This window comes from Aptenodytes patagonicus, chromosome 2, assembly GCF_965638725.1.
Source record: "Aptenodytes patagonicus chromosome 2, bAptPat1.pri.cur, whole genome shotgun sequence".
In the NCBI taxonomy this organism is placed as follows: domain Eukaryota; kingdom Metazoa; phylum Chordata; class Aves; order Sphenisciformes; family Spheniscidae; genus Aptenodytes; species Aptenodytes patagonicus.
The window spans coordinates 75051064-75195242 of NC_134950.1; the positions used below are offsets into that span (position 1 = coordinate 75051064).

Below are 144179 nucleotides of genomic sequence, written 5' to 3' on the forward strand. Positions count from 1 at the left end.
CCAAAATTTAGCCATGTTTATTGCCACATGAGGAGACATGTTTTTGTAGCTTCCTAAAAGATGTCAAAATGGAAGGATCGGAACGAGAACATTTTTAATCATCCGTGTTATTTTAAGAACTCAAAATACAAATCCAGAGTCCTCTTCTGGGTATTTCAGTGGCATACACGTTTTTTAATGCAGATATTTAAAACATTATATCCCAGTATATCCAGTCAAATGCAGTATTAAAAAGGAAGATTTCAGTTGAGTATACTTTAATATTTTATTAGATGGGACATACTGGCACGCAAAGTTTTAAACAAGTGGCAAAGTTAAGCCAAAACAAAGAAATCATGTTGCAGCTCCTACTCAAGCTGAGGCTCACCCTGAAGTCAGCTGCTGAAGAAGTGAAAAATTTGTCCCAGTGAGAAACAAAAAAATTCAGTGCTAATCATAGGCATGTTCTCTGCTCAAAACACGTGAGGCTACTTAATTCTATTTGTACTGAAAGCTCACACCTACAACTGCTGAAGTACAGAAACAAAACTGCTGAGTTTCAATAGGGCAGATCATGAGATACTTGCAAACTGTTTAGTGTTTAATTCAGTGATTCTAGTCAAATTTGCAGAAAGAAACAAAAAGACCAATGCCAGCGGCACTGCAAGCACAGAAACTTTTACTACCTGATTCAGATCTTTCAATCTGCATTCAAGAACAGGCAGAAATCTGACATCTCCTCTGGATCTAGGAGAAAGCTTCAAAGGCTAATGACAAGGATCACATTCCTGAGTCTGCTTCTCACAGATGTTCAGCGAAGTCCCGCGCCCGTACCCGTCTCTCACTCTCTCTTTACACCTCTTTCTTGTTGGTTTCTTCTACTTGGCTCAGACCCGGTTGAAAAGATGTGCCCCTCTGGCTGCAACACAAGACACGAGGGTTCAGAAAAGCTCCCATGTCCTGTGTTGTAGCCGGAGGTCTCACAATAGTTTAGAGCAAACCCTCTGAAGTGCAGGCTCCTTTCGCAGGCAGAGCTCTTTTCCTGCACTTTTGAGTTCAACCTATGTGTCAATCTGCGAAAGAGAAGCGGAGAAGAATGGAAATCAGGTGCTTGTGGACAGCACGCAGATAACACTGTGTGCTATTGCTACTGTCAACATTGCAAATGGAAAAACGACCCAAGTAGCTGCCAACCTGGGGCAGAAAGGTCAAATTCAGACCCAGAGTTAAAAGCTGTCATTCGGTTGACCTCAGCAAAGACACGCCAGCTCACAGCAGTTTGAACCAGCCCTACTGCCTTTCCAGCATGATCTCCAAAACGTGAAGACTGAAAGCATTTCTTTGGCAATTTTGCCAGCACCTATTCTTTCAATGGCAGATAAAGCTAAGCAAATAATTAGCAACTAATCCTGTATAAACAAATTCTGCCTTTTGTTTCTTGTTTGCAAATTGCCCTTACACGGATCACAACATTTCCCAGTCTGTTATGCAGAATTATTTATTAATGCCTTCATAATTGATAATTCCAGGTCTGCAGATCACTCGTAAAGAGTTGTGAACATTTGCAAATCACACTGCATTTCTTAATTATATAAGCCATGTAAAACTTATTCCTGATGAGGTTAGTTGTCTAATTAACTAACTGACACTGTGGATACACAGCTCAAGAAACCACTTTTGGTAAGCATTCAAACTTTTGAATTTAAAATGAGCACTGTTGAGAATAGTTTCTGCTAATAAAGCTCCGTGCCAAATATCCACAGAAAACAACCCCTAGAAATGGTTCAAAGAGTTAAATTGAAATTCACTTATGAATCCAAGCGGATATTCACAGGACAGCATGGTTTTTTACTGCTTGCTCAAGTCATAAATTAATGCTAACAAAAATATTCAGAGCTGTTGTTGAATTTCTTATGAACACAGTATTTACTTGTCTGTGTTCTTTTCCTTGTGCACTTACAATTCATTCCCAACTGAAATGCTTTGAGAGGCAGAGCTTGAAAAGACTTTTTTTTTATAAATGTCAATCCAGTACAGTACATTGCTGTGCATTACAATAAAGATCAGCGATTTGGAGCCAGGTATACAAGACAAGATTATTGCTATCTCTGTTCAAAATATCTTTGGCAGATTTATTGCTTTTTTGTCCCTGACTCTCTACACATCACTTTTATGCTGTCGCTACTTCGTTTGGTACTTTTGCTTCTCCAAACAAACTCGAAGAAGCGGAAGAAGAAATGAAGTGTACTTAGCTGCTATTTTTATGAAGGTGACCCACTGAATGCCTGTTCAGGCACGCTGATGATAAGTACTCACATTAATAGAATTTAGTAAATTACATAAGCTGTTTGCTCTAAAATGTCAAACTTCAGTTCAAAAGATTCTTAATTTTTTTTTTTAAACTTTCCTATCTACATCAAATAAAACTCACAGCTATCAGCTTTGTTCATTTCCAGATTTATCTCACATGGAATAAAGTACAGTTCAACCAATCACAGCTCAGATTAGGCAAAGGACAAAGCTATGAATTAAAAGATCTTTCCATATGAGCATATCAAAAGGAATGTGTCAGTATTTTTGACAATAACATGGCTCTTAAGCTTGTCTAATGACGAGTGCAACAACAGTTTTCAGCTGTTAGTCTGCAACTTGAAGAACCTCCTCATCTTTTTGTGTATGTATTCTGAGATTTTTGCTGTGAATTATATAGTTTATCTAGAAATTAGTTATTTCCAGCCACCTGCCTTTCTTATCTCAGCTGCATAGTAAAAAAACCCACCATTTTTACATTCAGTGTGAAAAAAAAAATCATGCCAAGCTCCATCTGTCTTACCAATTCCCTGAACTGTGCCTATATAGGCACTAAAAGGAAATCAAAACACAGAGTACTGGAAACTTGGGACCCAGAATTAATCTGCTTTTTACAGAAAAATTATGTTCAGATAAAGCTAAAAGATTCACTCCATCCCTATTACAGCAAGGAAATTCAAGGTTAGAGCTGAAATAGCATCCTTAAAGATTTGCTGATGCCCTGTGGAAAAAGCATGAAAATCATTTGGGTTAGAGAAGATTCTGCTTAATTAGTCTATACTTCCTTCTTTTGTGTCTCCTCGCTTTTGTTCACTGAAGGCATTTCCAAGAGAAGTTCCTCTGACTTCACAAGCCTCTCTGGAACAGTCTCGTCGTCTGCTCCGTGAGACGTCTCCAATAGAAAGCAGGATGCATTAGCACTGCAGCCTGCTCCATACAACACATCCTTTCACCTGTTTTATACTACCAACAGGGGTAAGTCGATGTATGGATAAATGGGAAACCTGCTCATTCCTCGGGATTCATTTCCCTAGTCGGACAGTACAATCATCTTTCACTCCATGGCTATAACTTTGAGTCATGATGAATACTGATGGGATGGAGGGCGAGGGAGAGATTTGCAAATCCCCTCTAGCGTGGATCGCTCTCCCCCGACGCGAGTGGGAAGCTGGCACGGCAAGCTGCAGTGGACGATCATTGAAATTTGGCCTCTCAGCTGAGCTGGTCAGCGTAATCTTCACAGTGAGCCGTTCGAGAACGACCATTGGCGATATCATTAGCCAGACAGTCATTACTTCTATGGTTTGCGTAAGGAGCAAGAACGGATATAATGTGCTCATATGACTACAGAAGTGTCCAAGGGGTCCTCCCCCGGGGTGAGGAGCTGCCCTTCCCGACCCGGCCATCAAATCAAGCCTCTAAACTGGAGGTCTGAGAGGAATTCTGACTTCCACCACCAAACCCAACCTAAAATTCGGTGGTGTGGCTGGACCCAAAATGGGAAGGGGGTTATTTTCCAGTTCCAGAAACACATCACAGGGATACTGAAACCACAGAATGTGAATTTGAACTCAAGCCAGGGCAATTTGTCCTCATCTTCAAGCCATTAAATGTAAACTAGCACTTTCCTTTGGATCTGGATACTGCTTTCTCTGCCCATTGCTATTATTAGTTAAGGGAGACATTTCTTGCCACTGTTGGAATCAATTTTCTTTCCCAGCCCCCATTCTTTGTTACAATTTTTGAGTTTGTGACAAATACCCTTTTGTTCTTCTAATTAAATTTCACATCTGTTCCACACCAGTTCACCTCATTCTTTGGAGAGGACTGTCTTGCTAGGGCACACTAAAAATTTCAGACATTTTATAGAAAAATAAGTGTGAGTATGTGTTACAATTTACCTAACCACTGTGAATTAATTTGGTGTTTAAGGTGACACTGCACTAATTACATATTAGCACATTAACGTAGCTGCAGGCTGTAATCATTGCCCTTTGAATGAACAGTGCACACTACCAGCGAAGTCCTCAAGAACTGTTTTGGAAGGCAAGAAAGCAATAATCAATTCTCTTGTTGCTGCTACTTCAATATAAAGTGAACAATTGCCTAACTTTATTTTTAAGAACATCAATCTCTGTTTATTATTAGTAAAATATTTTTTACAAACTCTGCCCTTGCATGAACATAAACCCTTGTTGTACTCAATAGGTACACATCACCTCAAGAAGAATTTGGCTCTCAGTGACCTTAAGCTCTCCGTGAGCCCAGTCTTCTTCTAATCTGTATTCACTGTGGAATTTCTCTCATTCCAGACTCTAAAGCCTTATAACCATGCAACTTGGGACAAGGCCTCTGCAGGACATGTGGCAGTTCTGCTTTGACATGGTCATGCACAAGCATTTATCAATGGTGACTGTTAAACTTTAACTAGCATAATTTGAGAGAGCGAAAGGAAGGAATTTACTTTTAAATATGGAAAGCTTTATATGATATTTTCTGAATTAAAGACTGCGATTTAAAATAATCCTGTAAATTGAAAATCTCTATCTGATGTGGCTGAAGGGGGACTTCTAGACCTAACTGTCTTAAATATAGATTTTAAATCAATATGAGCAGTTTTGGAGCATTACCATTCAAGGATTTTGTGCCACCGCTGTTAAAGCATTATTAATGCATGTTCTTATCTTTCTCATTTCATAAAGTGTAAGGGGGTTTTTGGTGCAAGTCTATTAATGTAGGAACTATAATCCATCTTTTTCTATTTCGCCTTGGTATTGTCTCCCCAGATCAAAGTTAGATTATAACACAAAGTGAATTTCATAAATTATTTTGAATGATTTTACAGAAAAAAAAGGAGAAAAAAATGCAGGTTACAGTCAGAAGCACATCACATATCACACAATTTACCAAGAAGCAGTCAAGACTGCTTGAGATAATCTGCTAAAACTCAGCAATAAAAAGTTCGTTTAATTTCTAAAGATGGCAGACGTCATAAAAATGAGGCTGATACAAAAATAAAGCCTCCAGAGTCTGGCAGTTCTGTTCGGATGTCAGTAAAAGATAATGTAACCTGTCAAATTTGCAAGCATGTTTAATCCAACCATCGCATTCTACGTTTACCACTCAAGCACTACCTTCCAGGAAACATCCGCATCTGCCTGATTATCCAAAACTAATTCTGATGAAGAGAGCAGGTTGCAAATCAAAAGCGTCTTTCTCTTCCTAGTTTTCTCTCTCCCCTCCCCCTCACTTTTTAATCCTTCATTTTTTACAGTTCAGCTAACTTTTTCTTGAAAGGTTAAGGAGCTAGCAATTATTTCAATGGCTCTTGCAGCTTTAAGGTAAGTGTCTCATCTGGCCTTTATTTTAAGGAGCTTCCCTTCATGCTTCATACTCGATGCCTCTTGTTGAACACTGAGGTTACTCTAGAGTTGCGATACAACGGTAACTTGGGAGATACCGAGTCTTGTTCCTACTAGAGCATACAAACTGTGGTATGGAGATGGCCCGCAGTTGCCATGGATGGGTTGTCATGCTTCACACTCCATTGAGCTGGTGTTGCACCACCAGACAAAATACCAAAGGCTACTGCTGGTTTTAAGCTGATTTAGATGTATTCCCTTCTGGGAAAGGTTTTTTCTTTCCTGTATCCATTATGATTTTTCCAAACATTTTAATTTGTCTTCTATTAAATCAGCCTTCACATTTTTTACCATTGGTTCATACATCGTGACTTTGCAAAGTTTTGGAGGTTGCTTGACGATTTCCATTGTACATGTTCGGTTCTGGAAAGAGGCACAAAAAAAGCCCACAGTCTCAACAAATCCAGCGTTTATTTTGAGGCTTCTGCTGACAGTCCTCATCACTGAACTGAGAAAGTTTGCATCATATTCCCATGGCATCTCTTCGTGTTGTTATGCTTGATGGATTCAATCACCTTGGCCACTGTGTTTCTGGAGAATCTGTCCAAATTCTGCATCAACCTCCAAAGAAAGTCTGAAAGTCAAAAGCTCTGTTGCTTGCTTTCCAGCTGTACAGCAAACATGCATAAAATGCATGAATCAATCAAGATCACAGCTATTTCAGGAGCCCAGAAGGATGGAGCATTGGGTCAAGGTCAAAATGTTTGTGCTAGTGATCCTCCAGCATCAGTATTTAGCAAACCCATCCCTGTGCAAGCATCTCCTCCTTAGGCAGAGCTGGTTTATGCCGTGAGGGGCCTGCAGTTCATTATCCAGCAGCTTGGGTAGCACAGAGAAAGCCCATCTCCACAGTCAAAACCAAAACTGAGCCAGGCATTAATTCCTAAACAAAAGGTGTCTCTTTCCTAAATCAAGGAAAAGAGAGGGGAAGCTGGCCCAGCACTTCCACTCACTGCAGAAGAAATCCCACAGAAATGCCACTTTCACCCCAGGATTGGCATCAGTTTGGGAGAAAGGCTGTCAATGCAAGCTCTGTCTCGTCAGGCAGTGCTGTCCTCCCGTGGGCTTGCTCTGCGCGGCCGTGCTCTCCTTGCTGGGAAGCCACCGGCACATGCCTGCTGCCGCATGCGCGTACCCTCCGATGGGGATGCTGCAGCTTGCACGGTTCAGGCTCCTTTGTCTCCCTGTTCCTGCAGGGTGAGGACGCACGAGGAGACTGTCATTGTCATTATGACAGGCCATAATTTTTTTTTCCACTTCTCATTCAGCTGTGACTCGAGCTGTCCTTCTCCCACAGAAATGCACTTGTGTAACAGCATCCGCATCCTGCTTGTGTGCACTGAACGCTGTCTTTCCACCGCTTTCTGGGTACCAATTTACAAAGCAGAGTTAGGCAGTCAGTTATTAAAACTGACCTAATTAATTAAATGAAATAGCACCAAGGGAAGGCATGTAGCTATACCCGTGGACTGATATAAAAGTCTCATCTAGTGGTACTCTTCACTGATACAGTGACCCTCAGACAAACATCTCCATGGGCTGGAGACATGCCACTGAATATTGCTTCCTTGAGAACTGAGCAGCATTTTATGTCTGGGGGTGCTGCTGCTCACTAGCTTATCTACGGTTATACGAAAAGTGTGGGACAGAATCAGCAATGAAAATAAGATTTTAAAGCTGGGACTGAACGGGCATCTGCTGATGTATGTAAAAATCCTCTGCAGGTTTTGAGCTGGTGTCCAGAGGGCACCAGAAAATAGGGTTGGACACAGCGTGCCTGGTGTGCCACGCTGATGTACACAAACGAGCCTCCCAGGTGCCGCCAGCCACGCGCAGCACTTGCCACGTAGCTCCTCCCAGCCAGCCTCCAGATCCGAAGTGCAAATAAAGCCTGTAAACTTCACCTCCCCAGAAACTGATTTCCATATTCACTGTTAAGCCCCTGTCGGTGTTGTCTGTGGTATGTAACTGAAACATGGTCAATAATGTTGATGGATTTAGAGATGTTCTAAATTGGCCGGTCTGTAGGTGGTTTTGTCCACTACTTCCTTCCAGTACTAAGCAATGACTATTCCTTCCAGAATTAAATACTCCATATGAAAAAATTGTTCCCACAGCACAACTGGCAGAAATTTGAAATGATATAATAATAATGTACAGTTCATTTGCTGTCTAATGTATGTGTGGGATTGAATAGCTCTTTGCGATACATTCCCTTCTTGCTAAATTACTCTAACTTCAAACTGAATTAAAGTAGTTAGTTGCCACTACACCAGTGAACTTTGATAGCTGGATCCATTCCAAAACTTGGGACTGCAGTCGCTTTACTTGCAGAAATTCACAAATAAGGGAAAAAGACAAGATGGGGAGGGAAAAAAAAAAAAGCTTATTCCATTCTCTAAGCTCTGCTTCGTTCACCAGTCTGGAAAGTGTGATCAGGACTGTGAATCTCGTATCGGCTGGAAATGTCCTGCCAAGGAGGGGGTCTGCTGTGTACGTGTTCCCAGCCTCTTCTTCCACTGCAGTAGTACAGCTACATCTCAGACTGTGGCTGTGTGTTTACCCATGTACCAATCAATACATTTAAGAACAACACCCCCACCGGTAATTTTTGCTTACGCAGTGACTTGCCAGCAATGCCATGGCAAACCCATGTGGATACCTGCTACCAAATTCAGTGCAACAGCTTCTAACACCATTAGCTCACTTCCCTCTGTTTTCCATTAGCACCAGCTACGCTGAACTGTGTGGGAACATACCAAATTATGGAACATACAAAATTATACTAAATTATTACCCTATACAAGTATTGCACCTAGAATCCTACCCACAGGGCACATGTTAACTCTAGCTTAGTTGCTGCTTAGGCATGTTAGGCTGTAACTGTGACTGTACTAAGTCATGCACTTTGGCATAGCCATTTACTAAAGTGTCTACACTACAGTTGACTACAGTTTTTGCTTTTGAACGGGTCCCTCTGTACCACGCTGGCGAAGGGGCAAAGTCAGTAAGAAACTGTTTGCACTGGACATGTCTGGTACCTGTCTACTCAGCACAGACCTCCCGTTTTATTACATCTGCTTGGTAGTGAAGGATGTAGGCAGACACAGCCTGATGAAACCGGCTACCAGAGAATCATCCTGCTGTATTCTCCATGTCTTTGATTACTCTTTAATTCAGTGAAATTTTCACGCAAAGTCCTTCTGACTCCGAATGAGCACAAGTATGTCCATTCCAGTTCTTAAGAACATAAAAGACTATGCTACCATCCTGTCCATAGACACCCTTCTGTAACCCTGCCCTCTCAGAGAACAAAAGCATTCACTTAAGGAAGGAATAACATACAAGGCATTTTTTGAAGTTCAGACTATTGAAGTACAGTATTTGAGCACTTCATATACTTCAATGACTATTCTTGCAGCTAGCTGCAAAAGAAGAACAGACACGCAAAACCAGTAAGTAACTAGTGCGAGGTCACACAGACCGTGGCTACAGTGTCTGGCAAGGGCAGTGTCAAAGCTTAAATATTCTCAAAACTAAACATGTCCGCCGTACAGGGGTGAGCCTGAAAGCACATTCGCTGGTACAACTGGGAAATGCCCTCCAGATCATGTGCCCTAGCAAGACCAGCACATTAGTGCACGGCTTTCACAGACTGCTCACACACATCGTCCGCTGCCTGCCTCCAAGGCAGCCGCATGGAAGGAGGCGAGGAGGAAGCAAAGGACATCCCCCTTGCACCTACTCTGGAGACAACCCTTTCAAAGTGCTGTAGATAGATCAAAGACACTGAACTGGTTCTCTTCAGTATCATTTAATGCTTTCTCCATTTTCCAGGGTCAAAGGTGCTTTGGGTGGAAAACCTCAAATTTTGGGCAACTTCGGGGGCATCATGGTCAATATTGGGAATGAAATGAACAGATAACAGAACAGGTATCTGTGGGAGTGAAAATGGGAAAAGGAAAACAGAAAACGAAGGAATCGAGTCTCTATACATTCCTTACGGGAATCATTCAGCAGTATAGTCTTTGGTTGCTACAGGCGTCACTAGCTCTTCTGCAATGTTGTTAATAAAAAACAGCAGCAACGAAAAATACTTTGGTTGGACTTTGTATTTAAGTTAATTAAAATGGCTTAGATTAATCAGCATCATGCACTTACACAGAGTGCATATACCATCTGTGGAAAGTGTCTCTGAGTAAATCTAGATTAGGGCTTGTGGTCCGATTTTAATTCAAGTGAATTGGCTGTAAATTAATTTAAAGACAATAAACGGTGACCAGAGCATGCTAAGAATGCTTGGTTCAGTGTGGGCTGAGCTCCAGAACAGAGGCTGTCCAGTGATAGCAAATACATTGACTTGGATGCCAAGGGACAACAGAGAAGTTTTTGGTGGAACGTGACACGAACTTGGAGCTCTGTACATTTTCTACAGTCAGTCAGATGAAAGGACAGAGCTGGAGAAGGTTTACAGCTATGCATATATGAGAGAGAGTGAGAGTAACTGGTAGTTTTCAGAGGGACGTTTGCAGTAGTCTGGACTGTCTGTGTGTGAGAAGTAGCATGAGGCGACCAGCAGAGCTTGTGGGTGCGTATGATAGAGCAGGGGAATGTGATGCTGAGAGCTGACCCTTGTGATGGAGCTGGTGGTGAGCTACACCGCTTCAGTTTTTGCCAGCACTCCAGTGCAGCAGGGCTAAAATTCACCAGGCATCAACCTCCTGTCAGCTTCAACAGAAGAATACGTGCTTAAATAATCTTTGAGGATTTGTGTATAAACTGGTATTACTGCCATCATCTCTCAATCCACCCAGGGAAGTCTTCCTCTCCAGCTTGGGAAATATTGCTTATAGAGGTGGGAGAAAGTGGCGGTCTGGGAAATTTGTAAAATAATGTATTTGTACAAGCAACAAAAAAAAATTGCAATAAAAGGAATACTAGTATTCAGTAAATGAGGACTTGTATTTCTCCTTAAGAGGCCATAGACAGGTAAAATTAGCCCCTGTAGCTGTTCTAGTATTCGGACAGACAGATTACCTTTGTAGTCCCACATAAAAGAATGCAGGTAAAGGAGAAATTAACTATTGAATAAAAACTTTCTCTGGGATTCAAATGTTCAAAAATTCTTCCTCCTGTAAATACTGTTTTTCTAGCTCAAACCTAAGTAAAAAAGAAAAGCAATCTCCATCACTCAAAATTATGCTCATTTACAAAACATAGACAGAAACATGCTCTACAACAAATCTCTGTGTCTTGTTATAAGCAGGGAGGCATCAAAATCCATAATAACAGCATTCATAAGAGAAAGATCAATATGGCACCTGGTATTTCAAAGGCAGAAAATTATTCTATTAAATTTCTACTGATAGAAAATGCACTGGACAAAATACCTAAAACCCATAGTGGGTTTTAGCCTCTCACACTGTGCCACTGAATAGATCACAGGGAAACCACCACAAAATGCTTTGTAAAAGATGCGCTAGGGCCTGCTTCACCCTCTTCTGATTGAAACAACAGCTCTCCAACACAAGATTGAGCCTCAAGATGTCACTGACCTTCTCCAACTCACATCTTATCAGGGCATCTCTGTTGTCATTGGGATGTGAGGGTAAAGCTTAAGGTTTGGGGTTTTTTGCCCTGGGTGCCACTGTTTTAATATTGTGTGCGTGTGTGTAACTAACTTAGTTGTGCTACAGGAAAAACAATAAAAAAGGGTAACAGAGAGTTAAATACTCTGATTTTTATTCCCATTTTAGGTACGTAAAAGCAAAACCTAAGAATGGCCACAGTAGGTTAGACGAAAGGTTTGTCCACTCCAGGAAAGCACCCTGTTTTTATAGAATTGACATTAAGAGATCTCTGAACACAGTTTTTGCTCCTGGTACTGTTGACAATCTCTTGTTCTGGTGTCTTGATAAAAAAAAACAACCCCAAAGTATGGCTGTAAGTGGATGGTTATGGAACCATAAGAAAGGACAACCATATATGAAACTTCTTGCTAATAGTCTCTCTGCCTTTAATAATTTTAGCTCAAGACCTTATTACTCCAAATGTGGGCTTTATGTATTTTGCAATGCTCAGTGGATTTATTTTCATGAGCTTCAGTCATCCCTTGTAAATTTTTAGTACCTATCATACCCTTTGGTAAGGAGTTTCACAAGTCATCTACCTGTTGTGGGAAGAACAGAATGAGACAGCACCAGCCAGTGGGAAGTTATGGTGTCAGCCCACCAGCTCTCCATGTTGTCATGTACTCTGTTGATAACTCATAAATGGAACTACAGAAGAAAATAGCTTTGAAGTGTGATGATGAAGTAGATGTTGATGGATATTTGCAGAGCGTAGTCCCCCAGCATGAGGGACATCAGAGGAGAAAGCATGGAAGTGTCCGTTTGCAAACCTTAGAGACCATGGAAGATGGCCTGTAGGCTGGACCAACCTACTGGGTTACCCAGCGAGATGGTACCCACGGCTGAATCAGACCTTCCTGGGAATGGGTGGTTCTGTGAATGTAGCACTGAAGATGGGCTCAGGAAGAGCAATACGGAGTCAGGCTGTATTTCAAATACAAGACAAGACAGATACCGCTAGGCCAGGAAGAAGTCTGGAAAGTTGTATCTTTGTTCCTTATCCTTTATATAAGTGATCAACCATCCAGTTCCTTCATTTCTGCAAGATCTGGAATGGCTGTGCATTCAGACAGGAGGCTAGACCAAAGCAGCAGCTCCCTTTTTCCCCTTGAAACCTGTGTGAAGGCCCATTTTGCTGCAATAAACTCTGACCCTTTTTACAGTCAAATACAAATCCAGCTATTTGTGGCACCTGTAAATGGCCTTGTCTTAGACTAATGCTCAGTGCTGAAGCCAGTGACATTAAATGAAGTTAGAGACTGGATTTTTACACGCACCTGAGATAAAAACATAGCAACTGGTATGCAGCCTTAGAAATTTGTACATTGGTAGTAATTAATACCAGTCATTAATCTGGGGCCATAAGGGCTTATGGTGTCTGAAGGCCTCCAGTGGATGCTAATATAGCCAGGCTTTTATACAAGGAACAGAGCAGTTATGGATAAAAGCAGTAAGATAGATGTGACAACCAGCAATTTTAACTTATCACCTTGGAGCTTTATTTTTGAAAGCTTTTACTTCCCACTGATTGCAGGCTTCCAATTTTGTGTTGTCATGTAATAAATTACAAAAATTATCTTCCTTTTTTTTTTTTTTTTGGCATGATGCTTCATAGACAAAGTGTCTAAAAAGCTGCTTTTTTTAACAGAATGAGTTAAGTACTGCTGCCATGGTGATTATAAGAAGAAATCAGCACCAAACAGCAGCCTAGAAATCTGGATACAGATTCAAAATTCTCAGTAGCCAGGGTATTTGATTTGAGTCCCTTTTAAGGGGAGGCTTTTACTGTGTGTATGGAGGGGGTGGGGGTGGAAGGCTGGAGCAGAGGTCATTTTGAAAAGCGGATCTTTAACCCTTTTCCTGAAAGTGAGAGGACTGCCTAACTTACTAATTTGTCTGAAGGAGATTTGAAGGACATCACTCCTAGAAGGGAGGTGAACCTCCTCCTCCTCCTCCTCTCAGCAGGGGTGTGAAGGAGAAGGCATCGTCATCCCTGAGGTGGATGTAAGGGTGGCACCACCGTGCTGATCATTTAAAAGCTGTTTGACGAGGACCTTCCCTATTTAGTACTAAGGTAGTCTTGACTCTTGCATATACCAAGTACTAACAGAGTTTATTAACATTCACTGCCATATTTACTTCCCACTGAATTTATATTCTAAATAAGTATTCTAGACCAAGAGTTCTAGTTTGCTGACAGTGCACATGCTTGATCATAACCATCATAAAAAGTCAGCAATGGATGCAAAGACAAAACTTACAAGAGCTATTGTGAAGCTAGTAAAAATGTTTTCAATATTTAATTAATTATCTCTATGTATCACCCACAACAAGAGGACAAAGATTTTGTGGGATAATTAGAGAACTAAAAGCACAAATCCATAAAAAAATACCTTACTCAAAATCTGCAACTTATCTAGAGCAGACATAAAACCAGCAATGGCCTGTTAAGCACCTGACTAAAAGGTAAAGTCTTTGCATCAGAAAAAGGTAGTAAGATTAAACATGGAAAGTTTCTGCCATTAATGTCCCCCATGGCTGGCTTGAGAAGGGAGCCCAGGGACTGACAGCTAAACTGACCTCTTCCAGGGACATGGAGATGTAGGTGGTCACGTCAAACTGCTCTGTTCCCTACCACGCATTGCATTCAAGATTAGTCACATTTTACAGTCAGTGACATTAAACTCTTTCATAGTGATCCATGTGCTATAAGTTATAATATATTATTTATAATATTTTAATCACCTAAAGTTCAGGGACCTCAAAGCACATCTTAATTAATGCCTATTTTAATTAGCTCTGCCTCAGAGAGAGGGAGAAGACAAAATTGTGCAGCCTTATTAGTACTACACTCCAGCACCGTAATTAAACCCAGAACACGCAATGTAATACACATCAGGACTTAAAACAATGGAAGGTTGGTCATCACCATGGCAGCCTCCCACTCTTATAACTTCCTTTTTCCTTAACATCATTCTTCTTTCCTCCCTGCGTCTTCCTGTGAATGGCAGTTTCCACAAGGGAAAAGGGGAAAGATCTCTGCTCCTCATGGGCCAAACGCAGCTCTGTTCTTGCAGTAACAGCATCATCTTCCGTGGACTTACTCTATACTCCATTGTACCTGGAAGAATATATTATTATGAGGAAAAAGATTTTTGTGCAGGCATCTTTACATGAAATTTTTTTTCCTCCTTTTGGCTACCAGCCACCATGGATCTGTCTGCAGGCACAGAAACCTCTTCTTTGCTGCCTTCAAGCATTCTGTCTCCTTCCCTGTCCAAGAATCCCTGAAGATACTTAATTTTAAATTTCACAGCTGCTGGATTCTGAAAGGAAAAAAATGGATTCTTCATATTTTCTGACTCTTCACAATAAATTAACTGTGGGCTGAAGGGCAAGTCAGTGTGCAAAGGTCATACAGCCAGTCAATGGAAAAGCATCAATACAACACTCAATAGTGCCAGTCTCTAGCATCCTACCCTTGTCTGCTGAATGACCAAGTTAGGAAATTCCAATCACTGCCATTCAAGCATCTTCTTACATACATTTTAGCCATTAAAGATGAACAAAACTCCAATAAACTGAGATGCTGATCCTAAGTCCCTGGAAGTCAGTAACAGTTTTCCTGTTGACTTCAAGGTTTTTAGAATAAGACCTTAAGAGCTTAGTAATGATATTAGAAAAAAATTACCTAACTCTGTACTGGTACTATCATATAGCATTAGCTTTCAACCTTTTTTGCTTGCAGCTCCTTAAAATTTACGCAGTAGACTTTATTTTCTTAGCAAAGTTCTACAGACGCCTTAGGAGTGGTGCTCACACTCTCAGATAGGTATGGGTCATACATTCAAAACATCTGCTAAGGGGAAGGAAAGGAAATTCATATAAAAACTCCCAAAACCTTACCAGTAACTAAATACAGGAAAGTTCTGTCGTCTCTTTCTTATTTCATGCTAATTACCAAATTCTTTCAACTCTAAATTGCAATAAATTTCCCTCAATTTCACTTCCCCTGCCCCATTCCATAAAATTTTTCCAAATAAATAATGAAATTCAATAGTTAAGCTTGCAGAAATTGCTATTACTTTATTAATGCCTGAGTCAACAAAAGCATGTTTCATGCACCTGCATAAAAGAGAAGGAACTGAATAGCTTTTAAGAAATGTGCTACATTTTTAAATGTCCTGGTGACACGCAGAAGCATATCTACAATGCTGAAAGGAGTGGAGATGGAAGAATGGGGAGAGAGAGAGCTCCACTGATAACACTATATGAGCTCAGAGCACTCAGTAATACCAAGAAATTTTGTACACTCATGCTTCTTTGTAATGAATTTACTGATGTTAGAACAAACAGTGGTGCCTTGCTCCAGAAACAATTCTTGGCCAATAAATTTTGCATCAAATCCTAAATCATCGTTTTAGTAATTTCTAAAAAGCAGACCAATGTAAAATGTTAATGTTTCAGTATCTTTTACTCATAAATGTAATATTTCACTTTATTGTTTACTTATTTGCATTTGCTCTTATTTTGCCTTTGCTATTATTTTGCTTTACTGTATTATAATTTATTTTGCAATTTTAACTCATTTTGTGATACATTTAAAGTGTTTTATTAATTCTGATAGTTTTGTTAACAAGACACGACAGCATATTTAGCGGATTATAGCAGGTTTCCTTCCACTACTCAACATCAAGTGACTGTAGAGACATTAATGTATGCCTAAATTAGACCAAGGCAGCAAGTGAGTTTAGACTGGTTTAACCTTCCCCAAAGTTTTAGAGGAGCTCATTAATGTTGCTCTGCAAAGCACCTATAGTCTTATAATGGAGCCATTATGTGATATTTTTATGATACTTGCTTCCCAAGCCCCCAACGCCCTGCAAGTAATTGACTTTTTATGCCCTGTTAGCCTCACTGGCAATTTTCAGGTTGTATCATCACAATTCTTAATTTTGACTCCTCCCATAAAGTAAAGTTTCCTGAAGTCCTCCTTATATTTTGTATGTTTATTAGAAGGACCAGGAAGAAAAGGGGAAAACAAAAGGCCAGGATGACATTACCCTTATTCATATCTATGAATAATGCTTTGCTCCATAAATAATTCACTGAACTCATAGCGTAAGGTACAGGAGTTAGCTTGTCACAGTTTAGCCTCATATGGATATAACCAGTATATTTGTGAACCCTTGAGGATTGGGAGAAGACCTGCTTGTCTTTTGAAGCTGAAAATTAAAAAAAATCAACCAGAATTTTAGGAAAACTGTTTACAAGGAAAAAATACACAGGTACATTAGTGCTTCAGTAGCTGAGCCCGAGCACTCAGCTTGAGACAAAAGCTTCTCTCAGGACCCCTTGAATTTGGACAGATGCAAAACCGAACTGAGTCCTGGGGACATGTTTAAATAGAGCACAACAGAGTGTTTAGTTTACTGGAGGCGAATGCTACAGCCAAACTTCATTGAAAACCTACTTCATTTTTTCACTCAGCTTCTGCTTTCTCATGAATGCATATCCATGTATGAATTCTGAAAGCTAGCAAAGATCTTAAAGAGAAAACAGAAAACAAACAGGTTCGGTCACCTCTGCAGAGCTTTTGCAGAAACTAGTGGATGCCAGACTAGAATCTCTGAAGTCAAAGAAGGGCAAGCGAATGGACACAAAGACTGCCACTGCAGATTGACTTTCCATAGAAAGCTGACAGTCATTCTGGAAATACAGAAAAAAATAATGACATTATATTTCCCCTCTGTTCCCAGCTTCTCTCTTCCTTTTAACCCTCGAGGAACTAACTTTTTTAACCATGAGCCCAAATGCATTGGGGTAACTCAATTTCAATAAATTAAGCACCAGCTGTTCTTTTTAGAGCTCCATTTTTAAAAATTTATTAATTAAGTATCAAATATTTAATCATTAAATATACTCCCTGCATGTGTGCATGTTAAAATGCAAAATGCTGGGCCCACTTCTCTGGCTCTCTGCATTCAGGTGGCAGAGGCAGAAGTAGAAACCAGATGGAACACTGCAGATGGGTATTCTGCTGCTGCAAAGAAGTCCCTGGAGCTGTAAAAAGTAATGCAGTCCAGCTTCTGAAAATTACACTTCAGGCAAGATGACTAACTAGAATAATCACAAAATCACCAACAGAAAGGAAAAATTAACTTCCTGCAATAAAATGAGAAAGAGATACAAAGATAGAGACAAACTAGGAGGTTGACTTTGCAACACCTTGTGGTAATGAGCGGTGATCAAGATTACAATGAAGAGATTCATGCCTGAAAGCTGGCCTGCTTCTTCCAAGTATAGCAGATGATCTAATAAAAGATAATCTCTCCTCTAAAACCTTGCCTCTCTTAAGATTTTTAATCCATTCTGAATAGAAAAACTACTGCCATTTCATTTTTCATTTGGAGATTTTAAAGAGCTTTACAAAGAGGTTTACAGATATCACTGGGATTCTTGATGTATAAAGTATGATGGATTATATCCTCAGAAAGACAAATATTCCTTGGCGCTTTGACACTTTACAATCCATATCCTGACTTAGATACTGATGTGCTACTAGATAGTGCATGGGGACAGTTAGGTGCCTCAGCATGGAACAAGTGGAAGGCCAATCTGCTGAGGCTGGCTAAGTGGCACTGCTGGAGATGGAGGTGCCCCTCTCTTCTCCCCCTCCTCCCCAACATAGCTGCTATCCTGAGCTGCAGCTGGCGCTTTCTTCTCCTGCAATTCATAGTTATGAATCCTCTCCTGAAGATGGACACTTAAGCCATCCCTTTCTCACAAAATACAGCCAAGATCCTCTCCAACCTCCTTGGAGCTCTCACTCAGGATCTCAAATCCCAGCTTCAAATCCTTCAAATGTCTGAAGGTGTGGCCCCTTCTCCTCTATCCTTTGGTACAGTTCATTCATTCTCCCCCGCCCCCCATCCAATGAACATTTAATCACTTCCTAGACGGAAGAGCTTCAACTGAGGGAAGGACAATCTCAGCTCCATGTCCCATCACCTTTTCTCAAAGCTTACTCTATAGCCTGGTGTTCAAGCTGCTTCCCCTGTGAGGCAGAAAATGCAAATTTGTATCTACTCAGGCAGAGGTGGGATTTGAAGTGGGATCTCCCAACTACTGGATGAATGCCACTAGACCAGACCGAGGGTGTCAACACCATGCTCAAAGAATATCTATAACATTGGATCCTGCAGGTGAGCCATCCATTTCTAAGTTTGAAATCCTGACAGGTCTGAGGTGCAAGACAGATGCTGAACTGCTCAGCAGTGTCAAGGCTGGAGACATTCTGGGCGTGTAGAGGAGCAAGAGTTAAGGCATATCAGGAACATCTTAACACTAGATGCTTAGACTACACCTGATATTCAGAGACAAGTGGTTCTGCACATATGTGATTGCAAAGACCTATGTATTTTCTTATCTTGGAAATACATACCTTTGCATTTTCAGCATGTCCAAGCACTACCAGCTTCCAAATCTAGAACACAGAGCAGCAGGCTGTAAACACAAGAGAAATCTAGGGTACCTTAATTCAGGCTTTGCAAATTAATAGCTAAACTGCTTAATAAGATCCTGGATACTACAGATATGCGGAGAACCTGGTGATGGCATAAAGGTGTGCTAGGAGACAGAAAATGAGAACAAAACTCTGCATACCTGGGATCAAACTTTCCAAGCTGTCTCAGTTAAAGTTCTGGTTTTTTCATATGGCAGTTTCATATGTGTACATTGTGCAGCTGAGCACAGTTGGGCATGAACTTATCTGAATCCGTTCCCATTCAACTACAGGCACAAACCCTGCGGAGACCATGAATTCTACCATGAATTTTGCACAAATCTCTCTATATAAAGTAATTTTACAGTCATACAAAAGGAGGCTCTTAATATCCTATGCTAGGCAGCTATTGAAATTTCATGGGTGTATGAGATGGACACATTTTATGACCCCTTAACTAATTATTGTGCCATTACTACCCTTGGTGCTTTCTACATTTGCTGACCCCAGACTATACTTACATACCTCTCTTCACATGATTTCAGACTGAATATGACTTTCCTCTCATACCCATTTTCATTTAACTCTGATCTGTCCCTTTTTTGAAATTCTGAGCTGGTTTTCATAAAAATCTTATCTACAATCAAAGTTCTGATTCTCTTTAATGCTCTGGGATATGGCCTTATCTCATGCTATTATTAAAAAAGGAAAGCTCTTTATACAGGTATATTTTTGATCTCTGCTCTTCTCTATTTGGAACAAAACCTGCAGCAGCATGGCCAAGAATAGAAGCAGCATCACTCAGCTCCCAATTCTATACTTTAACCACTAGATGATGCTTCCTGTGAGTATATAAAATTCCATTTAAATGCAAAGCTTTCACTATGTTTGCTTCCGCTTATGATGTGTTAATATTATTTTTTACATCCTGTCTCTCCTTGACCTCCCTTGTCCTCCTGGCCTTAGCAGATTTTCAAGGTCTGTTACAACAGTGAGGAAGGTTTATGTGGCTACTTGTCACTCAGCCTGCTTTTTTGCAGCCACATGTATAAATTGGGATGAATTCCACTTAAACTGAGGGCACTATATTTGTATAAAGTAGTGTAAAGACAGAGTCAATCCCAGCCAATCACCATTACAGTAAAATAAAAACAACACTGTTGTTCTGTAGATAAAGTTACCAGGTAAGTGGATAAAGAGTTGTTGTTAGTATATCGTGCTCTGCCAAGAAATTAAGACTACCAAGAAATTAAGAAATAAGTAGAAGCGACTAAAAGGGTCAATAAAAGAGGTTATATTGCACATCAATCTATTACAAAAGCTTTTAATAGTAAAACTACAACTTATTTGTGACTATGACTTATTTCTGACTGTAGGTCATGAAGTTGTTTTCTGAGTGCAGAAGGAAGGTAAAAGAAACATGCTATTTTCTACAAAAGCCTGGGTTCAATTTAAAAAATCTTGTCAACCAGAAATGGAGAGGCGTGTCTCAGTAAGAGCAACCATAAGAATAGTCATTAACTTCTGAAAAATCAAGGCACCACAGACAATGTATTTGACCAGCAGTATGATCATATGTTCATGTCATTTTGATCAGGAATAACATCAGCCAGCTAAACTCCATATTTGCACAGCACTTTAGTACCCAGCTTTTCACTGAGTTGGTAAACAGCCACAGTGAATTAAGTACTCACTGCATGGAGAGACGGTCAAAATTGAAATTTCTGTTCTGCAGGAAATCCTGACCCTTCAGAATTTGATTATGCTCTAAATCAGAAAGAACGTCACTACTTCAGAATTTCCCAGTAAATGAATGTCTTGAAGAAAAGAGATTCAGGAATCTAAAACAAAAGCATTTTGGTAATGACAAAACAATTTATTTCTATATGACTGAATGGTTTTAGTTTGATGTAGTAAGAAGCTTTACATCAGTTGTATCTAAATGCTATCTAAACCATTTAGATTACATTTCATGTCATCATCGTAATACGGTTAACATTAATATATAAGGTAAAAGTCAGGAAAAAATAAAGAACTGGCAATACTAAACCAGTAGATTTTTACAAAACTGCAATAATTATTTCTGACAGTTCTCCATGGATATCTGCACTGTATCTGTTATAAAATCTTAAAATATTGACTACCCTTCATTTACTGGTAAAAAACAAAACAACCCTCCCTTCCCCTGCCCTAAAATTATTCCATTGAAAAACGTGGTTAGTTCTGGCCTCACTGAAGTGAGTGGGAGTTTTGGCATTGATATCAATGAAGTCAGAACTTTATTCACTGATTTCAGAAGGACTACTTGTGTACTTGAATACATGCAAACATAAGTCCTGTATTGATCTGGAACCTTAACAACAGAACTTCAAGGAAAATGACCTCATCTCAATCTCAGCTGAGAGCATAGAGCAAGACTCTTAAACATAGTGCATAGACTCTCAAACAAGCAAAAGCATTGTCTAGCCAGATTCTGAGACCATTTTCCATTAATTTACATCATCTGGAACAACAGCAAAAATAGATTATTTCAAAATCAGTATGACCAGTCCACCAATTTTAAAGTATCTTCAACCACAGGAAAATAGTGACACACTATTTTTACCATACACTTAGAAAAAATCATTACTGTTATTGCACTATTAAAATCTGCATACTTATAAATAACATATTGATTTCTGACATTAAGGAGATACTGTTCTCAACAGTTAATATAATAAAACTAAACCATATAGTAACATAAACAAAAGGAGAATTCACCAAATGTGGGCAAATGTGCCTCAGGCACCATCTATTGTGTGCACATCTGCCCACAGGGCAGATTGCTATCATCTAGCATTATCAAGAGGCTCCATGTATTTCTCAAGAAACAAGTACAAACACTCCCAACAAATCACAGTGCTAAATATATGTTTCTCTGTCAGTAAGACATTGCCTTCCATCTTGGTTATGCCTGAGAGAGAACATTTCTTTTTTGTGTGAATTCAGAAAAAAAAAAGACTAGATTCTCTTCTTCCCTCCTGCCTAATCCCTTGAGCATGTCCTCTATTACAGATTTGAAAAGCCTCGTGGGGCCCTTTTGTCATGGAACAGGCGGGGCTTCATTGCCCACATATGGGCTTCTTTGCCCATCTATGCTGCCCCCCACTTTTCTGATGGTACCTTGAAGACTAGAATGCTTTTGGATGTCCACTGGCCTCGATATAAACATGAAGCTAAAGGTCCTTACATCATCTTAGGCCAACATAGTCTGAAGTGACATCCCCACAGCTGCAAATGATAAAAGACTAACAACCATCCCCATCTACCTCCAAAACCAACAGCCAGTGCAAAGTAAAAGGCATCTTAATTTTAAACAATAGAGAAGTATATTTAAGAGAAAGCAGGAAACAGTATTTCAAGCACGAATCATGCAACGCAAATGACTGCAAAATGCCACTGAAATTTTCAGAATGATCACTTAAAAGCTTCTTTGTTTTCTTTAAATTAATGTTTATTTTTGGTACATTAACTCAGTATTTTTGGTATCAGTAGGTGGAATGTACGCTCTAATCTAAACTTCATATGAGTATTACCCGGAGCTTTGCATCTACTTTCATCCAAACAGATAACTGTATTTAGTACTGCAGTATAACCTTGCTTAGTCTCCAAAATAAATTTGCAAAGGGAGTGGAATACTCTGAGGATAATTAATGCGACAGGGAGGTTTTTTTATCTTGATGTCATTATTTGAAACTGACTAAATTAAATTTGTTATGTTAAGTAACCTGGGGCACCAAATGGAATTGGAACCCTACTTCCTAGGTACAGAAATATAGTGGAAAACAAAGCCCTGTCACAAAGCAGACTATCCAAGCAGCCAGGGCATAAGAAAGAAGCTCTGTCAACCCTATTATGACTGGCCCAAGAGTGACTCACCTATGTTACCAGAGCAAATACATAACAGAGATGGAAACTGAGCCAGGATCTCCCAAGTGCCAAGGTCTTAAGTACAAGTCCCAACCATCACTATGAAAGAACCTGCATTGACCCCACTGGATCTGTATTTGAACTATGGCAGCCAGATAAAAGACAAAAGAGAGATGGGGAGCAAGTAAACATCCACTGAAATGCTAGTTTAAGGACCAACTGTCCGTGTTGACAGATGTGTTGTACCGTTTTGACAATGCAATTCTACTCAGGTTCTCTAATCACCATTTAAGTATTGCTGGATATTGCTGGATATCGTTAGTGAATTTGCCACATTTTTTAAATGTACAGAGAAAGATTAAATACCTTGCTCTATTAATGTTATACAAATTTTATCCTATGTTTATTAATTATCTCTGTGGACAGCAAAAGCAAATAAGGTATTTAACAGTGATGAGAATTAATGGCCTGATAGAATGTGCAAAAGTTTCACTGGAAACTTGTGGATAATGGCCAGAAGTCAACAGTACCACAAGCATAAAACTAGAGTAACTGCAAGGATGATTCCAGGCCAATTAAGGTTCAGTAAACATTCAGCATCTGTGGGTTGCTTATGGTTTTTATTAAGCCAGAATGAAAGGGTTAAGGATATAATTCTGTACCCCTTTTTCTTTTTTCCTTTTTTTTTTTTTAAAAAAGAAGAGTCTCCCTAGAGGTCTCCCAAGGTCTGAATCTATCACCGCATTTAATCACTTTTGGTGTCTTTCCTTCTTTGCAGGAATTTTGCCTGAGCACTCCTGGGACTGGTGTTGCATTACAGATTCATCAATGATTTGCTGCTTACTCTACATTATCCCACAAGTGCTGAGGCAAACAGTTCTTTGCCAGGATCAAATGACGTTCTATATTCGCCTGCAGTTTATGTTGACACTTCTGATGAAAGCTCCACAGTGAAGCTGGAATGAGTGAAACCTGCAGGCTTTGGTGACTGCAAAATAAGCGGGTACTCAGGGCACAAAGTTTTTTCCACATCCTGTATGTGCCCACAGGGGCATCATCAACTTAGGCGACATCTTTACCAGAAACAAAGTCAAACAGAACACCTAACACACCCTGTTTGTGGGTGATGTTGCTGATGGGTGACAGGGTGACTGTTTGCTACCCTATGTTGCTAAACCAGTGTGTCTGAGAAAGAACTTTGCTCTAAAGTCAATTAACTTTAATGGAAAGACTCCAAATTACTTCAATGATCTTTGGACCAAGCTCAGTAAGAACTAATTAGGTCTCCATTCCAAAGGTTAGTTGTCAGAATTATTAATGGATTTTTATTTGTTTGTTTTTAATATTGGATGAGAGACTCTTTTTTTAATTATTCAGAGGGACTGACATCACTTTGAAAATCGTAAGTTGCAAATACAGATGCCAGTATTGAAAAATTTAATTTCAGATAATAAGACAAGTAGAGAAATTTTACACACTGTGCAGATGTGGTCCACTTCACAGGGACAAAGGAAATACAAACTACAGTTAGTGACACCCATAATTTAGTTCTGTAGTATTTACTATACTTCACAGCCGTACCAAACTTTACATGGGTTCAACATGAGTACAACCACGTTTACTGACTATAGCTTCCAGTTCTGCCAACAAAAATCTAAGAACGGAGCTGGACTTTTCAGAACTCACCTTACTCCCTCTTCTTAAAACAGCTGACACAGAGGAAGATTGTATGTCTGAAGAACTTACCACAGCAGGGAAGATACTTGAAGAAAGATGATGATACAGGTTCCTCATGTGGGAGTGATACCACAGCAAATGGCTGAGCAGTCTTGGCAATTTCTGAGACTTACTTATTCTGGCAGCAGATCATCATCTGCAAATCAAATTAAGAAATGCTCAAAATCTGAAAGTCACAAATTAGACTGGGGTGAATTATATGATGTCACTTATCTGATGATTTTCCTATTTTTCCTGCCTTATAAATTGTCCCAGTAGGCCATGAATTTTTTTTCTTTGGACTTTCTCCATTACTAAAAATAAATTGCTAAATCATTTCTACATATTGGTCAGTAGCTTATTGCTTTTTTAAAGGAAGTTTTCCTGGAAACTGCAGGAAATGCTTAAAGTTCAAAGTATAATAAATATAATATACTCAGATTGTATTTATAGCATACAAGACAGGAAACAGAGATGTAATTCTGCCCTATGAATTGGTCAGACAACAAAATGATTTAACTTGGAGCATAGTCTTCAAAAAAAGATCTAAAATCTGCCTTTGGATACTAAAGTCCAATTCTCTCTGGTGCTAACAAAATGTCAAGTCATATCCTGGCAGAACGTGGGCCTGCACCTTTGCTGCTGAGTTCTGAAAACCTAGTTATAGGAGAAGAGGAGAGTCTGTCTTTGTGGTATAACGGAGGGTATGAGAGGAAAGACATAGCTCACACCCTCACATCATGCATACAAAGGCAGAGAGCAAAAAGCTCTTCCTGTGGGCAGGGACTGTTCCCTCCTTTCTCCCTGTTAGGGACTAATCCCCCTGAAATACAAGGGGGAAAAGGAGGATGGTTGCTCCCCTCTCCTCCATCTCCCACTCCCCTTGTACTCACCAAAGGGACAAGCTCAAGCGAATTCTGGCACAGAGGTTTTCAACAGGCTGCCCCCACCTGCCCCTTTGCCAGAGGCCACGTCAGCTGAAACATGCATCTGCTCCGTACCCCCTCCAAGTCACAGGTCACTCACTATCTTAAAGCGGATGAAACCCCAGGGTATAAATGGGATGCACTGAGGGTCACCTGATGGAAGTCATGGCGGGCGTAGCTATACGCACACTCGTCATTTGCTCTGTGTGTGGAAATGAACCACTGGCAAACCCATTTGGTCTGAAGCATTGGTCTGCAGAGCTGGCTTGTAGTTAACAATCTCTTGCAGGGCTATAGGTTAACTGCAGAGCTATGGTGTACCCTGTCCAAGTCCAAGCTTTAGAAGCAGTGACACTGTTGACTTAAGCTAAAGCCAATGAAGACGTGGGTGAACAGCCTTTCTGAAAATCAGTTTCTCAACAGTCTTGTAGTTGCACTGAGTAACAGTTACTCAGGTTTCTAATTAATAGACAGACCATATAAAATATTTTGGGTTAATAAAAAGAAAAATTGGAAGAGCTCAGATGCACTAAATACCTGTGCCAACCCCAGCCTAAAGGCTCAATTATGAAGTGTAAGTATCTTTGCAACTCGTGTTAAAAATAACAACAACAGAACTGGCACTAATTTATGCCCAGTCAATCAGAATGACCCATGATGTGGAAGTTTTTAACAAGCTGCTGTCCAACAGTTTTGACATGTTTTAAAACAAGCCATCCTGATCAACCCTGTAGAGGCTAATGCTTCTAAGCTTAATGACTCTCCAAAGAGGAGGAGGCATAAAGCTTTAGCGACTCAGTAGACATGACTGCACAGACCTCTGCAGCCAGCTTGGAAATGACAAACCATTTGTTAATAGAGAAGCTTCATTTTTATATAATTTTTTGCCGATGAAGTGAAAACAGAGCATTGATTAAGCAATCCAAGCTGAGACTATTCTCTCCAAATTGGAGAGCTTTCAGACCAGCAGCTGGTTTCAAGGCTTTGAAATACAACTTCTGTTTGTCGTTCGATGCTTAAAGATACCTATCCTAGAGCCACAGACAGTAATTGATGTCAAGCTGACACTGTAGTTCACAGATGGATTTCAGTTGTGTGGGCCATGCCACATGCACACCACTTTTGTAAAAAACGCTTTTTGTCTCAAATGCTACAAACTGAGAGAAAGGATTAATAGAGCCATCAACAAAAAAGTTCTCCATACAAATAGAGTATGGCTGAAGAATACCAATAGCCCAACATGCTCTTAACTCACCATCACCCCTCTCTTCCTCCTATCAGGTGAAGTCATTTGTATATAAATTCAGACTGAGCCTTACATGCGCATCGCCAGGTTTCTGCACAGCTCAAATTCTAAGCTCATTTCCTGTGAACTAATTTTACTGAAGTCACCATATGTATTCAACAGTAAATGAGAACTAGGTGTCTAGAGGTAATTAAAAATATTTGTGTTTTTTTCCTTTGCAGAGAAGAATTCAATTTTCCAGGGGAGCTTTAAATACAAGCTTTTGGCCCTCACAGATATTAAAGTTTGAATGACTCATATTCTCATTCCCTTGTGTAGCTACATTATTAGACTGTATTTCCCTCAATTCATCAGAGAATAGGCTATGTCCATAGCCATAAAGCAGAGATAGTGGCACGTCACGGAAGATTAGGTCCAGACAGGAAAACAGGCCCCTAAGTAGAACAGAAGCAAGAAGAATCTGAATTGTAATACTCAGAAGGTATTATGGAGCCTTTTTGGAATTAAAAATAATATGATTTTGTGGTTGAATATTTGGGGTTTGAGGTGGGTTTTTTATTAAAATAAACCTGCAAAAAGAACATGCCTTTCACTACAAATCTCCTAATGCACCAATAGAAAACTGCTGCAATGAAAAATTTTCACCCTTAATCAGGTCAGTTTGTTTGGACAGACTGCTGAGTAAATGCCTATGCCACATTATTTGTATTGTAGCTCTTTCTCCACAGCTAAGTAAAATCAACATAGACATACAAGCCAAGTCAAAAATATGCATTATTTTTAACAAATAACCATTAAAAGAAATTATATGTTTTTTCAACTAGTGATCTGTACCTTTTACATGTCTGAAAATTAAACCAGTTATTTTTGTCTCTTTGGACTTTAAATCAACACCCATCACTCTAACAGGCTGTTAACAGAGGGAGTGTCCTGGATGTAGTAGAATTGTTTTCCTGAAAAGTTCATGCAGGAGTACAAATCCTAAGGCTAAGATCCTGTTTTCTGAAAATCTTGCTCAGAAAGCTAGCGCATATACTGGAAGAGGCAGCTTTCCATTACCATAGTCTATCATCCCATTTAACCTATTCCCTCCACATTCTTGATGGAAAAGTTTATAATTGTTTGAATACCTCTTTCTTCCCTGAAAAAAAACAATCAGAACAAGAGAACAAAACAAAGATTTGTGTTGGCTATTTTAGAACAGAGACTGGGGAAAAAACATTACCAGTGGTAAAATTATTTGGATTTTTTTTTTTGTTGAGATGAATTATTGAGCATAAGATTTGTTGGGCGAGTAACTGCAACACTGGTACCAGCAGAGACCCTCTTGCAGTGCTCTTTACAACACTGTGTTGGTACCTGACAATTCCGTAGGTATTCATAGCCTAAGTACCATCTTGATCAGAATTTCTTTGAAATTCCTTAATATAACATTATGTGAGCACTTCTATGAATTGTGCTGTTCTTTTGGTAAATACAGTATGCAGTTTCGCTGCCAGAGAGGGAAGTAATAGCTTTGTACGTACATGGGATGACACTCTTGAAAACAAAATTCTGTTTCCTTTTCTTTCCTATGACCCAGGATCCTGCCTTGCTGTGAAGTTGACACAGCGGTAAGTACTGAATCACATACAGATTCCTCACTAATCTCTCCTGGATCTTTCTGACACACACAGGAGTGACGTTCCAGCTAAGTTTTATTGGTCAAACTTAGATTCACTGAGATGTTGCTGAAGTAAATGGATGTATTTATATACAGAAGAGATTTGGAGGGTTTTTTTCATTCCCACAACAAAAAAATGACACTATTCAAAGTAGCTGTGTCCATTAGATTTAAAAAAAAATATTCTTTTTTCATTAACTCATTATTTTAAATGTATTTCATAATTTATTTGTAGTGGAAAAAGGATTTATAAGTAGAATCCACAGGAGAGTCATAATTCAGGTCACATTTGTGCAGCTCACCAGCTAATCTGAAAATCTAAATGTACTGAGACTTCCTAATATCTTCTCAGAATTGTGTGTAATATTACTTATGAGTAGGCTCAATCTAAAAGGAAGCTTTTTATATACAAAAAAATATTTTCTGCATTGTCATCTACCTCTTTGTTCAGTCATTTCATGCCTATTGCTCAAAATTTGTAAATTAACAGTCAAATCAGGTTTTGACCCATCCTCTGCCTTCTCCCTGTAACAGATCAATAGCCAATATATACTCCCCTACTGGATTGGCTAAAAAATGCAATGGCACCCATAGAGAACATACCATTCTTTCTCCTTCTAGCAACTACTTTGTCATATAGTGACAGATTATTAAAGTATGTGAAACACCAGGAAAATAAATGAAATTTTGTCTCTTTTCATTCCCAATATCCTTACTGAAATTTCCTACTCCTATTAATGATTGTAGTGGATGAAAATAAGAAAAATCTTCTTGCAACTGAGAGAGAGATTGAGAAGTCAAGGAGACTGGGTTCAGCTACTGGTCATGCCCTAGATGAGTCACACTGGCTTATTTCCCACATTTCACAGTGACTGTAAAAAAATGTTTGCTTCCTTTGGCCCTGAATGTATTTTACGTATTTCAGTTGCAAGCTCTTCGGGGCAGAGTCTGCTGCTGAATATGCTTTTCCAATGTTAATGCAACACAGCCATGGTATGTCTTGAGACCTGACAAAAATCCAAGTAGTAAGTAGCTACCAAGGAACTTTCTCCATGCAACAATTTACTTCTGTGAAAGACCATTTTCCTGAGCACTCAGTACAGTACTTGTACATTTGCAAATTACCAGGGTGCCAAAAGAAAATCTAATAATACTTAAAAAGACAGAAATAAAACCTGAGTCAAGTGGCAAAAGGCTATTAGAGAAATACTAGGCACCTGGACAAAACCCTGCATCCTTCGATTTCCAAGTAGTTTCATCTTCCAAAATATTCTGAACTTCTTTTGATACTGCACGTTTATCTCTTAAACAGCTTTTACAGTTCAGCTAAAAAAGCCACCACTGTGAGAAAATGCTGCACCTGGTGAAAGTACTTTAAGAAATGTAGAACCTGATCTGCAACCCTTTTCTCACACAAATAATCTTCATAGCTTTGATTATGACATGAATAGGATTATTTATGTAAGAGAGAAGTAAGGTAGGCATAGGAACTTGAGAATTGCACTAGCATAGTAAAGCATTGTAAAATGACAATAAAAATGGCATTTAAGCTTTCTCAAGGTATGTCTATTCTGTAATGCAGAAAAGGGACGGTAAATTGAACAAGCAGCTTTTACAAAGCTGCAGCCAGCAACTAATAGGACCTTGTAAGAAGAGATCCCAGGTCTAACCTGAATGAATAACCATGTCAAAAAGAAGATACTGGAAATAAGCAGAGTCCACAACAGAATGTCAAAGCTACTGTCCTGTAGACATCTGAGAGGTCAGGAAGTACAAAGATAAAGTTTGAACTGCCAAGAACCCAACTGAGTTGTATCTTGCAAAGAATTTGAAAACAAACAGTAAAAGGCTCTTTGGTAATATAAATAAAAAAAGACAAGGAAAAATGCTGTGCCACTGTGGAGGAAGGATGGAGTAGAGATTAAAGACAATACAAGCAAAGGCCCTGAATAAGTATTTTGCCACAGTTTTCAATAAGAAGTTTTAAGTTGAATTTAGAGACAATGATGGGGTGAATAATGAGAATGTGGGTATGCAAATAGAAACTACCACAACTAACACAAAAGCTCGACTCAAAAAGTTGAATGCATCAAGCTTGAAGTCTGGTTAATCGCTATCTCTGACTTCTAAAAATTTCTGACACGTGTAATGCTGGTCCAGTGACAAATATTTTTAATAGCACCAGCAAGTTGGGAGTGAAACTGAAAAGTAGTAAATACAGTTTCTTTCCTTAAAAAAAAAGTGAAGAAAAATAAGAGGAGAAGGCAGCTGGAAAATTACAAGCTATTTCATTTGACCTCATTAGTATAAAAGGCCTTAAAATACATTTTGAGGGAGACAATATATAAAGACACAGAGATAAATGAAAAATGGGATAAAATGCAACAGCAATTTACCAAAGGGACACCATACAAACTATCCATATAGTTTTCTTAGATGAGGTAAGTAATTTTCTGAACAGATGAAGTATAATAGATCTCATCTTTCAGCACTTTAGGAATGATTCTGACATGTTATACATTATTAAGGACTCTGAGGACTAAGAAGACTTTTTTGGTGGTTAAAAAACAGCTAAAGGACAAGGAGTAACAGGTAAGTGCCATTAAGAAGGGATGCATCAAGTCAATTGACATTAGCAGTGTGGGTCTTCAGGATCCACCCTGGTGCTTCTGCTGTCCTGTCTTAGCTCTTGATCATTGTGACCCAGGTAGAAGAGTACCTGGGCACCCTTGTACTGTCAATACAGAAAAGCAGTGAAACTATACAAATAGAGCAGCTTGAAGATGGGAGCCATAGAAATGGGTTAAACAGCAAGGTCGTGCAGAAAATTCAAATGTAACCTGGGAGATGACCAGGTAGAGACAAATGAGGACTGTAGTTGCCAACGAGAGGATGACTAAATGGGTAACATGATGAAAAAGGCAAGTGAGACTGTAGGACATGAGGACGGAGATTTTCAGTAGAACCTGGGAGACATCTGTGGTCATGTCCAAAGTACCTCACCTGAAATCCTATACACATGCAAGAAAGATGAACTCAAATGGGGAAAAGTGCAGACAATAACTTCTAAAATGAGTGAAGGAACGGAGATCTTCCATCCAAAGATACTAACAGAGCTAAGTTGTTTAGCCTAGAAATAAAAGAGGTAAGTAAGGATATAACTGCTGCCTAGAAATGCCTTGAGGAAGACACCTCCAGGTGGGAGAAGTGTTATTTAAGTTAAAGAGCAACAATAGCATGAGGGGGGGAAAAACAAAAAGGCAGTATACATGCCACACATTCATTCAGGCTGTAAAGAAGGGACCTAGCAATAAGCCTATGAGTTTCTCAGATAGTCTCCCAGATAGAAGAGTTAGGGCAAAATTACAGCCTTCAAGTTGGAGCTTGAGATACAGTTGGAAGTATCACATGCTGTAACGCCCTTTACAATTGCCCAGGCCCATTGCTTGTGTCCACTGGTCACAGAATGTCCTTTAGTTCTTCCATGAATAGTGTGGTGGTGATATTTTTACTGCTTTGATGTTACTGGTGTCATTTTGGGGGACATATCCAACACCATTTACCATTCCATTTTTCACATAGTCCTCATTACAAAGTCCATGTAAAACTAATTACACAAATAAAGGCTTTTGCAATAATGCAGGCTACTTGTAAGTGAAAATACATAAATAGAAGATTGTAGGGCCCAAGATTATTTGAATAGCTAGGGCTCACACAAATATAATCAACAGGAGCTTTAATTACGAATAATTAAGTCTTTTGTGAAATACTATGAAATTGTTGTAAAATTGTTATTAGCTGCTCGGGTTGAGTTTGTCAGATGGGTTTTCAGCGCTCTGAAGCTGAGAAATTTAACAGAAATAGTATGTTGCTGTATTTTCAGAACTTGTGGAGAGATGCATCTCTCCTGAAGAGAGTGAAGATTTGGCATTTTGTATGAGCAGAGAGGATCTGGCCCAAACATTCCTGTTTGCAGATGATGACTTTACTGTATTACTCACTTTGTCTTGGCACAGTCAATCAACAGAGGAAGTGCAGCGGAAATAACAAAGCCTTTTCTCTATTTGCTGATAGCATTTTTAGCACATTTAAGGAGAAATCTGAAGAACCACAGTCATTTCCGCACCTCAGAAAATGTGTTGAGCAGAGAGAAAGGAGAGAGAGGACATCAGTACTTGCAAAATACAAAACAAAAGCCAGGAAAATGTGTCCAAAAAGGGAATGTGAAAAAATAACTTCTAAAATACATTTTAAGGAAGTATTTGAAAGAACCTTTCCAGGACATAGTGCCTATTTATACCCATTACGTTTACACCTATTTGAACACAAATCAGTGGATTTATACTAGGGATGAATCTAATCCGCGTTGTGTATTCAAAATAATAAGTTCAAGGGATTAGCCAGGACAACAGCATTTTTATCAAATAGAATTCCTTTGTATCCATCCTCACATTATCAGAAACACAGCTATCTCCTAATTAGCACATCTCCAACTTTAACCTTTTGTCTTGACTGCAGTCTCTTAGATCAGTGGTGATGTTCAGCCTCCTCAAAAACTTCTTTCATAAATTGACTATTTCCATGGTAACAGCTGCCACTTTCATTCTACAAGCATCAAGAAAATGTGATTTCCTTTTTATCAGTGGGCCAGGCTGGGTGCGCAACTTTGGCCTTTGTCAATGCTCTTTTCAGACAAAACTGTTTATTCCAGAAGAAGAAACAGGTGCAAGCACAATTCAGGAGGCGGTTGTTGGCTGATCCATGAAGCAGGATTGGCAACGGTCCGAAAGGCAGCTGTCAGATGACCCACCTGCAATGCCAGTATGTTCTGCAGCTGCAAGAGGGAAGGACAAGCACATTCAACACCAGCCACCAAACTTAAATCACTATTTGCTGTGGGGTTTTTTTTGTTTGTTTTGGGGAGGGGGGTTCTTTTTGCTTGTTTCCTTGGTGGCTCCACAAACAGTAGCAAGACATCAGCTTAATATCCCCACAAGAATAGTTGAGAAACACTTAATGTAAATCAAGGGTTCTCATTCAAAGAGCATTGAACTTAAGCCAAAAAGAACATCAGTTCATTGCTGAGAAGCTGACACAGCTTTAATGATCAGTGTCTTCATCTTCAAAACTCATACCCGTCTCTAACCAAAGTCCTAATCTCAGCTGAAGTCAACTCCCAAAGCAGCATCAACTTCAGTGGGACCAGCAAACATTCACAACAAACGTACTTTGTCTCCTGCCAGTCACAGGAAATTTTTCTGGAAGTTTATCAAATTGGAGGCTTTTTCCAGAAAACCCATCTGTTCCATATGAACTCACTCTGACACCTTTACCTTCTTTGAAACTGAAGGTTTCCAAGTCAATCTGTTAAGATGAGAATGGCTCAAGTGAGATTCACATCTACTTCTCCAGCAATTCACTGAAATAATGAAGTTTCCCCTTAGTTACAAATGTAAGATTGTGTCAGAAAATAGAGCTGCAATTTTCCAAAGTTAGTATTGCATGTTTGGTTTCTTAAATTGGTCTTTAAAATATATTTTTAATTTTTTAATGAAATTTTTAGCACTCATGTAAAGGACTGGCAGACGGCAAACAGACTGAAAAATTAAATACAACTCTAGCGGCCTTTTTTAATTTCCTCCTTAATTCCTCATTAACCCTTTCAGCACTAGGCCAGGTGATTGCTTTCCTTTCCTTACATACTTTTAATTCCAGGTGTACCAATACCTGTTGTTAGACACTTGGAAAACTTGGAACTCAGTTTGGATTTGAGCCTACTGTTTTAAACCAAAATTACCAAGTGTTTGAGGATAGAAAAATCATGGATCTTTTCTGAAAGTGAACAGTCAATGGTTGCAGTTGTGCAACCTACGTAAACTCTTTCTATGCCTATTCCAACAGACATCGATTGTTTAGAAATGGACTCATTTCTGACCCTCATATCTGAGCATTTATCATGCTTCTACATCTGCAGGTTTTGTTACCGTCATAAGGTACCAAACCCGATACCAACGTAAAGCCCACAGCTTCTCTCACTGTAGCCAAAAGGAAAACGCCACTAGTTAGAAACAAATAGCAGGCTGTAAACATACTGCAAGCACTAAGCTAGTATATTTACATGAGTATCACAGAACCTGGATGCCGTTCAGATTCAAAACCTAATTCTGTCGCTGGATCATAATCCATAAAGGGCCAAATTAAAACTCTCAGTTCTGGGCTCACATTGGGAAAGTCTGGGTTTGAGTTTGAGCTCGGAGTCCTAAGCTCATGTTTATTTTCACTTCAGCTCACAAAAAATTGGTGAATAATCCAGAACTGCTCATCCAGGGAAGATTCCAAAGGCTTGCCAAGTTCCAGACAATAGTCCATGGAAAAAAACAAGTGCACAGATCTGCTGGCAGGAGATGCCTCTATCCACGCTCAACTCACACGTGTTTCTAGGGTGGTTCTCAAAAATGGAACACCCTTGGGAAGGGAAGGATGAGGGAGTTAATTGAACCATACCTGTGAATGCCATGAATACCTCTCAGATTTAATGCAAAGGAACACCAAAGAAATTACTGCATATTAATGAAAAAGAGGAAGGGGTTGGCAGGAAGGGTTGCCTGCATGACTGGCAACATCACAGCAACAAAAGCATTTTACAGGACAAGTCATAGATTCTGCACCGTAGATGTTTGCCATCTCAATAGTAGTAGCCTATATTCTGATGCCACAGCTCAGTTTTGCAATCGTACTACAGGCACCAGGATTGTTAAGGTATTACTTTGATACCCCACAATACTAGCCTGCACCCTGTTTGGTGCCTTCCTGTGCAGTCTGGCCTGACTTCCACCTGGGAGAGAGGTGTGACTCTACCTGCACTGGCTCCTGGAGTCAGGAGAGGCACAGGAGGCAAGCAGCTCTCATTTTCCGCTTTCCTCAAGGGCTGTTCTTTCTCCCCAGTAAAACATCAGAGCAGAGCAGAGTTGCTGTACCTGTACGTTCTACAAGGATCTGTGGATCCTAGAGAGTTCAAGGAACGGATGGTGCCAAGGTGGAAAGTCCCATACTGCAGAAGGATAGAGGGAAGGGGATCCCACTTCCAATGCCTTCCAAATTAAATCCTTAAAGGGCAAGTCCTGGCTTCTCTCCTACCACCCCTGCAACAACATTAACTCAGATCTTACAAGAAGTAGGCTAGCGAGGAGACCACTGTCCTGACCCACAAGTCCCACAAATCTCACTCACCCTTTGCTCAGAAATGTTAACAGGATTGCCGTATTTAGTGTCTTTACTATTTTTTTTTTTTAATCAGTAATATGGGAGATTCAAATGGTGTTGCTTTGTCTTCACACTGCTTGTAAGTGTCTCCAACTTCTGGCAAGCAGTGCATCACAGGCCCTTCCTACCTTATGCCAGGGAGACATAAACAGCATCCCTGCATCACTGTCTGAGTTTTGAGCTTTTCTGCATGCTTTTACCATATATTAATGGAACTTGGCCCACACCAATTGGTGAATGAATCGCTGTCAGAGCAGATGGTAAGACAGGCCTGAAAAAAATATTTGGTACTTTTTTATCATCTAAGAGGGAAAGGATGTCTTTTCCATTTCCTGAGGGCTGCAACAAAAGTTAAAGCAAGCTTTCATGATCAGTGGAGTCTGAGGAACAATTATCCAGCTCCACCGGATGCATACCTTACATCTAGCTCTATCTGATTCCCTCCTCTGTGGTTTAGTTTGCCTCTTGGGCACGTCATGTGCTGGGGGTTCGTAGACTGCCAGTATGCTAGTTCAATCTGCTCCAGGCACCAGTGTTCAGAGAGCAGCCTTGTGAAGCAATTCAAGATACCAAAACCAGGAGCAAACTCGTAAGGTATTCATGATAAAGAGGTAACAGTTGTTTCTATATTCTGTGCAGCTACCTTGGAGGGATGCTAGCACAGTAATGCCCTCTGTGGGAAACTATTGCTCAGTGCTAACTTTCGAGTGGTGGCCACCATAAATATTCAAATAGAGATATAAATAGCACTGCACTATAAAAAGTAACAACAGCAACAGAGGTCTGTGTGAGGATTACACCTCAAAACGTGACACTGCAGAAGAGATGCTGCATAGGAGCTATTCAGAAGGCTTCATATTTGGAGAAGAAGGAAGAATAGCTTGCCAATTGGCATTCCAGCAGTTAGCTGCTGGCCAGGATTTTCAAAGTTGCACTTTATACCCCTAGTTTCACAAAGGTCACACTAGCAAACTGGTGGGGCTTACTAGACCAAAGACGCATTTGGCTTTTATTCCAAGGCCCCTTCCCTGATTTTAATATTGATGACAATGGAACAAGTATCTCAATAGCTGCACAGAAAGGCCAATGCACAAATGTGCTATACTCAACATATGGAAGAAGTTTGAAGCCTTTCAAACCACTTATGTTTTCATGAGAAAGCTGTGGATACCAACAGCAGAATGAAAAACCTAACATGGGAGGAAGAAGCCTATATCCTACCATGCTAATTTGTATTGTTAGAGAGGAAAGTAAACGGCAATGTTAGCTATGTTGAGGATTTTCAGAAGTATTTATTTTGGGCTTCCTTTCAAAAATAATGTTTTAATGAATATGCAACATGCTGGGTCGGTGGCACTGGTAGTGTGTCCATCACCATGGTACCTGAGCACTCAAGCAAATGATTAACCAGCAGAGCAAATGAAACAGAAGCAGAGAGCCAACAGGCACTGTGACAAGCTCTTCACAGACCTGCCAGTACATCTCTATCTGGACCTTTGCTCCTTCAGGTTTTCCACTGTCCTATCTTTCACCCACGCTCTCATGATAACCAGATCTTTTTTTCCAAACCGTGCTAAGGGATGCAGAGATCTCAGACCGGCTCAGAAGGAAGGGTGAGATTAATAAAAAACCCCAAAACACACATATTTTCCTCAGGAAAACTTTGCTTAAGGACATAGTAAGGAAAAAAATAATTTTCATTTGCACAAACTAAGCCCGATTATGAATTGACAAAATTTGTTATGCCTGCCATGCCATCAGCCTGGCCACTTTAAGAGATGACTTTTCTACAGAGGGAAAACAAGCCTTTTCCTCACTGAGGGCCAAAATGACCTTTCAGGACCGTACATGAACACTACTGTTAGCATTATCTAATAATAATGAAAAGAATACATAAAAACATATGGCTATGGGCCTTCTGGAAAAAGCCTGGAGATTGCATCAGCCCCTCCCCACACTTCAAATAAGTAGCATGTTAACAACTCTGATGATGTTTGTTTAACATATGTGCATATAACTACTTTGAGCTTTTTCTGGCTTGGGATGCCTAAGCAGAGACCTCTGGGGTTTTAGGAAAAAAATTTCTATTGAATCATCTACCCCTTGCTGTTTTGTTTTCTGTACAAAATCTCTGAGGAGCACAGGAAAGCAGAGGGCCTTGCGTGCAGGCCAACTTTAGAAAGGCTAGCTCCTTTCAGTATTGAGGAATTATGCAGCTATAATACAAACCTCACTGAAGAAGTTTCCTGTTTTCCATCACTAGTCGGGACAATAATACTGCAGTCTAATTAAATGACTGTCACGTGGAGTTTTTCCTCTTCACTGTAGCTGCTTCAGACTTATGAAGTAGTTACATCCTCTCCATTCCAGTTTTTCCTTTAAAAGAGTAGTAAGTTTTGGGGGCAATACCATATTACTAGCAATGAAGACTCAAGTGCTCTCTTCCCAACGTAGATAAAATATGCTGTGCTACCCACGTGCCTCAGCAGCAGTTTTGGAGCAGATAAGAAGCACTGCACCACCCACCCATATTCGACTGTGAAACTCTGGCTTAAAGTTCACTCTAAGCATCAGTCTGATTCTGTTACCTCTCTTGTGTCTAAATTATATCCATCACTGTCATCTCTAAATATTCAGATCTTCTGCACACTTTATCAGGCTTTATAATCAAAGCTAGTGGAAGATATGTTTGTTTAGCTGTTGTAAATGGCTTTGAAGATCTCAGTCTCAGCAAGGGTGAGGAATTAAGGATGTCAGCTGGGCAAACAGTTTAATTTTGAATGAATTTAGCCGAAATTGATTACTGAAAAACTGATATGAATCTTTCAAGTTCATATTATTTCACATACTTTAGCAGTAAATATTCCGCCCCTTCTTGCCATCTGACTCACCAAGCATAAAACTGGAAGAATTAGCAATGATGGCAGCTTCTCAGACGTGAGACCAACATTGGATACTATAAACAGATGTGAGAAGCTACTTTTCGATTGCAGCAGGGAGTACAGCCCTCAAACCGTTTAGCCCTCAGCTGACTACATTTCTGCATAATAGCAATTCTGTTAGCAGCCTAAACATGATAGCCGAAGCGTTTATGACAAAACCCAGAAACACAAAACCCACAAACCAACAACTGCAAAGAACTATTCCATGACACAGTTATTTATTGGAAGTACCTGTTTTTTAGGCTCTCTGGTCCATTTTCAAATGAATTAAAATAATAACTTAGAGGGGAAAGAAAATTATCTTAAAATAGTCATGCTTTTTTTCTTCTCCCAGGTAATTGGAGTCCGGAAGAATCCAAAATAACAGCATGAGTGTTGAAAATTACAGGGTAAGACTGGAAACCTCTAGAGGTCATCTAGGCCAACCTCATGCTCAAACCAGTGCCACCTTAGAACAGGTCGCTCAGAATTAAAAGGAAAATAATTTAAAGCAAAAAGAAATAAAAAATGAAGACTTCCCCTATCCCCTTTTTGCACCAGAAGAAAAAAAAAAGGCAAGAAATGTTTTCCTGAAACATACAGCTCTTCTGTGTTTTTCATAAGTAAATATGACCAATATGGAAAATACCTACAGCTGCCTCCTTTGGTTGACCTAGATCCCTTTCTGTCTTGATGCAGGTAACGTTTAGCACAGCGTGTGGGAAACTCCAACTCAGTCTCCAGCATTGCTCTGCCACACTCCAGGCCAGAAAAGGCTAGGAATGCTGCACGTTCAGCTCCAGGGACAAAGTGCTCCGTATCATTCATTAGCAGTCCCCTCCAAGTTAATTAAGGAACAGAGCCAACAGCTGCTGAAGAGGGTTCCACCCCACCTTTCGGCTGGGAAAGCAAGGCCTCTAGGGCAGGGGCTGGACTAGACAGCAAAGAACAGGGTGGGGGAACCTTACGATCCGAGTGAAACCCAGATGACTCATCAGAAAGTAAAATGTTCCTATTTTGGCAAGAGGCTGAAATAGCAGCCCGGGGTTGTGCTGCCTGGCTTGTGCTGCAGCACAGCAATAAATGACCCTGAGCGCTTGGGACGAACTCCTGTGCACACTGATATTCCTAACAGAAGGGGCTATTTCACATCTCATGAAGCAAAGAGGTTTACATGACAATTAACACATTAATTAGCAGCATCTTTTTCACAGGTGGAACTTCGGCTTGAGATTTCAACATTTTTAGACAACTGTTTTGTGAGTAAAGATGAAGGAATAGTTTCTTAGGACTCAGGGTGACAAGGACTCATATCCAGAACTGGCATAGGAGTGTATTTGCCTACTGAAGGACACTGCAACCAGACGATGGCCTTTCCCATAACTTCTATGCAAGGAGGGCCTTCTTGTACATCTGCAGCCTGCCATTCAAAGCCTAGCTCTTGGCGTGGGCGAGATGCCAGGCTGGCCACTTCCTAAGCTGACCATAAAAAGGCCCAACGTACCACGAAGTCACACAGAGGCAAAGCAAAGCCTGGACTTGAACAAGCAGTAGCTCCCATTTCTCAGCCCCAGCCACTGACCTGTGTTTCTCCCCACTACAAAAATCCCTTTGATTATATCTGTAGAGATATGACCCGTGAGAAAACTCTTCAGCAAACACCAACAAGCAATCACGCTAATTTCACTGAAAATAGGTATCAGCTATAAGAGAATGTTTATTACCCTAAAGCTTCACATTTTAGATAAAGAACTAATCACTTCTACTAGAGACCGCTTTAAAGAAGAGTTGGTACGCAAGTATGGATTTCCTTAAACTTGCAGGTATGTTTCTCGCTGAGGTTTTTGTTCAATACCATCTTTAATTTCTATTATCTTTTGAGAGAATGGATTTGCAGGTATGCGAGAAAATCTAGAGCACTGGAAATGGAATAAAAGGAAGAAAAAATTGGAGACTGGAACTGGAACTTGTAGCTTTCAAGATCAGGGGGATTCTGATATTCATTAAGTCCCTTCCCTGTCAGATGGATGTTGCCAACCCATGGAAAACAATGACATGCTTTATGTATGTTATCTTTCACTTCTCTCAGGTACATACTGCAAGGAAGCTGTGTTCTAAGCAATGTATAAACAAACAATCATCATATTAGTCTTTTACATATTTTGGCACTCAAAGCATAGATAAATCACTGTGCCGTAGCCTTACCTATCATACTACTTACAAAATAAATCCAGGCTTGGGAGGAACATTAGATAACTTTTCCTTTAGTTAGCTTTTCAAAGCTGATGGTATTTTTTAGAATATGATTTATTAATTTTATTTATCAGCCTGTCTTGTTTCAGATGGGTACTGTCTGACTGACCTCTAGATACCCTTGCACTTGCTCTGTGATATCCCCAGAATGTCAATGCTTCAATTCTTCATCTTTCATTTCCCAAACGTTTCTTATTGGTCACTTCTGGTACCAGTGGCAGCTGAAGTGGAAGTTTATCCTCTGATAATCTGTACTGCTTTAATGGTTCCCAGCATCCTGAGAATATTTTCCAAGTGTTATGGTGACACCAGCCGAGATCTTGGCAATAGAAAAGTGTTTCATACGCTTATTTCCTAACTTGGTCTCTTGTTTTCCCAACCCTCTGTCAGCCCCTTGATTTCTGTGGCTTAACTCTTTTTGTTATTGCTATATTCTTTGTTATCACTTCTCAGTATCTTTCTGATAATAAAGCCTTTGAAGAATCTGAGGGCATTCCCACCATGCAGCCAAAATAGCTTAACAAATTTCTCCAAACCTCCAAGCGACATTTGTCCAAAAGCTTAGCAAAAATCCTCTCTAAAAGGAACAATAGTCACATCTTCTTTACATATTTCTCTGTAAACTAGAGTCTAGGAACTATAGCACATAAACCTTGTAAAATGATGAGCATGTTTCGAACAGTTCTAATACAAAAGATTACACATAAAACAAGTCACCAGTTTTAGCATGTCTCCAAAATAACGTATGCTTAGAAACGCTTATCCTTGTAGCATCACTATCTTTTTTTTTCCCCAAGATAAAATTAGTCTTGCACCAGCATGCCTGAAAAAGCAAAATTCTCATATAATTTCAATCACTCACTCAGTTTGCTCATGACTTTTATATAGCTGACTGAACACCTATTATCTCACCTGAAAGAGAAGCTGTGAGTTTGCTCACCTCAGTCACCTGCAGGATCTTTGAAATGCCTCCTCTTCTGTTCCTTCCAAAGAGTGCCTTCCCGCATCTCCCAGTCCATTCCCGAGCCCACTGAACATGCAGTCATCAATAAGTTCTGGCTAAGTTATCCTGCGTAGCTCTGAAGAAAAAAGGAGAGACTCGCAGATGCCGCAGAAGGTCGTCTTTGCTCTCTTTGAAAATTTCGTTTGCTTGGTGGTCTGTCACAGTCAGGTCTCCAGTAGTAAACTGAACAGCCTATCCTCCTGGCTCTTCTTTTCTTCTTTTTCTTTTCTGTAAACACATAATCAGTGCTTCAAATCCTTTAGGTATCACAAACTGTATTTCTCTATTGCCCTCTACTGACTGCTAGCTACCACCGCCTTCCTGGAAAATCGGCAAGCGACAGATACACAGTATGCTTTCCTCTGCCGCCCTCCCTCAAATCTATAATGATACTCGATGGCCAAAAGTCAGCGCAAATCATTCTATTTTTTCCTTTGTTACAAAACACCAGGCAAGATTTACAGCTTGTTGGTCAGCCGTGGTAGCTACAAAACACTAAACAACAGAAGCAGGAAGCAGTTAGTAACGTGGGTCTGCTAATGTGGTTTTTTTGGTGAACAAAAGCCAGGAAAAAGTAGAGACAAATGCATTCTGCCTTGAAATGTGGGTGAATTCACCCCACTGATGCCATAAATACTGTACCAGGGAGCTGATGGTTATCTGGTTTTAAGGGTCGGGTCCTACCAGCACTGGATGCACAGAAATACTGACTTTTGATGGGAGTTTTGCAGAAAGGGGCCTGTAGAGAGCCATGAATTGGAGGCCATGGTTTCTTGGTCATTTTCCCTTCGTCTCTAGTTTTATTTGTTTAGCACATTCAGCACCACACCTAACATGAGAAATGTAGTTTCTGCCTCATGAGACAGGTACTGGGACAAGACACACAATATACTGCATATGAATGGCACTGGGAGGTGCTGCTTGCACTGCTTTTCAGACAAAGATGATCTATAATGCAAAGAAAAACCAGCGACCCAACATAAAAATGGGAATGGCCCAGCATAGTTTCAGGAGCAGAAGAAAAAAAATGTATAAGCATTTCAGACAGACTGGAAGAGACTGAGGGGGCGGGGGGAAGCAGGGATAAGAAGAGCCTAAGAGCAGGGTGGGGAGAAGGGGGAGAAATAATTTGCATTGTATTAGTCACTGCTTCATTAGTACAGTACAGTGCTTGTTAACCAAGTCACTCAGGCACTTGTCCTCACAAAAAAAAGTTATCCCAAGGTGCTGGTGCAAGTGCTCTGGCCCACCTGCACCACTCCAGGGGCAGGGAGGAGTCAGGTCCCAGCTCCAAGACAACAGGAGACTCCCCAGCACGTTTCCCTTTTGCTAGGCAGAGGCTGGGAGAGAACACGGCACTATCTCGCCTCGCCATTCCTCCTCTGCAACCGAGTCCCCTAGGGGGGCAAACAGACTCGCACGGTTAAAAATCGTAAAAACAGGCTCACCCCCCCAAAAAAGTGGTGAAATTATTTTTGCTTACCTGTGTTCAGAAAATATTTTTTTTTTTCCCACCACTATTAATAAATGGGGGTATTTCATTTGCCAAAAAATCTGTTGACTGGTGAACACTGGTTGCGTTTTAAATAGCTGTTATGTGACATCCCTGCTCTTTGACTCAAGAAAGGTAGAGTTCACACAAAAACTATCATCAACAAACCCAGCAACTTGGCAACAAAATAGGTAATATTGAAAGGTCCATTGAAAAATGTATTTTTAATTCAAAACTAAAGTCAGCAGAGGTCCTAATTGTAGCTATTATGAACATTTCATTAACAAGCCCAGATTTATTGACTGTACTGTAAAGCTCTCCTACTAAAGGAAGCCCAGAAATTCAATTTTTCCCATGCTTTTCTACTTCTAAAGCCCTCGGCTACTCCATGTTAGAAAACAAGAAATAATTGTATTTATTCGAATTCCTTGATAGAATATTGAAGCCTGCTCAGATGAATACCTCTTCTAAATGAACAGTTACCAATAGATCAAAGAAGAATGTCTAGCAAATGAATGGGGCCAAGGGAATTAATAAAACACACATCAAACATTAAAAAGCAGAGTTTTTTTTTTCTTTTTAATAGGAGCACATCTGCAGAGTGATAAAGTATGTAGTTGCCAAAATTCATAAAAAGGCATCCAAATAGAGCGGGAGGTAGCTGATGTTCAGCACTTTTGAACACCAAGTGGGTTTCTGGAGCTGCTGGTTGAAATTTTTCACCTGACAACTCTTGACAGAAAAATCTATTTTTTTCCCCTAAGGTGAAAGTTTTCCTTCCTACAGAAAAAAGAAAAACTTTTAACACCGCGGAAGACACAGGCGGCTCCTGAAGACGAATATATCGCTTTCCACCGCTTCCTAACGGACGGCAACGCGAGAGGGGTGCCCACCCCCACAGCGCCCCCCGTCCCCTCAGCCCACGCTCGCCAAACCGCCGGGGCCGGCAGCGGGGCCCCGCCGCCCGCGCGCCGTCCCTCACAGCGGTCCCGCCAACGGCCGCGCGCAGCCGTTGCTGCCGCCCCAACGGCCGCCGGCGGCGCGAGCCCTAGCGGATCCCCGGCCCGCGGCCTCCCGGGGAAGGCGGCAGCAGCGCACACGCCGGTCACGAAGCCTTCGTCAACGCAGCCCCCCCGCTGCCGCAGCCCACCCTGGCGGCGACGGGCCGGCGCAGAGCGGCCAGGGGTGAAACAAGGGCTGCTCCACCGGCTGCCTCCCCGCTCGCCCCGCGGTGCCCCTTCCCTCTCACCCGGCCGCACGGCTCGGGGGAAGTCGCCGCGCCGCGCTGAGCGGGGCACCGCGGGCCCGTCCGAACCCGGAACCATGATGCTGCGGCCGCGGGTATCCGCCGGGCCTCGGCGAAATGCTGCACATCCCCCCCTTCCCCTCCCCGCCCCCGCCCGCCGGACCTGGCTGGCGGCGGCTTCCGGCAGGGCGGGAGTTCAGCGCCATGGGGCGGCAGCGGCGGTTCCTGGAGGTGGCAGCGAAGGGGCTGGTGGGCTCCTGCCCGGGCCAGGCACGGTTCTTGCTGTAAGCGCCCCGCGGCGGGACGCGGCCGCCCGCAGGGCGGGGGGGGGGGGCGGGAAGCGAAGCGGCGAGGGACGGCGCGCGCGGGCTGGAAGGGGTGGGGGTGGGGAGAGAGCTAGCTGGTGACGCACGTAGGTAGCCCCGCCCCTTGCCCTCGCGCCTGCTGTGGCGCGCCGCCGTGTGGCCGGGGCCGGTGCGGGGTGACGTGACGTGACGTGACGTGACGTGACGTTGTACCCTTCTCTCGCGCAGGTGGACGCTCCGCAACTCCCGAGGCAAGTGAGAGAGCCCGGGCGCAGACGGTGGTGTCGGGGCCACTGCCCTGCTGCAGGAGGCTGCAGAGGAGGAGAGGGGCTCCCGCTGTCCTCGCCGTGCCGCTGGGGGCCCTGTGAGCCCGGTGCAGCCCAACGGGGGCTCCTGCGGAGAGAGAGCAGCGCACTGGGGTTGCCCGGGCAGCTGAAGGGCAGAAGCGTGGCCCTAAGAATGGGGGCAGACTTCCCCTGTTTCTCCATTTTCCCCTGTGCTGCCCCCACAAAACTCTGTCGGGGCGTGTTTCGGGGCTGCTGGCAGAAATGGCATATTGCTAGACAGCAGGGTCCAGGGGTTTAGAGAGAGATGCTCGAGTCCAGCTCTGGCAGCGGGAAGGAATAAGGCAGATGCAGGAGCATGCCTCTTATTGTTAGGTCTGAAATTTATCTCAAAGCATTTCTTCATCCCACGCTGAGATGCTATCATCTTCTTCCACTTAAAATGGGCAAAGAGCTTTACAAGGCTTTGGTGTCACTCATCTGGCAAAAGAGTGTGCCTGCATGGAGCTCCCTGCAGAATTGTGAGCCTCCATCGTTAAAGATTTTTAGGAAGGAATTGCATTTTTCCAGCAAAATTTACTATTGCATATTGTATAAACTTATGCTGTGCATAAACTTAGCATTAATTGTGCTCAGCTGAGCACATACTGGTGCACATACTGGTGCGCAGCTTCCTCTTGTGTTCTGGTTGTATCTGAAACGTACAATAAAAACATCTGCCTAGATAATGTTAAAATGGAAACATACAATTTTAATGTTTGCCTATAAAACATAATTATTTCAAATTTTACTCTTTTACCTTTATTAATCTGTAGATAATGAATGTGGATTAGAAGGGATATGTCCTTACTGCTTCCAGTTCCTGGTTCCTGATAGCCACCGGGTGCGTCTCAAACCAAGGATGAAAGTGACTCCACAGATAGAGAAAATTCTTAAACGAGAGGCGAAGAACCATAAACTTAGTATGAAACAGACAAAGCTTTTGAAAAAGTACAGGGAGTCAAGAAGTGCTGTGGTAAGGATATTTACTTGGAACTGCCAAATACCTGATACTTCCCTGAAACCTTTCAGTGGCATAAAAAAGAAGATATGGAAGTCTTTCTTTTAGAAGTGGAGCTCACACCTACGCATTTCTTTTTTCATGAGCATGTAACTCTTCCTTTCTTTGGGATAACTTCTGTTCATAATCAAAATTTTAAAAATCTACCCTCCACAATAGAGAGATCATGAGCACAATGACAAGAACAGTAAGCTCCCCCCCCCCCCAAAAAAAAAATCCAACCCCACATGTCAGAGAAGCTACACAAACAGCTCTGCCCTCCCTGTGATCTTTTTAGCAGCAGTCTAGGTAGACTCTGCAGATGTCCAAGATCTTGCTGAAAATTAAGTAATTTCTTCCTGCCAGGAAGCTCTGTCATTTCCACTGTCAGCTACTGTATCATTTGCATAGTTCTGCAAAAATGGCGGGAGTGGCATATTTTTGCCTGTTCCTTTTTGCCTATGAATGTGGTAGAACTAGGACCAGGCAACTCTGCTAGATGCAGAACCTTAATAGCCATGTAGATCCTAAAATCCATTAGAATCCTTAGAAATCCATTGCTGAGAATACCCCAAAACATACCTAAGAAGAAAAACATGCCATTGACTGAAGTCAGGCTGGTTTTGCCAGTGTGCATAGCTTGACATCTACTGCCTTTGTTTCAGCTGTGAAGAAGGGCTTGAGTGACTGATAGATGATCAGTTTTTTCAGTTTTATGTCTAAAATATATTTACAACTTGCAAGCTTTACTTCATTCGTCTCAGTAGACCGTCATGGCTACACTGGATTATTGTTACCTTCTGTACAAATTGAATTTTTTACATTTGTATGAATACTACTGTTTATAGGAAGTTTTTCAAAACTAAACCATGTAGGTAATTTGAAGAAGTTAATGTTGCTTTTGAGGCTTCAGTTCTTTTTCCTAAAATTACTCGGGAATATAAGATTTAATCACTATTTTTTATAGTAATTACTATTATTTGAAGAATAATAGTATACATTTAATCTAGTGTTGCGAAGGCATGCACTGCTACTATTAAAACGTTATGTAAATAGATGTTTAAATAAATGAGACAGCACCCTATTGTGCCCAGCAGTTGCTGGCACGCTTGGCATTTTCTCAGACGAGAGTCTGCTGGTTTGGGGAGTAAAATCTGCGAAACCAAAAATTATTAAAGAGTCAATAACACAAAATTAAACTGAGGAAATATGACAGAGGTTCTCAGCTGTCGGGGCAAAAAAAGGCACTCCAGAAAGGCACCCTTGCTATTATATTACTCTCCCAATTGTCGATCATAGTTGAGCAGCAGAAAGGCATCTGAGAAGCTGGAATCTTTGCTTTATTTTTCTGGGATCACAAATCCTTAGTGTATATGAAGAACTGTCTCTTTAGACAACTGATGAACAGCGTCCTGTGGAATTATGCTGGGTTCTTAGATTTATTCTGTAGCTGGCGAGGTTCGTGGGACGCGCTGTGCATTCATATGAGTAGTTTAAAATTCAGTTTTAAATAGGTCCAGTTTAAACTCTGGGTAATATTCTAATCTTGGGGTGTAATTACAGTTTGCTGCACTTGTGTTCTGCTCAGTTCTGCTTGCATTTGTGCTGTGGATTACGATTTAAGTATTTCTGGTCTTAAGTATTTAAAATACTGTCAGCAACTGACAGCTTTCAAAGTTAGCAATGTAGGTCCTTATAATGTAATACCTGAGACTCCCGAAAATGAAAATTCGAGTGTGGTTGGAAATAAAACCGAGCAACGACATGACAGGTTGTGCCTCTGATACCTTTCTTAGCAAGTAGAACTTGATTTGAGAATGCTTCTGCCGTGAAAAGACATACAACATTATGAACTATTTCAGGGCTTTTAAAATTTTTGGAGTTAACTGTATATGCAATTCAGGGAATGGAAACTAGCTGTGCTGTGCTATGATTAATCCACTAATTCCTGCACTGTAAGGTGTTCACCTCCATTTATATTCCGTGGAGTGCTAAATCATCACGTGATGCTGTTTTTTTTTCCCCGTCTGAATCTCATTGAGAAGAACTAAAAATACATCAATACCTGAGCCATATAAGTTAATGATTTTTCTCTCTTTTAGTTTGTTAGGCTGACAAAATAATGTCTAGAGACAGTCAAAACGCTTAACTGAAAACGTTTCGTTTTGGCATTTCTAAATGTAATTCTTTCTAAGCAACCTGAATTTAGGTAAATTTACACACTTTGAAATGAAGGATGATTTGGTATAGATGTTTTCAAAACTGTTTAGACATTTTTGTGACATTCTTTTGAGTATGTTTTTTAACCAGAAATGTCACATAACTGTTTTTTCAGTCAGTGTAATTGTGTGCCTCAAAAAGTTGTCTGGCTGTATTACTCTCACGTCTTTTAATCAGAGTGGTTGCCATGGCAGTCAGGGATATTAGGAATATCTGACAGTCTCTGTGACTGTCTAACATGATCTGTTCTGATGCACCTCTGCAACATACTGTGCTGCTGGAAGTTCCCTGCAGCCTAGAAGTAAACAGACAAAGAGGAAGTGCCCTTTGTTTAGAACCTCCTCTGTATTGTAGTAAGTATTTTTGCACTAATAGAACGCCTCTTCTTCCTTCACTAAGACTTGCTGTTATGAGTTATGGATGACTATTTTTGAGAGTTTGGTAATTTAAATATTTTATCTCAAGACTCCCTGAAAGAGTGTAATATAACTTAATTGGGGGTAGAATATGCTAATGAATTCAGATCACACTGTACGTCATGTTTTTTAGCAAAATATGAATACCCCTTATGTACACTCAAGATACCATCTGTCCAGTTCAGGTGCTGTTTCATCTTTCTGTTTTTACAGGGCGGTTTTCCATATTTCACTGTACAGCGTTACATTCGGAGTTACAGGTCTCATGAAATTAGTTGCTAGGGGACTGGAGTCACTTCTAGGTAAACCCAGAGGATGTGTTTGGCTTAAGAAGCCTGAATGAAAATACTAGCTGTAAAGTATATGTTGCTTTTTAATATCTCATGTTTCACTTAAGCAAATATTTAATTTGTGTCATGATACTTGGAGAATAGTTTGGATAATTCTTACAATGGCTTTATAAGATAAAGGTGGCAAGACTGAAAGAATGGTTGATATTTCCTTTCTTCTCTCCATAGCTGGTTACTTGCAACTCATGCAACAAAACAACAAGACATTATGGTAAAAGCAGGGATTTTCTGGCTACCAAGACACACAATTCTGGCACTCCAAGTATTAAATCTAGCCTGAAGACACCAGATGTAAAAATTCAGTCTGCAAACAAAGTGACACCTGTAAGCTGCAATAGGCTGGGATCTAAAGGGAACACTCCCTCATCTCTTCCCAGGTACGAAGAGGCACTTTGCTGAGTAGTGTATTACGTCTTGTTGGGAAAGGGCGTCACATACTGATTTCAGATCAGTCACTTAATAAACTTTAAATTGATAACTAAGTATTTTTCTTTAGTGGTCTGATTGAGTAGATCAATTTTAACTTTCCAACCTTTAAAATCAAAGATTCTAATGAAAAGCGACTGTGTGCAAAGAATGCACAGTTACGTTTTTGTCATTAATGTGAAATGTCTGGCTTAATACTTGCATAACGAAGTTCTACTTCTGACTGCTCACTTTCACATGAAAATACACTATTTGCCTTCAAAATTTTTCACTCAAAATTGTATGTGTGCACTTCCGTAGTTACTTTATGTTAATTCTAATTCCTCACCTTTAAGACATTTGCGTCTTTTGTTTTTCAGAACCTGTGTATCCGGACAGGCGACAACCAGCTCTGCTTCCAAGACTCCCCGAAACTCCAAATTTCACTTTTCTAAGCTAAAACGGATGCTTAACCTAGAAGAAAAAGAGAAGAGCCAGAAGGCAGATTTGAAAACCTTCTTGACTTTACTTTAGTTATACATTATTTCAAAGTAATAAAGATTACAGCAATAAGTATTGTTCCAGTTTTAGTAAATCAACAAAGTGGTTCCTTTAAAACGCAAGCTGACAGCGTGTACCCTGAGAAAGCACAGACCAAGCTCTGTTTCTAAGGGGGCTGATTGTCCGCAAGAGGGAGATGAGAAAATAGCCAGTCTAATGTGCTTGGGAATCTTGAACATGTTTTGCAGTTTCTTAATGGCCCAAGAATTAAAAGCCAGGATCTATCCTTTGAGGAAGCTGACAATACTGGATCCATCAGTGGGTCCAGCAGGACCCAGTAAGTTGGCAGACCTGAAAGCGGCTTGGGGGTGGGGAGGCTGCAGTTTGCTCCACTTCACTCTCCCACTATTTTTAAGATAATGCATCACAACAGAATTTAAAAGATCTCATCCCTGCTTTGCATGTTTGAGTAAAACGAAGACACTTTCCCCGGCACTTTCTGCAGGTGCGATATTTTCAAGGGTCTAATGTAGTGTCCCGTAGCATCGCTGTCTCTTGATACCTGCGGTAATCTAAGCACAGCCTTTAACACAGCCTTTACAAAGGTTCCAAAGTAACTTACTCTTTAAGACAGCGCTCATATACAAAGAGAGATAAAACAGTGTATCACCAGATTAAGTTTCTTCCTTTTCTTAGGAACGTTCTCTGTGATTTGGGCTGCAGACCATACTGGTCCCAGGATAACGCAGACCCTTGTAAAACTGCACTCTAATGTGGGATGCTCTCAATACTGACTGACAGCTCTATGCTAGACTGCTCCCAGCACCCTAATTTGTTACTGCTACGAGAGTGGCACGGTCATAAAGAATATGGGATGCTTCCTTTCCAGTTGCTCTGGTGCTACCAAAATGGGTCATTTCTGTCTCGTTCAGAAATGACTAAGGAGAGAACCTCTTTCTTAAATGTCTTTTGGTTTTATGAGGCTTCAGAGTTGCTTCCTTCCTGGACTTCAATCTGAAAAACTAGTTTTGCCCTGGACAGTAGTGAACTCGTTGCGCCAAAGTGTTTTGATGCAAATAGACAATTGTCAAGGTTAAAGCCATCTCCACTGTCAGATTTTACATTTTCAATTCGGCACAGAGACAGTAGAAAGTCACCGTTCAGGACCGAATTTATAGCCTGCCCTGCGTATAGTCTGCAGTGACAGTTCTGCAAACCGTGCTTCAGATTTCCCCTCTGAAAAGAGAATCAATCAGTTAAAAGGTCTGTATTTTCCTTTTTTGTACTCTAATGAATAGTTTCCTTTAAGTGTATTCAGACTCGATGAACACCGCTTAAGGAATAGGGCCAGCAAGTAAGTTGGCAGACCTGAAAACAATCCAGGGCAGGGGAGAATAGTTTGTTGCAAATTCTACTTACAGTCTCAAAGATTGGCATGTAACCTTTTTATATCTCCTGTACACTTGCACGGTAACTTTGAAAGGCTCACTGCCGTTTGTTTCTTACGTACGTGTAGGACCAAATTAACTGTCATTCGTTGATGAAAATACGAGTTTCATCGTTCCAAATACGAGTTTGGAGTTACGCCTTTTCCAATGTAGAACTTGGCGTTAATTCACCTGTTGTTGCTGTATTTATGATCCAGTCCTCTGGAAAAATACTTCCATCTTGTTGATGGAGAATGTGCATTATACAAAAGTATTTGAAAAACAAGTTTGCAATAAATTTTTGTATGAAAAGTACACACATTAGGTACTCTACTGCTGTGCTTCCTATGAGGCTTACGTGAAACCAGCACGGGCATCTGCTATGTTTTAAGGTGCACCAACATGAATGTGTTAGATCAAGAGTATGCTTTTGAAACAGATCTCCCAGTTGTCCCTGTTTACCGTGCTTTTTACGCAACGCCGAGTGGTCTCGGAGTATATGAGTCACACTCCATTTGGATAAAACTACAGGTGATGGATAAAAGACATGATCCGGGGCACACCCAATGTGCTGCGAACGCTAACGGGCAATCTATCCACAGGATCACAGGAGAGCTAGTCTGAAGTACGCATCTCCAAGAAGTGCATTGTGGATGCCAGGCACTGAGCTTCAGGTATTCTGCACTCCAGGTGTATCGCTATTGCCATGTGCTATTTGCTAACGTAGACAGAGTCTTGTCATGCTCCAGACAACATCTTTTTCTCTGTAATTACCACAATTGTCAGATGTGTCCAGATGTGTTGTTATAAGGGGTCACTATTGCAAGCTATCAGACTTCACCGTGGGAAAAAAAAATCATTTGGTATGTGCCGTTCCTTGTTTTACAAGCGTGCCTCAAAATGCTGGGCAGAAACAGTGTTGTATTTTCTATCTGAAGTGCTTTTATGTTATTCCTAAGCCTCCAATACAGGCTTTTTCTGTTACTGGACCTTCACAGAATCAATATATTGAAAAACATATCTATCTATCTATAGACACACACACACATATGTATACACATAGGTATATACATACATATACACACATCGAACATATAGATACATACACACATACATGCGCACACACACACACATGCATCTGATGCACTCTTCCCTTCAGAATATATTACGTTCCTGTGCTCGATGAAACACTGAAGGCTAATTGTTGCCTGCAATGGAGTATTGCTGAGCCTCCCCGTCAGACCTCTGCCGTGCAGCCGTTGCTGGTTCGTGTTTGAAGAGCTGGAAGAACAACTCTTTATAGAGAGGAAACGGCCTCACTGATTTCAGTGAGGCCAGAATTTCACCCAGACTTCATAAAGCAAGACCAAGAAGGTTCCCTGTTAAGCATACACCCCTGCGTACAGGTATTTCATTACAGAGCGAGAGTTATTTCCCGGCACATACAAGTTCTACTTACGCAATGGTATGTATATCATTGACAGCAATAGCATCAGACCATATATCGAAAACGTTACAAAGTGTGTCGTAATATAACCAGCTCAACTAAAGCGTGTTTTATTCTGAAATGTCAGTTTGAGCCATTTTCCCATTTTCGAGTATTGGGAACCTCAAGCTGGCACATTACAGCTGGTTCCCTCACACTCGGCCCCGCCTCTGAAGAAACGCAAACTTTGGCCAAACTAGATGGTATGTGAACAATATTTCTTTTTAAGAAATCTACAGTTCTAGAGAGATGACCTCAGGCTTTTTAATGCACTGCTTCCTCACTGCAAACTCGCACAAAATACAAATACAGAGAGTAATAAACTTCAGAATTAGTATCGACCATTTCCCCAGCATCACCGTGAGATTTTGCTTGACTCCTAAGTATAGGGAGCAGTTTAGATTAAAGCTGTTTCACACCATGTGATTGAGTAGGCAAGCAATAAACAATGATTTTGAAGATGTTTTTACAACAATGTTTTATTCTATTAAATACGAAAGAGCATACATATAGGTGTTATTCTGAGGACATAAATTACACAAAGATTACACGTTCTGTCAGAAAAGCACAATAATGAAACATCTTTACATTTCAAACTTTTCTTGTTAGCTTTTAACAAATGAGTCTATTTCTGTTGCAAACAAGTAACGAGTGCTATTGAATTTTTGCAAATTCCCACAAAAACATCATGCTTAGTAGGATACTTTAAATATTGTAAAGATGAAATCAGAATTAGATTTCTAAATAACAAGATGGAAGAGATTTACTACTTAATCAAGATAAATGACACACTGAAATAGGAGCCGAGACAAAATTGGTCATTCATTAAAAAAAAAAAAATTCCACTTCAGACACTACATTTGAGTCTGCTTTCTTTACTTGCAGGAATAGTCACTGTGATTATATGCATGAGTAATGAGCAGAACTGGCCCTAAATATTTATAAATGTAACCGTCAAATTTTAGACGTGCTGGTTTTCTAGTTCACTAATTTTTCCACTGAAAAAAACCCCACACCCATGAATCTATCTGCTTACGTTTCAAAAGGTTGAAATCCAGCTCTTCCGTAGAGGGCCAGTCAAGCCTACGTATGATTTCCCTGTCTTCCACGGTCATCTGCACAGGGGGCTACTGCATCCTACGTATGTGTTTTGGGTCATCGCTGAAGTACCAGACTGAGTTACACCGACTTGTGAGAGCAGTATTAGTCTGTGGAAGTCCTAACACGTTGTCTTTTTAGACGTCAGGTAAACAGGAATGTAATTTTATCGTAATGAAAGCTCTCAGCCTGACGTTCAGAAGACTACTCGGATAAAATACATAAGCAGCATGTAGTTTGGGTTGTGTTGCTAGGGGTTAACTGAGGTGTTTTAATATATTAATACAAACATTAATAGAGTGAAACAGACAAGCTAATGTTACTGCAGGCTGTAGTTTAATTTTCAAAAGGAGTAATGAAACACAATTTCTAAAAATGGTAATTTTTGCAACTAAGGAGTTAGATTTATTTTTAAAACCACAGAAGTGGGGTAATATTCCTGATATCTTTCGAAACATTCTGCAAGAACACAGCTTGAGCCTGCAAACACTAGAATATACAAGCAGTCCCAGTGACCTCCAAGGTAAGCATTCTCACACGGCAAAGAGCTGCAGGAATCTCTCTGCTTTTTTCAGAGAATGCTCAATAAAAGTGCAATATAGTGAAGCAAATAATCTAATTATTATGCTTTTATTATTAGATGAAAAATGTTCAGATATTTTATAATTGTGCCTTTTGTAGGGTGGGCATTCTGGTTTGAGTAGAGTCAGACCACGTTAGAAGAGACGGGCAGGGTACCGTACGCATTTTCTTTCCCAGGGTGGTAACACCCCAAAGCAGTTCCATGGTATAATCCCATCTACAGCTAAAACATTGTGCTGCCCAGTTTCACACTGTTAAAGAACTGTTTTGACAAAAGTTGACATTTGTTTTGCTTTTCATTTCCACCCAGGCATGTTCTCCCTTTCAGCTCCTAGGCACCCTTCCTTTCCCCACCCAGCCTCTTTTCTTCCTGAGATGTCAGAAGTACGTACGTTAAGCTTTGGAACCTGAGAATTCGGAGGTATTTTTTGATTCTACAGGGCTGCATTTGTATCGTACCATGTTATCTCCTGCTATACTATTACAGTTACAATATAAATTTTCTAACTAGTTGATACCTGATGCCTTTCCCACATAAATAAAAAACAACGTACCATTCAGCCACTAATATATGACACTTGTGATGAGAGTGACCTTTACCTTCCGCAAGTCCTCTTTTCCAAACAAATGTTGAGGGATCATTTCCAAAAACCCAGCTATGAAATATTCCTTGAAGTAAACAATTTCACAGTAAAATAAAGAAAAATATGTCCAGAAAATAGGCCTCTCTCAAAATTAAAACTTATATACATCAATAAGAAGTTGAGAGTTTTCCTCATTCTTTTATCAGTTCTACATTACCTGTAGATAAGCATTATCACTAAAAGTTATGAATAGGAAAAAGAAGTCTAGTGAAGTGTCGTGTCTTTTTTAATACCCTTGAGAGATCAAGGAAATTCAGCATTCAACTTTATTATTATAATTATTTTTAATTAAGGTAGCAAAAGACTGCTTAAGCTTAATTCCCTATGGTTTTGAGTATCCAAGACTTAGATCCTTCAATGCACTCTAAACAAGCCATGCCGCTGCACTTCTAATCACCTCTGGGTACAAATTAAGTTTTCCGTGGATGGGATTCAACCATGAACTCACTATTTATCTTTCTTGTTTTATGATTTGTTTTATAATTCTTAATAGATTAAGCTGTTTTAATATTTATCACAAATTTGGTGCAAATTCTCTGGCAAGACTGAGCTTTAACTGCGACTGTAATGCACATACGTGTATATAAGAATTTATGTACTAGAACAGAAATATTTAAAACATTAAAATTGCACCTGAATATTCATTTTCTTATCAAGAATCTATGCTGAAAAGATGCCAATAAGTGTTATTTAATTTTGCATATTAGACTTAAACTAAAGAAACACTCCTCTGGATTCATTATAGTTAGCTCTTTTTTCCTATGGAGTAGAAAATTGCCACTCAAAACTTAGAAATCTTTGGACAGCTAGTGAGCTCTGATAAACTATTTTCAGCAGTCCTACCTGTCAGTCAGAATTTTTTATGCAATTAGTATTCTACATTGCATGCTATGGAACGCTATGTCAACAGCTTGTATTTTTATCCTTTGGTTTTTTTTCCCTACTTAACTGAGGTCTAATTTGTGGCAACATCCATGAGAAAACATAATTGGACTGAGGTGCTTATGTCCAAGTGTATCTATTTTAAAGAGAAAGATTATTCTCCATTCACATCCAAAAAGTATTCTAGCGATTAGCCCTGTAGAAGTCAGTAACAAGTGGCAGAACACTATCTTCAACAATTTCACTCCAGGATCATTTTGAATTGTTGTGGGCTTTGAAAAGGAAGAATAGATTTCTCTAAAAAAATTTCCTTTCATGTGAGAGGGAGTATTAAACTTGTAAACTGTGAACTTTACTGATGCAAAACGATGCCTGACAAGTGCAAACCTATGAACAAAATGCAATCATTAAATACTCCGATGATATATCCAACTCAAACACTTGCAGCCCAGGTTTTTAAGGTCATCTAAATGCCAAAGGTACAGGCAGGCGTTTTTTAAATCACTCCTCAACAATTACGTGCCTAATTCCGATTGACTGAGAAGCCTAAACTTTCTGGCAATCTGCTAGATGCCTGTCTGTATCTTCAAGTTTTTAAGTGAACTTAAAAGCCGGTGCATAGTACGGTAACAAGGACCTTTCACAAATTCAGCTACCTGTAGACAAATACCACATTTGTGCCATGCAAAGGACTTTTTTAAAAACAGACACTCGGCAGTAATTTTCCACTGTTTGACTTACACACAGGCCTGAACTGTCTCCTCCTATTCTGTGAGAAAAGACGATCAAGATCTAGAAATGTTTGCTGGAGCAGGTGGAGGTGGGGGGCTGGAAGCCCGTGCTGGCCTCCGGGGTTTCTCAGTGGAAGAGGGTGTACAGCGTGGCTGTATCATCCTGTTGCTGCATGGATGGATGGTACGTAGCATTGTCAAATTTTAATAATGGGCATTTAACAATGGGAACAGTTTAGAGAATTACCTTTCAATTTAATTAAAGCTGCAAAATGGCTTCACATTTCTGGGATTAACCTTTTTAGATGGACATGGATGTTCCAGAAAGGGATTAGAGTATAAATGAATGGTCCCTCAATTTAGAAACTAAGCAGCTGTAAAAAGCAAGCTACAATTTTAAAACATAATTAAACTGGTCAATTGTATAATTTCTTACGCTGACTTTTAAATGATACTAAAATATTGCAATATTTTCAGTCATTTAAAGATCTGCTCAGTGTAACATGATTTAGGTTTTCCAATACAAAATTGGTTACTAACATTTACTTCAAAAAAACCCACCTGACTTGCTTTGGGAGTGGGTAATTTAAATGTAACAGACAGTAAGATCACTTTTAACTTTGCATTAAATTGCATCAACCTTCTTGCAAACATAAGCTTGTGATTTCCACATTTCACTCCCTCGCTAGCAACTGAAATGTCTCGAGTTAGAAGTATGTGTTGATTATATGTTGATCTACATTAAATATAGGGTACATAAGAAAAATCTTAGCATGTTTTACAGGGCACCCAACTAAAATCTTTACAAAAGATAAGATAATTATCCATTCTTCAATGTAGTAGACACAGATGCCACTTTTATAAATGTACCCTTATGTTCACTCGCCAATAAAATAGTAAACAAATCAACTTTTTAAACCATTTTTTATAAATTATTAGAGTATTTTTACTGACACTCTCCAACAATATACAAAAATAATACTACAAGAGTACCAATCAGTCTGACCTACCCCTCATTTCACAGAAAAGTAGAGGTTATGGAAGGATGTTCTTGTAATCAATCATCGCTGTAGATGTCTCCTGCAAACGGTAGGTGTACGTGGCTGCCTGTGACGTTGGGAAGTCGAGAGAGATCAGGCAGGTTCTGGATGCGTGACCTGAGTTCTTTCCGTACTTGGGACACTCTGGCTAGCTTGCGTTTGTACTCCTGTAATGCAGAAGAATTCAACATGAGGCTTTTTTGCTAATACCGCCCTACTACTTGCTGCACTTGACGTTTTCCAAATAAAGTATTCCTTCTGCAAGTTAGATGACTAAATACCCTTCAACGGGTGAGAACCCAGAGAACTGGTATTTTGGAGGCAGAGGCATCAGCTCTAGCATTTTCTCAGCATCTGACTTCGGAAGCATAGCCATGGGGTTATATTGCTTTGAATTTTAAGTACATAAATGCTAAACAAGGAAGACAATCCCTGTTAACACAACTACACATGCTTCTCCATGCGACTAGTAGATGGGATTATTCTTAGAAACTGTATTAAGGATAATTGATACACATACTTTGCTATCACTCACAGAGTATGGGAGGATAAACTTACTGATGTCAAAGAAGTTACTTCCAGCTCATAATGATAAAAGAATAAAAAACAACCAAATACCACCTAACCAGGCCTGTTGATCAGCCCCACCAACTGACCAATCAAAAGTATTTTGTATTAACTTTTATAATAAAAACCATATTGCATCAGTACATTTACGGATCTATCCCTGAGTTTTCAGAAACTTTTTGAGCTGGGGACACAGGATTTCACACTGTGTTGGAATACAGGTCAAATGACTCATAATTCATATATTTAATGATTATGAGGCACTTTTCACATGAAACAACATCATACAAGATAAAGTATTTAACATTGTAAACCAGTGCACTAGAATATAGTTAGTGCTCACCTATTAAGAATACGAGACATAATGGAGAAGAATACCAGCTTGTATAAAATGAAAACAGTTATTCCAAAACGTAGGAAGATTAGGGTACAATTTATAGGAATATTTACATTTCAAAAACTTGGGAACACATTTCTTTGGAGAGCAGAAGAGACTAAGCATTAGCAGGCAAAGCGGCGCTTCATGAAAATATACTGTCATTCACAACACATCAAATGCAGATGCTTTCTAGTGCGGCTGCAGGTTTTGCTGCAGCCTGGGAATGGCTGGAAATAACAAGAAATAGTTAACCTACAACTTGGATAATCAGCCCATGGATAATCAAGATCTCATGATTATAACCACTTCTAAATAATAGTGGGGAAAAAAATCTACATCATCCTGTAAAAGTGCCAAATATAAACACGTGAAAGTTCCAGCAAGTATAAAAACACTGTGCAAATGTCTATAAAAGATAACAATCAAGCTATTTACAAGGTCTAAATGTAATTTTAAGCATTTTTCTATAATGTTAATAGCATGGAGTAAAAAGGAAGGCCAATGAAAAGACCTTTGGGTAGTAGAACCCAATACAGTAGTACAAATGTTAAATACCTGGGGCATGATCAAGATTATTGGACAAGGTCCAACACACATAAAAACAAAGTTTGCGACTATTAGCAGCAGTGTGGCCTTCTTACCAAGGGCAGTAAGAGAACCACAAGAAATCTTAAATTCTTAATGAGAAGGTGATGCATAGCTAAAAAAAAAATAATTAAATCTTTACATAGAAAGAGAGAAAAAAGTGTCCCTGAATTAGTATCAACTCCTTGATATCATTTATATTTAAAAATTAAGTATTACATAGAGTTCAGAGCCTTATGAAATACTAACACAGTGAAAATACTACAGATGCCTCGTCAGCAGAACTGTAAACACTTGGTGACAGTACACAGGGCAAAGCAGCGTTCCTTTTATGATACAGATGACCAAAAAAGTCTTACAACTGCAAGTCCCTTGGTCCTAGGAAAACCGTCACTTGCTCACACTTGCCCAAAACATCCTCTCTGGCACAAGTGACTTCAGGACATGGCTGTGGAAATGAAGGGCTGTATCCTGGTACTGTATCCTTACAGTAATGCCCAAAGGCCACAAATACTTTACTGCTTCATACCTAATATTACAGCAGCATCCAGAGGCTTCAGTGAGCCAAGTCTGTGCAAGAGTCATAGTCCTTTGCCAGCACGTGAAAAGCCAGTAACAGAATACTTCTTCCTCTTTTCACTATCTATTTTAGTCCAGATTGCAGAGATATACTCCTGAGTATTATTTTAGGGAATAGATCTTAACATCAGAGGAAAAGATAGGTTTCATTGTTTAGTAAAACAAACAATTTGGCAATATACAGAACGCTGGTTAACCAGAATCACTATTTTCAGAAGCAGGATGGCTGGGGATTGAGCGTTGGGCAATGAGGGCTTTGAGCAAGCTTGAAGCCAGGAGACCTGGCCCCTGTTGTGAAAGACGTACTGCTGTAGAGAAGAGGATGAGTAGAACTGTAAGAAGAATCAAAACACTCAAAAGGTCCAAAATTATTAAAAGAAATTAACTATAAAATCATCCCAGCAGTCAATTCTTGTAAATGGTGTTTGAATCAGCTGAATCGTTACTGAGTTCGTTCTCTGTCAATGAAGAATGTGAAGCAGCAAATCAGTATCCCTTCATAAGCTCGAAGTGTGATGCTAGGCAAATACGCACAGATCACACTTAGCAGCTATATTCTCTCAAGATTTTACTCCAAAACCTGAAATATGCCTTAAATTAGATTGCCAGTTGCTTGACTCCATTAACATTCCCTTTAGCTGATAATAAATCATTTGCATAGTAACATCACATTTCTGACATCCAGCATTTTCCATATAAATTTTGCCTGGGACTTGTTGCCTAGCGAATATCGGCTTGATCAGTATTACTGACAGCAGGTTCCGTTTTCTCACTAAGGAAAATGTTCTCATAAATTCGGTCTCCCATATAACACGGTCTTCTTCCTCTCGCCAACACCTTTAGCATAATGCACGCTCTCAGGGAGTCAAAACTTGTTCCTTGTGCCTTCTCAGAAATAGAGACCTCTGAGAAAGTTTGCTCAAAGTTTTTACTATAAAACTAGAGTAAATAAAAAATTACATAAGGTTTTATAGTTCATTATATTATTGATGCAGTATAAGCTACAGAATGTAATTTTAATACAATTTTGGTAATCCAAAGCATATGTGAGATCTGCAACTACAGGCTAGATGTCCATGACAATCCTCCCCCAGTAGCAGAAATATTATTCACCTTATCCAGAGCACCTTATTTTCCATGACACTCCCAAAACACCATTCTAGAGATCACTGGAAATGTCCAGTTTTCATGACTGGTGAGCAAGTTCAAAAGAGGGCTGATTTTCAAGTACAGTGACTTAGCAGTTTTGAGGTACTTTCAAAGGGGCTGCTTTTCACAGTTTGATTCTACTTAAAATCACTAGTCACTTCTGAAAGGGTTTGTTTATATATTTTTAAGGCTGCTAATATAGTCCTGGCATTACCTAAGTAGTCCTGGACTGTGGAATACAAGCATCAAGTACTCATTATCAACAATACTTGTTATATGTACAGCTTTTATTATTTTATCATAATAGCATGCACACGTACCTACAACCTTTTCCCTCAGTGTATACATTGAGAGTATGACTCAATTAAAGCAGAGGAGCAGGAATGGGGATATCTAGGTGTTATTTCTGATAGCTGCTCCATTAGAAATGCTGTATACTATACAACTGAGTAACATTTACCCACATTGTTGACACTTCTAACTGCAGAATTCCTCCTCATGGAGAATTTCAATTTCATTATGTTGATTTTAAGGTATACTTCAAAATACCGCTGTGTAAATGAGGCAAGATTCAAGCTATTTACTTCAAACAGTCAAGGACAGGCAGAAGTATGATGTTTTCTTTTGCTACACTGAGCATAATAATAACTGAGCATAGGTAGCATTGCTTGCTACCTATGGAGAATCTTACTCTTGGGATACATGGGCAACCTGATGTACGGAATTAAAGTCTCTTCAATTTCTTCAGCGGTCTAAGATAACACTACGTTCAAGCAATAATTTTTTGTACTTCCAGTCATAAAAGTAGGTTTATGAGATAATCAGAAGAACTTATTTTGCTCATTAGAATCCCACTGATTACTACAGTTTCCATTACTCGACAGTGTAGAATATGGATATTTTGTGAAAGCAATGCTAACAACATATGAATTCCACACCTAGATTAATAGTAATTCTATATCAAATAAGTACCAGGCAAAAAAGCCAAATAAATTTTGATTAGACACTACAATCATCATGAATAATAAAAATGTGGGTAGGCCAAACAGGCTGTGCACTGCAGAGAGTATTTTCCCTTCCAGCTGAAATAGGCTGAAATAGATCTTTAAATATAGAGTTTCTGCAATTACCGTAGAGAGGTGCTACAGCTAAAACAACTTTGAACTTCATGGATATGCTTTCCCTTTACAACATTAATATGACTTTGAACCCTTATCTGATCGATAAGGCTATGGCACGCATCAAAATACTGCGTGGCAGAAAACATATAGCAAAGTGAAAGAAACAAAGTCTGATTCCAAAGCAAGAATAAAAGGTTTGCAGAAAACACAAATATTTAACCTGCACCCTTGTTAGCTACAGAAAGAAAGGTAAGGTGGAAATCAATACTCTCAATACAGAAAAACAAAACCCAAAAGGCTTAAAAGGCTTTTAAGGTGTTGAGGGCATGTGTGTACATCAGCATCCATGGCCTCTATGTACATCGTATTTAAAACTGAGATCTCTGACTTTCTAGGTCCGTTCCAACCTCCCAGTTTCAGGTGCAGACATCGGAGCTGTGTCACAGAGCAAAGGCTTCTCATGCACTGTCTCCAACAGCGGAGAAACCACTAGAAACCTTCAAAGGCTCAGACGAAGGCAAGTGGCATGCAATACCCTGATACCTAGATTTTGAAGTTCAGAAACACAGTATTTTGTTATAGACTCCACCTTGTTAAAATCTAATGCCTCACCCAGTCTGGGTATTTTTCTGCGAGCAAGACTGACAACTAGACTTGGAGTCAGATAAGCCTCACTATCACTCTGGAAAACAGATGAGCAGGGTTAAACTTTGTGCTGCCTTTAAAAATTTGGCATGGCTCACGTTCTTCACCAGTATGATTAAAGGCTCAACCTATTTACCCGTGTTAAGGATGAACAAAACCCTGAAATAACTTTCATTTAAGACACTGAACAGAGTCTGAACACATCTATATGGTTCACGCACACACACACACACAAGGTTGAAAAATCAAGGACAGTTATGACAAGCTTAGGAAAGGACTGACTTGGCTAACCTTCCATTACACATTTTGCCTGTTTACTAGAAAACAGATTTTTGGAAGAAAGCTTCAACTTTCCGGTATGTTAGCATCTATCAGTTTTCCATTAGGTCTTACCACATTTAGAGCAAAACAAATAGCACTGAAGCAGTGAGCACCTACCTAGTGACTGGATTGTTTATTCCTTATTGTTCTATGCATTGCCCCACGCATTACTTACTGTACGCATTACTCTGTATGCAGATTTACTAATATTCTCATAGGTTTTCTAATGGCATACTACACCACTACAAAACACAATTTATTCTTCGGAAAAATTCTTTGAGCTGACAGATCAAAATGAAATGCATCCTCTAATTTTGAGTATCCCATTTTTCTTAGTACTTAAAATTACCAAGAACTTAACGCTTCAAAGCAAATTTTCTAAATTAAGTTAAAATATTAGAGACTCCTCAGCTTGTCTGCAAATGAAGCAACAGGAAGCAATGAACTCAGAAGTCTGAAACCCACAAATTAAATTAGTGACCATCTGGGGAAAGCTTGATTAAGTGACTCTGTCTACCATCAACTGTTGTGCTGTGGTACAGACAGGAATACACTGCAGATCTTCAAATCATAAATTCCTGAGCGCAGCAGTAGTACCCCATCTGAAGGGTGATTATCAGAAATGTGAAGTCCTTCACAGTGGTCACAAACTATTCTTCCCATTCCTTGAAAATGCAGTTTTTTCTCCAGCTCCTTCCAGCCTAAACCTGGGTCTCAAATCTCATTAACCCCAGTCTTGACTCCTGTCTCCATCTCCATTCCTTGAACACTGTTCCTAGAACCAACCTCTTTGTCCAGCAAGGCTGTTCAATGCCTCTCAGACTCCTGTCATGCCTGTATTCGCATGCAATACAAACACTCACAACTGGTTTTTGCCTAACTGTTCCCATTTCCTTCCTTTCTGGCTCCACATCTGAATTCCTCCCTCTCCAATCCTGGTCTGCACTTTGTCTATAGTTTTGGCTGCGTCTGGTTCCAGTTCCACCTATTTCTCCCCAGTCCTATACTCAGCCTGTCCCTATTCTCTGCCTACATAATATTTCCATCAGACCTCTCTATCACCTCATACCAGTTTTTGCTACCATTCTCTTAGTCCAAAGGAATTCCAGTTTCTCCCATTTCAGCCCTACCCTACATGACGTGCTTTTCTGGCCAATCACTCCCTTTCTTCTCAGCCAGCTGATCTCCTACTCCATTCTTTACTGTAATGTCTAGTCCTGGATCCCTTCTTAATCTCTGCAGCCTCTGGAGCCAAGTTCCATGGGAACTTGGCCAAGTTTTGCATTCAAACCCATCGGCTTCCACCTCCCCATTACTTAGAGTCAAGGGAGCCATGGACAACCAACCCACAGAAGTTGTTCTCTGCTCTCATGTCAGGTGCTTGGCCCATGGCCAGCCTAGAGCACAACTGCATACAGTTGCAATTGCAGCAGAAGTCTTCTTTAGCCCAAGCTGGAAAACTCTCTGGCAGACAAGTTCTTCATGGAAGTTAGTAATGTTTTAAGAAATCTCTGATGAGCATATTAAAAGTAAGATTTTTTTTTTCCAAAGGCTTGTAATTTCATTAAATTCAGGTTGATTGTCATTAGTATATCAAAATGCATGCCCCTGACAGAAAGAAGGATTTCCCCATTCTATAATACTTTGAGAAAGAACATGAATTACATCATCTCAAAGAAAAGGTCATTTTTTAAGATTGTTTTATTACAGACTTGTCCTTAGCTTTATTCTTGAAGACTGTGTTGCCAAAAAGTTGGTCAATGTTTGGGAAAGTTAAAGAAAACAGGGAGTTATAAACTTAATTACCAGGAGTATTACTAGGCTTACTTAGTTTATATTTACCTCCATTCAATCATAAAAGGTCCACAGTGATGAATAATAATTTATAAAGTAAATTACTATTTAAAGACATTGATTTAATTAGAGAATCTCTATGGGACAATGATTTAATTTAAAGCATTTCAGGATGGCAGACATGAGCAGCAGCTCGAATGAAAGATGCCCGCTTGAGGTTAAATTTAGTCTCCTTGTGTTTTATTATCTGATACAGCATTTTTATCTGGTTGAAAATTTAGCCATTATAATAACCTCAAAGCTACATACTTCCAAGAGATGCTTAAGTTACACTGAATTCTTAAGTTTAAAATCTTGGCTGACAGAGTGAAGTATTAGAGAATTTCTGATGACAAGCAATCAGGCACTTCAGAACAATTCTGAGCAATTGTGCTCAAACAAATATTCAAGTTGATACTCTATACAGACACACTTAGAGGGATAAAGCAGAACAGTTTTGAAAATAAAATAAAAAATTTAAATGGCTGCAGGCTTAGAGATAGCTTCTTAAAGTTTCATCTATTCACAAATGATCTGAAGGAAATCCAAATTAAAGGGTATCAGGGTCCAATTTTAAAGGAAACCGTGAATGAAAAATGTTGATGGTCTATTAGAAAAAAGATGCCTTTAGCTATGCATTTAAGAACAGTTGTGTAAAGTCTTCAGGCTCAAATGTTCACTGTACCTAACAGCTGAATTGTAAAAATTGTGTACATCAGACACACATTCCTCATTTCATGCAACCCTTGCCTGCAAGTCATTACAACAGTCTCAGTTCCAACTTCAGATTCTACATATGCAACTCATCTTTCTAAAGCTAATGCTGTGGATGTCAAACCACAAAAACGTGGACTTTGAGGTTCATTATTTAACAGAGACAAATGGACATCTGAAAGCATGAAAATTCTGTAAAGCCAAGACTACATGTAACTGTTTTGAAGATGAAAAGTGAATCTGAGAATGAAAAGTAACACTGCAGGTCACTAGGTAGGGGATTTATCTATAGCTAGCCAGGAGACAACTGTTTCAGGTCCTTTTCTTTTGTCAAAGACAGATCTACATAAAGTAGAAGCATGAGACCTAGTTTTATTGTAGCAAGGCTAAGTATTAGTAGCAGTCTAATCCAAGCAGGAGAGAGCTTGAAGCAGGCTAATGTATACAGCTTTTGCAACTGCAGTGTAGAGCCACTCAGTGTTAACCTGTGAGCAAGAAAGAAAATGTATGAGCAGTGTTTGAATCAAAAGTGTTTTATTGACCTGAGATTGGGTATTAGCTATATTTTAAATGAAATAAATAAAAGTAATACAGATAGAGGACCTCAACTTTGCTACAGGTGAGCCCAGGCTGTTGACCTTGTTCATTTAAGTAATCTATCAGTGCAGGTCTATCTGTGCAAAACTGGTCTTGGACATTTTGAACAAGCTCCTCAAACGAATTTGTTGTTTAATTATTTATTTCTGTCTTTTATTTTCCCAGTTCATAAATGACTCCTATCCAACCTGAAGAAACAGCTGTGAAGGACAACCACCTTACAATTCCAGAACAGTCTACCTGAAGAGCATGTGGCTGTTTCTTAAAGATTTTTAAAGAATGGTTCTCAAAATAAGCCAAGAAATGCCAGGGGGTCATCCAATGTGTGTACACTCTAATAAATTTCATCAGCTAGACAGTTTCATATTACACTTGTCAACTCATTCTCACAATTTCATCAAGTAGGTTGAAACATCCATTTTAGAGACATGGATTCTGAAGAAGAGGATTTAGTTACAGCTCAAAGATAAGCATTCACAAGCCTGATTTGCTTTAATGGTAGCTGAAAGTGCTCAGCGTCACTTGAGAATTGAAACTACACTTTACGTGACTAATGAGAATAATTACCTGTGTAAGACAAACTGTTGATACGCCGCATGGTAATTTTGTTTTTCTCTCCTTTCGTGAGCGCGAAATAGATAGTTCGAATGCAGTGTTCAGGGATGGGGATGGGACCGTGAGAAAGGTAAAGTTGGAAAGGGAGAACTACACAGCAGAAGTAGATATTCTGACTTACTTCTTGAAACTGCCCGTCATATGTCCTGTGGGAATATCTCCCATGAAAACTCTACCATGCATGAAGCAAGCAAACAACCACACCCTTTCTACAGCCAACAAGAAAGGAGCAGAATCTTAATTTCCTAACAATGCACATAGATACAAGTTCTATCATTTAAAAAACAGTGCTTACCCTCAAGGTTTAGTATTAAAATATTATGATGAAGTTTTGCAGAAGGGAAGTGATACCAATAGAGAGCACAGAGCAATTACAAGAAAAATTCACAATGTAAAAGTCTCTTACCAAACAACCAATTTCAGGCAGCAAATTTGGCACACCCACCCATTTTTGCCATTATTTACCCACTTCTGAATTGCTCGAACAGTTAGTTTTATTTTATAATAAGAAGGGTGTAAAAAGAGGTTGTCAGGGCAGAAATTATGAGCAACCAGAGAAGAAAAAGTCTAGAGAGAAAGCAGAACATAGAACAAGTAAACAACATTAAAAAGAACAAGGAAAGACATTTACAGTGGTTTTCCTGAAGTTTTCTTTCCCATTATGAACTATTTTCCTCCCAAAAGCCTACGGCTTACAGTAACCCCACTAATGCAAGTTTGACAATACTTTTTCTTCCAATGTTTGAGTACCTAGCATGCTTTTATGCTACGATCTACGTGATCCAGTAGATCACTAATTCTGTGATCTACTGATAAAAGAAAACACGTATCAGATGTTAGCAATCATTTCTATCTAAAATGTCTTAGCTTTTTAAAGCATCTTTCATCCATTCAAGCCACCTGTATTTAATTTAAAAGGTCTTCAAAATTATTATCCTGGTTTACACAGAAGCTCTAAGAGTACCTGTGGGGTTTTCTGTTTTGTAGATCTGTATTTCTACCCAGTTGTGGATGAAGTGACCTTGGAAGATGAGGTCATCAGGAGAACATAGTAAGTTAAATGTTGTTAAAGAAATTGATTACTGAGATATTTACAAATGAAATAATCGGTAACTCAGTAGACATGTTACAGAGGAAAAATGCAAATAACGTAAAATTTTTTTCATTCTTTCAATTTTCATCCAATTTTGAATAAATGTGTAATTTTGGAATGGAGGGGAACACAGGGAAGAATCATTGTTTGCAAAGTACAGCATTTCAGATATTCCTGATAAAGATTCTAACGACTGAGATTTCTGACTATTCAGTAGGCAGTAATAAAATATCTAAACACAATTACCCTTCTTCATCAGTTCCTTTACTGTATTTCCTAAACTAGTTATTTGGGTTTCCACAGTATTGAAAAAAATGGAATTATACAAAGTAAATCACTTAAATTTCCTGGTTTGCCACGTGCTTCTTGCATGTCAGTGTGCAAGTCACTTAGGTCCATTTTCACCAGGTACATTCCCCTGGGGTTGTTCTGTATGACAGACACTCCAAATTTCTCTTATTCATACAAAATCCACTCTCACAAACTTGATACTGTTTTAAATTTGTATCAGGTTCTACTTCCATTTGTACAGGCTAAAATAAGAATCTAAAATATTTTAAAACGTTGGGTTTTCCTTACAATACCTCAGGAAAGCGCAGAAGTACGTGGGTTTTATCACATTTGATGTCCAAATTGCAACATAATTACATCTGTCTCATTTCGCTGGTGAGCTGCTTCAAATTCCCTGAGAAAACAAGACCTGAAGTAGCAATGGAGACTGTACTCTTGCTGCAGAAAAGGGCTTACCATTGAATTGAATACACATTGAATATATACGGCTTGTAGGGCAATTTAAGAACTTTTAAAATACTTGTCCATCTCTTCCCTACTCGTTCAGTAAACTGTTAAGACTGGTCTGTCCATAAGCTCATGTTTCCAGATCTCTCGTAAACATGAAGTTTGAAAGAAAAAATGAAAATAAACTACGCCTAGCATCTGACGACTGGGATTTCCATCAAGGAAAACAAAACCAGCAGGTCTGAACCTGCAGCTGAAGTTCAGGCAAGAGCTGGATCGACTGGCTGGCACAGCAAAACCAGCCTGCCAGGACATGTCTTAAAAGTTCTGGTCTGCTGGACACGATCAGTTGCGGGGAAGTAAGTGTTTATGAAGAACGACATAAATGCCCTCTGGGTATATGTTTCCAGCCTGCTATGAAGTAAAGGGCTTGAGTATTAGGCCTGGGTATGCCACTTTGCTTTCGCTCTGCAGTGCAACCGTCATGCAAAAGGGCAACCTTTCCCCCATGTAGGAGGGGAAACATATGATAACGAACAGCACTAAATCCAAGGTACAGTTATGATAAATGATTTATGATTTAACTATGACTTATAATAATAAAATATAAAGACTTGCACCCAAACTTAAGATACCGTCTTAAAGAGTGACTGTAAAAGTCACCATGCATTCAATTTTTTTTTTTTTTTCAAAGGGCTTGCCTCATAGAATCATAGAATCATTAAGGTTGGAAAAGACCTCTAAGATCATCGAGTCCAACCATCGACCCAACACCACCAGGCCCACTAAACCATGTCCCTAAGCGCCACATCTACACGTCTTTTAAATACCTCCAGGGATGGGGACTCAACCACTTCCCTGGGCAGCCTGTTCCAATGTTTAACCACTCTTTCAGTCAAGAAATTTTTCCTCACATCCAATCTGAACCTCCCCTGGCACAACTTGAGGCCATTTCCTCTCATCCTATCGCTTGTTACTTGGGAGAAGAGACCGACACCCACCTCGCTACAACCTCCTTTCAGGTAGTTGTAGAGAGTGATGAGGTCTCCCCTCAGCCTCCTTTTCTCCAGGCTAAACAACCCCAGTTCCCTCAGCCACTCCTCATAAGGCTTGTTCTCCAGACCCCTCACCAGCTTCGTTGCCCTTCTCTGGACACGCTCCAGCACCTCGATGTCCTTCTTGTAGTGAGGGGCCCAAAACTGAACACAGTAGTCGAGGTGCGGCCTCACCAGTGCCGAGTACAGGGGCACGATCACTTCCCTACTCCTGCTGGCCACACTCTTTCTGATACAGGCCAGGATGCCATTGGCCTCGTAAAGCAAAAGGTAATTTCTCTACTGGCACCCTGCAAACCCACTTGCAAGTGAACAAAAACAAGCCAGCCAGGCACCACAAGCTGAAGGGGCTTAGCAGCCCAAATGAGTCCCCCATTGACTCCCAGCCAGCTCCAGCATGTCCTTGACATTGCAACAACATAGCAAGAGAAGCCTCCACTGAGAGAGGGCAAGTAACTGCTGATAGCGCAGAGAGCACAACTGCCCCCCTTTCACAGCTAAAAAGAACAAACTACAAAACCATGCTTTTGCCACCGTTCAGGGAAAGTGACTTGCTCGCAGCTACGTTATCAGGAAGAGTCAAGACAACAGGGCCAAGTAAAACCAGCAAAAAAACCCTCCCCACAGTCATTCATATGTAGGTTGAAATCTGCAACCGTGTAGGGCATATTTCATTACGTTTCCAGATCAACTGAGGTTTGGAGGAGAAAGTTCACTGGGCAACATGGCAAAAGCTGTGTGACGTAGCATAAAAGCATGCTAGGTACTCAAACGTTGGAAGAAAAAGCACTGTTAAACATACACATGCCATGAAAAAGTGGGCAACATACTTTAACAAATAAGTCTGTATGTAGCAGCATAAGAGAAAACTGTTCTGCCATTAAACATTTTGCGGGCTGTGTAGCACACATCTCCTGCGAAAATTGTTTTAATGCAAGTTTGGACCTCGCAGAGTTGTCAGAATTGTACAGTATCCCTCCCTCCCACTGCAGCATGGAGAGCCTGCCTGCTGCCCCTCACAACAGTTTGTCTCCGCATTTATGTTTTTCACTGATAGCTTTGGTTTTATTGGAGCTCAATGAAATTCAGTATTTTCCAGCAACTTTCTCCTACTGAAACTTGGGCACTGGCTGACATGCAGAAAATGAATTTGCTCTAAATCTTAAATCACATAATACAATTATGATTTCTTAAATTAACAAATACATATTTAAATGCTAAGCCTTTATCAAGTACATTAAAAGATGCAAAGCTGGAGTTTGTGCTCAGCATCTTATAACTGAAGATAGCTAAAACCTAGATTATACAACTCGGTCTTTATTACTTTATTGTTTTTTAAGAGTAGCTTCTGTAAACTCTCTTGCTCTTTTAGTTATTACCTAACTGGATGTTAGCTATTCAGACACCAGAAGACAATGAATACTTACAGGTAACTCCAAAACTTAAGTTTAAGTGATCAAAATTATTCTACAGCCCACATACAGAATTACCCTCAGAAGCCTAAGAATTATTGCTTACTCTTTAACAGAAGCATAAAGTTAAAACCTACAGCTGCTATTGAGTGTGTACAATTTTTCTGATCATGTTGCATGAAAAGAACATTAATTTCCCACTGACTACAGAGGCTGTTATCCAGCATGGCTTCAAGGATTTGGGTCTAGGATATTTGCCAAGTTGTACACGCATTATGTAGAGCACAGAGGACACGAATGGAATAAGAGATGGTCCCAGTCAGCACAGGGACAGGAAGCTTCTCTATCTTGAACTGTAAGATTTGAAAAAAAAAAATTATGCTAATAATCATTTTATGTTTTGCATATACATCAAAACAACAATTTTCAACCACCTGGCTTGAAAGCAGTTGCATGATCCTTTGGAGTCCAATCTTAGTAACACTCATTAGCCCAATAATAAAGCAGCACCCCTCTAGGACTCAAGGATTAGCACTAAGTGTAACAGCTCTACTGGAGTGTGGGTTGGGAATAAAGGAAGATCTCGGTGTTCCACAAAACTGGCCTGGATTCTTCTTTCCGCATAAGGTAGAAGACGTTAATCAGCCAGGAGGTTAAAAAAAAAAAAGTTTCAAGGTGCTTCTTTCTAGAAATGCTGAGAACATGGGTACAAAATGGGCTGCAGAAGAAACAGCCCATTACATTTTCAATGGCATTAGGATGGTTTTCGCTTAGAGGCTTTACAGCAAGAGAATACATTGACAATCCATACAAATTGAAGGTGAGAAGCTAGCCAGGAAACCAAAGCAGTAGTGGTTTAAAGATTACTTTCTGGAGGATAGCCTAGTCACGTTAAATTTCTTGCTGCTGTGTGTTCTAAGACAGCACTATTGCACAAAAAGAAATCCAGAAAATCAGGAATTATCAGTTCTTGAGAGGAACATGTTGTCTGAAGAAGTTCATGCAGGTTCCCCAGAACCAAAGCAGCGTGTAGTGACTGTAGTTTCTGCTTTGGGTTTGTACCTGCAACACTGTTTGTGCTTTATTCCACGATCTTTCAGCCTTAGGACAAAAAGGCTTTGAGATGACATCGCTGAGCAAGAACACCTGATTTCTCCCACAGATAAGAGTATTATAAGTAGGGACTTTCCACTCCTGCATCTTCAGGTAATGCCATAGCTAAGCACAGTAATTGTGTTGTGGCCAAGAGAGCAAATTAATAGGTATACGCATAGACAGAATTTAGCTATCTTTATAGAGGTTGCATCTATGCCAAATGATGCGTTTGTCTACTGGAAATGGCACTCAATTCACTACGTGACCTGTGACAGCAAGCACAAGAAACGCCCGGCTTTCAAGATGGCATACTAAATTGTTTCACTAAACAGTCAGTGTACGCAATACTAATTACAGTGGTACAGCTTCTAGATCTAAATCGTTTAAAACTAAAGGTTGTTTAATGTACCACTGGTTTAAAAAACAACAGCAGCAACAAAAAACACCACCACAAAAAAGTTATCCTAGGGCAGAAGGCAGAAAATGGGGAAAGAGGAAAACATGATTTACTGGAACCCATGCAGTATCTGTTGCTTACAATAGTTATTATAGAATCATAAATGAGTGAAAGACTGAAAAGATATGGCTGGAAGCTACCCATCAAATATCACTTTAACTAAACCCCTGATTTTTTCTGGATGCCAAATGATTATCAGTATCTGGGAGGCCAAATACTCCAAAATAAAGTTGGTACAATGATGGCACAGCTCGCTCAATTTATCTATCAAATATACTGACCTTATAAATGAGCCACCACCTTTTGACCACAGTTGACTATGACTGATGGATGTCAGTTATCTCCATTAGAAAACAGGTAACTTAAAATGGGAGATTTTATGATGTTTCTAGAATACATCTAGAATTTAACCAGGTTTCACCTTCATACTCTGAACTCTTAGGCAACGAATAGCATCAGATTCAGCTTCGCTGTTGAGTCTTGATGTGTAGAATAGCAGAAATGAGGTGGAGGGAGGGAAAGGAAGAGGAGATTCTATACGAATGCAACATTCTCAGTGACCATGGTTTCAGGAGAAAGCAGGAAAAAGTGATGGCGCAGAAGAGAATAAAGCGATGGGTCAGATTACAAATAGTGAATTGGGATGTGACGCAGGAAACGACTGATTTCGTATCTACTGCCCTTGCGGAATCGTTTCTTCTACTCTGGTAGTTACTAGCAACCTAGAAATAAATTACAATAAAAATTCGTGTGCTTGAAACACTGCCAAGTGTAACACTTGGGGGAGTTATACCGTCTGCTCAGTCTTCTGCCTTCTACTATCTTCATGATCAAAGGGCTCACATTTATTGAGATCGGGACAGCTCTGAGGCTTGTTTTTAAGAAGTTACAAGGAGCTCAGCGCTCCACATAAAATCCAAGAACTTGTTTACATGTACAACTCCGGAACAAACAAATGATGTTGCCCCTCTACCTCCTTCGCGGTCTGATGAATGAAGTATTTGGGCCAGAGTAAAATGAACCTTATCCGAATGCTATTGACTGAAGAGAAACAAAGGATGAAAAGAAATACATAATTAGGATGGAAAGGGGTAATGAGAACCTAACATTTGAGGAACTAGAGCAAAGTAAGTGTCTACTTGACCTCTAGGACCATAGTCAGATGTAAATCTTGCTTCTCCAGCCTTCTTCACATTGTCTTGTTGCTATTTTTGACACGTCCTTAATGTGCTATTTTCAGAAGTGACTTCAAAACAAAAATCTTTTGAATGGTGGAACTCAAAGCTCAAATGCTTATTTATCTCCAACTTTCAATTCCGTGTCTTTCAAATCTTGACTCTCCCTCTTGCAACGTAGTAACTAACACAGCAGCCACTACACATTTCCTACCCCCAAACTCTGCATGCAGCAGAGCTTTAAAACCGTTGCATGTGCTGACAGCAAAATTGAATCTCCACATCTGGTTTACAGGGCCTCAAAGATGGAGCAGCATACAGAAGTCTGGTTTGGATGCATGGGGAGGAGGAAAGAAACAAAACAGAGGGAAACGTTTAACTTGCACGAAGATCAAAGGCTTAATTTTACAGTGATTTCTATCTATCAGTTAACACTGGCCTAAATCAAAGACTTGCAGAACAGCTTCAAATACTTCAGGATTTGTGCTAAATCACAAAATATTAATATTCCAGCCCTCTGGTGCACATTTACTGTAACTTCACAATTATTTTAAAAAGCACGTGGCATTCTTCCTACTTCTCAGCTTCCTCCCTCACCCCCACTTACAAATGATGTGTACACTGTGGCAAACAAACCCAGCTATGGAGAGAGAACTGTTCTCTTTTGCAGAGAAACCAGTCTGATTCAAGGAGATAAGGCTGGGGCCAGATAATGCTGTTAACAATAACTTATCTCCTCAGAGTCCTTATTTTGTCCACTAACAAAAATGTAAAACATGTGTCTCTTACGTTCACTAAATTTTGTGCCTAAAAAGTCACAGTACGTTCCTCTCCTGCCTTTGCCCCTCAAAAATACCATTCTCATTGGCTTAATTTTTTTTTTTTTTTTTTTTTTTTAAATTTGGTAGTGTAAAAGTGTGGAAAAACAAGTAACTAAAATTCCTTTTTGACACTTAGACAACAAAGTGTTCCAAATATTCTCATTTAAATATGTACCATCCCATTTCAAATACTGAAGCTCTTCTTCAATTTGAAAAACTTATGACAGCAGATTTTTCTTCGTTTTCTTGATGGAGCAGTGTACTTCATTTGATAACTGTGCAAAAGGGTTTTTTTTAATCAATCTGAATTCATAATATATTTCTAAATTACCAAACCACTGAGAATTTAGAACCTGGTGTGAGGTCAATTTCACAGATGAAGAAAATTAAACAGAAAGGTGCTTTTGTGAAAAACAAGAATTTAATCCAATAGTGCATCAGGCAAGAAAATAAAGCAGCTAGTGATGTTGGAGAGGCCAGCTCAAAACACTGGCTCTTCAGACTAATACTTTCAGAGAAATACTGTTTCAATCCTATTATCACATGCAAATATTTTACACCCTCAATTGCACCATTTATTCAAGATGAGGCAGCACAGTGGTAAAAGGATGTTCAGTGAACGGTGATGCTATTCGATTTCTGTGAAGAAATGGCTAAACGTCCTAACTCCATCCATTTAGCCCCATTTTCCCTCCCACAGTAACTCCCACCCAGTGCGCCCCCTCCAACTCTCCCCTCCCCTTCCCAATATTCCTCAATGTCTTCTACATTGCCCAACTATTGTGGCAAAGAGCAGCGGAGGTGATGGCTGAGTCCGGCTGACTGGACAGCAGACTGAGGGGAGAAGAGCTATTGAAGCATTCCTTTGGGCCTCTCTTCTATCCACTTATTCACAAAACCAATTTTATCAAACTTTTAAGGAACTGAATTACTAATATTGTTTCCCTGTCAAATGAAAGAATTGATAGACTGGGAGCATGACTGCAACAGTTGAGTCTCCCAGGAAATCAGACCAGCACAATACCTATAACCCTTCTGTAACAGCAATTTATTCTCTCCTCTTCCGCCAATCACTGCCAGCAGTAGCTGAGAAGTGTTAGAAAAATGTTTTGCCCTCCCTAATCAAGTCAACTTAATGCACTTATCTCAGAGATACATCTTCATACTATATTAGTAGAATGAAATTCCAAGACAACACAGAGTTCATTTACAGGATTTATACATCATCCCGAGTTGTTTCCCTGCATTCTGTTTCTCCTTGTTTCCATCATTTTTAGTCCACGGCAGTCCCAATCTTGGCAGTGGAAAAACTTTACCAACAACTCTCAAAGTAGACTAATCCAGTATTCTTTTGCATTTGGCAGAACTGAAAAAACATCGCAACTGTTTCAGCCTGAATGCAGAAGTAAGTGTACTCTGGCCATTCCTTTGGTCTAGAATTAAATTTTAAGGCAAGTGTAAGGACCACTTTACACCCTTATTGGGTGATGGTGAGCACTCCTGTGACAAAGAACTCCTTCCATTTCTCCCCAGCTAAGACACTAATTCTCAGCAAGCACAACAGATGTGGAATGCATAGCTCTCCTAAATTGCTCTCTTACTCTTCCATTACACCCCCCAGAATAACTAACGCATACAGCTTCAAGAGACAGTCAACAATGAGGGCTGGTGTTTTCACATTGTCCTCAACCATGTTTTAATTCATAGCTTCCAACTTGTTCTCCCCTCGTGCAGACACCTGTACCATATCCCGCTCAATCAGGGAAATCTAGGTATGAAGAAAATAATCCAGCTTTTAAGACAACACATTTTGAAATAAGGTGCTAGGAAAAAAAAAAGAAATAACAGAGAGTGTGTGTGTGTGTGTGTGTGTTGTGTGTATAAACATGTACATTATCATAAATCTCGGCTTCCAATTCCAACCAACACAAGAATGAACACTTCTACCAGGTAGCTGTAGCATCGTGTGAAAGCCCTGCAGTTCTCTTCCTCCCATTCCCCCCTCAGCATTTTGATTCCGAGTACACACATTGTGTGTGTGTTTCAGTGTGGAGGTAAGCCTTCAGATTGGCTTCTCCAGGGAAAAAGGCTATCATTATTCCTGCAGATTAATTTTCAGAATCAGGCCAGTATTAACTAAACTACAGTTGCTACTAGCTGAAAGGAAACATTATTCAAAACTCTGTATTTCACCTGCATGCTTTAGCAGAAAGATAAAGACAGTTTTTAAGAACTGGATTTTTCAGCAACAGCCCAGCCAAGAGAAGCATTATTTTCCCTAACAGTTTTCATCTTTTCTCAGCTGGGGCTCTTGGCCTACTGCTCCCTGAAGCGGCCTCTATTCTTTGAGCTCTTTTTAAGAACTAGGAGTAGCTGATTTTATAAAATGTCTGGATTTTTTGAAGTAAAATTCCACGGGTTTACTATACTGACTTAAGACATTGGTGTGTGATGTTTTTGATCTATAAAATTCAGTTTCACTTTGAGGCCTACTGAACAGTATTTCTGCCCTCTACATTTAGCCTTAGCTGAAAAGATATGGAAGTTACTAACTTCCATGATCTGCTACTTAAGCAATTAGCAGAGGTTACTTAAAAAAGCACACTGGAGAGCTACTGCTCAAAAAAAAGACTTCACTACCGTGATGTGTTAAAACTCTGTTGGCTAATGTTTGTCTACTTACTCGTACCTTTATTGAGAACTGCAGATGGAGAATTTATAATTAACAGAAAAGTTGAAGGCGTCCTTCAGATCATCAGCAGCTATTTGAAAAGAGCATACAGACCATAAAAGATGTCTGAAATGGTGACAATAAACCTTGTGACTGGTTTAGTAGTACCACTCCGTAAGATCATCATGAATTCAAACTAAAGAAACAAAATAGTTTTCGTGCTTGATTAAAGCAGCTCAACTATGAACTCATTCATTTTGATTCATATGAACTCAAATAATTTTGATTTGACAACGGAATTATTAAAGCTAAAAGTGATCCTTATCTCAGTCATGAAAGATTCATCTGAATTCTTCAGTGTTGTTCTTATTTTCAGTGATATTTTACCCATAACTGATGGACTTAGATGAATTTCAATTCAAGCTCTGGGTTTCAAAAAAAAAAAAAAAAAACACACCCAACAAACACACAAACAAAAAACCCCAAAAAACATGGAAAATGCACTGTCCTTACATACCACAAAACGTTGACGTATTCTAAAACAACAATATTTCACTCCTAATACAAATTTTTTTTTAAATGCAAACAGGTTTTTGTCATAAAGATATCACCTGTACTTACTAATTAGTTTGTGCAAGTTAACATTTCTTCCAGTAAGAACTTTACTTTCCCCTATGCTGACATTAAAATACAACTAATAACAAAAGGTAATTTATTATTTCATCAACGGGCTCTGAAAATATTTGCCACCTCAGACTATTACAGAAGCTGATGAATTATTTTCCTATGTGTATGTGAGGGGACAGGTAGATGTGAGCACTCTGCCCAAGATCTACAGTAACTACACTGGATGCAAATTTTCTTTAAATGCTGCTTCATAAACAGCTAGTCGTTGTCCACTTGTAGACTGTTTCCTTGCTGTGCACATCCAAATTCTTCAAAAAGGTATCGCCCTCTCCACAAACGCATGAGTGCTACTACGTTCTGCATCAGATTTTACGCAAATCACTTTTTCTAACACTATGCTGGTTTTAAGTGGAAACATCAAAAGTTTGTAACTGAGATAAAATGAAATCTGCTTTGTGTTGTTTCAGCAAGGCTGAGAGAAAAAGCAAGCCAATACTCTAGCTAATTTCTCTTCCTTCTTCTGTCAGATTCCAGGAAGCACTTCTCGCCAGCCCTTCCAACCAACCAGCCAAATCATTATCAAAGCGCAGCAAAAAATGTAACTACCGGTATAGGTCATAGCAAAGAGTAACTTGTGTGGTGCTTCCTTTTGACTTCATACAGAAGCTTGTTAGACCAAAAAATTTATAATAAAGTCTCTAGATCTTAATGATGGCAGAAAAATTTTCCAAGTGCAACTTTTGAGTATCAGCCTAACACCACAGGCTTTAATTAGGACATAATTTAAAGAGAACACTAAGGAGCACAGCGTTTGAGTCGAACACAGTTATCTTTGAATACACATGGGCTTATCTTCCTGTTAAACGAAACCACCAGGAGACATTAGCTAAAGCAATGGATTTCTGTTCTGTTTGTTTATACAAGTCATCTCCAGCTGTGGAGCAGAGCTTTCTGATAGCTTCCCTTCCCTTTTCCTTTCCATCCACAACATTCAGTTTCTGTTTTGAAACTAGATTACAAACGTTTCCTTTGTAATTCTCACACTGAATGAGAAAGCCCAATGTTTAGTCCGTGTAGTTACTACCCCTCATTCCAGTGTAGTCTTATGTTTCTATTTAGAGTTTACAGTTGCTTCAACAAGTATCAATTCCAAAAGCAAGTTTCTCCTTGCATGAGGGATACAAGCAGGGTTTACAGTTCTGCTGACTTTGTATTCACAATACAAATTAAAAAAATATGTTCTTAAAATGTAACAGGTCTAGCAACACAAACATCAGAATTTTAAAAAGTCTAAACAGTAACAATATTACTGTGGGAAATTAAGGCTTGTAGAAAAGGTGTAGTCTTAACTTGAAAGACTACATTGCTACTTCTGACATAAATGGGTGCTACAGTTTCAGTATTTCTTACATCCAGTTCTTGCATCCATTTCTTACATCCAGTTCTGTGTTTTTTTCTTCCAGCAAACATCTGATCAAAGCAGAGGGAACGTCTGCTGCAGAAAGCACCAGACGAAGTCGCTTGCCAATCTACAGCTTTCCTTCAAAAACTTAAAAAGTTTTAGGTAGAGCACTGATTATTCCGTTTTCAATTTCCCATCCTCTCAGATGTTTGTTTGCACAAAAACTGAATCCATTACATACCTGCAAAACTTGTTCTTCTGAGGATGACACAAATAGATCCATTCATTTTGGTTAACAGTATCAAGTTTTTGGCTTGCAACAGCCAGGAACATTCTGTCTAAAAGTCTCTCGAACAACAGCAAGTCCTACCTAGATAAGACCAGTATCTTCTCTCGGTATTTTTATAACAAGGAATTCAAAAGGTACCTCGAGGGTATTAGATAAAAGCACCCGGTATCTTGTACGTTCTTTTTTTTTTTTTTCCCCCTCCTTTCAAATAAAAAGTAATGGATAAGCTGCAGAGTGAAGGTTAAAAAAACCCCACCCTTCACAAATAATAGGGGTAAAATTGGTAAAAAGTTTTATAAATACAAAAGACGTAACATTTTTATTACCCTGTTTCAAGAACAGGGCATCTTCAATGTGACAAGCAATGCTTTAAAACATGCTGAACTGAAGCAAAAGGTTATCCTTATTTTACAAGGATGAGCAAAGTACAACCTATAACCTGCCCAATCTGTTAGAAAAGCCAGGATTTATACTCAAATATCTGGTAATTCAATTCGGAAAGTGGAAGTCTTCAAGTGTTTCTGTTGCTCTGAATGACAACATAGAGCTCTGAAGTCTAATACTCTTTCAGGTACAAATTGAGAAACTACGTACCATGGTATGAGGCTGCAGGCGTTAAGTCACAATATAGAAAAAGGCTATTTATTGCTCAAGTACAGAGAGGTTTTAAGCTTGTTATAAGAAATGGGGCAAATAAGCATTATTCTCATAAAATGGGTACAGCACAGAGGAACAAAATGCACTGACCACTTGACTTTGCTTTGCTGTGTTTGACATAAGGGCTGCTGTTCTCCACTCTAGTCCAGCAAATTACTTCTACAAAACTTAACATTTACAACTGTATCTCCTGCCACTGAAAAAAATGCTCATGGAAACAAAAGAACCACCACATTTAAAAGGTACCTTAGCAACCTGTAAGCATGCTTAGCAAGCCTACTTCTATTGCAGATAAGAGATGCAACCTGTGTCTCATTTTAAACATCCCCTCACATTCTTTAACTTCTAACCTAATAAACCTTAAGGAGAGATGAATATTGCAGTGATTGCTTAATTCTCCCCAGTCATCTTCAGGTAGATAATCCAAACTACTGAGCTTACTGAAGTTTGGTTGGGGGGGGGGGAGTTGGGGTTTTTTTTGTTTGGTTGGGTTTTTTTAAAGACACAAAACCCCCACTGACTATATTCACTAAAGGACTTGCACTGTGCAACTCAACTTTAAGATGAGCAGAGCATTTACACTACACAAAGCACCTCAAATGGTCATTCAAAGCCAATCTCCGAGTAAGGGCTTTGAACCCATCTACACAAATCTCTAAGTATAGGGGCCTGTTTCTGAATCATATTCCATTTTGTACAGGGTAGGATGGGGAGAACTAGAATGAAGAGAATCCATCCATTAGAGATCCTTAGACTACGTTTCCCTCCTGATGGTTAAGAGCTACATACATTTCCTCTGAAAAACAGTGACAGTTACTTGAAATTGGCCCACAAAAGAAAATAATTCCGGTGAAGGCTCTCCTTTTTTATTACAAAGAGATCCACAGTCATGCTCCCCTCAGCCCAAGAGTATCTGGATTGATTCAAACACCCCTTTCAGTAGAAGTCATATACTCCCTGAACTGGAAGCACTGTCAACACAGCTTCAATTTCTGAAGCTGTAATCCTGAACAGAAATGAATGCAATGGTTCATAACATCAAGAGACCAGAAAACACGGTCTGTTTGGTATCACTACTTACAGGCAGTCTTCTGCTGCCAAGCATGTATCAGATCTTAAATACTCAAAACAGTACTGATGAGTATGGATGAACCTTATTGCCCACTTCCCGCTATTTCCCAGCTACCAGTTCTGCAGTCATTGCGCTGTTAGCAGCAGGTACAGCACAGCTTAGTTCTAACTCAAGATTAACTTGAGTTACTGTGGCGCTGCCACATTTAGGGAGTTGTACATCACCTACAATGCTGCAAACTCCACCCCGTAACAAAAAGCAGCATAGGATTCATGCTACAAATCAATCTTCCTCAACTTCAACCAAAGCTCAGCAAAATACTTTAGCTGCTCAGCTGCAAAATTATGAAGAAATGAATCCCAATTATTTTAAGTGGACTTGAAAAGTATGAAGCATGACTGAATGTATTACCCTAAGTTCATCTGGCACTGAAAGAAAGAAGCTAGCATAGAAAGATACTAGGTAAGTATAAGGGGTCTAAAGAAAAAAAAACAACAAACCAACAAAACAGCAAGGAAAGCACTATACCCTGTGATAACAAAGGCCATGGTAGAGGGAAACAGCAGACAATAGTATCAATCCAGTCTTGCACTGAGAAACAAAACCTAAACACAAGAGGCCTGTATACCACTGCCATCCCTAAATTCTTTGCTTAACATTTTTGTCTGCATTTGAAACCATTAAGCTGGAACTGAACTGGGGGGTGGGGGGGTGGAAAAGCCTTTGACTCCAGAGCTACAGACTAGGAGGACTAACTGCTTGCTGTTTACCCGTAAAATCCCATGACAAAATTAAACCCTTTAGGAAGACAAGTCAAGCTATATTGAGCTACAAAGCTCAATCATGAAATAAAAGTGCACTGAACATATAATACTCTCTTAACATGCTAAGAAACCACAAACAACTATAACCAGATGTGTGAGTGTAAGGATATGAATATTGTTTATACAGCTGTAGAAAATGAGGACTGCAAGACGGCAACATCATCAATGCAAGCTGCTAAAACAGAGCAGGCCTCCCAGAGTAGCATTTCCTTCATCAGAATTTGGATTTGGTGACGAGATGTTCCCCAATTTAAAGTGGTAAGTTGATAAGAACACTATGTAAGAAACTGGGTCATCCAGCCATGCTAAGTGTAGCGATGCTACGTTTTTCCATAACATCAAAACGAAGGTGAGAGGGGGCTGTCTTGTTTTCCTAGAAAAAGGTCATATGATCCCCTGCCCACACTTGTTAATAAGTCGTGTAAGATTTTGAACTATCAAAGCCTTTATTTGAAATTTATTAAGTCTACTTAATTTAGAGTCTATTTACTCTGTAATCAATGAGGTTGTGGAGAAGGCAAAAGCAAAGCAATATAAAAAAAAGTAAATCAAGTACTTCTCTTGTTCATGTCATGCCTGTATTTAAGGCCACGTTAGTTCTAGAACGTCTACAGGACAGTCTTTATCACAAGGAGATGAGCACACCTGGATATTAATTTATGTATACCTAACTCTCTGTTCCTGTATAACATAAAAAGCTCTTTTTATCAGCCTTCAGTGAGATCAATAGATCAACCAACATTTCTGTTCAAAAACTAGGGAACGGGCAGGGAGGCAAGAGGGGGACACAACGAGAATGCAGAGAGGGAAGAGTCAGCCAAAGTACTAGAAAACAGGAAGTTATATCAGTCCTCAAAGTTCTGAGAAAAAAGGGTTCCTACAAAAATCTTTCTGCAAAAAAATTCCATTTTCTCTAACAGACAGAATCACATCTACCTATAAATCCTATACAAGGTTCCATATACAGCTACCGTACGCTGAACCTTAAATATGTGTCAATTTTGAAGTAGTATAAAAGTGAAGGGAAAATGCTCTTTAGGACAATCCTAAATTGAAGGGGGGCTCTAAAGGGGCATAAGAGCAATTATAAAATGCATCTGTTACCTACATAAAATGTAAGATAGATGTACATTAATAAAGTGAAAGTTCTTTATTGTGCTTGTGAAGGACAAGTTCTACATCCATCACTTCTCACTTCTGGTTTTCATGGGAACCCAAGAACTAGAGTGTAAGTCAAAAAGCAAAAGTCTGAAAAAGTCTTGTTTTCACAGCTCTTTCCTTTTGGTAATGGCAGCTTCAATGCAAGAGACACCCGAACTTCTGCATTTGGAATTTCAAATGATTTAACTGAAAGGACTTGTGAGTTTTAGGACCAACCATGTGAAAGTTTTAATCTTCAAGAAAGAGGAATGACAGTGGATAAATACTTATCCATCTCAGGCATAAACTCAGTAACGTTTGTGAGAATATAGATGAAAATAGCAGAGGTTTGGTATGAGTAGTTACAGAATTCCTCCTCTTCAGTTTTCAAAAACAACAGACAATACAAGATTTTGATTCTTAAATTTATTTTTAGCAGGATGTGTGTACTAATGGATGGTGACATCATTAGAAGATAGGTCCATGTCCACCACCTGCAACAGAAGCTAGACAGATGTTAAAGAAAACAATTTAAGGGTTAAAGATGACACTACTTACCCAGAGCAGACTTATGAAAGTCACCTACTAAGCAGTACAATTAGCTTTTGATGCAGACACGACAGCTCATATTATTTATCTGTTGTCAAAATTTCATGTCAAGATTTAATGCATACATTACCTTGATTTTGATGGGAATCATGCACTTCTGCTTAGAAATAACTACAAGAGAAACTCTTATTTTTAAAAAAATACTCATGGAAAGATTTGTTATTCAAAGTTACTTACCTGTAAATTTTCTTCAGAAGATACAAGATCTGCAAATTTAGGTCTAAAGCTCCCATCTAAAGTTTAAAGTTAGCAAGAATTCACTGGAAATTCAAATTCTAATACTGTTAAACCAGGTCAACAGCAGGTAACGTTTCTAGATTCCACTAAGAATACAACCACTTGTTTCTTAACATACCTGGGTGTTAGACAGGTATAAGCAATAAGGTAGGATCTCAGCAATATACTCACAGATGGGTGATACTAATTCAGAAAGAAATGAAGACTTGATATGTTACAATCCAGAGACCATGTTATAATCAAAAAAATGTCAATAGCCAGAAGTCTAACAAAGGAAACAAGCTTGTCTAGAACAAATTAATTTCACCAGAAATTAAAACTTGAGCAGTAAAACCTAGGAACAGACAGTTCAGGAAATACATTCTCAAAGAATCACGTGATAGGCCCTTTCCCAGGGCTATTTCAAATGAGAAGCCAAGAAGCAAGGCTTAATCTGAGGTATGGTATTTCCCACGACTGTAAAAACAGAGTCCTTGCTTCAGAAAACAAATGCATCTGGCTACAGGTATTTGGTATTTACATCAGAAGATAGCCATTTCTTAAAAATAAATTAAAAAAACAACCCAGAGAAACTAAGTCAGCTGGCCCTATAGACAGTATCATGAAGACATCCTGATCTTATGTTTCAAAACTTCAGAATGTTTATCAGCCTGCACCTCCCAAACCAAAAGGCACTACTGGTAGTGAGCATAAAGTCACTCATCTTAACACAAGTTTAGAAGCTTGATTTTAAGGTTCTTGTTCTTTACAATCTCTTGGCTTATAGCTCTTTATTAGTACCTTGGGTTGACACCATCTTGGCTCACGGTTCTGTATTAGTAACCTGCATTTGTACCACACTGATCAGCCTAAAAACATTCTTACAGTATACCCCAACATCCTAGGACTTCATCTGCTTAAAACAAACTGCTACAGATACTGAAGACTGGCTCCTGCTTTCTGAAGACAGACCTCTGAAACCAGTCTGAAGCTGGAAGCATGCTGTATAAGAATGAGATTCTTTAACAGTTTAAGCCAAGAAACACAGTTTTAAGGACTATGACAGCCTAGGAATAAGCAATTGCTTTCTCTTACAGCTATGAACTCTTTGATCTAGTAATAATGGGAAATTAAACTGTTTTGTATTTGTTGAAAACAACCAACAAGAGTGGAATCTGTTCACAGCTGCAGTCCATTTGTAATTTCTGACTAATTGAGTTCTTTTGTTTTTACAGAAGTATAAATCTGTCTGAAGGACTAAGTCACTGCCTTTTGAGCAACTCACTATCCCGGTGGTCTACTATACCTAAACAGGGTCTAATTGCTGGTAACGATCTACAAAAAGAAGTGAGTGTCTCAAGACAATCAATCCTACACTGGTACTGTGGGAACTTGTCCTTCAAACACATCACACACACACACAGAGGGAAGGTAAGGCAGGTGATTGAAAGCTTAAGGCTTCCTGTTTTTTTAATCTTCCAGGTTCCATTGTGCAGTTGGATCAGTTGCTACTGCAATCAGCACTACCGTGCATATCACCTATCTTACATGAAGTTGGCTGATATTCTCCCCACCGGATAAACACAGTGAAGTTAATAAGAACCACCTTCATCAATTGCTTTTCTGTGAGGCATAGGAAGGAAGTCAGGAAAGAGGAGTAGTCTAGGAATGACACAACTGATCTGAGTGATCACTTCAGATACATTGTGAACAACGTTTTCCTGAACAAAGACACTACAAAATCTGAACTCAAGTTATGAAGTTATAAAAGGGTAGAGAAACCAGAGAGTGAAGAAAACATTCTTGACAGGCCTGTATGATATGAAACCTGAAAAGCAATTAATTTGTGCACCTTCTAAGGACTACATGCATATGCTGCAGTTACAGAGCACTGCAACTGTTCAGCTATCTTCCCCTTGCAAAAGGGTGCAGCTTCAGTTCTATTGCTGTCATACCCAAGTTAGCGCTGGAACCTATGTCTCAAAGCCGAGACAAGGGATTTAGGAAGCAATGGACATGAAGTTATGGACCTATTTAGGATATGTGGGAAGTTCAACAGGAGGCCTGACAGTATTATGTGGTAGGAAAGGAAAACATAGATGACTGGTAATAGTGAAGAACAGAGTAACTTAGGGGATCATTTGCTCATAATGAGCTGTTCACTCTGCATCCTTCTTTTATTAATGATTTGTCCTGTCCTAATGGTGCCAGCGCTACAAATGCTGCTAACCAGCTGTGTTAGAGGCTGTAGAACCTAAAACTACATTTTACCAGGTATAATGGATGCTTGAGTCAGATTAAAAAGTTGTGCTGAAACCAGTAATTAAATTCTTATCCTTTAAGTGACTTCACAAACATACCAACTACCAGAAAGATCATTCTAGTCACAAAAAGGATATTATTAAACAATGTAATACATAACTAAGACTTACAACAATGAATGAAAAGAACAAGAAAAAATTTACTCTATGAAGAATTAAATTTGTACCATTCAGGATAAGACTTTCTATCTGCACTACTAAAACTAAGTCTGTACATATAATGAAGACTGAATAGGCTAAAAAACAGAAAGACAAACGCTGAAGTGATTACAGTTGTAACACTACCTAATGTTGAGCTGGTTTAATAGATTTAGAACACCAGAACCAAAAAAAATCTTGTTAAAAATGTGCTGGAAGCAAAGACCTAAAAGTGATGATTAAATATTTACCTTTGGAGAGAAAGTTTGTTTAGGCAAACTAAAAACATTTGCAAGAACAAGCTATAGGGAAGAATGGACTAAAACAAAACATTACGCACTTCCAGCTTATGTTCTTTCTCTGCAAGGAATTCTTTTTGACATCGGAGAAAGTCCGACAACATTCGAGTTAGCTGTTTTCTATCATCTATTTCAGCTGCCAACCTGCCATTGTAATCCGCCAGCAACATACATGCATCATCTACCATTTTGGAAAGTTGCTCTCCAGATTCCTTATCTAAAAAGCAAGCAGAAAAAAAAAAAAAACAAGTAAAGCATGATTTCATTATATACTGTTAAGTTCTCAGAACAGCATTTCAGTTACTCGATCCCCAACCCTCACCTGTTATTCTGTCTAACAGGGACACATCTTGGACCTCTATAGGCAAAGAAGCTATTCTCTGATGAACTGCTGCATCCCCAGAGGCAGCGTTTTCTAGTTCTTGTAATGCTCTAATGAGATCTGTGGTCTGAAAAAAGCATGCAAGATTGAGAACTAGTTTAAATAAACAGATCCTAGTACAAAACAGTATTTCACAATAAGCTTATGGAATCAGTTTGATGGTAATTTTAAAAGCATTTATGATATCAGCATTATAGCAACATTCTATCCCCTCTTAGACTGAAAACAAACCACAACTAAGCCATTAATTCTCGGAACAATACTGCAGTGTTCCTAGTTTTAAAGGTCACCTTCCTAAAATAGATTTTTCATTTAAATTTTTGGCATAGGACTACTTACAAGTCTTTTATTTTTGACAGTAGTGATTATTTTACAGTACCTTTCATTTTACTATACATTTTTGAAATTATTTTTCTTGTAGTTTTGCTTCACTATCGCATCAGACTAGATCAGTGCACTTCTTTTGGAAGTAGGGCTGATGTTCATAGAAGCCCAGATGTCTGTTACAGAGAAACATACTAAATTGTGATTATTTGAGGACAGTCATGCCTTGCCATAACAAAAAGCCTTTTGAGATGGGGTAGTACCATAACACAAAACCCGCAAGAATTATAAAAGCCATAACAGTGCAAGGTAGACAAGAACTTTTCCCAACCATCATGATTGTAACATTGAGAAATACTTTATTGACAAACCGGTAACAATCTTATTCTAATACATGCGTTACTGGTTACCACCCTGGAAACCAAATGAGAACCTAAAACACTGTAGAAACTAATGCTGAAATCCTGATGTGGACAAAGCTGGATATATAGTTCATACATTCTGGTTTAGTGTCAAACTGACTAAGGTTACAGCATGCTCAACCTCTTAGCTCCACTTGAAACCTAAAATACTGTGAAGTTTCAGCTGTAGTCACCCTTGCTCAGAAGTAGTACCTCATTAAAAGGAAAAACAGACCAATCAAAAACAAGAGTAACTGAAAAATTCTGTAACAAGCCATATGCAAACACAGAATTTTATAAACATGCTTTTACCTGTGGAGGATCAGTGGGAGAACTTCGAGGTGAACAGTTATTTTCATCAACTTTTATCTGTTCATATGTGCGCTTCCTCACCTTTCTGTCTCCATCTAAATGAAAACAGAGGAGTCAGAGAAATAATATTTCAAACAAGAGACTGAATCTTCATACACACAGAAAATACTTACACAAAGCTTGCCTAAGTTGTTCTAATACATCATTTTCATAAACAGACCTTTCTTCCCAGATAGAGAGCACTCGGCCAAGGTGTTTCTTACAACTCTCATCAGACTCACTGTTACAAGGAAAAAAAAGCAAAAGTCAGCACTAGGTAAAAGTACAGCACTGCTGTATGATTACCTTTCACAGAAGGACCTTGGCATATTTTATCAATATCAAAGTATCAGAAGTCCAATAATCTCAGAAAATAACAAAATCACGTTTTAAAGAAAAGAAAGCAAAGACCAGTTCGAAATGTCTTAGCAAGCACATAAAAAAAGCCAACACCCAATTCCCTCTTTCTGTTTGCTTGCTCAATCTATAAATCTATAGGTCTGTAACCCTATTATGCAAACACTGCAAATAGGTTTGTGTTGCTTCAACAGCTGTGTACCATGTGAAAATAATTCTGTATCAAGACTCTAGCATCCTCATGCAACGAGATGAATGGCTGTTGGGAAAAAACAAATCACGCAACACTAGTAATGAAACATACAAACTTGTAGCATATAAACACAGACTGAAAGCAAGTCTTAATTTAAGGCACAGCTAACAGCTTTCTAAGGCAAAAGGGACTGAATGCAGACGAATTTACTATGTAACTTCATCCAACAGCATTAAGACCATCCAAGATCAAAATAACATTGAATAAATTAAATTAACAAGACTTCAAGTACAGAAATAGCACACAAGGACTAGCTGGGTCAGAAGAGATGAATTAAGGACTTCTCTAAATCCCCCTCAAATACAGTATGATGAAGGACACTGCACATAACAGTTTACTGTACCTTGAAACATGCTTAAAAGCCTCCACTATTACTGGAGCAAAGTCTTTTGTAAATTCTGGTCCTTTCCTTTTGCTGTTCTGTATGACATCATTGGCCAAGTACAGGAATGTCAGCTTCCTATTTGGTTTTGCTAATAAAAAGAGTGATAAACAAGAATAATTAGAAATTTTAGTTCCTCCAACTAATACTTATTTATCCACATTTAAACTAAACACCAAAAAACCCAAATCAAATGTGTTTTTCCTATTCTCATTACTGTTTACAACATTTCACTGTAATTTTATATTTAAAAATGTGAAAAGACTTTGGTCACCCATTGGCTTTTCTCTCTCTTCTGCTGTAACTCTTTGCTCACACCCTTCCTCCTCCATAATATGACACAAGTTCCCTCTAGCCCCATCTCCAAAAATAAAGAGAAAAAAACATGATATTCCAAAGTGTTCTTCAGCCCCCAACTATTTTCAGGTATTTTCCTGAGCCTGATGCGATTTGTCTGTCTGGTAGCCTCCATGGATTTCTTCCACGTACTTCAGCTTCCCTTTGAGCCTGCATAAATTTCTTACACCCATGACATCCTCTGACAAGGAGCTTCACAGATCCACAATCATTCATGTGAAGAACCTTCTCCTTTCAGTTTGAATTTCACTCAGTCTTATATTCATTCTTGTATTTGAGCAAACTGAACAGTCAATCCCTAGTCAACCTCTCCATATCACCGTGATACTCCCCTCCCTCATCTCCTAATCATTAAAACACCCACGTGCCTGCAGCTGTAGTATCAGAAAACATTTCCAAAAATCATTTTCAGGCTGCTGTGGTGTATCTCTTCTCCAAGCATCTTGAGCATTTTACCCCATTCCCATTAATGTGGGATAGATTACAAGCTTCCAATTTACAAGTTGCTTTTGAAAAATCTATTCTGTGTTTTCTAAGTGTTCCTACTCAGGTATTTTCATTTACCATCACACTTCATCTAATCTTCATTAGTCTACAGGTTTCTCAGAGCTGCAACTCTTATTGTAACACTTCTAACCTTGTGTTAACACCAGAAAAAAACTTTCAATATCCATTACCACCACACAGTCTCAGTATGTATGCTCCGACTTTAAAAAGAAGTTTCTCTTGAAAACAAGATTTAAGTTTTTTTCTGTCATCTCGAGGAAAGCAGCACTGTGGTAAAGCCAATCTAGGATTTCTTAAAACTCGTGCTTAGTTCCCAGTATGATTTGATTTTGTTAATTTCCATTCCAACCTCTCAAACATGCAGAACCACCACCCTCACATACAAACAGAAAATTCAATGTTGATATGCTTCCATTCTAAAGAAATGTTTTTGAGAATAGATTTTGCACTATAGAAAGATTCCTCTGAAGGATTTCTCCTTGGAGTATTGATTTTTTTCCCATCCTCTTGGACAGACATATCCAGCAAGTTAAGAGTGTTCTGGATTAAGTGGGAAAAAAACCCTGCATTATATGTAAAAATGCACCTATCTCTTAGAATCAAGGCAAACTAAAAAGTGGTAAAAAAGAATTAGTTTGGAAGTGCTGGACACAAGGTGGATCTATTAAAAGTTTGCTGAAAACAGTGAAGTCACTACATGCAAACACTCAGGAAATTCATCTATTTGGGTCAAAATCTGGCTAAACTGTAGATTTTATAAACTTATGCTACTTAATTTCTTTATTAAAAGCTGACTGACAACATAGCAACACATCTCCTACCTATGTTTCAGGTAAACCATAGTTCGGACACATAAAAAGCTTTGAATTATTCAAAGAGAAAAATCTTAGAAAACACATCTTGTCTCATGGGTGCACCAAACTTAACTAGCATTTACCAAAGCTGACCCTGCCCCTCCCTCGCCATTTCTTAAACGAGCCCAGAATTAGGACTCAAAAATCAAATGAAGCAGACTGTTCCCCATACTAGATCCTCTGAACTGCATGCAGGCTACGTTCTTGTCCATCCATTTCACAGAAAAGAAAAAAGGTCATGGTTTAATCCTCAGTGATGTAACCCATTTGTGACAGACCTCAACTTCCTTGTTTCCCACAAGTAACCAAATCAACAGAGCTGGTAAAGGCAGGAGATGTATGCAGCGCCATGAAGTCAGGTGATGTTGATTCTCATGAAGCCTAGACTTTATCTGTTCACTACAGTAAACAGATCAATATTCTGTCTTTGGAAAAAGCATGCTAAAACCCAGAAAGTCACTTTTAAGCTTATTTCCTCTAGTATTACCTTTTCAGCTTCCTACTACAATTCAACAGAAACAAAGCTGCATTTAATGAACAAAAATCCTCAAAACGCTATAAAGCTATCGGTGGCTTTGGTTAGAAATTCAACGAATATTCTACCCTTATGTTCACAAAGAATATTGTGAAGTAAAGTTTAATTCCTACTGTTCTAAGAATGCTCTGCGCAAAATTCCAAAGCTAAAAATTATACCTACTTTCAAGAAGTGTTCCCTTTCACTTCACAAATCTTCAGGAGTTACATACTGCCCTACTACTGCTCCGCCTTACACACGAGACTAAAGTGCAACGTAACCAACCTTTAGCAACTGAGGTTGACAACTCTGAGCCGAAAAAACCCAAAGTGTTCTATTGCTACTATGACTGTAAATTACTGAAGTCTGAAATACAAAATTAAATTCCAGACCAGATGGATCTGTTCTGAAAAAAATTATCTGTTTCAAGCATCTCTTTTCAGTAGCAGTGACACTAACTTTTCAGTCCTGGGCTTTGATATACCTCAGAACACCAAAATGGATCAAAGAACAGTTAGACTATTTAAAAAGTGTCCTCAACGCATGGCAAGGCTATTAGCAAAAGCACTCTTACCGTCAGAAGAAAATGAAAGAAAAAAGTATGATCTTAGGTTAAAGAAGGATCTGAAAGGCACATACTGCCAGAACGTATAGTGTTAGAAGTAGCTAGCCCACCGTATCTCTGGTACACTAACAGTACAGTCTGCAAACACAAAACTGCTAAGAAAGCATCCATGTTGGACTGAGTCATCTTTTCAGAAGCTCTGTGCGGTGTTCACATAACTCTTCTGCTCGTTTCAGTTAGATTTACCATTTACCCACCAAAGCAGTCAAAGCAGCTCCCTGAAGTACTGCATTCTGAAACATTTTAACAGGTCAACAGTGCTGGCTGGTATAAAGGCCATATTAAGTAGATTACTCTTAAAGCATCCACAATGAGACTAACTGGGATTGGCACCTTGTAACTGAAACTAAGTCTGTTCCAAAAAAGTAACTGACGTATTCAAATGCCAGTGAATACTCTGCAGGTATTCATGGTATTTCACCTGCAACTAGCATAATCAGACATCTACGGTGGAGAGACTTCGCATTCTCATTATCAAGCCTTAGTTTTTGGCCATCTATACTTCTTAGGAATGCATACTTGTTAGCCTGGCCTGGGTATTCCTGGTTCTCTACCAGTCCAATATAGATGCCCTGACATTGTATGCTTGAGTCCATAATACTTAGAGAACTCTAACACTGAAGAGCCACCACTTTAGGGCAAGCAACTCTAGTATTTTACCTTGGAAGGCAGTGAGCATGTTATTTTCCACTTAGTTTAACTCTGGCAATCAAAGCCAGCATAATCACCATATTTGTCTTTTCCAGGTTTACCTCCTTGCACTGGAAATTGAGCTCCCATGAAGATTGCTAGAAACACGCCCATTAGTTTCATGCCGTTCTACACCTTTTCCCTAGAGCCGAGAGATATTTGCTGTCTTAGACATACAGGAGGAAACTACAGAGAAACACACAGGCATAATGGATTTCAGTTACATGCCACTACAAGTGTATAGACCATTGACCCATCTGAAAATGTTACATCAGGCTTTAACCTTCTACAGGCCGGCTCTGCTATGCCAACTGACCTTGAATGAAAATATCATTTAACAAGAGGTTTTGAGAAAATGAGAATCAGTAGGTTAAAATCCCACAACAGTTATCAGCACTAAACAGTTTCTTTTTTACTAAAGTTTTCTAATATGGATTCAAATAAAGATTTGGCTCAATTGCTTTTGAATTACATTAGTCTACATACATGCAGCAGAGTATATGAGTGTGAGCACTTCTCCCAAATTCCCTGGGACACTTCCTGTGTCATAGCATGCTTCATACTTTTGCATGAAAAGTTACATGACATCTTTGTAAACATCTGACAAGCTTTCTCACTTTTTATTACAAGACCCAACTCATCTTTTTTAAGTCAAGCAGCACTGAAACTTGAGTGCAAGATCACTAACCCTTCACACTGAGAGCTAACCTGAGTTTTTATGCAAGCTGATTAAGTGCAGCATCTTTGGTAACATGACTGAAAGTATATCTGTAAAAAGTCACTTGAGAGGCTACCACCAGAAAGGACAATTCAAACATAATATAATCCATAAAAGGCATGTTGTACAATGAGCACTTAATCTTAAAATTCATTAACCTTCTGTTATGAAAAAGTTAAAATAAGTGTTTAACATTGCACAGTCACCTGATTCTCCTGGTGAATTTTACCAAGATTTGAGAACTGCTGTGTTTCCTTTTCAAAGAGGGGAATGAGATTGCCCACAGAATGGGTGTTCAAGATCTGAGGGTCCAAGTATCTTGACTTTGAGTTTAGAGGCTAGTAGACAAAGGGAACACAGCATACAGCCACTGCTGCGAAAGAGGCCATCAGCATCAAATTACCACGGGGATGCGAGAAAGTTGGTCACAAACCAAGCAAACCATTCCAACACGATTACTCTGCAGAAGCTTCCCACTGCACTTAGTGTATCTTGAATTACCTGAACACGTGAAACAAACCAATTCTTTTTGTTGCCTGGTCTGGCTGGTACAATGCCAAGATGGGTATGAATCGACAGCAACAACAGTTTTAGGATAGGAAAAAGACACTGAACTTAAGTATTCAGAACCAGAATGATGAAAGACAGGCAAGTACAGGTAAGATACCAGGACACGAGTGGTACAGCAATAAATTAATATAGATTCATACACACTGCATTCTTTCAAGACTCGTATTAGAGACTCAACTAGTCAGGCTGGATTACATAATCCAAATGTGACTATTTTGACTGAAAGATTCTTATATTGCTAATCTGTTGTTCCTGACTGTAGGTCATTTTATAATCAGTAAGCCATAGTTTTGTTTCTTTTAAATAAAAGAAAAAAAAATCTATTCTCTCAAGTGTATCACATTGGCCAACGACACTATACCACCATTAAGCAAAATAATCTTACAGCCACCAGTAGAGAAAGATTCCTTCTCTTGGCAGAAAAACTACACTGAAAACAATTAATTGCTTTAAATCAGGAACTTGTTTCTGATTTAAAAGTAGTACTAATTAATTAAAAAACTAAAAAAAGTACTAATTAATTAATTAAAAAACAGCACCACTTTTGGCTGCGGTTCTGCTCCAAAGCAGTTGACTGAGTATCAGAGTAATTCAGATGTAGTACAACTTTCAAATCTGGTTTCAATGTTGCTAGGGCTTCTCAATTTGCCTACTAAGATCCTCTATCTTCCAGTTTTCAGCAGCACTGAGCAACTGCCACAACAGCCACTAGCTTAAGAAAAATGTATTACATCAATGCCAACAGCTATAATGAGTGAGGACCCAAACACTAACATATGCCCCAGCAGCAGAAGTTGTAGACAGACAGCCATAAATAAGCAAAAATAGTTGCTGCTTATACCACTGAATGACTTCAACACCCCAAAACCAAAAAAAAGTTCAAGCATAATAAACTGGAACAGCAGGTAAACTGGCAGAGTCGAGTGGTAAAAATATGTCCCTCCGTAGCAGCCCAGATGTACTTAGACAATTGTAGCTGTCTTAAAGACGATATACAATGGCTCTGCTAGCCTGGATAAGCTTTGCAGTGAAGACAATGATCAGTGTGACACAGGTGGGGTGACAGATGACAGCCAGAACAAGAGGTCAAATGATTAAGGGGGGCACGGGGAAGGGGAGTGTTCAGCATCAGTTTCCGAGACGGACTAATCTATGAGATGCCGTGTCAGGCTCTGAGGAAACAGATAACTGAATCTGAAATTAGGTTTAAAATACAACATGACAACTATTAAAATACCACTAGGATGTAAACACCTAACAAGTGACAGAGCCGGACCTGGGAAAGCTAACAGAAAATCAGTTGAGAGGAAAAGAAGATATTACAGACAACTAACTGGAGCTTGAAATAAACAGTCCCATATTACCAAACCCAAACATTTAGCAATTTTATTTTATTTTTTCCCTTTTAAACAGAACATATTTTAACCTAGTACAGCAAATATCACACAGAGCCTACTGAACAAGTGCTTACTATTCACCGTCAAAGGCTGATGCTTTCAATTATGGAATTGAAATTTTTCATTTCAAAACAAAACACAAACAACAAACCCCTACAGTTGCAAAGAACCCTGAAACCAGGGAGCAAGAGATGTATGCAAAAGAACATACCTGATTTGCAAATAACAAAAACCAAGTCTCAACAGCCTCCATCTCAAAAGAGCCTCTTCAAGGGGGTTCCTAAGGGTTTTTTCAGCAGCCACTCAGTGGCTGCAGGCTTACACAACAAAATTGTATGTGTAATGCCACTACTTAGTTTAAAAAAACCCTGTAAGTCAACCCCTTTATGGATACACAAAATTAAATAGTTTTAACAGGCCCACCAGTTGCATTCAGGGAATGACAGATGGATTCACATTACAGTTAATTAATTAGTACTACTTAACTACTTAAATACTGAGTAAGCTTATGACTGCTAAGTAATTAACTATTTAACTTTGAGTGTTGCATTTCATACATCTGAAATCTAGCTGAAGCAGGATCATATTCCTCAGTGCACACTTTTCAAGCCTTTACAAAATTCTACCTAACTCCCACTCAAAAGGTCTCTATAAAATAATTAGGTTATGTGGCAACATTATCACAAAAGTTAATCCACACAAATTACTTTGAAGCACTCATGAAGCTGCCATATCAGAAGTACCAAAGAAAAAAAGCCACACTTTTCTAGAAAAAAAATCTAAACTGCATGAGATTCTCATGTTAGTAAGACATTTACTACAAATGAAGTACTGAAAGAGTAGCCTCCCCACCAAACTATTTATTCCATAAATCAACTATGAAATTCAAAAGAATGCAGACTCATGATCGGCATAAGCCAGTGCTAACACAGGCTGTGGCCTAAAGGGGTGATACTATCCTCACAGGCTCCTTTGTGCCAGCACCAGCTTTCCATCAGGGAACTCATCTATTTCAAAACTAATTATTGGTTTTGCTGGGTTTTCAGCGCAGCACAAGATTCTGTCAGCAAAAAAAGCATCAGAAATATTTAAAGACATATTTAACCAACAGCAGAGTGGAAAAGGAGCTGTTCTGTTGTCACTGTAGACCTCTGCTTATCTGTCAAAACAGGAGAAATCTTTGTTATTTCATTACAGTTGTCATTTAAGTTAAAGGTATTCTATTAATCTTTTCTCATCATTTTACTCATCAATGAACAAAAGATCAATGAACTACAGAATCTATTCTCCATTAATCATAGCAATAGAGAGTGAAAAACCCCCACTACATACACTAAAATGGAGAGTACCTGGAGTAACACCTGAGTGGTTTTGCACAGACGCAGAATCAGGAATACTTAATACCCCAGGCAGAGCACCAGCTCTGCCACAGCCCCACCCTAGTGGCACAGTTCATCCATACATTTTTCATTAGCACATATTTGAGGTCAGTCATTAAACAGCATGTCTCTACACTCAGTCTCTTGAAGCATATAATACGCAACTCCTTCTCATAATTTCATCACACTACTGGTTGTGTAAGACAACATCCTTTCCTTAAATATTTGTGACAGTTAGTAGGAATGTCTGGATAATTCAGAGTTATCAGTACTTTCACAATACAGTCAATTCTAGAATACATTATGCTAGTTTTCCTCCAACTTTTGATTATTTCTAAGAATGACCCTATGAATTCTACATGCCAGTATTTTAAGAACTACATATAAAAGTTATGGTAGTATTAGGGAAAAAGCATATATGCATACTCCTTCAGTAATCAGAGTTACATCAACTGCCTTGATACAACTTCAGCAACACTGGAGTTCAGCAAGACAAATCCAACGTTACGTAACTGCTCCAAGTTATGACAAAGACGTGCAAGTTTTGCCCATTCTCCAAGTTTACATCCAAGTGCAAGAATTCACCAAGAGAATCAATGAAAGTTCAACTGTAGAAAACCTGTAGATGAAGGTGTATGGAATCGATGAGCTGTGGAGATGCCCTAATATGGGACCTGAACCCTACCAATTAATCCAAGTAAACAGAAAGGGTCTAAGACTTTATGTTGCCTAAGTTATATGCACATTTGAAAAGCTGCCTCTTTGCCTCTACTCCAACACGATATCAAGACAATGACTATTTTAAAAATAAAAGAATCAGAACCAAACATTTAGGAACAAAAGAACTGTGATCCTAGCACTTCATGCAAGCTGATCTGACGCAAGGGATCTTTTTCCAAAACTGAAAGCATCCAGAAAAAATGTAGTATCACACTGTATTGTGTTCAACTCGGTTATACAATGTTCCAAGAGCCTGAAAGGGAGTAGGCTGGAAGGAAGGTCTGGAGACAGGAATGACAATAAAAAAAGGAAACAATGAAAGGAAATGAAATTTAGAAAGGCAAGGTTCAATTTTCACTTCCAGGACACTACTGGCTAGCAACAGCAGCAGACAATGCCCATAATTTTTGTGTCCATATTCCCCAGACAGAGATCATTTTCCTCTCAGATAGGAGGGAAATCATGTTTCTATGGCTTAGGTGGTGGACAAGTCAGGAGCCTTAAACTTACTCTATGGCCTCATCGTCATCGCTCTGCTTTGTGATGTTTTATGCAAGTCACTTCACCACAGCATACTGGTTTTCCTTCTCATCTTCAACATGTTGTCTGCTTAGACCACTAAATCCACCCTTTGGGGATTAGGGACTGTCTTACGATTCTATGCCGCAATTAGCAAAAAGTTAGTACCAGGCAAATCTAAGCTAACATTTATAAAGCTCAGGTACTATTATCAAAGATGGAAAATTAAAATACATCCCATGTATCTTAACTATGCCAGCTTCAAATGAAGCGGTAGAGGAACATACGGAAGAAGAAACACTTCACATAAGGCCTAAAAGCCCAGAAGAAAAGGTGCAGGACCTTGAAAGAAACTAACCTACTCCTGCCAAGAGGTAGACTACCACATGCTTTCCGCAGAGCCTTGAAGATGGGCTTCCAAGAAGAGATCACCAGAAAAATCTTACTTTGAAGCAGCAAAAGCTGGACGACAACTTCAACAAACTGAAGATAAAACCAATTATAGCAGCTATGCTCATCCAAAGCTCCTGAGCTACATCCTCCAAACAGGCTTAAAAGTGGAAGCCAGACATTGAAAGCTCAGAAAAAACAAAGCATTCCCATGAGTTCTTAAGAAGATCATTATCCTTGCCTTGCAATGCCACCTTCAAACATGTAGCCCATGTTTCAAACATTTCATTTCCCCAATTAGTCAAACAGCATAACAGGAAAATTATGTTAATACTGAAGTTAAGGACTGACCATTAATAGTATAGATTATTATGTACTGGTATTGTGCATGTTAAGACAAGCAACCAAAACTCTGGCTGTGTGCCAATTAGTTTAAGACACCTTTCTGATATCATTCAGAACACCAAACGTGCAAGTTGTTTGTTTAGAAGGCCTAGAAAGGTGAAATGTTTCAGATGCAGATGGGAGATCCATTCATTTGTTCTCAGAACAAGAAAGAAAACTTGCAACAAACATATAGTGAAAATGTTTATTTCATAAGATGAAACATGCCACCAAATACGCCTTTCTTTAGGCAACAGGAAAAAAGAATTTAACTCGTGCTTGAAAGTTCAAAAGATAAAATTTCACGCAAAAAGCATATTTTAAACAAAAACACAGTAGCCATATGAAAACCTACAGAGTTTATAGGAACAGATTTCCATACAATACTGTGAAGTTTAGTATTACTTCACACTCAAGATTTTTATTTTAAGGGTGGTTCAATCCATTTGCTATGAAGTTATGCCCCCTAACCAAGAGGTAGTTGTGATCCAGCCATGCGCTCTTTGTATTCCATTACATATCATTTCTGCAAGTTGACTATTCCTCTTAGTTGCACAAAACTAAGGGAGTGGTTTCTCTTTCATAAGTCCTGTAATAGCTTAGTGCTATTTTTCCTCTCCACTTGAAAATCTAGCCTTCTACTTTTGCCATTAAAGATCCACATATTAGTGGGACTCCAAAGGAAGCTGTTGGAAGACAGTAAGATTTCCTAGAGCAAGGCAGAGTTCTAGAAAGTGATTTTTCCTTTTCTTAAATGAGGCAACTTAAGATCAAGTTATTTTCCAGTCAGGTCAAATAAAACTTCACATGCCATTTCTGCCTTTCAGTCCCTGAACCACTGCCTATAGGCGCAAGTTCTTTCCTGTTAAAAGGAAAGCCGCATAAGAATCTAAGTCTGCACCCTCAACATCAAATACTCAATACAGCTAAAGAAACGCATCTTTATTATGCTAACATCGGTATTAGCCATCTGGCAAAATCAGGAAGTAAAAACCACTTTGGACACATTAAATTGCTCTTCCTCCAGAGTATTCCCATTCTCAGCTGCCCTACAAGAACAGTTGCTGGCATAAGTGGACAAAGCCACCATGTCAGGAAACTCAAACAGTATTACAGCTAACCATCGTTATAGATGATGAAAGGCAGTGCCTAAAAAGGGTCGTCTTGGAAGAGCCGTAACTACCAGCATTAAAACAAAAAGCCCTAAATCGCGTGCTTGCCGCCTTCCTTCCCTTTTCCCACTTTCCTCTCTCCTTCCACAAAGAAGGGGAGTAAAACATGAGAAGTAGCCTCCTCAGAGGCATCTCACTGAGGGAGGAAGGGGGAATGGGGGAGGGAGAAGAGAGGAGCCAGGGGAGTGGAGAAAAAAAAAGAGGGAAGAGAAGCACCTCCCAGTCCACAGTCATCAAGAAATCGAGACCCGAGGTTTAACACTTGCCCCAGCAACTCCGTTCTCCCCAGGCGCCGGGGCGGGCGGGCCAGCCGGCCCTCCCTCGCTGTCTCCCTCTCCCTCTCCCTCCCTCCCTCCCTCCCCCCCCCCGCTTCCCCGGCTCGACAAGCCGAGGAGCCCTGCCATCCTCCCCTCAGCAGCCGCACACCCAAGGGCGGCGGCCTCCTCCTACCGCGACCGCGCCGGCCGCCGCCTCCCCCAAACCCGCCGCCCCCGAGGAAGGCCCCAGCCGGCACCCGAGGGCGGGAAAAGGCCCGGCGGCGGCGGCATGGCGGCGGCCGTGGCAGCCTCACCTTTTCTCAGCTCTCGCTCCCACACGCTGACGATGAGCGCCGAGTGCTTGCGATGGTGGATGAGCCACAGGCTCAGGGTCTGCACGCTCTGCTGCGAGTTGCTCAGCTCCGACAGCTTCCGCTCCAGCGCCGCCTCCGAGAACGCCGACATAGCGGGGCCGCGCTCGGCTCCGCCGCCGCCCCCACCGGCCCGGCTCGGCCGCGCTCAGTCCCCGTCTCTCCGCCCCAGCGGGGGAGGAGCCGGGCGAGCCCCGTCCCTTCCCGCCTCGCCGGCCGCCACTTCCGCGCGCCCCGGCAGCCCGGCGCTAACAAAATGGTGGCGGCCGAGCCTCCCGGAGAGCCGCCCGGCCCCGCCCCCCTTCTCCTCCTTCCCTCACTTCCGGCAGAGGCCCACAACGAGGCGGAGCGGCGAGGCGGGGGTGGGTGCTGGAGCGGTTCCTGCCCCGCGAGCGCGCACCGCCCTCGCGCGTCTCCCGCCAGCCTTCGCGCGCCCCCAGGGGCGCGGGCGGCGGGCGGCGCTCGGCCGGCTTCGGCCGGCTGGCCGGGGGCGGGGGCCGCGGGCCGCCCGCTGGCGGCGTCCCTCCGCCCGAGCTCGCCTCCGGTGGCCACACTCCCAGCAGTCTTTGCGCACCAACCGTGCCTTAGCAGGTGTCTTTGGAGAGATTTCCTAATGAGCTCCGGGAGGCTGTCGGAAGTGGCGAGCAGAAACTGTGAGGGGCCGTTACTACAAAAGAACGGATACATCAGCATTTTGCCCTGAGATGTAACATAAAAAACCAGACACAAATAAGGCCCCAAGGCATCCCGGGCCTACCAGTTTCTTTCACCTAGCAGGTTAAGGAACTTACCATGATGCAGGGCACGTGGTATTCCATATTTGCAGATGGACACGTACTCCACAAATGTGTCTGGCCTCATTCTTAAAAGCTGTCTCTTCTTTAATTTCTGGCATTGACCGTATCGTGTCAGCAGTCCACTGTTCAATGACAAGATGATGTGCAAAAGCGTTTCCTCTTCGCTGTTTCAAACCTGTTCCCTTAAAGCTTTATTGGACGCTTGCTACTTCTACTGTTGTGGAAATTGTGAATAAAAATGGTTCTCCGCTCACCGTCTTTGCATTCTTTCACAGAGTTTGTATTGTATCATCTTCAGTGATTTTTGAAGCTGAAGGATCCAAGTCTGTTCTTGCATGGAAGGTGCTCTATGCTGTTGAATATGAGTAGCATTTCTAGTCTTAATGTGAGCATTTCTAGTCTTCCTGCTGCTCTTCTAAAACACCTGACGTCACCTCTTATTTTAAACATTATCAACTAATTGACATTTTCAGAGAGCTATCCGCCTTAACGCCTACAGGTCTATCCTGAATCCTATTTCTGTAGCTAATAATTATGACTGCAGTTAACGTCTTTCTCAGTATTTTTAATATTTCTATAAAATGATGTGTGTATTAATTAGAAAAAATATGCATATACCTTATTCTTGGGACATCCGGGCAATGGTTAAGTATCTACCCTTAAAACGGAGTATTCCTATAACCTTTCACACATCCAGTTTGTTCTCACCAAACAGCAGAAAGCTAGTTATGAAAAAAAAATCTGTAGAGTATTTTTAAAACTTTACAAAGTTTTCTCCCTATTTCATGTCTGACATTCAGAGAAGATGTCCCAGAGGATTGTTTTCAGGCAATTTTCCTAATACCGGTTCTTAGTGAAATCTTCCCTTTAAACATAAAACATTGGTGAGGGCGAGGTGGGAGTGTTAGGAGGTTTTAATGTGAATTCTATTTACAAATTCATCTGTAGCATGGATGATTTTTGCAGAACTGGAAAGTGTTTTGCAAAAATGCTTTGACAGAGAAATTTAAGTGAGAAGCTGCACAGATCCCTACAGAGTCTCATCTTCTATCAATTCACTGCATTTTCATCATCATGAATGGAAGAACCTGTGATACATTGCTATTTTTGCTATGTACAGCAGAGGACACTCTGGCATTAAGTAGAACTGGCCAGTGAAGTAAAATTAAGACAGAGCTAACACGGATGCAAGCATTAGAAGAATGAAATATGAATGGTAATCTAGTAACTAACATTCAAATACCATTTTCTGGAGGCATATATTCTGACATTAGCAAGAGAAACTTGTGGGCGACTATGGAAAAAGAAACATTTCTCTCACATACAAGACTAGATTAAAAAGTATCTAGCAACAAACAGTGAAATTTAGATGTTGAAACAAAAAAAAAAAAAGGAAAAAGAGCAGGAAATTGGTAGAGAATTTTAGTAATGATTGTAGAAATGTTTATTACTGCTTCCACTGCATCTTTCATCCCAGATTATCAGAACATTTTACAAACAAGAATAAATCCTCTGAGATAGATATTTGTTCCGTAAATAAATATATCTAAATACCAAGTGATTTATCATCTGTGTATAATATAGTGTATAATATAATATACAGCAAAATTGAGATTTTACTTTCCCCATAAATCTTTATAGCACATTTTAAATTTGCAATCGTAAATGTTTACATCAGTAATCTAATTTTAAAAGCTATGCTTATCCAGAGAGTGAATGGAAATTTACCACGAGACTTACTCAAAGTGACTCTCAGACAGGAAGTATTCACAATGGAGGGTTCATTTGCTGTGGAGCTTTGAAAACCTCAGCTTTCATTCAGAAACAATTAATACATTATTCACCTGCCTTTAAAAAATTCACCCATGTCCGCAGGGGTGGAGTTGCCGACAGATGGCAAGTTTTCTTCCACCCATTCCTGCATTCAAACCGTAATAACATCTTTCCTCTGATTTCCTAAGAACAAAGTTCTGCACTGCTTCCCTTCTGTCTGACCACCATGGGTTAGTGGTAGTCCACTGCTCCTGGAGAAAGGAGCCCCGTGCAAGTGTAAGACAATGGCTGTGAGTAAATTACTCGGTTGATACTTTTGTGGAACGTGGGACTGGGAAGCTATAGGTAGTTCAAAGATGTAATTACATTTCAGACTGCAGTCACCAAGAGACTGTACAGCATCCTTACACTTCATGTGCTGGTCGCAGATTTTTTGTTTCTCTTTTCACCTCACCCAAGGACAGCCACATAAAACCTTTCATAAGAGGGGAATTTAACCCTAGTAACAATTGGAAGTTTTAAGTTCTGTTACCTTGAGGGAATCCTAGGAAGTGATTAAGCACTAGAAGGGCTGATCTGTGTCTAGAATAGCAATGCTTATGGTTCACTGTGGGAAAGGTAAAAAAACCCAAAACACTCAGTCCACGTCTTTACATTTTATTTATTTTTTTGCCAAATATCTGAATATTTCTATTATCTAGTCTTAATTCAAACAGAAGGCTTGGTTCTGCTGAGGTGCTGGCGCACACAGCATCTTGACTCTTCTATAGGACTCTCTCAAAAGCACCTGTTCCAAGCCACGAACCTGTACGTGTGCTCTTTCTCTGCCTGAATCACTCCAGCTGATTGTCAGAACATTGAACCCTGTTTCTTGGACTGCCCTTCAAAAATCTAGCTGGCCTTAGCTCCTGGTACTCTTGGAGGCATGATAACTGCCACAAGACAGGAGCATGATTTTTTATCACTAAGCATTTTAAAGGTAGCATAACAAAAGATAACACAGGCTTAGATATTTTCTCTGAAACCAGCAAGAAAAGGCAAAATTTAAAATGAGATCTACATTAAGACAGGTAAGGCAGATTGTCTATACTGAGTCTCTATCTCTCCTCTTTCACATAGGGCCAAAGGAATGGCAAAGGCGGCAGTTTGTGTTAGTTAACAGAGTGCCCAGAGAGGCAAAATGGGCAAAACCCCAGCGAACCTGGCCATTGTCTGTACTCCACTGATCATGTAGTTCGGTGTGAATTGGCTGCTATTGCTCTACAGAGCAGCACTCTACCTGCCAAATCCAAGAGGTATAGACTATGTTAAAAATATACACCACCTGACTACTTTGCTGTTCACCGAGCCTACGTATCTCATCGCGTGGTTTGTCAATATGAACACGTCTTAGTCTCAGAGTCATTTTTAACATTAATTGTTTCCTCCAGGGCACTGCAGTCTGGCACCCCCCCTAAACAGCTGTCACCTTTAGAAGTCATTTTCTCTTGAAGCCCAGAGACGTAACTGGATGATTTATTTATCCTTAGTAATATTCTGTGCTTCACTGGAATTATTTAGGAACCCTTATTTTACACCACTACATAGAACAGTAAAACAAACTATGTGTTTACTGGTTTACTAAACATTGCTCATCAGCCATGTGGGATTTGAGCTGGAACCAGCTCTTGCATCAGAACAGACCAGGTCTTTCTCTGTATGAAGCTGGCCTTTTGTCATTTTTATCTTTGTTTTGTAGCTCTTTCTCAAATAGTCCCACCCAGGAGATGCAATAGTATTAAAGGAGAAATGAGGTTTCTCTAGTCTTGTTTCCTGTCTGAGAATTTGTGTTAGTCAGCATACCAGTTGCTACCTGGACCTTAAAAATACAACGCTGGCATATCAGTTCTTTTTTATTGTTCCAAGTCCAGTCCATCCAATATAACAGTTTCTGAAGTTTCATACTTTAAAATATTTTTTCCATCTCTCACAATATGCTTGTTCATCTCATGACCCAATTCTGTGTAAATGATCCTACTTCCACATCCCAATAAGGGCATGAAAAATGGAGAAACGCAAAAAGAAGACCCTGAAACATAGCTGTAAAATGATTCCTGCCTGAGAGATAGTAATTCATCTGGGTCATTTCTTCACAAACATTAAACCCCATTTGCTAACTATATAACAAGAGGGCATATCTGTGGCAGAAATTATAAATAAATAAATAAATAAATAAATAAATAAATTTGCATTGAATCCGTGTGAAGTCCTGCAGGCAGAGAACAAAAGAAAGTTTAAATGGAAGGAATAAGCCCACTGAAGTCACTTACAGGGTCTGCCTACTGGAGCCAAAAACCTCGGGGTGAATAATGGTTCTTTTTCATGAGTTCCTGCCACTAAGCACTTCACCTTTTAATGTAATTCATTAAAGGCAGAAATTATTTGCTACTGAGGAGCTTAACAAAAACCACTTACTGAGATACGTATATATGATCCAGCAAGACATTCCCATATTTTATGCAGAAAGAATGATTGTACAATCTAAAAAAAATATCTCTAGCATTTCTGTGATTTCTTTGGCCCTCTGTGGAGATGTAAAGATGTTTGTAGAAACCCTTCCCTTTTCCTAAGTCAGGCATTCAGCCAGACAGCTACGTACATCCGGCTTCTTCATCATTACGCTATCAAGTGAAGTCATACTATGTAAACATACTCTATGATTAATATATGGATGCAATCAAGTCCCAGTTTTCCTTCATAGAGAGAGTGCTGTAACTAGGCAAGAAAGCACTCCAGGCTATGTATTAACTCAGGTGTGTAGAAAGGCATGAAATATTAGGCTGAGTAATTTTAAACAGCTGAGCAATATATTAATGGATCATTAATATGTGTCCTAGAGTGTATATAGCTCTTAGTCACAGCATAAAAGTAATAAAGCACATTCCTAACAATAAATAATGTTATCCTTGCAGAGAAAAGGAAAACTCTGCAATGTAGTGATATACTGTGTGAGGAACCTTGAAATTTCTGAAAATGCAAAGTTAAATTTGACTTTAAATTAAATGAAATGGGCTGATTCACCTTTGTGATCCAGTAGAGGACACGATGTCCCAGAAACCATTCAACTGTAGGAAGTAGACACTGTATTTTTGTTACTGTGCACTCAGCTCATGGTTTTGGAGATGGTGGCTGCCAGCATACTGTGCTGTACTACCACAAGCATAGCCAGAGGGTTGAGAGAAGCGCTTATTCACCTTTACTCAGCACTCATTAAACCACATCTGGAATAGTGCATTCAGTTTTCATCTCCCCTACTATAGGAAAAATATTTATAAGCTTCAGCAAGTCCAGCAGAAGGCCACCAAGATGGTCAGATGGTTGGAGCACAGAACCCAGGAGAGACAGAGGAAACTGGGCTTTTTTAACCTGGAGAAGTGAAGGCTTTGGGGCAACCTAATGGCAGCTTTCCAATATCTATGAGGAGGTTACTCAGAAAACGGAGCCATTCATGGACATGCATGATGAGAGGCTGACAAGCAATGGTCATAAACTGAAATGGGAGGTTCCAACTAGATATAAAGAAAAAGTTTTTTCACCACAAGGACAGTCAGACAATGGAACAGGTTGCCCAGAAAGGTTGTGCAGTCTCCATCCCTGGACATTTTCAAGACTTGGCTGGATAAAGCCCTGACCACCCTGATCTGACCTCATATGTGACCCTGCTTTGAGCAGGAGGATGGTGGAGTAGTGCTCTAGATTATGTCTATATACTATACTATTCACATTTGCTGAGCAATGTACTTGTACAACCTGGTTTGTACTTGTACAAGTTCAAGTACAAATCCACACTGTAGGGCTTAGCTTGCTTGGCTTGCATCAGTTGGATCCACATAACACGATAGGTTGTCCAGCTACACAACATTACTCTCCTATCATGTAGAGCACCTCAGGTTAACTTGCGTGTCAGTGTGATCCTTCAGTACAGAGGGTACTTCTTGTCTTCTGGAGTGTGCTTACCCCCAAACTCCTGCTGATCAATGAGCAGGCAGAGTGGGATGGAAAAGTCTACTATTAGAATTGTTACTACACAGCCATCAGCCATGTCTTCTACATGCTAGCTGTCAGTTATGTTGTCAAAAACATCAATTACTTCAGTAGCCACAGTTTCCCCAAATGTATGAGGGGTCCATAAATAAAATCCATGCATTTTTTGATGCATACTAGCTCTTCTCTCTTCCTTACACCGAAAGCACACCTGAGAATTGCCAGAGTGCTAGGTGGCTGGTCCCCAAGGATGTTTATTTGTTCACCTCGAAACTGTAGTTTTGAGCTTTTTGAGGAAAGAACAATAAATGAGGAGAGGGTATGTAGAAAGGAAGATTGTGCAGGCAGTAGGGATTCTTAGTTTGCTCTTGCAGCATCTTCAGGAACATGACTCAAGCACAGCAATTTTGCCAGTTGTTAGCGACATGGTCCTCTGCTGTACTTGTTTTCTGTGGCATTGTTTTGTCATATCTGACTCAAAATGTAGTCAGAGTTGGTGATGGATAAGCAGTTGTGTGTGCGAGTCAGCTGTGAATGCAATGGAAAGTCCATGTTTCTTCAGAAGTCTGCTGATTATAAAGTGGTGACCAGACACACTGTCATTGTCTGTTAGTGGTCCAGGCCACCATATGCTTTGTGATAGGTGACTCTCCTATCCTGTCGCATCTGGCCACAGCTGCTGTCCAGTTAGGGTAAATGCCCCTCATTTCTATAGAAGTGGGATTCTTATTTCTCTTGGGAGATGGTGAGCAGGAGGCGGGAATGTTCGGAAGCAAGGTAAGGATGCTGTAGCTGAGAGTGCTCTATCAATTCTGGGAGACTGTGGCTGCCCAAAGGCATTGTCGTCTGACATTTCCCCTCTTCTGGCTGTCAGAACCTGTATGCTGTCTCACATACCTGTGACTTTCTGTCCCCAATGAACAGAATTTCCAAATCAACACTCTTGCCAGAGATTTGCTCTTGTCCCAAAACAGAGAACCTGACTGTTCCTGGGCAGTGCTCCAGGGCCCAGAATGGCCATTCGCTTTGCTTTTGTTTTAACTTGAATTGGGGCCAGTGTGAGGGAAAGGAGGCTCAGGGCCTTTGCAGTACTCTGCTGTCTTTGGAGTACTGTAAGCAGAGCATCTCAAGCCCGACCTGGCTCAATTGCATCTCTTTTGCCTGTGAGAGTAGGAGTTGCACATCAGTAAGCTGCTTCCACTTCAAGTCCAAGATTTCCCGCCTGAGGAACCAGATGGTAGCACCCCAAAGGTTGTCTCATTGTGCATCAATATGTACAGTGTGTGGGCAATCAGGGAGTCAGTCCTTAATGAGAAGTGAATGATTTAGCCTGACAGCACAGACACAGGCATGGAAATGTCTCTGATATGTTGTTGCATCAGTGCCTTCTACCGAGAGGCCACACCTGCAAGCTCTGTGTCCTTTATTGGAGCAGAGATTTCATGAACACATTTTTATTATCAGGATCTATTAGTTTGGGGTTATGCTATCCAGCACCTTCAAATTACCGAATCTGTAGCATCCTAAACACAATCTGATGTGTTTTTCTGAGTTGCAGTGCTAATGTAGCTGCCGGTATTTTTATTGGAAACTAGGTGTCACTAGTGGTTTAGAAATAGCATGTACAGTTTCATTCCTAGTTCCTTTTTCCTGCAATTCATTTATAGCCTCTCAGCCTCTCCCTGTGCACCTCCAAAAGAGCGTGGAGCTGCCTTCTCTGTAACTGAAGACTGAAATTAGATCCTTCTGTAGCCGTCTTTTCATCAAGCCAAATAAACACAGGTCCCTTGTCTCTGTACATCACCTTAACCATCTGGGTGTCCCTTTGTGAGACTTCCTCCGTTTTGTGCTTTTCTCTGTGTACTGAGGAACCCAAAGCCAGACACAGTTGTCCAGGCATAGTCTCACAAGTCCCAAGCAGAGGGCAAAAATCCCTTCCCTTGACCTGGCCATGGTGCAATAATACTGCCCAGTAAGGAATGATCCTCCATCATAACATGGGTTCACTACTCATGCCTGTTTCACTTGCTGCCACCAGGACCTGAAAGTTCTTTCCTGCAGAGCTTCTCCTCAGGCAGCCTAGCCCCAGCCCCAGGACTCTCATTGCAGAGCCCCAGGACTCTGCACTTTTCTCTCTTGAGCTTCATGATGTTTCTGGCAGCCTGTTGAGGCCCATCCGAATGGCTGCCCTGCCCTTCAGTGCATTGACTGCCTTCCCCCACCTCCCCATCTGCCCACCAATGTGTTGTCAGCTGCAAACTTGCTGAGGGTACATGCTGTCCCCTTGCCTAGGTCTTTAGTAGGCATTAACCAGTATTGATCCTGGTATTGGCCTCAGGTCCCTCCAGTGGGACACACGTAGTGACTGCCCATCAGTTGGACTTTGTACCATTGATCACAAACCTTGGAGCCTGGTAATCCAGCCATTGTTCCACCACCTAGTAGTCCGCTTCTCTAGTCTATGTTTCACTGAGTTCCTAGAAAGATGCTGTGGGATACTGCATGGTAGGCCTTCATGTGCCTGGATGTGGTTTCCAGGAGGATTTGCTCCATAAACTTCCTGGAGACTAAGGTTAGGCTGAGTAGCAGGTAGCTGCCCGGTTTCCCCCTTCTTGCCCATCCTGAAGGGATCTCAAGCTCTATCCTCTCATGGTAATCACAGCCAAGATTGTCATTGAGTATCACATCTTCAACCAGTACTTCCTTAACCACGAGTAAGGAATCCAACAGAGGAACCTCCAATGCTTGACCCATCCAGCATCTGTATTAAAGAATTGTATCTAAACTCCAGAAATTTCCTGGATTCTTGCACCCTGCTGTGTTGCCCTTTCAGCAGATATCCAACAATAACAGTACTATACAGTGCTGAAAATCAAAAATGTGATATAATACGTTCTTATTTTCAAGGTAGGTTATCAAAGATCACTTAAAAGTCAGAAAGTGGAAGAAATCCAAGACCCGCATAGTCCTTTTAAGTAAGGAACTTGTCATGTAATCATTATGTACTAGAATTCCTTCAGTAAGTTTCATAGTGTAGGTAGAAATCCATTTTTTTAACACTCTTCAAAGAAAATGTACAGATTCAATAAAGTGTACATAACAGTGCTGTGGACTGGAGTATTCTTCTGTATGATCAAGGGATGGGTGCACACTAATGATTCACATTGTTAAGATACATAGAATCTGTTTTTTCTTTGCAGAAAGGAACTCCACTGTTACGAAGTGCCCAAAGTAAACTTCTGTACCTCACAACAACTTCTACTGTCACCTGGCTGTAGTAATACCGCTCTCACTGTGGTCCAGGCAGAAAATGGCAGAAAGAATGTCCCCCCTAGGGGAACTTTATATCAGTGATGTAAATTTAAGCAGTTCCTCACATTTTCAGCTTGCACAAAGCAATGCTACTGATCATCAACAATTCAGAACTGGTTTCCAGATAGTCCTCTCATCTCTGTTCAGGGCTGAGGTAAAAAAGAATAAAAAGATTTTAAAGTATATTTAAATAATGTAGAAGGAATTCCTCATCATATAGTTCTTGATTACTGCCTGATATTTTGAATCAGACCTATTTAGCTGTGATCAAAGTTATTCTTGTTTCATGAATAAATGAATGAAATAATCCAGCTGTCTGACCTAGGAATCACTCAAAGCATTTTAAGACAGAAGGATGATCAGCTGTGTGTTTGAGCACAGTCCTCATGGCACAGGTGGGTAAGATTTTCTGCAGTTAAATACATATTCTAATAAGATGAAACAAAACTTTAGAGTGATATTGTTTTCAAAACACAATTGGTCACATAAAGCAGATAATTTCTTCATGTTAACACAGATCTCAGTTTGCTTGTACTCAACAGACCATCTTTTCAGCATCACTTCCCACCCTGAATATTCCAAAAAGCTCAAGAAAGTCATCTGGGCATTATGAATATGAAATGGCATCAGAAGAACTTTGCAGGACAGGGAGATATTGATTGCCAGAACTGCCTGTATTGCTTCTTTTATAAGGAAGGAGCTCCAGCAGCCTTGAGCTGCATCAGTTCCATTAGTCTCTTAAGGTACCAGGACTATGCCAACAGACTTGATATGATATCATCAAGAAATTTGGCTCACCCCAAGCAATTAATGCTTTCTTCCAGTTAACTGTATGATTTGTACTGAAAATGAACTGAAATCCCACCCCCGCAATGACTACAAGCCTATTTTTTTTTTAAATCTGAAGCTTGTTATGTGTACTGAGAGTACCCACACACCATAGACAATTGTCCTGAGTTGACATCTCTATGTGTCTATATGGTAAGCCCCTCATTTTACTGCATAATACCTCTCCGGATTCAATGTATGGCTGCCAAATGTCCTCATTCTGATGTCTCTGTCTTTGTTATCTGCCATCATGGCATTTACTCCTTACCATTCTCCACCTGTCAGCTGTATGCTGGCATAGCTTCAAGACTTATAAGGGCCTGCTAAAAATTCCTAAGGGTCATCTCCCATTCAGCATGAAAAATACCAGAAAGTCGATGCTGCCCTCTCTACCCTCAAATCTCTGACCTTTTAGAGCGGAAAATTTACCAGCCTAAGACCAATTTGCTGCTTGGAGTGGGAATCACTCAGGCACTGAAACATGACTTGCGGGCCTATTTTTACCCTAACACATAGGAATTAGATTAACAGTCGAAAAAGGCTGGAAATTTTATAGATCCCTGTGATGTTCAGACGCATAGCCAAAAGCTTTCAATCTTAGTATACTTTGAGGGTTGGTAAACCACTGAAAACAATATTTGGCATCAAGAGGCCATCAGGCCTGTGGCAGAATGGGGAAGGTCTGCATTGTAAGTGAAATTTTAATCCATGCTCAGCATGGCAAGGCCAGACTGAGGTCTCCAGTCCATTTTCCTCCTTTTTTTTAACTTGTAAACTCACGATCTGAGTTTCTTGTTTATAGCGAAGGTGATTCTCATCTTTCTTATGCTGGTACCAATGAGGGTATATACTATCAGTGACCTCAGCAGAACGCCACCAGCGTATAGCAGTCCTACAGCAGTTTTGGGAGTTCACCTCCAGTTTGTACAGCCCATGCCTCTCTCAGTCAGTCACTGGCAAGCGTACATCTTAAATGCATAACCTTGCCCAACATTTGATACCACCAAAGTATCCATTGATAAAATAGAATTCAACTAACGGTGCTGGAGCTTTCCCTACACTCAAGTTTATTATTCTGATGTGGACGCGGATAGGCACGTGATGCTGTGAACGCTACAGTGCAATGAACTGCACATTGAGGCACACAGTTTGGGTCCTGCTTTTGCTTTTGCTGATGGCAGTACTTGCCAAGGGAGTGGGAAAAAGCTTTTCAAATGAGCCCTTGTTGATTTGAGTGATTGTCTTTTCTATTTTGCAATTGCATTGTGCATAATCTAAGAAATACTTTCCGGAGGTTCAAATTACATACAACTAACTTTCACTGATTTTTTACATTTACCTTTGGTCTTGATTACAAACTACTCTCAGTTTAAAATATAGCTTTAATATTACAGTATATATATTGTCACAGTAACATTGTTAGCAATATTACTGTCTGCTGTGAAAAGATCTATTTAGCTCCATATTCTCTGTTTGGACTGTAAAATTTATCTGATAGAGTACTAAAAACCAGAAGGAATAGCAGTCAACGTGCCACTAACTGTATTGGTGCTACAGAATGAGATTTTAAGCATCAACTTTGAAATTAAAAGTGACATAAAGGTAGCTGCCAGTGAAAGAATTTCTGAAAAAAATGGACTGTGAAACAAATGAAAAAGTTGCACAGAAGTCAGAGCCAGTATCATCTTAAAAATTAAAAGAAAGAGAGCAAAATGCAAGCCAGGCAAAACAAGATTACATTTTGCAATTGTTTTCCCAGCTGATAAGAATAAAATCTGCTTTCCTGTTAGGCTTTCAACAGTCTCCAGAATAAATCTTCCCATTTCTACTCTTATTTGTTTAACGAATGCTTTTTACTCTGAGTGCGTGTGTGGTAAATGAGAGGTTCTGATGACACATCTCAGATAAACGCTTTGTGTGCCACCAGGTGCTACCCAGGTAGAACCTCTGATTGCAGCTCCAAGTTATCATTTGATAAGTTAGATGTGACCACTGGATTTTATTTTCATTAAGGAGTGCTGGATGGAAAGTTGATGTCTATAGCAAGACTGGTTGGTATTTCACTTTGTTCTGCAAATACTGGTTTATAGATTGTAAATTTTGCCTTTTTATCAATTATTTACCTTTTTCCATTAATAGGAAAATGGATCTTTTCTAGGTTGTAAGTGCTTTTCTATACTACTAGAGAAAAACAGCACAGAAGAAAAAGCGATTTGCTTTATTCTCTCACAAATGAGTATAAGAAATGAGCGAGCCTGAGATTAAATCAATCCCAAACTGTAATTACCTTCACCAGTAAATTCCAGACCCTATCACAGCCCTCCCAAAGCTTAGGCAGATCTTGCAGCATGCCTGGAAAGTCAATCCTGAATGCCTGTTCAGTCCAAGAGGAAAGCAGGTGCCAAAACAAAGCATCCACCTCAAAGAAGCAGAGAAGTGAGCAGCTCCCGTCTAACTGTAGCGAGAGAGATCACCTCTGCTGCCTGCAGCTACCTGCGTTTACAGCTTCGCTAGGGTTACAGCCTTCCCATTAATAGCATCATCTGAGATGAGCATTTGGTCACAACTTCTGGCAGAGCTGTACTTTGTTTCCTCCGTCCCATTCCAGCTGTAGCCAACCCCACTGGCAGAGTGACTGGGTGTCACTTCTGTGATCAGACCTCAGAGACTCACTTAACCTTTGTGTCTTGGGCAGAGCAATGCAAAATTATGCTTTAAGAAAGGGAAAAGCTATTCTAGGGAAAAGTTTTCATGGTGAAGCAATAGAATAGAGACCCTGAAAGCAATCTTTGGACAAAATATCCCAGAAGAAGACCAAGAGCTTCCAAGCAAAGCTCTTCTGAAGACAGCAGGGCTGTAATAGCTGAAGATACGTAATGAATAACCAGTCAGTTGAAAGCTTAAGTTATTGACTAACTATTCTGCATCTAGATTGTTTTCAGAATATTTTAGAGCTTTCTCTGTTAAACTTCTTCACTGGAATTGCACCTTGTGGTGGTGGGAGCTCCAAGAGCTAGGCTAGTAAAAAGTAAAAATGGCTCCCAAATTGAGGGCTGCATGATAGGGCTATCAATTTATTCTTCCAAAAGGAACCACCCAGATACCTTAAAATTACAGCGAGATAGCCATGCTGGCAAAGATCATGACAGGAAAACAGCAAAGTTCATTTTCTGCCATGAACACCGTCAACAGACTTGGTGGCATGTGACTACCAAAAGGACAGCAAAAATGTGAGATTTTTTGACATTTATGGTTTTGGGGAAGGGTGAATGTAAATGTAAAACTAAGCCTTTCAATTCTTTCTCGCAACCCTTGGGCAGCAAAGCAGACCTTGACTCTACCTAGCACTGCAGCAGAGTTGCTGTGATTTGGTATCAGAGGAGTAGGTCTACTGGCTAGGGATCAGGAGAGCACCTCAGGTTCTGCCCTGCCACGTCCAGCCTTACCCTTCAGACTTGCCTCAGGAGAAAACTTTGCTCTTGCCAGAGGCAAATTTTCGCTGGCAGGAAGACAGCCTCCTTAGACGGGGCATGTGTTCTTTCATTTCTCTACTCCTCAAGTGATTCAGGTGGCACGGCTGACTACAGCATGATTCTTAGTCTTTGTTCCAGACGGACCCTTCTCCTCCACCGCTTCTCCAGCCATTTTGCTCAAAGTTACTTCTTTCTTTCCCCAAGACAAGCTTCGCTGCTTAGTTCACTCTGTCTGGATAAAAGGTTTACCAGGAATTTTAATATAAAATGATTTTTAGAAGAAGAGCCATGTGCCGTATGCCAAGAGAACAATTAAGGAATCATTGTTAGACTGCAGCTGAGTTTGGTGCCGTGAGCATGGAGTGCATTTGCTTTTGCATGTCTGCGGAACGTCATTAATCATGGTGTTTCTGGCTCCCGCAGCCCTGTTCTTGTGTTCCTCCTCTGCCTCTTCTGAGCAATCTGTTTACTAATGACTGGCTACAGTGCGAGAGGTTTAAAGGCCAAGAGGCTGAGAGCAGGACCCTGTCAAGCCACAGACTTTTATCATCTTCTCTGGGGATTCTTTTTTGACTGTGTCTGTGTCTCCTCTCCTTCTCTGTCAACATCTGATTGAGTTATGATTTAGGCATCTCTCTTCCGACTACAGTTAGGAATGGTCCACTAGGACTTTCCCCTGACATCAGTACCATTATGTTTCTTTTCCACTGTGATTTTCTTCAGTTTTCAAAAAAAAACAACCCACCCTGTCTCCTTGCCTTGTGGTAGCTTTTACCCAGTTACCAATTTTTGGAAAAAACTCAAATTGCCAAAAAAAAAACCCAAACCAAAACTAAGAAAATGGGGAATAAAATGGTAAAAATCAGGGGGAAGAAAGAATAAGAAATATTCTTCTCTTTACAGTCAGTAGCAAAAATGAAAAAAGAAAAAGAAAAAAAAACTGTCTCCAAAAGGCAATTTTAAGAAACATCTTCAATTAGATATTAGAAATAGTGATCTATAAAAATGTATCATACAAAAGTGTTTATATCTAGCGTGAAACAGTTTTAGGAACAGCTATAATTTAGTCACAAATAGAAAATATATTTTCTTTATTTTAGTGTGTGCAAATACCATTTCAGTAACAAAATATTTCCTGTCTGAAGTTATATCCCTGTGTTTGATGGATTTTCTTCCTTGGATTTTTCTAATTCCTTTCTAAATCCAGTTTTACTTTGAACTCCACAATTAACCTATAACAATGGATTTTGGAGTTTAATTTTACTCTCATAAAACTTACTTCCTTTTTTTTTTTAAGTTGCTGATAACTTCAATTAATTACCCCTATTTTTTGTATTGCAAGGAACTATAAATAATCACTTCCTACTCATTTTCTCAGTTCCCACTGTTGCTCACAGACTTCTGTTGTCACCGCCGTCATCACTTTTCCAGGCTGGCAAATCCTGGCCTATATGCATCTGGTGCAATAGTTTTCATCATAAAAACTAAAATGATACTAAACCTCTGTAACCTAAATAACTCACATTGCACAAACCACCTGGAAGACTAATTCCAACTCATTTACACTTGAGACCCTAAGTTATTTTAAATAAGTCACTCCCTTTAACAACAGCAGTTATTTAACCTCTCAGAACATGACCTCTTCTGTTTAAAAAGTTGCTAATGCCAACATTGTCCAAGGCCTGTAGTTCGTTCCGGAACAATAACATCATTTTAGATGCTCACACTTGCTCCTGTGTTGCTACTGCACAAGGTTGGTGTGACATATACTACAAGATATATCTGTCAGCTTGAAACCTGAAGACATACGGTGTACTCTACTGTTATTGCAGACCAGTCAATTTGAGATATATATTCTGTCCTCCATCCTAAGACTTTACATACCTGAGCAGATCAAAGCGTGACACAAAGAGCTTTTGCAGCATTACCATCGCTAGGGAAACTATCTTATTCTTGGTAAACAAATTCTGCATTAGCTCTCAGCTGAAAATATATAATTTGGTAACAATGTGTTGAGTAATCATTCTTGTAAAAATCCGTAGCTGGATTTTTCTCTAGAAAAGCAACAAGGAAAAATGTCATAGTTTTAAATGAACAAGGGAAAAACCCCAAATTTTCACATACTTTTAAAATTGTGACTGCTTTAAATTAAATAATGTGTTTTGACTGGGAGAGTTAAACCTCTTCCTCTCTCATTCACAAGACATTCCTCCCTGTGATGCTGTAGTCAAAATATTCTATCATTTGCTTATGTGCAATTTCCATTAATTTCAGTGAGACTACATGGAAGTGAAGAAGAACTACCTTTTATGGAGGAAATTTTCCATTATATGCTCTACTTTCAATGAGCACATCCCATCCTTGTCAAGGGCAGATGTATGCACAGGGTAGTTGCAGAATATATTCTGCTGAACTGCACTACTCGCATATGAATTTGGTTTTACCGTATAGAAGACTGAGTGCCAGATCCTGCTAAGGTTACTTATGTGAATTGTACTATTGATTTCGTGCCGAGCTGTGCAAGGAAAGCTGGATTTAGCCCACTGTATTTTTAATACACAAAGAAAAAGATATTTCTCCACTCCCTACTAGTTTTATTTCAATGTAAGAAAGGACAACTGAAAAGGAATTAATTTCCATGAGTGTGAAAGAGCAGATAGTTTTTAGCTGTATTTTGCAGCCAGTGTTTCTTTGATGTTTAAAGAATAATAATAATAATAATAAAAAATCCTTTTCATTCCACATATCGCATAACCTGGTTCTCCCAGCACGTACCTAAGCCATTGGAGAGGGCAGATCTAGGTCAGGTCTCATTTAGCAGTGCTTTCAGGTAGGACCCCCTGCTGTGTGGTAACTTCCTTGGTTTTCCAGTGCAAAGCAGAATCGTCTAATCAGTTAGAGCTGGGCAGGTACCGTCCAGGCCTCCTTTTATCTGAACAGTGCTTTTGGGTGGCGATCAGGCGGTGACACAGCTCCACACCAACACTCTGGCCGAGTCGGGGTCCTGTCACATGCCGCTTACAGCAGCTGCGGTTCTGCACGGTGTTCATACTGGGTGTTAGCTATTACGTCGAGCTAGGTAAATGGGATGAATCATTGTGTTCCCGAAAAATGCTCTGGCACAACATGCGTTGTCACGAAATGTTGTTAAATGTACACAGACGGTTTGAAGCTGTCTGTCAGGTTCCCCGGCTCTGACCGATTTAAAAACATCACATCGATTAGCATTTACAAAGTAATTTGCAGAAGGCATTACTCAAAATAAACAGGAATGTGTCAAAATTACTGAGATGTGCAATGCTTTTCAAATAGTATAACATTTAAAAATAAACATGCTTTCAGCTTATCTGTCTTCCAATAGCTCCAAAGTATTATAATTATTCTTGGATGGTTTAGTGCGGGAATTTGGCCTATAAAACAGGACAGGACATTTTAAACAACTTTTCTCTTTAAAAGAATCACATTATTTTCATGCCTTGGCATGATTTCTCACATAGTGACTGAGCCAGGTATTTCCAGTATAAAGGTCCAACTGATGAGCTGACAGAATATTATCATGTCTTATTGGAGTCACACATGGCTTGCTGTTAGTGCTTTGTATCAACGTGAATCCAAATCCTACAAGTGTTAGAAATACGTTTATTATTTACAAGACAGAAAGAAGATTACAGACAAAGTTATTTGCACCAAAAGCCGGACTTGGTTTGTTTTCATTTCTAGACTGTTCTTTTCACATTTTTCCATGGATTTTTTGTGTTATACATTGTAATCAAAATTGTTTTGTTGTGAATTCCTAACAGCAATAATGATAAATAACTGATAATGTATTATTATAATTCAGTTATATGAGTTTTCAGGTTGTCCTTATGAGATACTACTGCCTGATGACCCTTCTGAAATGGCAGAACTCTAAAATCCTTTTGGCAATGAAAATGCGTGATTAGAGGCATTCCTGCCATCACATATACATGCAGCTTTCTGAAATTCAGCTTGATTTAGTCCTGGTGTTCATTCATCTAGAAAAGCCTGGGTGTAACAGATGTAGTCTACACATATTTTCTTTGGACTTTAATGGCAAAGTTAATAGGACCTTTCATTCTTCATCCATTTCTCTGATTGCGGACCAATTCACAGTCATGCACAGTTATATTTTTGCGTAACTTTAATACAACGAGGCTTCCTGATTGCAAGCACATCTTTGAGTGAAATTCTTTCTCCATTGGAGCACATACTAAAACTTCCACTGATTTCTGTAAGGTTCATGGACTTCACCTGTGTTTATTTTATTAGGCTCGAACTGTATAATTCAGATCTGGTTCTGGATTTCAAACACTGCAAAGTTTGAGGAAATCTGAATCCCAAGTTTGACAATTGCCCATCTTGCATGTTAAAAAAGAACATTTTGGAACTGAACACACACAATACTATTTTTTCATTAATATCTGGTTGGGCAGTTTTCTTCTTGGATAGGGACTATTCAGCTTACTGCTGTATCTCTATGATTTAAAGTAAGGGTATTTTAACACATCATCCAAACTCTGAAGTCCTGCTGGCAAGCTACACAAAATACTGTACCAGTTCCCTGACAATTGCCCCAGTATCCTATTAACTGCTCTGCACATAATAAGGTATAAATCATAGTATGTTTCATGCAAGTTCTCTAACGATTAAACATTACTACAGTGGTTGATGTGAGTTTTGACCAGAATTGAACATTTAGTCCTGACCTGGTTCAAATCATGGAAAAATAATTTTGCAAAACGTATTGCCATTCTGAAGTTTCTTTGATTCTGAAGGCTTAAGAGTGGAGACTTTCGTTTGTCCACCCACATGTTCATGACCTTTCAGAAAAGAATATTCAAATAGTTATTTTTTCCTGTTTCTACTTTTTTCCATTGAGTGTAAAAAATTGAACAAAGTTCAAGGTTTATTTTGGGTTGGTTTTTTTTTTTTTCCAACTACTTTTCTTCTTTGCTATTCTACAACTATTCAAACTTGCTCCAATTCTGAAACAGTTATCAGATCTGCACTCACATATTTTTCTAAAGGTATGGAAGTGCTGAAAAATTCCCAGCACAGCAAAGAAGTGTGTATAAAAATAAAGGAACAGAGGGAAGATGGTAGGCAACAATTTCTTACATGAGGAGACAAAAAAGAGGGGAAAAAAGAGAAAAAATAAATCTGTTTGATATTCAAATTAAGTTTATTCCTGTGAAAATTAAAAAAAAAGGGAAAAAATGGGAAGTAAATTTTTCATTAAAAAAAGACTTTGTAATGAAAAGTTTGATAGCTTTGCTCTTGAGGCTGATGGTGATGACTCAGTCTCACTAGGGAGAGCTACCAGAACCCAAACCAAGCTTTACATCAGCTATCTTAGCTAATTTGCATAAAACAAAATAAGTTGTAATAGTTTAATTTTGGGATAAAGTCTTTTCTACTAAAACAAGGCAAAAATTGGCACCTACTGAAAGGTAACGCGTCCAGAAGTGATTGCCCTGTTAGGAAACAGAAGACATCTGACCACGCCATCTCTCCAGGATTCCTTGTCCTTTGGGAGAGAGATGGAGCTAGGAGGGTGATCCTCACTTGCCTCTTCAAGGCACCTGTTATTCTCCTTTGATTGCCACAACAGGGACTTGAGAACACAGAGGGTCTGTTTCAGTATTTAGTGGTTGTACTGGGAATCAGGAAAAGTAACATCACTTCTGGCTACAAATTGACCTCTCTGTATCTTGGATTCACTGATCATAAGACAAGTTCAATAGCACTTACCTGTGGTTACACCTGTTATTGTGCTAAACCAGATCCGGCAAGTTCAAAATTACATTCTTACTATTTTGCCAACATAAGTAAATGTCATTAATAGTAACAATTTTCAAAGCATTATTGTTCAAATAGCTTATGCATTCTTATCGATTGCATTAGAAGGATTAGGCAATGCAATATTTACATTAGTCATTCCTCACACGTCTCTCTGTAACCCCTCTCCAGGTGTACCTTGCTGTAACTTTTTCCAGATCCACCTGGATACAGTGAGGAAGTTCAGCTTCTCCCTCCTGCTTCAGAACATCATCTTGGAGATGAGTCGTTTGTCATTTAGACATTGGTAGAGATGAATGATTTACGATATTCACTCAGCAGCAGTGAAGTTAGTACAGAGCAATATGTGGGTTGTCGTACCAGCTGAGTAAACCTATTAACTGCCTAGGATAACGGCATAATACTCCAGTCACTGAATTGCTTAATGACACATTTATAATAGAAGCTGTCCCAGATGTCTGTGTCTTAAAAATTATGCTCAAATATCAGATTTGAGAGGTTTTGTGTTTTTATGCAAGGATAAAAGAAAGCAACGGGTGAATGTAGTGGCTTAAAGTCTTAGTTTAGCAAGATACTCAAGCATGTGCCCAGCATAAGTATAAATAGCTCTGTCAAAATCAATGCGACTTAAGGATCGTTGCAGAACTGCTCTTACTCTGGAACAGCATGGATGCGTCTTGCAACAATGTCATCAGAATTCGGGAAGGAGGAGGGATGGAACAAATAATATCAAAGTATAAGCCTGCTGTAACAGTACCCGTTACTTGGGATGAAGTATATCAATGAATGATAAGTAAGCTGTATTGCTTAGTAAACATACTTTGTATTTGCAAGCACATACAAATCCAAATAAGGCGATTTATTGTCTCAGATGCCCTCCAGAATATAATGTGAGATGTTAATTTGTTTCTGTTGCACACTAATGATAGTCTTGCACTACAGACATGAATACTATGGGATAGAATATTGATGGGTCTTGCTTAGGCTGTTTCAGAGCCCATAAAGGAAACAACAGAACTGGAGGTTACTAAGATTGTTGGTTAAATTCCTCTATGCCCATCCTTCATAATTAGGCTCCTCTGAAGTTTCTTTAAATCAGAAAGTAAACTCTTTCCCCAAATTTTGAAAGTAGGCTATACAGGGATCATCCTGCTTCCCAAAAATTAGCAGTAAAATTCTCTCTTAATTATAGCCTGAACAAAAGCAGATCCTAAAATGGCTGCTCCTGAAGTGTTTAGGCAGAGAGTTCAGTTATACATCCATTTTTTCAGAGATGGCCTGGAGTCACAGCATTCAGATTCTTTTCAGCTGACCCCAGAAGCTGGCACTGTACGTGAAATTGCTGTTGCAAAGCCATGATACCAGCCAAAAAGGGCATTAGAAGGGCTTTCAAACAAACAAGGAAAGGAGCAAAAGGTAAAATCAGATATCAGTCCTGGAGAAATAAAACTCACAATAATATCTGGATTCTGCATCTGCCCAGCATATGTAATTTCTGGCAATGAGTAACTACTGTTGGAGAAGTAAATAAAGAAGGATGACAAAAGAATCAAGCTCAACACCACGGCTGTAAAAATCAGGCAGGGCCAAGTTAATAATGAAATAATATTGATGGGCAAAGACTGTTACAGTTTTTTTGACTCTTCCTGTTTTTTAGAAAAAGATTCAGTCCTGCGCATGCTGCAGACAGGGAAACGCTGATATGCCACAGGTCAAAAACAGAATCGTATTTTGGTCTACCAGAGCTAATTTAGCATAGATACAGATGTGTCAAAATAACACAGGTAACAATCTCTTTCACTCTGCTTAGCAAGTTGACAGTTTAGGTTGTTCTTTTCATTCCGCAAAAGGAAAAAATGCTCTCTAGACTAAAAGGCATATGGAAGCCAGACAGTGCCAGAGAAGTGTTTGTATTTAATATGGAGATGCAATTCTTTGTCATGGGTGGATCGTGAATATTCAGTTCAAATAGAAATGGAGTAGGGAAATGCTGTCCTCGTGATTTATCTTTTTATAAAATTCTTCTAAGGTTCATCTCAAAGATGTTTTTCAGAGTATGTCTTCTATTCTTTCAAGGCCCAGAAAGAGCATTATGGGATACTACAGAACAGTCACATCATATTCTTCTAATGACAGAGGGTCATTCTGGCCATTTAATACAAAGTCTCATGTTGGGAGAAGGAAGAATGGCTTCATCCCAGTGGAACAGGATCTGCTATCAGGCCCAGTCCTAACTCTGAGACAGCAAGGAGAGCGCTCCAGTCTTTTCCAGGACACTTCCCAAGTGTCCCAAGTGAAGTCCTTTCTGAGAGAAAATCAAATTAAAAGACTCAGGATGTTATAGTCCAGATTATAATGACCTCTTTTTCTTCTTTATGGGAATAAACTGCAGAAAGTAGCTTCAGTACTTACTTTCTGGTGTACGTCACAAGCCAAATGGCTTTATAATTCCAGAGGAATACAACTACCTTGGAAACTGATAGTCATACAAAGAGAGATAGTACCTGAAGCATCTACATCTCAACTGATAGAAAGCTTTAAGTGTTTAGGACAGACATCTTAAATGTGAGTCTGTTACACTGGGGGCTTCGTATGGGAGAAAGCAGTAATATGGTATTTTCCAAGCAACCTGTTCTGCTAGCAAGTTGGCTGCCATGTCTCATGTAGCATATGGGTCTTCCTGAGTTTCTATGGCTTCATAGTAACCGTGAATCATTATGGCTAGTTCTGACCCCAGTAGGAAATGATGCAATGTCTGGCTCTTCTGTAAACTGCCACCATTATTTTTGCCTCTCCACAAGACATGTTCCCATATGATAGTTAAAGGAGTCCAGCAGGTCAAAAGTCTGTACAATGACCTGATCTAAGGACCAGTGCTGGATATAGATGAGATTTTATATGAGGCAAGTCGCTCTTTTGACCAGCATCATCCATTAGATGTTGTATTTCACTAGCCATAGAGGAAGCCAGAAGGCAATGCTGCTTATGTTTGAAGTGAAAAAGATGTTGAGTAGTAGATCTTGCCAACACTGGACCTGCTCTGCTCCTCCTGCTTGACTGCTGTGGATCTGCACCTGTGTGGGTACAGTCACTGCCTCTGCCTGCCTTGGTGTGACTCTTGGCTCCCAGCTTATCTTCTCTTATCTCACAGAGCAGGCCTGCAATGACAACCAGCTTCAGCTAACAGTCCAGATCACCAGGCATGTCCATAGGGATGGGGCAGGTTCAAGGTCAAGCCAGAAAGTCAAGCCAGTGGGTAAGGATCGGGGCCAGAATCAGGGAGGTACAAGAGTGGGCACAGGTGAATAAGCAACGTAGCTCAGGCAGAGAGCAAGAGCCTGAGTCCTTGAGAAAGTATCACCTGAAGGAGGGGCAGACCCCCACTGCAGCTTCTCACAGCACTGGTTTAAGCCTGGACATCTCTGTTATCGAAATTGGCCCTGAGCCCAGGGCGCCAAACCTCCAGGAGGGAGGAGATGTGCTCAGTTCCATGACAGTACAACTGCTGAAAGTTTGAAAGTATCAATTCCTGGAAAGAAAGATGAAAAAAAGGATGCTAACATTCTTAAAAGAACCCATTTTTACTTCATTTCAGATCATTTTAGGCTGTCTTTCTAAACACTGGGAATGTCACGTAGATATCTGTTGTAAGTTTGGAGAGGGTGTGCTGTATTCCTCCCATTCAGTTTTACCTTAAGTATAGATGCAATGAAGCATTCTCATAATAAAGGTTTATAAGACTATGCTAATGCTGTGGGAGTCTGAGCATTTCACTGCCAAGTGTCTGGTTGCTTTTCAACTCTATGCACAAGCTGCTACCAACTTGCCTTGATACTTATGAAAGAGGCTAAGTTCTCAAATACACTAAGTAATGAAGTGATTAATAGAAGTTACTAAGATCTAGGGATGAAGTCCACTTACACTTGCAGCTGTTCTTCTACTGCAGGGTCTTCACTGAGGCTGTGCCCGTGTATGTCCTGTACCAGATTGTTGAAGATCAGTCAATGAATTTGGGTGAAGCATCTAATAGTTTCATCTTCTGAAATGAGACATACATAAGAACATTCTTAGATGCCTGAATGACATCAGAAGAGATGAGAGTAGCTAGCCAGGCACTTTGTAATGTTATCAGCCCTCATTCATCTCACCAAGCAGGCTCAGAGATCCCTGAAAAAAAAATCAAACTTCAGAAAGATCTGCTATCAAATTCCCTCAGCAGCCCTGTGGTTTTGAAATTTGTTTTAGCCTTTATGCACCATCTTTTTTGAGACCAGCAGATACTGATCATAAAAAGTCTGACGTTGTCCTAAACGTGTAACAGCTTCCAGAAACCCAGATCTGTCTTAACTTTTGTCATGTGAAACCTGTATAATGTGTTTCTAGCCAACATGTAGTCCACAGCGTCCTAGGAACCCTTTTTCTTCTTCTCCTTGCTGGGTCTTTGTGAATCCTAACACCCCAGACACCTGGGAGTACATCCAACATAGAACATATTTGGGAATTTGCCACCTATCCAACTGAGAAAGGCTCATTAAGTGCTTGGAAATTTAGAAGGCAGATGAAAAGATAATGTGATGCTATTTTTTTTTTTAAGTATTTTGATTTTAAACCAATCTGATGGGGTTTTTAAATGATCTGAGGGAGAAAGAGGTCTAAACTATGAATTTGGGCCCGACAAAGCAGGATACAGCACTTTCTATTCTAAACAAAACCAACGCTAAAGCAAAGCAAAGACTGTGAAATCAAGTAGGCAGGAAATGCAGAGTGAAGTTTGAAAAGTCTGCTTTAATTCCAACCCTCGTATTTATGCCTTGAAGTAAAGCTATGCTTTATGTATTTTAAAATGATCTATCAAATAATAAGAGTCACAATTCACTGCAACCTGGAATTGTTTATAGAATCTCACAAACAGCAGTTCTGAGTCCTATGGGCAACAGCTGCGCTCAGCTGTGAGCAAAAGCTCTTCAGTCTGAAAAAGTGACATTTTGAGAAATCTCTGTGTTTCCCATCCAGGGCCTGCAAAAGAAGGTGTTAAGTCAGGATAGTCTGTTGGAAGAGAAACATTTATATGCTTTCCTTGAAAAAAAGAAAAAAAAGCTTTCCAGAATACCATTGAGAAATTGAGGGGTGGGGAGGGAAGACGGTGTTAAGTGTGTGGAAATGTTTATGAAACTGCATATGGATTTCACTCTCTCAGTTGGAATTTCTTTCAGTCTTCATTGCACAGAGCAGCAGTAGAAGAGAAGTTAGTCTAACCTCAGTAGAAGAAGTCAATCAACTCATCATCTATGATCCTTCTGTAGTCAACAGAGAAAGGTGAAAGCTCTTCCAGAGCAAGGCAATGGAGGAGCTCATTTTATGCACTCTGGGAACATCTCTTTCCTCATCGACTGTAGACACCTAGGAAGTCCCTAGACTACTAATTTTGGCATCTAAGGTGGTTACCTGAAGCAGGGAGGTGTGATCATCGCCACAGAAAGATTTCTCTCCTGGAGGCTGGGGAAGGTTAATGGGGCAGGGTCTTTTTGTGGTGCACCATGTGGTCTCTTCCTTGCTATGTTTCCAGGAACTGCTGTTTGTCCTCTGGGAGACAGTGTTACATTTTTCCCTTTTTTGAATTGATTGGTTGACATAGTCTGGATGGGTGCCAGAGGATGAACCGTGCTGTCTGGAACCAGTAACTGGCTCCAAGAGAAGTCTCTCCCCATTTCCCTCGTACGTTGGAGAACGTGAAGGAGCTTTACCCCACTGAACTCAGCTCTTATCCTAATTCTTATCTGCAAACTCTGAATCATCAGGAAAGCAGGAACTTGAGGTGTTTTAAAGTTTCTGACTGCAGCTGGAATTTGGGAATTGCTTTTCAGCTCATTCTCATTTCGTTCTACCAAGGGCTTCTGATAACTTTGGACTTTTCCAGTGTCCATGCAGCTTTCTGACAACTTTTTAGGGGAGAAAATAACACTCTTCATTTTGGAAAGTCTCCCTTGTATCATCTTGTGTCTTTCCGATTTATTGTGGAAAAGGAGAAATGCTGGGAAAGGCTCAGCAGAACATTTGCAGCCTTTGCTGTTTCCTTAAAAAGCCTTGCAGCAAACTTACAGATTGAGGAATACAGTGCTCTCTCTACCAGTATCTCCTGACCAAATGCCTAAACTCATTGTGCAGGAGTTTTCCGTACTGCAGTCCCTCTCCAGGAAACTCTCTCAGACTCTCAAAGTCCCTTTTAGCAGGTTGAACTCTAGCGTGTGTTCTGTGCTGTGTTGATTACCTTCCAAATACGGAGGCACCATAACGAAGCCAATCAGCTGTCAGGCTTTAGGGCTTACAACGATTAGGGCCAACAGCACTCTGCGTTTTTCATGGAATTCAACCATAGAAAACTGCAAAGGAACAGGCACAGGTACTAAAAAAATCTTGTGTATTCAGTACTTTCATGGCATTTTTGTTGTTGGGGAGGGCTTGCACTGATATACTGCAGGCTTTGCAATCCTGGCAAACAAGCCAATACAGAGATGAGACTGAAGGTAAATCATTCCTGGGTTTTATGCCTGCCCCCTTCTTAGTTTGAAATCTTGTTTCGTGGGAGTATTTTTCCTCCAGATAAAAGCCTCATCTGAGATTCAGACGTATTTGGGTTTGAATTCCAGACACTGACTTGGAAAATCTTGCATTGCACATGGAAAAAGTGATACCTGATTCTAAGGGTTCGCTGTTGCTTTAGCATGCTCTCATCTAGTGGCAATGCTTTCTTAGCATACTGTGCTAAACAGTTCTCTTTAATGAGGGCCTGCAAATGATTTGCAAGCCTTGTGGGGCGAAGAAGTCAGAAGTTTGCTTTACACAGTTGCTATCAGAGTTGAATTCTAACATGTTGCAGTATGAAAAACTGCTTTTGTACACATGTAGAGGTGGGTGTATGTGTGAGCGTAAAGACATCGCTCCCTATACTCTGCGGATATTTCCAGGCAAGACTGCCTTTAAGCCAGACTGTGCTTTGTATAAATGTAAGCTATCTACCTTACCACCTCTGTGCTTTTTATCACTCAACTACCCATCTCCTGCCTGCTTGCCTGTTGATTTTCCAGTCTGGTTTTGATCAGGCTTGCAGCCAGTCAACCATCTTCAGCGTGGACAAAAGAGCTTGGAGACTGATGCATTTGCAGAAAATCACTTAGCAAACTTAATGTCCCCTTAGTTTCATTGCCCTGTGTGGCTTTCTGTTTTTCCATATCCTAACCAGTTAAAAGAATAGGATTTTAAAATGTTCTTAGAAATTAAGTAAAAACATAAGGAATGGAGGTCATTTAAAATGGCATCTGGAGGACAGGAGAAATCATTAAATGAATACAAGCCTACATTTTCAGTTACTGAGGCCTTTTCTTCTGTAGTGCAATTTTTGGCAAATCAAATTTCTACTGAAAAATGTAAACAAGAATTGTCAGGACTTCACTCTTTGGATGCTATTTTTCAGGAGCAAAACAGGTTCTGCCAATATATCTCTCGCATTGTTATGGAGATTTGAAGCAACATGTTCAGTTTGGAGTAGGGTGTTTTTTTCTTTCCAATGACTATTCCAGCAGATCAAAGGAAAAATCTCCCCACAGCGCTTGGTTTGGTCCCGTTTAAAAGGAAAAATCTGTAAACTTTATTTGCAATTTGTCGTTTCAATCAATCTCTTCCTGACAGAAAAGAATAGCTGTTGGCTCAGGTGTCTATTGCTGAGGCCAAATGAGATTAGGGAAGGTAATATTAGCTTGCGTATCCCAGAACAGTTCATGGTTTATGATAACTGTGGAATAAACAGGGTCAAATCAGTGTTATGCCGCTAGTAATTTACTAAAGAGCTCCCACAAAAAAACTGTTGCACCAAGCCTGTGATAAGCCATATGTCGCAGGGGACAGCATTGCTGATGAGAGAAACTAGAGAAACCTGTCTGTGCCTGAGTTTATACATCAGTCGAATGGAAAAAATAATGCTTATTTATTTCTTTTACAAGTCTTCTGCAAGTTTAAGTAATGGATATCTCTAAACGATTAAATAACAAGAACTGTAGAGTCTTTCTATTATTGTGACTCACATCTGATAGTTTTCTTGGCTTTACTGGTGACATTTCTTCCTGTAACCAGTCATTTTACTATAGGTATTCTGAACTGTTACATGTAGTAAATCCAGCTGTTTGTACCTTTAGCATCTCTTTGAGTTTCATGTTGTTTGATTATGGAACCAAGTGCCACTTCAAATTAAGCAAAAACATACATTTATTTTCACTCTGGAGAGAACAGTTGCTATTTTGCTGTCCTGTCTTCAGAATGTCAGACGATAGCTGAGGCTCAGCTGTTTACAATGAAGTTCTTCCAAGGCTGTATTACCTATTTCTGGCTCTGTCTGATCTCTTCAATATGGCCTGGAGATTTCTTTGAACTTCAGTGCTTCATTACATTTCATTTCTAAGCTGATGGTACTGAGTCATTGATTGCTTTTCATGGATTTGAACTATGTTCCAGTTCAAGACATGATTGGAATTGCTTCCTCACACCTACTAAATATTGCTCACTTACAGATCAACTTAACTTCTTCTAGCCTGGAGTTATTAATCTAGGCATGCAAATCCTCTAAATGTGGCTATTATTCTTCTTTTCACCATCCTTATGTAGGCTCTTATCTGATGATTGCAGGCAGCCAAGAATGTCTGCAGCACATTTAGAAAACCTTTCCAAAACTACACTCTGATCCTTACTCCCATTGCTATTCATGTGTATGCCCCATTCACTTTGCTCTTCAAATGGCTTCACAGGTTAGTCCTTCTTATTTTTTCCCCACTACTGTTTGATAAAATGCCTGCTAACATAAAGGGAAGTAAAGTTGGGCTCTGTATTCCATAGAAGTATATTCCTTCTTCATTTTCCAGATTACTCCAGCAAGGTGCTAAACTCCTAAAAGCCCTTGTGTTCTGTACCAAGACCCTGCACACTGGAGGATCAGCCACTACATCTTACAGTTTTGATGTCCTTTCAGTCAGCAATTTTTGGATCCTGTGTTTAAGTCAAGACCCAAGAAGTCAAGATTTAAGTCTGGAAGGGAAAATAACAGCTCAACATCAATGCAAGTTTTCACTTGAGGGATTTCACCACTGGCACCTAATCTTACAGATGCTTTTGCTTTTGTTGTTACTGTGCTAAAGCATCCAAGAGACAAAATGAGAATTATGGAGAGACTACACACTGGTGCATTTATACAACAAGTCATAATTGGGGAATAATTTATACAAATGTATCTGATCAGCATAATCGAATTTTTTTTTGCTGCAGCACACTAGTGGTCTGTTCAGTTCAGTATTTGTCAGCTCACCAGAAACGTAGTTTAGTGCTTTATAAAAATAATGAAGAAGTGAAAGAACTCTGTGGGGTAGGAAGATGATCCCTTAGATGTATTTGTGGGTATCAGATACAGGCACGGTTGCTAGTCATATTTTCCAAGATAACAAGGTGCTTAAAGATTCAGAAAGACACTTTGCAGAATTGCCGGACGCGCATAGGCACTTAGCTCCCCAAGATGCAGGTGGGTACAGAGATTCAAGCTCATTAAAGAACATGGGCACGATGGCATCTGATACAAGAGTACCCTCAAGCAGACCCCATAGTCCAAACTAGATGCTGAGACTCTTCACACATTGCACAGAGTTGGGAGCTTCAGGTCAAGAAAATAATGAAACTTATAAAAAAAAAGGCATTCAGGCAGCAGCAAGCATTGTCCTTCCTCTGATGGGTTGATCTTTTCTACTTTGGATTCATTACACTGCAGTCTCTTGAAGACTGGTGTGTGAGGCCATACTTCCGAAAACCAGAGGAGAGTCACTCCTTTCTCTCAGAGAGCGATTATTAATCCAGCAGGTGGATTTCTGGGCACCTGTGAAGCTTTCATAGCAGAAGCCTAAGCACTGACAGACTTTAACATATAAACACCTACTGAGGATTTTGAGAATCTACATTTTAGACTTGAGTGTCTAAGCCAATCTTTATATATCTAAGTCCTTTAAGGACCTAAACCTAAGTGGTACTTTTTGAAATTTCTCAAAGCTTTGAAGTTCTTATTAGGTGCTTATGGACACCTTTGGGTAACAAAAAAACCTTTGCAATTCTGGGTATGGTTAGCTTGCACAAACAAATACTGAGTTGGAGTAGGGATGTGAACCAAAGGCCCTTCTGATCTGAGTAGTTACATATGCAGTCTAGTTTTCATGAACGCTAATATGTTAGTATATATGACCTCAAAAATTTGTTCCCACAAACGTAAGTGCTGCTAAAACTCTATCACTTTCATGTTTCCAAAGAAACGAATGTAAAAGGAGTGTGAGATTGACCCGTGCACCATTTAAAACTTTATACGGTTATTTACATTAAAAATGTGCAGTATTTGTCCAACTGTAACTGTAAGCGGAGCTTTTAAAGTATCTGAGACCCTAGAGTAGTTATTTATTGTTCTAGGAAATGACTTTTATGAGAGCAGCACAGAAACTGGAGACTTTTGATTCTGAGTCTAGACTAAAGCTCAGCAAATAGTCCAGAGACAGTGACTTTCTGACTTATTGCCCAATGTGGAGGAAGAGCGTCAGTGACAAAAGGGGTTACCTCCGATGAGAAAGTTGGCCAGCACCACTATGAGATCTGTTCTTAGAGGCCATGCATGTACTGTAATGTCAAGCAAATTTGTCTGAGGAGACTGCTGCCAGATTTCCCGATTTGGTGGCCGCTGTGTGCAGTATCATTTGAAAACTCCTTACCAGAAATGTTGCTTTCATCCCACTTTTCAGGCTTTTAGCACTCTGAAATTAACAGAATCAAAAAGATGTTACTGATCCACAAACACACAACGTTGATTGTTTCTCCAGTCCTTGAAAGAAATGGGGCAGGACACGATGTTGTAAAAAACCAACAAAGCAAAACAAAAATGAACATAGAAGACAGAGCATGCAAGTGGCGATACGGTTTCCTTGTGCAAGAAGAATGTACCCCAACAATGCCCGTCTGTGAAGGCAGGTAACAGAAGAACAGCTCTATCAGGGCAGACCACAAATCTCTTTTCCAGTACCCCATCCCTGACAGTGGCCTCCAGTGGATGCCTAGAGAAAGGAGCACAAGAGCAGGACAACCATGCGATGCTACTCCCCAGCATACCTTCTCCGCCTCCAATGATCTACAGCTGACCTCTTTCTTTGTACCTCATAGCCTTCAATGGATCTTCTAACGCAAATTTCTTCAGTTACGTTTTTTTAACTCGTACTGCCTTTGGCAGCCATGATGTGGATTTTGAAATTAAAAGACAACAAAAGAGCAAGTCATGGCTCTCTCAAGTTCTGTGCCTGTTGCGGAGCAGGAACACGCGATCTGTTTAGAGCAGTACCCTTCACTCCTGTTTGATTTGCAGGTCCCTACACATTTTCCAGTGGAGCTTCCTTTTGCCACATAGCAAATTAATCCTGCTGATAATAGGCTTATTGTTCTTAGCTACAGCTTGTGTCGTAATTAGCAATAGTCTGTGGATTCCCTGAAGTCTGCTAACCCCTGGTTTTACTTTCTAATGTCCCTGGGACCTCTCTTAGTAAGAAGCCTGTTAGTCTACCATACAATTTTATCAAAGAGACTTCCTATCAGTACATCATTGGACCTTTACGTTGAAACTATTCTCATTTCCAAAAGATATTCCAGCTATGTAATAATATATTAATTACCATTAGCACCATGTAAGATTATTAATTATTCTTGAAAAATGTATTCTATCTTAAATTGCTTTTGTTAAAAATAATATGACTTTTCAAAGCAAAGTTAATTAAGAATACACATGAATTTTCCAAGTCAATTTTCAAGCAGGAAGAATTGAAAAAGTCATTAGATTAATTTAAGAAACCTGTATTTTATTTGTGATCTGTAACACCAAAATAATTGAGTTGTTCCTTTAAGCCTTAGTTTCTATATCCGTAAATTTTATTTGGAAAGTATTTTGATATATGAATAAAAAGTCTTATACAAAGACTGAATACTGTTCTGCTACTTAGTTGGCAAAGGCGTATTGTATAAGCGTATCAAAATATAGAAATATAAGACTTTCTGTGGCAGGCTGAACCATAGCATGAAACTAATTTCTTCAGAAGGCCCCTACCAAATACCTTAGACAGAAATAAATTTCAAATGCAGTGGGCAGAAAATCCTGCTCAATGCTCCGTTGCTGTTTTCTGAAGTACAGAGTATTTTCCTTCTAGTACGTGTCTGGCTATAATAACTGCAACCATCCTATTTCTTGAAGCCTCAGTAGTATCTTATGACAGTGACTTCCACAGGTTAATCAGGCATTGTGAAGAAGAGGTGTTTTTTGTCAAGGGTAAATGTGTTGCCTTCCCATTCATTGCCTTTCTTTACGTTCTCAGGATGACAAAGTGGAAAGCCAGAGGCATCCAATGTACAAAGACCATTCATTATTTTCTAAACAGTTTGTAACAATTACCTACTAGAGTTCTTTTATCTTCATACTTGTTTGCAAACAGAAGCCAAAACAAATATCCTGAATAGCACTAATATGTTCGGTTCTCTTCTATAGCTGAAACCCTGTTGTCTGGTTAAGATCTAAGGTCTGTGTAAATTGCCCAGACGGTGGCTGGGGCAAAGGGACTTAAACTTCACATTGTTTACAGGAAAGCACTAAGAGCTGCACCAGAAAGGGTTACTTTTTGATACTAAATAATCTATATACTGTCCAGGTATTAGCGATTGTTTAATTCTTGATTATCCAAGACCTGGAAAGGGGAAAGTTTTAATCTTTGAGTGGGCCAGTGAGGGGGTGACTGTGCCCTGGTAAGCGAAGGACAGACAGTAAAAATGGAATAAAAGAAAAAATGTACTAAACAAATGACTCAAAATCACATCATTTATTGGAAAGCCCTCTTCATTTCAACAGGCGCATACACAGGCCAGCTAAAACCTTCAGCGGAGGTAAATCAGCACATCCTTCCATTAACACGAATGACCTAATGATGATTTAATCTATCTGAGGATCTGGCCCTGAGCATTCAGCTGCAGGTTAGATCTGGTTTTGTCAGTTTTGCAGCCTAATTTTCCTGCTTGGATAGTTGGAATGACTCTACTCTAAGCACATAGTGTTGTCTGTGTCATCATTTTGAACCAGCCAGCAAGTTCTGTATGGCACCAAAACTAGTGCTGGAATGAGGTGTAAGCCAGAGATCCCAACTCAGACAAGCAAATGCTTCTGAACTCACAAGCTCATTGTCCAGAGTTTGTGCTAAAGAACAAGCCCGGAACACCCGCCAAAAATCACAAGACACTTGTACAGCTAGCAAGAAAAAAAAAAAAAAGGCAAGGAAAAAAACCCTAGGCCAAAATGAAACCCCAAATCTTAAAACTATGCTGAAAACATTAAATAAAATTACACCAGCTCCAGGCAAAGAATAAGGATTTTTTTTGCCTCTAAAGCAGCTATATAAAACACAGAAACCCTCTACAATACTGTCTTCCATTATGATCTCTCTTCTTTTTGGGACCAAGGAGCTTGAAGAAAAGCGTGAAATCAGACATATGCAGATAGGAGTGAATAGGTTGCTTCCAAAGTGAAAGCTCAAGGGTATTTCGTGACTGTAAATTCTTTTCTGCTTACACACAGGCCTGGTGAGAACTTACATGAGAGCAAAACCGTTCTCATCTTGGGCTATCTTTTCTCACCGCAAGTATTGTCATTTCAAGGTTATTTAGTTTAAAGCAGCTAGAGGACTCTTGTAACAGTGCTTTGGGCGAGCAGCAGATACTGCGGCATCAGGTTGAAGGTGCTGGTAGGGAAAGGCTGGGAGCAGTGCCCTGGGTTGGGTCCTCCCTTCGCATGTGGAATGGGTGAGTTGCACAAGAACAACCTGGATAAAACTGGCTCACACATTATAGGTTTTTGTCTTTACAGGTGTGGTGACTGTGCAACCTGCAATGCTTTGTGGCCCTGCAAAAAGAGGAGGGTTTTGAGTGGGATATGACAGGCAACAGGCACGTGGCCTTTGGTCATGCAACACTAGCTTCAAACTCCTGTTGGGCATTACATAGAGAGTTATAATCCATAAGCCTTCCATTAGGAGGCGCTTTGATAGGATACTAAATAGGAAAGCAAGCCTTTCTCCACAGAGGATCCTAGGCACTGTGACACTACAAATTGCAATGCCTAATACAGTGTGCTCAGATATTTAAATGTGTTACTCCGTTTTGACTAATCTCTTTTAGTGCAGTCCCTCCCAGGAGTGTCATTGCTGCATGGTAGGAGAGATGCTGTGATTATTCCCTGTGGGTGTGGACACTCTTCCAGGTAAGAGAACTGAGCAGTGAATAATTAAGGACAATTTGTAACTCCCCGTGTAGTGTAAAAATTTGCAGCCGGTATTTGCTGGCTTCTACACTACCAAATACAGCTTTTTCTAATTCTAAAACCCCTGTTGAACAACCCACAAGTTGAGAAACCACAACTTTGTGCCCCCTGCTCCCACAAGAGAATTCACAGTTTTGACCAGGGCACTACCCCCCTTCACAATACAATGGGAAAATACACCACCACGGAAAAGAAAGATAAGTCAACTCCAAGGAAAGTGAAGATTAGAGCCCTGAAAGAGGCAAGATAAACACTTGTAAAACTCAGAATTAGCATCATTGAATGCTGCTTCTGATGGCAGGCACCTAAGTCCTTCAGTAACCAGGAATGAGTCATTCCTTCACTTCAAATAACTGTTGGGCTGATACTCTCCTACAGGAACAGCCAGGACTAACTTTTATCCTTGATGGGACTGAGGACGCTCCACTGAGAGCTGTGTACTTACTTGTTCACTCATAGGCTCTGTAGTAGTGTGATGGCTCTTTCCCTTACTAAAGCTGTTACAGTATGAATGGAATAATTATAAACTGAAGCTATCACAGACAAAGGTTTAGCAAAGGAATTATTTTCCAGGCTGGTGGGTAGGGTATGCACCTCACTGGGGTCAATATGGGAACCAAAGCTAGCTGTTTCTAGACTTTATTCCTAGGATGACTTATTTGCATTTTTCCAAAGGACTAATTAAGTATTTGAAACTACTACTTAAAACAGGGATTTGGGAATAAGTAGTGGTGTGCATAAGAGAGGAAGTAAAACCTGAGTATTCCACTGTCTTGGCTTTTGTTGTCATTGCATATTATAAAAATGAGTAAGGCAGGAGAAGTGAGCCAACTCGGCAGGTTGATGGAGTCAGAATGTAGGAATGCTACAGAAATGAAGGACTAGAAGACTGTTGCAGAAGAACATTTGTGAAATAAATGAGAGAAAAGGTTGTCGTGGTAACATCCCAGATCCACAACCAAATCTCATGAAGGACTGTGGTTTATAAATTGGATACTTTTTAGATCCTGATGGAAGAATTCTGAATTTCTGACAGAGGCTTAGAAAGGAGCAAAATGAAAATATGAACAGTGACAGGATTACGTGTAATGGACAAGAGATGTTGGAGAAGACATAGATAAGCCATGTGAAATCCGTGAGGTAATATATGATGTTCCTAAGAAACGTCTTGTATAAGAAATGAAAAATGTCTTTGGGCACTAAAGCTCAAAAATCAGGAAAAGCAAGAGAACAGCTACCCTAAGCTGAATGGTTGAGACCTGTCTTGTGAAATTAGCAAATACTGAAATAGACAAAATATGCGAAAACTCAAAGAGCCATCGAAAACCTATCACTGGATGTGGAGATAGGTCAATGAACAAAACACATCTAAAGGCTAACCATGAATGGAGTAGACACAGCTAGAGTTCATCAAGTAGCACAGAAAAAGCACGAAATTACAAGAAAAAGCACACTGAAACAAAATCAACAATTAGGAGCAAAAGAGATAAAACTAAGACCTATCTGTTTTTTGAGAAAGTGTGGTATTGATAAGTGCCTTGCTTTTAGGTCATGTAACTATGGCAACAGAAACTGTGTCAAAGCTCACCAAAAAAGAAAAATGCAGGATACTGAGGGGTGATACGGTATTTCAGAAGGTGGGATTTTACTTGTAACTGACAGGAGTGCAGTGCAAAGCAGCAAAACCAAATGGTTTTTTAAAAAAAGCAGGACCAGAGGCAAAGGAAGAAGAGAACACAAAAATGAGGACACTGTGCCTGGGAGAAATCAGTGCTAAGGTATAAAATTTTCCCCAGAGTGTAACAGGCAAGTCCAGACTAGAAAAATACTATTTTGCAAGACAGTGTTTACACAAGAAAAACGTGACTGGAACTCTTCAAGCAGAAGAAACAATATAAAGAAGAAGAGATGGTAAACTGCTAAGAGAGCATAGTTCAGAAGTCGCTGCTAATTGCCCAAAACACCTTCACTACAGTCTACTGATATGGCAATGCCATAGCTTAGGAGCAGGGAGGAGCTGAAAAATTTGTAAATGAAGTTTTACCCAATTAGCCTTGTGGCATGAAAATATGGCAACAAGAAAGGAAAATGTGACTTGCAATGTGATAAAATCAGCATGTAATACAGTGTGCATAGCAAACATCAATATAGGCCGATTTCTGCGCAGTGACTAGCAGGAATGTTAGAGCAAACTACACAAAGTAGGTTGACAAGCGCTCACATCCATCATATTGCCAGAACAGCCAGACAGCAGGAGAGAAGCCTTACCTACTGCCTAAGGATACTGGACTCTTAAGAGAAACCGAGTGTCCAACATAGCATCATACATACAGGCACTTGAGTAATCATACCCAGATCACTGGGAAGAGGAATTAATCCCAAAAATACTTGTAAACCAGCTCAGAGAAGGGAGTTTCTCACAAAAGCCAGATGCACTACTTACTCTCCAAATGTGATCAAAGCTGACCAGCGTTGTTATGTGGGGCAATGCAGGCCAACAGGCAGCAGAGAAAATCCAGACCAACACATCAGGACACCCAGCCTCCCTCTCCCCAGCATACACAGCATTTGTAGCTAGCTTTGAAGGAAAAGTGGGAAATCCTCACTGCAATGCACGTATTTAAGCTTTGGGGAATCAGACAAGCTCTCAGACACTCCTGCAGCTACCACTAAAGAAAATATTAAAGCTTTTCAGCCGCTAAAATAGCCCAAAAAGTAAGACCCAGAGGAATGTAATTCCATTGAATTTGTACAGTTTACCTGCAAATGGGAATTCAGTCACATCGTATCATCAACATACACAGACAGGCAAAAAAGGCCGAGGTGAACAGACAGTTACGGTTGCTCTGATTCTGTTAATGAGTGCTGAAGAAAAAAGTATCAACAGCCTCTGCAGCGTGGAGAGGCACTCCCTCCCAAGGCATTAGCAGCAGTCTGATACAGCACATCGTTAAGTCATACATATGGCTTGATGCTTGTAGACCAGCACAAGTACACACCTACAACCAGAAGCCATGCAATTAAAAAAATAATATCAGGACTTACTGCAACCAGCAAGTGAAAGACTCCAGAAACTATGCGTGGGGCAGGATATTCCGAGTCATGCTATTTTCCTAGGGCAAGCTGTGCAATTGCATGGCAAATGGCTATAGAATTAGCTAATTATCATTAGTATAACATGAATGATATCATATACATTTCCCTGGAAAGTCTACCCTGAAAATACAAGATAAAAAGCACATACAGGGAGAATGGTGAACTATATGCTCCACTGAGCCTGGTTGGTGAGGTCTGGAAGGAACACGGCATCTAGAGCCAATGGTAGATTCTCAAATGAGTGCAGCAGGAAAACAGGGAGAAAAAAACCAACAAAAAGTCTCTGGTCAGTACAAGAAGGATGCAAACCCATGCCAAAATACTCTTTGGAAGGTATACCTGATATTTCATATGATATTGTGGTGTGTACCTTCCAAAACTCTCCAGCAAATGAAGAACTAGTTAATAAAGTTTATTTTCAACTTAAATACATCCAATTCATAGCTATATAAGATGTAAATTTTGAAATCTACATCTGCAGGATAGAATGTGAAGTATAATATCAGTGACCACCATAACCCGCTCTCTCAGGTAAATACAGCTACTTGCCTATGGGACTTTTGCCTATGATGCATATTCCTATGACTTTGGAAAACTGTGCTGTTAGGAAGTGCTGGATGATAGGGATGCGTATATGGAAGCACAGGGCCTGGGGGACAGCTATGGTGTTTTGGGCCCAGCGTTGGTGCCAGCTGAGTTGTGTTCACCTTGCTTTGGGCTTGTCCCCTCTAGAGGGGCTGTGTACAAGGGGAGGGCTGAGAAGCAGGGAAATGGTGCGAATGGGAACAAATGAGGAGTGAATGGAAGAAGGATGGAGAAAGAATAAGAAGCAGCATATGTGGAAACAGTGTGACAGAGGGAAACAACCTACTGAGCAGAACTTTTGTAGCAAGGGAGAGAGTTACAGTTTGGTCGGGGACGGGAGATCAATATGCCGCAGACCACAGCAAATGGAGCTTACTGATCGTAATGTGGGCAGATGGCATATAATCATAGCGTATTGCTGGCATGAAACACAAAACAGGGGTGCTTAGGCACTTTTTATCTATCTCCACAACCTTGGAGTGCCCGCTGTGGCACTGTGTGCCAAGCCTGCCTTTCCATATGCCGCATGCCTCCAGGTTGCCACGAGCCTGCTGCCTGTTTGTCCTAACTGAGCACCCCTGACTACTTGTGTAATTACCATTAAGTGAATCCAGGCTCGCAGACAAGCCATGCTGAATTGGGTGGAAAAGACTTGAGCTGTGTAAAGAGAACTACAGAGCATCAGGCATTTTGAAAAGTTATGAGAAAATGAAAGGAGCATCTACTCCTATTTATTTTCAGCTAGTTAAAATCTAACTGTGGAAAAGTTCAGAGAATCTAACCCTGACCCAGAAAAGGGTGAATATAGGAAACAGCTGTTTTGGACCAAGAATAGAGCTTCCTGTAGAATAGGACTTTTACAGCCTGTTTTTGGTTTGTAGGAAAAAAAAAGTTTGATTCTCTCAGTAACCTTCCTTTCCAGTTATTTAAAAATTAGATACCTTCATAACAAATGTGTATGTTCGTATATGGGCCACCGCCTTTGAAGAAGGTCCCAGGTAGATTAGCTCGTTTGCTGGGTTGTCTAGAAGATGACTCAGGGAAGAACCATCCACTGTGTTCAATCAGAGAATATTGTGGGGGTTTTTTCTTGTTGGTCTATCTCCTGTCCTTGGTTTCTGATGAATTGTTATCTTCTCTCCTGCTTTCACTGGAGATGCTGTTCATTCCCTAAGCTCTTGAGCCTGGCAAGCTTTATCTGCTAAAATATCTTGCTTGCTCTCCACACAGATTTTCCCAGGCTCTCTTTTCTCTAGTCAAAATATTTGCAGGAAAGCTGAGTTCTGGCTGCCTTTTACCTTACATGACCTAAATTAGTACCTAGTTATACTCTTCTTAGTGGTACAATGTGGTGAAGGCAATTTATGTGCCATTTTCTAGCATGTTTGGTTTCCATTAGAGAAACTAAGACATACTAAAAGACCTCCAATTGGAGACATATAATTTTACCAGGGAAAAGACCAAGAATCCTTTAAATCACATATGTACATGTAAGCCGTTGCATATGGATGCATTTAAGCTTTTAGAGGGCTAGCCATTTCTTTATGATTCATGTGTTACTATGGCAATGGCAGTACCTATTCTGGTTCCTTTTGACATTCTTGCTTTGACAGTCAAAAGCGTACTGGGTGGGTCGTTGGGTTTTTTTCCCTCCATACATCAGTTTGCCTTGCTAATAGCAATGAAAAATTAAGTATTGAGTCAGATACTGTTGAGGTTTAGAGAGATGCAAACTTGTTCTCAGCTGAAGGATTGCGTAATGGGATCGGTAGCAAAACTTGGACTGTCTAAACTGTATTGGGAAAAGCCTCTGAGGAAGATGAACCCTTACCTTGCAAGCGTCCTGAAATGAGCAGCATCAGAGAGCTAAAGCGAAAAGGTTCTTTGGCTTTTCCAGAAAATAGGTTTATCACAGTAAAGGTAGAGCTCAGCCCCGCCCTCTGTTCCTTGCAGAATGGAAAATAATTTATGAAGACTTGATTGAAAATACTGTTTGGTACCATAATTAGATGTTATCGTGTTCACTTCTTTGTGGATTAGAACTTATGGATGTTCAGAGGTCTAGCTAAACAATTTGGGAAACAGCCAGATAATACTTGGCAGAACTTGGTGATTAACCCAGAGACTGTTTGCTCCTGAAATAATGTTGATGAAAACAATTTGGCTATGGTGACTGCAATAAGCTGCCCTTCCATACTGAGAAGGCTTAGCATTCTGCCAGAGCAAAGAACAGGCTATAGAGAAATACTGTAACTTTTACCCGTGTATATTTTCACTGTTTGTGACAAACAGGTGTATGCAGCTATATTACCCTTATAGTTTACATATCTCTAATAATGGTGTAGAAAAAGGCATCTGCAAACATATCAAAACAATACCTGTGTATGCGATGTAATGTAATTTGAAGGCCTTTTATTGATAACACAGTAATTCTGTTCACGTTTGTGGCAGAGCTTTTAGAGTACATAACACAGTATAGGAAACAGGTGGGACAGTATTTTAATATTCCTAGTGGCATACTTTAATATCAGAAGAGGCCACTGAGAGTCTTCAAGGAAGTCTCTAAACAAGATCCATCTACTGAGATCATGAGTAGTATCTACTGTGTTTTGCATCGAAGGATGTTTTTAAAGACCACTTCAAAAGAGGAAAAAAACACCACTTTTATTGGGAAATCTATCTGTACAAAGGAAATAATTCACCGTCATTGCATTATCTAGGCAGTAGCAAGGAGGTGTCCCAAGATCTGGGTAAGTTTATGGAATGGTAGGTAGAATATTTAGCCAAGTAATTCACATAACCCTGATGGGTGTCGAGTGGTGCAGTCACCTACCAACTTATTGGAAGGTGATCTCTCTAGCTCTAAAATTATGTTAACATCTTAAGACAACAAATGGTAAATTATTAAACTGATGGATGAGGAGCTGGATGCCAAATTCCTGTTTAAAAACAGCAGGAGCTGTATGTGTGATTCCCTGCTGTAGTAGCAATGCCATTGTAACAATGATGACTTAAGATCTAAGTGATTCGTAGGGCAAGATAATATATTTGTAGGTTATGAGGCATAGCTAGAAAAAACATAAAGGCTTTCAGCCTTTCATATGTGGCTGCGTGGGACAACAACTACTGGTTAAGTCACGTGAACGTGATCTTCTTGGCAACCTGGCAGCCTTGTTTGCCTTCAAAAGACAACACTAATGCTGCCTTTCAAGGCAATATGCCTCCTCTCCCACCAGACGGTTTCCTTCACCCTCAGTTTATACCCCCGTGTCCGTTCCTACACTAAAGAAGGCCAGAGTAAGGCTTCATTAAGGATCAGGGCTTTTATGAAAGAAATAAGTTGGATTTTTCAGTTGGAAGAGAGTCTCCTTCGCTTACTGTGAGCAGCTACCCAGCTGAAAGATATGGTGGGATTCCTTTTTTATTGCCCTTCATTTCCTTCTGATTCAAATATTTTCCATTTGCTTACTCAAACCTCTAACCAACCTTCTAACCATCAACCATGAAATATAGCTTCCCAGTCAACACCTCCCATTTAAAGAGGAAATAGGTCTGTCACAAACCCAGTAATAGAAGAACCATTTCTGTGGTCTGTGCCAGTTACTGTCCTTTTTCTTGATAAACAAACATTTCTCTTGGTTTTGTCACAGAGCCTTGCGTCAAGCTGAGAGCTAAAACAGCCTCACCGTCGCCATCAAGATGGTACATACAGAGCTGCACAAGCCCAGTGATAAATGCGGCGTTCAAGCATAGCTATTCGTCATCAAAAATAAAAATTCTGTGAGCAGTAACTAACGATCAATTGCCAATATTTCTGCTGCTGATAGGCAAAATTGGATATATTCTAGCTCAGAATCCCAAATCTGTGTTACTTTTGCCAGAATAACAGGCCTGAAACCCCATCCGCTATTACTTAACCATTTGAAAAAATGTAGCTGCTTCTGTGGATACATAAAATAATAAATTAGAGAGTAATACTATTTTACTGGTTGCTCTTCAGGTTTGAGCACAGCTTTAAAAGCCAATCAGCAGCTGAACATTATCTCTGTTAAAAGCTTAATATACAATAAGTTAGGGCACAGCTCATCAATTTTATTCAAGCTTTATGGCTCCGTGGTCCAACTAGTTACAATGGACTGTAACTAGTATATACTAGTACATACTGCAGTATGTAACTCTGGAGTATCATAGCAATCTCTCAAGCCTTCTATTATTAAAAATTATTCTACTATTAAACAATAAGTATATACTTACGTTCCAGAAGAGCTTAAAGAGTTTAAAGGAGTCAGGAGGGACATGGAATGTGCATTATGTAGTTCTCAGGGATAACTTCTGTCTCAAAAATTCAGATATTTGCTTAGTAAAGGTACCACAAGGTTAGCAAGTTATCTTGGCTAGTTAGTTCTTGACCATGCGAATCACAATATTTTGGTGATTCTAGTGTCTACTTATGCCAAAAGAAGATTGAAAACAATTTGTTCAGTGATGTTGGAGGACTTTGTTTCCAGTCTGATCAAAAATTATTAAGAAGGAAAGAAGAGGGAGTGACTTTATGTCTAACAAAATTTTGAAATACATTTAAGCGTATGTGAATTTTTATCCATTTCCCTATCTCTGGTGGAGGAGAAGTAGAATAAGGTACTTTGCCTTACATGGTTTGTAGTCTTACCTGACAGTTAAGAGTCCTTCAGTTCTGGCACCTTTGGAAACAGGAAACTTTAAGTTGGTTCAGATGCAGTAGAAGATACTGCAGATTCACTTACTTAACCAGAGAAAATAAAAATGAGCTACATGCGCTATATATTGCACCTAATCAGAATAGATGTGAGATGAGATGTATTTACATGCTGTTCTTACTGATGACTGACAAGGGCAAAGTGAAATTTGAGTACAAGGATGGCCTGAGATGAGAAAGAAGTTTTTAATTCCTAATCCATTTCAGCAAATACTAAAGAAACAGAAGGCAGAAGGGCTGAATGCAAGAATTCTGTACAGAAGATGGGAAACAGGAACACTAAGTTCCTAAGAGCTCAAATGAACTTCTTGCACCATCAGAGATTGTATCAGTCAGTGTCAAA

General features: G+C 39.9%; 2 protein-coding genes across 4 annotated transcripts; one reads left to right on the forward strand and one right to left on the reverse strand.

The window, feature by feature from the left end:
* The first annotated feature begins 44600 nt into the window (after nt 1–44600).
* On the forward strand, nt 44601–50075 carry RMP24 (ribonuclease MRP subunit p24). The gene is made up of 5 exons (XM_076330240.1): nt 44601–44767; nt 45017–45039; nt 45888–46087; nt 49266–49474; nt 49883–50075. Exons 1-5 carry the CDS (start codon nt 44601–44603, stop codon nt 50034–50036), a joined length of 753 nt encoding a protein of 250 aa, XP_076186355.1. The 3' UTR covers nt 50037–50075.
* Nucleotides 50076–53377: 3302 nt separating this feature from the next.
* RPRD1A (regulation of nuclear pre-mRNA domain containing 1A) lies at nt 53378–101245 on the reverse strand. Of its 3 annotated transcripts, none has more exons than XM_076330241.1 (7): nt 100928–101245; nt 89521–89650; nt 88702–88808; nt 88529–88623; nt 87432–87558; nt 87151–87326; nt 53378–58060 (listed from the first exon to the last, which is right to left on the reverse strand). In XM_076330241.1, the coding sequence occupies exons 1-7, from the start codon at nt 101076–101078 to the stop codon at nt 57911–57913; spliced, it is 936 nt and encodes a 311-aa protein (XP_076186356.1). In that variant the 5' UTR covers nt 101079–101245; the 3' UTR covers nt 53378–57910. The 3 variants fall into 3 exon arrangements, with proteins under 3 accessions (XP_076186356.1, XP_076186358.1, XP_076186357.1); XM_076330243.1 differs by lacking the exon at nt 53378–58060 and adding an exon at nt 83936–84020; XM_076330242.1 differs by lacking the exon at nt 53378–58060 and adding an exon at nt 83936–84032.
* Nucleotides 101246–144179: the final 42934 nt, after the last annotated feature.

Excerpts from the sequence above, each read along its gene's own strand:
- RPRD1A (XM_076330241.1), bottom strand. The coding sequence starts at position 101,078 with ATGTCGGCGTTCTCGGAGGCGGCGCTGGAGCGGAAGCTGTCGGAGCTG. Across the intron at positions 89,651-100,927 it reads GGAGCGAGAGCTGAGAAAAG|CAAAACCAAATAGGAAGCTG; the intron begins GTGAGGCTGCCA and ends TCTTTTTATTAG. Across the intron at positions 87,327-87,431 it reads CCTGTTAGACAGAATAACAG|ATAAGGAATCTGGAGAGCAA; the intron begins GTGAGGGTTGGG and ends CTTGCTTTTTAG.
- RMP24 (XM_076330240.1), top strand. The coding sequence starts at position 44,601 with ATGCTGCACATCCCCCCCTTCCCCTCCCCGCCCCCGCCCGCCGGACCT. Across the intron at positions 44,768-45,016 it reads GGCCAGGCACGGTTCTTGCT|GTGGACGCTCCGCAACTCCC; the intron begins GTAAGCGCCCCG and ends TCTCTCGCGCAG. Across the intron at positions 49,475-49,882 it reads ACTCCCTCATCTCTTCCCAG|AACCTGTGTATCCGGACAGG; the intron begins GTACGAAGAGGC and ends TTTGTTTTTCAG.